Genomic DNA, 144,179 nt, shown 5'->3' with positions numbered 1-144,179 from the left:
TTCTTGGTAAAGCTGGTGAAGAAGTATTTTTACCTACTGGATTTAATGAAGCAAGTGAAGATGATGCATTGTTTGAAGGAGCCTGCGGTTTCTTTGTTATGCCTCTTGAAGACTTGAGCTTGGGATGAGACGATGCTGCGGGAGAATTTGGCAATTTAGAACGGACTGACATAGGGCCCAGATTACCTCCTTTCAGTGAAGATGGTGGCACCAATGCACCTGGTGGACGTCCCTGTTTTTCTTTGCTTTTTGGAATACTAACTGGCATGCTGGGTTTTGAATTTTGTTTCTGAAACATGTTAACTGCTGACAAAGGATTCATTTCAGGAGGCTGAGGTGTTCTGGCAGGCGAATCAGGTACACTTTCATTAGAAACTCCTTTTTGAAATGCTAAAATTTTTTGTTCTAGTGTGGCAAACTGTAATATTCGACAGGGGTCATATTTAAGCAAAAATCCTTGAAGAGTATCCCAGCCTCCACCAACACGAACCATGACATGTTTTCCATGAAGCATCTGCCCCCAAAGGAAAATAAAAAGTAAAGCTGTAATACTGTGAGATTTACAGTTACAATTCATTAGCAGTTACAATATGTGATGTCCGTGATCTATGAAATTCAGAGCATTTGCCAACAGCCTCACTACAAATTGACAGTTTCTTTCTTGTGTTATTAATTTAATAAATTTAACTCACATCGAATTATGCAACTAACGATACAAAATCTTCCTATTTGTAAGAAAGGTATTTACATATAACTTGCATCCTAAAAATAAGATATCCTGGCTCTGCCAATATATCTCAAGTTGGGTTTTAGGGCCCTGTCCATTCAGCAGGCAAATCTGCACAGCTGTATGAGATTACCCACAAATTTTAACTCTAAGTCCTACGGTCTGTGTACTGCCACATCATACTGCCTTAAAACAGAAAGCTAAAAGAAAATGCATGCAAATGTTTCTGTATGAGCTAGGTGGGGCTGAGGAGGTAATAATAATACGTGAAATAGAAGAAAATATGGATGGTGAAATTATATTTTTAAATACTTTTATATTATTTTCCTAAATTGGAAATAAGACAGCTTCTGTATGAGAAATGGAAAGAATGATGAACAGGTGAAATTTCAATCTCCTTACCAGCAAAAGGAACAATTAATCAACTGTAGATGGGACAAAGGAAGAAAATGAAAATATGTATCAGCATACTGGTATACATACTGATTCTGTGTCAATGAGAAAAATATTTTCTGTTTAATGTCCAAGGCTTGTCTTATTATAAACTGTAAAGTTCTTTTTTTTTTTTTATTTTTACTATGGATACTCAATCTTATTAGATGCTTTGTTTTTTCTTCTTATGATGGAAAATTATTCCTTTTTCTAAGAAAATTTGAGAAATAAGTTCCTTGAGGTATACAAGGATTTTTCCCCTATTATATTCACTGTCTAAATAATCTTAGCTATCCTGAAGTTAGTTGTTTGCTGTGTGATGAGTGGTTACCTAAATTCATTATATACTCATGAAAGAAATTACTCCATTTTCCTTGTACAGTGAAATCCTTCCATTAATAGCATCTTTTCCAATGTTTTTAAAAGTAAAAGGGGAGCAAAAAGTTAGTAAAGCAATAAATCCAATTTCAAAACAGTATTTATGTGTAAATAAAATGTAAATAATGGACTTACTCTTATAAAGAGTATTTTATCCCCTAGTCGGTACCGTCCTTCAGATAAATACTCAATAGAAAATCGATGAGAACAACTACAAGGAGGATCCTCAGCAATATGTTTAACCTAAGATGATGAATAAATAAAATTTAGTGCTTGTTACAAAAAGCATTTTTTTTGAAGTGCAATATTATATGATAGCCAAGGAAAACCAAACTTAAAGGTAAAAATTCTAGGTTCAATGATTTAATCGCTTCTCCTGTGCTTGTTAACAAATATTGAGATTAGACATTGCTAATTTAACATAAAAGCCACAATCTTTCCAGCACGACTTTGTGGTAAAGAAATTCTTGGGCCGGGCTCGGTGGCTCAATCCCAGCACTTTGGGAGGCCGAGATGGGCGGATCACGAGGTCAGGAGATCGAGACCATTCTGGCTAACACGGTGAAACCCCGTCTCTACTAAAAAAATTAAAAAAAACTAGCCGGGCGAGGTGGCGGGCGCCTGTAGTCCCAGCTACTTGGGAGGCTGAGGCAGGAGAATGGCGTAAACCCGGGAGGCGGAGCTTGCAGTGAGCTGAGATCCGGCCACTGCACTCCAGCCTGGGTGACAGAGCGAGACTCCGTCTCAAAAAAAACAAAAAAGAAATTCTTATTTTTCCCAGTTTTACCAAAGAGGTTAAACTTGCCAGAGATCATACAGCTAGTAAGTAGCGGAGCCAGGTTTCAGATCCAAACAGCCTAGCTGGTGTCTCTCTGTCTCTCTCTCTCAGTGTCTCTCTCTCTCTCTCTCTTTTTTTTTTCTCTCTCTCCTTCCCTCCCTCCCATCCACCCTTAATCTTCGAACACATAACAGTGAGGTCAATTAACACATTTGTTGAGTTTTGGGAAACATATGAGTTCGTTACTAAGCTTGAATTTGTTTTAAGCCCTGAGTTAATAATACATGTCAAATCAAAGACAGGCCAGTCAGATAAAGGCTAAGTAGGAATTTTCACTTGTCCCTTAACAGTGTACTAAACTAATATTGTGGGGGAAATATCTAGATTTGCTCAAATTTATTATTAAAATTGGCAGAAACATATTCACATCTATTCTCTCAAGACTAGGTAAAATTCTTAAAATTTTCAATTCAAGGTACGTTTCTCTAAAAATGCTCTGTTTCAATAGCCTGCTAAGGAAATAGGAGTTGGCATGGGGGAACTCTACTTCAGCCAGTCAAGAAGCTTACAGAATTTTTTATTATTACAAATATTTTTAAATAGTAGAACTGCAGTAAACATAAAAACAAATTTAAGAATTATATATTCAGAACATGGAAATAGAAATATATTAAGTAAAGATATTTGTTGAAATACCTGTGACTGAAAAAAGTCACACATCAGCCACTGTGGAAAATATTTTGGCTTTTCCTAAAATTATGTTTTTGAAAAAGGAAGGTCATGAATGTTTTTCTCAATTACTGCCACACACAATTTATCAAAACGAATTCATATAACTAAACTTAGGCATGATATTAAAGAGAGTCTCTTTAGATAGGCCTAATTTAGCTGAGCACCAATAGAAACTTATATGATTGTCTTAAATATCTACCTAAATCAAATGAACACTTGTGGATTCACTAGGGCCTGATAAGAAAGGTCCAGAATTTATTTTCCTGTATCATGTATTTAACAAAATAATGTGCTTATAAACAAATACAACTGATTTTCATAAGTCACCCAATCAAGTTTATCTTGTTACATGCACACGTGCACATGTGCATCTACGTTCATACAAACATACACATCATGCGCATAAAATGGTGAAAAATAAACTGAACTCTGGGAAAGGGCTTACAGTTATTAGAACCATGTTGATACATTAGTTAACCAAAGTAATCTGAAAGGAGATAATATCTTTTAGTCACCACTTTCTGTCTGTAAAAATTTCCTAAGTATACAGAATTGCAGTTGTATATTTTGTAACAGGACCCTAAATCATGAATCAGATAATAATTGTTCCTTATTTTCAACAAAGATATCTGTAGATCACATATTTAGAGATAGACATTGAATGTATTCATATAGCACATATATATTTAGAGAAATGTTTCTTTTTACTTTTCATAACAAGAATGTAGATGTAAGAAGGCACATCTTTTCCTTGTTTAAGATACCTGAAGTTCACTTATATTAAGCAGTACAAATCAGCACTAACCCACAATCAGAACAAGGCATGAGCCTAAAAGAAATAACAGCCGTAGGTAAGAAATGATTTCTTCTGATTTTATTACATAATTTACATTATAATACTGAAGGAAATAGCTAAGGAAATAATCTACAAAGGTACTATATTACTATTATTTTCATTCTCATTTCTGTACAGTTTGTCTGTATATACATATTTTACACAAAATAAATTTTTCTTGTTGCTACATATTCTTCATCATGATCACAATGATTATCCTGTTAAGATTAGGAATCCTAATTTGCCAAACCATTGCCCTATTTGAGGGTATTTACATTGCTTTCAATTTTTCACCATTCTAAGTCCTAATGCAATAAACACTTTAATTTATGCTACTTTTTCCCTCTTCAGCTACAATAAAAATGAAAAAGTAATATTTTTGTAGCTCTTAATATTTGTCCATTTCTTTTTCAAAAGTTTACGTCATTTTCCATTGCCAATAGTAAACCCTAAATACAGTTTACTAGAATTTAAAAGCACCAGGCTTCATAATTTTAAAAAATCTTGCTAATGGGGCAAATTGTATTTCATAGCTGTTATAATCTGATTTCCTTGATTATCCGCAAGTTTCGACACTGCGCTATCTTCCTGTGTGAACACAGACCTTGCCCACTTATTTACTGCAATGATTTTCTTATCAAACTGTGTAAGGTCTTTATATAATAGGGAAATGAAAACACTGTATTTTCCACTTGACATAAATATTTTTCCAATGTTTCCTTTTTATTTAATTATCATTCTTTAAGGTTATATGAGTTTTAAATTTTATTTTCTACCTACTGCATTCTTTCTGCTTCCCATATTGATTTTGACAATTATTATATATATTTTATATATATAATATATATATACACACACACACACACACACATCAATAGCATAATGTAGGTAGATACTTTGGCCGGATAAAAGAGTAGTCCATTCTGACATGTTCTTAATCTTCTTGCAAGGTTATCTGATAGTTTTACTATAGACTTTTATTACATTAAACAAAACAATCAAGGCAATACTTTAAAAATGCTTATTAGTAATGATTTATTCATTATTTCTTAATTTTGTGTATTTCACACTTTCATAAAATGCTACAGTCCAAACAACAGTCTAAGCAGAAAATGTTCATGCTCAGTTCACCTTCATTGTTCACATTGTAGTCACTGTAGAAGACCCACAAACCAAGGAAGTTAATATTCTATTAACTTCTACCTAATGAACAGATAAAGTTAAGAAGACTATCCAGTTGTAACCTATCATCTAACAAGTCTGGATATATTCTGGAGGAGAGAATGCTCAAAAAAAAAAACCCATCAATATTCCCTCACAACTTTCTCTCCTCCTATATTCTCCATCTACTTAGAGAAACCTTGGAAATCACCCTAGATTCTCTCTTTCTTACACAATCAGTCACTAATTCCTGTCAATTCTTCTAACAATTCCTCCTAAATATGTCTTTTATTTGTTCCTTTTGCTTCATCCCCATAACTGCTGCTCAAGTTCAAGCTCTCATCTTATGCCTGGATTATTACCATAAAACCAATATAACCTCTACATGACCATGAGAATATTCCTTATAATTTGCAAATCAGATTACAATACTACCAGACTGAAAAAAGAATCAATGAATTCTTGTGGCCTATAGTGCTCTTCATGATGAGTTCCAATCAATTTGCCCCACCACTCCTCAACTATACATTTATTCCTCATCATATACACGCAATAACAAATCACCTTTAAAATATAATGCCCTGAATTCATCAGAGAATGGAGAATAGTACTGGTTTACATTCTGAATAAGAAATACTTGCTTTTAAAAATAGCATCACCTGTAGCAAACTAGAAGTGCTTAAAACTATGAGACTTCCAGGTATTATGGTCAAAAGAAAGTGTGGCAACTACTTACAGCTTCATGTAGCTCTTCATGCTGACAGCACGATTTTGGAATGGTGATGGAATCTTCAGGCCCAGAAGTATTAAGCAAGGTCTCTTCTAACTCAATTTCTTTCTCAAGTTTTACTAACACTGGTGGCTCAACCCCATATCTGAAAACCAACCAGGAGATCTGATTATTCAAGCAAAGTTGACCCAGGTACTTGCCTGCATATCAAGATAGATTTTCTTTCTGAAGTAAAGTCTATATGCTCCTTTTCTACCAATTGTTTCACTGGGATATTTGAAAATGCTGTTTAATGTCTCATTGATTGCAAGATATCTGTATTACAATCCTCACATCATAGCACATATTTGGGTTGCAGGATGCTCCCAATATTCTACCTGGGATCCTGAAAGATGGCTTTCAAATCAGCTGGTGAGTAAAGATAGAACTGAAGTAGGTATGGGGGACACCGTGCCTTGGCCTTCTGCCAGATCCTCTCTGTGTTCAGAGGACTTGCTTTGACTTCAACTGCCTTAGACTACATGCTCTTACCCTATCCTTAATCTAAAAAATTGAACAGTAAATGCAGTTTAACAGTAAATGAAGACAAGCTATATTGAGAACTCAGATGTTTACATATGCTCATGCAAACAGAACAAAGTTGATAAAGAAACAAAAAATAGCAAATTAATTTAAAGCAATTTTTTAATTTATAGAAAATAGTGTTCTAAAATTCAGTAGATTTAAAATGTTTATAACACTGAAATTCTGAAATATGGTGAAATACATACCTTGATACAATTCGACCAATTTCAAGAAGACAAAGATACACCTGTCTTGGATCTTTGTGCAAAACTGTGGAAAATAAAACCACTTATTTTATACAGCAAAATTAGGTATGGAAACATATTTGTAGCATGGAAGAAGAGAGTTAAATAAAAAAAAATAATGAAGACAGTGGGTTTACTAGTTCAGAAAAAATGAAGAAAAGGTACTTTTATTTTTTCTACTATCTTCGACAAATTAGTTTAAAAAAAACCCAGCTAACAAGAACAGAATGAAAAATTACCATGGACCTTTATTTGCACAGCATTTAAAGTCTAAAAAATTGAGGGCTTAGTAACATTGCTTATGTTTCAGATCTTTCAACAACAGATACCATTAAAAGATATATAGTACCTCGATTTTATTTTAAGCTATCTTTAGCACTGAATTATGTGTTAACACCTTTCTCAAACTCTTACAAAGAGGAGAAAGTACTTCCTAACTCATTCTAGGATGACAGCATTACCCTGATACCAAAGGTAGCCAGATGAAGACATCATAAGAAAACTAAAACCCAGTATGTCTTATGAATATAGATACAAAAGTCCTTAATGAAATACTGGCAAACCAAATCCAGCAGCATATTAAAGGATTATATACTATGCAAGTGTCATTTATGCCAGAAATAGTTCAATATAAGAAAATCAACCAATGCAATATACTATTAGCAGAGTAAAGAAAAAACACACACAACTATCTTATCTCAAGAGACAAAGAACCATTTCACAAAATCCAACCATTTCATGATTTAAAAAAAAAAAAAAAAAAAAAAAAGACTGAACAAACCAGGAAAAAAAGGAAAGTTTCTCAATCTGATAAAGGGCATCTAGGAAAAACCCACAGCCATTATCATTCTTAAAGGTAAAAGATTTTAAGTCTCCCTCTCAAGACCAGGAAAAGACAAGGACGTCCACTTTTATTATTTCTATTCAGCATTGTATTGGAGGTTGTAGCAATGACATTTATGCAAGAAAAATAAATAAATCGTATCTAGACTAGAAAGGAAGAAGGAAAACTACCTCTATTAACAGATAACATAGGCCAGACATGGTGGCTCACACCTATAATACTAGCACTTTGCGAGACTGAGGCAGGAAGATTGCTTGAGGCTAGGAGTTTGAGACCAGCCTGGGCAACAAAGTGAAACTCTGTCTCTACAATTTTCTTTTTTTTTTTAATTAGCCAGGCATGGTGGCACACACTTGTAATCCCAGATACTCAAGAGGCTGCAGCAGGAGGATGAATTGAATCCATGAGTTCAAGACTACAGTGAGCTATTATCATGCCACTTATACTCTAGTCCTGGGTGACCGAGTGAGACCTTGTCTCAAAAAACAAAGCAACAAAAACAAAACAAAAAAACAAAAAACAGGTAACATAATCCTGTGTATAGAAGAAAACCCTGAAGAATCTACAAAATAACTGCTAGAGCTAATAAGCAAGTTCAACAAAGTTGTGGGAGATAACATCAACACACAAAAATTAGTTGCATACACTAGAAATGAACAGTCTGAAAATGAAATGAAGAAAGAAAATAATTCCACTTAAAATGGCTTCAAAAAGAACAAAGTACTTAGAAGTAAACCTAAGCACAGAATTGTAACACTTGTACACTGAAAACTACAAAACACTGTTGAATGAAATTTTAAAAGATTATAAATAAAGACATCTCATGTTCATGGATTGGAAGACAACATTCCCCGGATCAACCTGCAGATTCAGTGTAATCCTTATCAAAATTACAACAGCCCTTTTATTTTCTTTCCCAGAAATGAAAAGCTGATGATCAAATTAATATGGGACTCCAAAGGCACAGAAAAGCCTAACCAATCTAGAAAAAGAACAAAGTTGGAGACTCACACCTCCCAATTTCAAAACTTACTATAAGCTACAGGAATCAAGACAGTGTATCATTGGCATAGGGATAAATGTACAGATCAATGGAATGGAAATGAGTGTCCAGAAATAAACCCATACATTTATGTACAATTAATTTCAACAAGATGCTAAGGCAATTCAATAAGGAGAGAATAGGTTTTTCAACAAACTGTGTTGGCACAACTGGACATCTACACGCAAAAGAATGAATTTGAACCCCTACCTCCCACCATATACAAAAACTAACTCAAAATAGATCAATGACCTAAAACTAAGAGGCACCAACTGTAACATTTATAGAAGAAAATATAGGTTAAAAATATGTATGACTTTAATTAGGCAATGGATTTTCAGACGACCAAAAGTATGAATAAGCAAAAAAAAAAAAAAAAAGTCACCAAAATTTAGAATTTTCATACATCAAAGGACACTATCAAGAAAGTAAAAAAATAATCCAAAGACTAGGAGAAAATATTTACAAATCCTATCTAATATGGCCTAGTATCTAGAATATATAAAGAATTCTTGCAAGTTGACAAAAAGGGTAAATGACCCAATTGTTTAAATGGGCAAAGGATTTGAATAGACAATCTCCAAGGAAGTTATACAAGTGGTTAACAAGCATATAAAAATATGTTCAATGTCCTTAGGGAAATGCAAATCAAAACCACAACAAAATACTGCTTCACACCCACTAGCATGGTTATAATAAAAACAGAAACAGGCAATAACAAGTATTGACAAAGATGTGGAGAAATTGGAACACATGGGCACTGCTGGTGGAAACGTAAAACGGTCCAGCCACTTTGAAAATAGCTCCTCAAAAAGATAAACAGAGTTACCATATGACCTAGAAATTCCACTCCTAGGCATATATCTGAAAGAATTAAAAAATATGTTTACGGCCAGGCACAGTGGCTCACGCCTGTAATCCCAGCACTTTGGAAGGTCGAGATGGGCGGATCACGAGGTCAGGAGATCGAGACGACCCTGGCTAACGCGGTAAAACCCCGTCTCTACTAAAAAATACAAAAAATTAGCTGGGCATGGTGGCGGGCGCCTGTAGTCCCAGCTACTCGGGAGGCTGAGGCAGGAGAATGGCATGAACCCGGGAGGCAGAGCTTGCAGTGAGTCGAGATTGTGCCACTGCACTCCAGCCTGGGTGACAGAGGAAGACTCTGTCTCAAAAAAATAAATAAATAAATAAGAATGTTTACTTCAAAATTTGTACACAAATGTTCAGAGCAACATTATTCATAATAGCCAAAGAGTGGAAACAATCCAAATGCCCACTAGCTGAATTAATGGATTAAAAAAATATGGCATAGCTATACAATGGAATATTAGCCTACCATAAAAAGGAATGAAATACTGTTACATGCTACAACATAAATGAACCACTGTGCTAAGTAAAAGAAACAGACACAAAAGGCCACATATTGTATGATTCCATTTACATGAAACATCAAGAATATGCAAATCCCTAGAGACAGAGAACAGGGTTTGCCTTGGCATGGGGGAAGAGAATAACTGGGACTAATTGCTAATAGGTATAGATTTTCCAGAAATGTTCCAAAATTAGATAGTAGTAATGATTGTACAACACAGTGAATATACTAAAAACCACTGAAATGTACATTTTAAAATTATAAATTTTACATTATGTACACAGCATATCTCAATTTTTATGCTACTACAAAAGAAACTAATACACTTTAAAATGGTTAAATGGTTAAGATAGTAATTTTTTTTTTTTTTTTGAGTCTCACTTTCACCCAGTCTGGAGTGCAGTGGCGTGATCTTGGCTCACTGCACTCCCAGGTTCAAGCAATTCTCCTGCCTCAGCCTCCTGAGTAGCTGGGACTACAGGCATGCACCACCATGCCCAGTTGATTTTTGTAGAGACGGGGTTTCACCATGTTGCCCAGGCTTGTCTTGAACTCCTGACCTCAGGTGAACTCCTGACCTCAGGTGATCTGCCTGCCTCAGCCTTCCAAAGTGCTGGGATTACAGGCGTGAGCCACCGTGCCCAGCCTAAGATAGTAAATTTTATGTGCATTTTAATACAATATTAAAAATAAATTTAAAAGGAAATGCAATATAAAGGTAAATAGGGATCCTTAAAATATTTTTTAAAGAGGCCTGATCATAGAACATATGCTAAATGCAATGATATAGTAGTAGTTATGGATCATCTACCTTTCTGTTCCAGTCCTTAAAGTTAGAAAGGCTAAGAAATTTCTGAATCCTAATCTAATCATGTACAATATGTGCATGAATTGCATGTGCCCTGATTCCCTCAATAAAAATGGTAATTGTTCTTTGACTTATGAATAGCATCTATTATACACCCCAAGCACAAAGTATACTCTTTCAAAGCAATAAAAAGCCTACACTTGAGTTTAAAATTCATACCAACAGAGGAATTTATCCTAAAATTTTTATTAAACTTGTTTTTCTAAATACTTTCTAAGTTCCTTAAAATAGTATATTTGTTTCATAAAATAGCTATGAGTTGCTAGCAAAGTGTAAAAACTTAAGAGGCTCATCTTTGAGACCTCTGGAGAGTTAAAAACATTAGCTTATCGGTTCAATGCCTCAAAATGAATTACTGGTATTGACAGCACTTTACTTAGTCCTATACTGACCTTCAGGAGAGTGAGAAGATGCCTTCTACTGAAAATGAGAAATATACAACCATCTTATGTCCTTTCAGAAACTATAAACCAGAAACTAGAGAATTCAAAGCATTTCCACTTTCTTTTGATCTCTAGAAAGTAGACATGCCATTACATCAACTACATTGTCAATAAAGATCAGCCCACCTGCATCTAAAGCAAGGTGCAAACAGAGGGATAAAATAGCATCCCATGCTTGCTCTGCACTGGATAGGGGTGCCCAGATGCAGAGTAAACAGGAGGCAACTTACCCTGTGTGCAGGCAATAAGGGTGTGCACTGTCAGTAGAGAATTTTAGAACAATAATGCACCAACTAAAAGTCAGTTTGCTTTTTACTATCACCACAAACCAGCAATCCTAAACAATGTCAGTGATAAAACTTCTACCAGGGCAGACAACTCCCACAGCCCTGCCCTTGGTACACTGCTGTGCTTATCACATTATGAATTCAGTGTGTGGGGGTAGGGGGGTGGGTATGCGTGTGTATGTATGTACATATACATAAATGCTTTCAAATATAGTATAAAACTTAAATAGCTACCGCTTTAGTCACTACACAGATGCTTCTGTTGACTTAAAGGAAATGAGAAAATACATCAATCATTCTTCAACGGAGCATGACTTCTCAAAATGAATTGTCAAAAATATTAATCCATTAGAGTTGGCAGCTGTTGTTATAAGGTAAAGCTAAACACCATGATTATACATTATTAGGCCTTCTGTCATTTCCGTAATTATATGGTTAAAGGGAAGTTACTACTTTTTAGGCTTGGTAGAGTAATTCTTAATGTAGCCAACTCATTTAGGAATTTAGAATTTTAGGGCATTCTAGACACATAAAATCTTTATAAGTGAAAAGGTTAATATATTTGATTTAGTATCTGATTCTTTTTTTTTTTTTGAGACGGAGTCTCGCTCTGTCACCCAGGCTGGAGTGCAGTGGTGTGATCTCGGCTCACTGCAAGCTCCACCTCCCGGGTTCATGCCATTCTCCTGCCTCAGCCTTCCGAGTAGCTGGGACTACAGGCGCCCGCCAACACGCCCAGCTAATTTTTTTTTTTTTTAGTAGACGGGGTTTCACCGTGTTAGCCAGGATGGTTTCGATCTCCTGACCTCATGATCCACCCGTCTCAGCCTCCCAAAGTGCTGGGATTATAGGCATGAGCCACCGCACCCAGCCCTGATCTGATTCTCCAATAGTTTAACATATATTCAAAGTATACATTTTTCTAGGAAAATGAGATGAGGCATTTGAGTCCTTATTTGGAAAGAAAAATTAGAGGTTAAGGATATTAAAACCTCCTAATAAGCATTAAAAACAAGAATGTCAACAACATCACTTACCTAAACCTTCAGATTCAAAGAGGTAAGTTTCATCAACCCCAATGTCCCTACACCAGTGAAGGAAGTTTGCGGTATTGTCCCGAGCAAAGAATGAACCTGATGCAGCATCTTTCTTACAGGGCACTTTTCTCACTGGAAAATTCTGGAAAAGATAAAAGAATAATTTCAAAAATGTATCAAGGATATTTTCATTAAACAGTCATTTTGATATTACTAAATAAATGTTCAATCCATCACCTGTAACCAAAAAGTACACAACTTTGGAGAAAAAAGATACTTTTGAAAGCTATTTTATTTTACTTTAAAGCAGAGGTCCCCAAACCCTGGGCCACAGACTGGTACCGGTCCGTGGCCTGTTAGGAACCAGGCTGCACAGCAGGAGGTGAGCAGTGGGTAAGCAAGCATTATCACCTGAGCTCTGCCTCCTATCAGATCAGCGGCAGCATTAGATTCTCACAGAAGCTCGAAACCTATTGTGAACTGTGCATGCAAGGAATCTAGGCTGCGTGCTCCTTATGAGAATCTAATGCCTGATGATCTGAGGTTGAGCAGTTTCATCTCAAAACCCCCCCGGCCCCAAATCTGTGGAAACACTGTCTTCCATTAAACCAGTCCCTGGTGCCAAAAAGATTGGGGACTGCTGCTTTAAAGTATATTCCAGAAAAATGATTCCTAGAAAAACAATTTGGTCAAAATTAGCAGTAGGATCAAGCATCTCTCACCTCTTTCTTTTTAAAATAATGTAAGAATCTTAAAATAAAAACTGACAGCCTAATAATTGCAAAGCACTCTCAACAGTATGTCTCTCTACACATAGTTCAATATAAACCTCAAATTATTGCTATGTTAAAAGTTAGAGATGGGTATGATAACTCACTTGTAATGCTATCACTTTGGGAGGCTGAAGCAGGACTGCTTGAGGCTAGGAGCTCAAGACAAGCCTGGGCAACATAGTATGACCTCATTTCTACAAAATACTTTTTTAAATATTAGGCAGGTATGGTGGCATGTAGCTAAAGTCCCAGCTGCTCAGGAGGTTGAGGTGAGAGCATCACTTGAGCCCAGCAGTTCCAGGATGCAGTAAGCTATGATCATGCCACTGTACTCCAGCCTGGGCAACAGAGCAAGACTCTTTCTCAAAAAAAAAAAAAAAAAAAAAAAAAAAATCACAGACATCCATTTTTGCTTACTTCCTTCCATGTAGATTCATAAAGATGGTTCTGAGTTTCTTGAGGAGACTATCAAATAAGGAAGTAGTTGTTCCTTCTTAATTAAAGTTCTTTGAAAACTGATGATCTAAGTTTCACAGAATCTTAATCTTTTTTACTATCTGCTCCAAGATTATTTAGATAATTCTGCTGAGGCTAAGAGATTTTTTTGTTTTGGTTCGGTTTAAATTTTTACTTGAATAAGCAATCCAAGAATATGATTTTTGTTAATGCAATAGGTACAGTAGGATATTACGCCTTTCTCTCACCTACTGCCAGTTCTTCTCTCTCCCTAGAGTTAACCACTATTACTAGTTCCTTGTATATCCTTCCTGTTACTATTTATTTCCAAAACTAAAATAACCTTAGGAGTTTTTTTTCCCTGATTGAATACAGAATATACAATCATTGAAAAAAAAAATCAAACCAACAGCAAACTACAAAGTATCAACTGAAATCCTCTCACCCACATTTCGGCAAGACATCTCCATGCACAACTATACACATATTTGTATCTACAAAATGTCACATAAGCCATTCTTCAATTTGATTTGTGTGTGTATGTGTTCATATACACTAAATGACAGGTTGTAGACATCATGTGGGGTTCAAAATAACATATTTAAAAAATTGTTTCTAATGAATGTATAATATTCCAATGTGCCTGGTTACCACAATTAATTTTTAACAATTTCTCTACTGAACATTTAGGTTGTTCCTAATTTTTATACTATCACTTTCACAAACTTCTGATTATTTTCTCAGAATAAATTCCTACAAGTAGAACTATGTAACAAAAGATGTGCTTTAGGGGGCAGAGCGAGATAGCCCCATACAAACCTACAACATTTGTCTTGCCCACAGGAACATCAAATTTTAACAACTAACTACACACAAGAAGCACCATTACAAGAATCAAAAATCAGACCAGAAATCTGGTTTTAATTTCATATCGCTGAGAGAGACATTGAAGAGGGAAGGAAAGACAGTCTTAAATTGCCCACCCCTCCCTCCATCTTCCCGGCAGCAACCACATGGCACAGAGAATCTGTGTATCTGGGAGAGGGAGAGTACAGTGATTTTGAGGCTTTACATTGAACTCACTGCTGTCCTTACACAGCAGAAGGCAGAACCAGGCTTTAGTAGCTGACGTCTGCCCATGGAGAAAGCATCTGGACCAACCCCAGCTAGAGGGGATTCACCCATTACAGTAATAAGAGCTTGAGTTCAGACAAGCCTCGCTACCATAAACTGGAGTGCTCTGGGGACCTAAGTGAACTTGAGGGACAGTCTAGGCCACAAGAATTGCAAGTCCTAGGCAAGCCCAGTGCTGAGCTGGACACAGAGCCAGTGAACCAGAGGGGAGGAGCATATGACCTACTGAGACATCAACCAGGCCAAGCGTGTGGTTGCACCACCTCCCCCAACCCCTGGCAGCAGCCACAAGGTGCAGAGAAAGCTGTGCACTTGGAAGACAGACAGCACAGCAACTGGAGGACTTTACGCTGAACTCAGTGCTGCCTTGTCACAGTGGTGACCTAGCAGGATTCATCACCTGCTGAGTAAAGAACCCTTGGGCCCTGAATAACCAGCAGTGATACCCAGGTAATACGCCATGGGCGTTGGGCTGTCAGACATACTAGCTTCAGGTGGGACTGAATACATTCCCAGTTTTGGTGGCTACAATGAAAGACTCCTCCTGTTTGAGAAAGGCAAGGGGAAAAGTAAAGCTGACTCTGTCTTGTGCTTTAGGGACCAACTCAGCCACAGTGGGGTAGAGCACCAAGTAAGCTCTGAGGAGTCCCCAGCTTTAGGCCTCAGCTCTTGGTCAGCATTTCTGGACCTGGCCTGGGCCAGAGGGGAGGCCACTGCCTTGAAGGGTGAGTCCCAGGCCTGGCAGCATTCACCACAAGCTGACTAAAGAGCCCTTGGGTTCTATTGGCAGTGGCCTGGCAGAAACTCACATGGGCCAGTGGTGGTAGTAGCCACAGGGAGAGGCTCCTCTGCCCATAAAAAGAGGAAGAAAGAGTGGGAAGGACTTTGACTTGTGGTTTGAGTGCTGGCTTAGCTGCAGTAAAACAGTAATATCAGGTAAATTTCTAAGGTTTAAGACTTCAATCTCTGGCTCCCAGACAGCATCTCTGGACCCGACCAGGGCCTGGGGGAACATGACTCCATTGTATATTATTTGTTTCTTTTCTCTTGCTGCTTTTAGGATCCTTTAAGCATGAAGGAGAAATAAAGACTTTCCCAGACAACAAAAGCTGAGGGATTTCATCCACACCAGACCATCCTATAAGAAATGCTAAAGTGAGTTCTTTATCCTTGACCTTTGGGAGTTTATTAAATGCCTTGAGGTAGTGTTCTTTGGGTTAAATCTGCTAGTGTTTTATAACCTTCTTGTACTTGAATATTGGTATCTTTCTCTAGGTTTGGGAAGTTCTGTGACAATATCCCTTGCTATTAATAGTTCTTTTGCTTATGCAATCAGTTTAAAATAATGGGTTATAAGATATTATTTGCAAGCCTCATGGTAACCTCAAATCAAAAAACATACAACAGATACATGAAAAATAGAAAGTAAGAAATTAAAGCAAACCACCAGAGAAAATCAGCTTCACTAAAAGACAGAAAGGAAGGAAAGAAGGAGCCAACCAAAAAACAACCAGAAAACAACAAAATGGCAGGAGTAAGTCCTTATTTATCAATTATAACACTGAATATAAATAGATTAAATTCTCCAATCAAAAGACACAAAGTAGCGGAATGGATGAAAAAGCAAGACCCAATTGTCTCTTGTCTCCAGGAAACACTCTTCACCTATAAAAACACATATAGACTGAAAATAAAGGGATGGAAAGAGATACTCCATGCCAATGAGAAACCCGAAAAACAGGAGTAGCTATATTCATATCAGACAAAATGAATTCTAAGACAAAACCCATAAGAAGAGAAAAAGAAGGTCATTATATAATGATAAAGAGGTCAATTCAGCAAGAGGATATAAAAATTGTAAATATATATGGACCCAATGCTAGAGCACTCAGATAAATAAAGCAAATATTATTACAGCTAAAGAGAGAGAGAGACTCCAATACAGTAATAGATGGAGACTTCAAAACCTCACTTTCGGCATTGCTCAGATCTTACAGACAGAAAATCAAAAAAGACACATCAGACTTAATCTTCACTATAGAACAAACAGACCTAACAGATATTTACAGAACATCTCATTCAGCAGCTGCTTTATTCTCCTTAGCAGGTGGATCATTCTCAAGCATAGATCATATGTTAGGTTACAAAACAACTCCTAAAATATTTTTTTAAACCTGAAATAATATAAAGCATCTTCTCTGACCATAATGGAATAAAACTAGAAATTCATAACAAGAGTAATTTCGGAAACAATATAAACACATGGAAATTAAACAATATTCTCCTGAATGACACCAGTAGGTCAAAGAGGAAATTAAGAAGAAAACTGAAAAATTTTCTTGAAAAAAATAATGAAAACACAAATACCAAAACCTATGGGATACAGTGAAAGCAGTATTAAGAAGTAAATTTATAGCTGTAAGTGTCCACATCAAAAAAGAAAAACTTAAAATAAATAACCTAACAATGCATCTTAAAGAACTAAAAAAGCAAGTGCAAATTAACTCGAAATTAGTACAAGAAAAGAAATAATGAAGAGCAGAACAGAAATAAATGAAATTGAAATGACACAATAGCAAAAGATAAACAAAACTTAAAGTTGGTTTTTTGAAAGTATAAATAAAATTGACAGACCTTAAGTCAGACTAAGGAAAAAGAAAGAAGACCCAAATAAAATCAGAGATGAAAAAGGAGACATTACAACTGATACCACATAAATTTAAAGGATTATACTGAGCAACCGTATGACAACAAAACCTGAACAGACCAGTAACAAGTAACAAGATCAAAGCTGTAATAAAAGCCTCCCAGTAAAGAAAAGCCTGGGACCCGAGTGCTTCACTGCTGAATTCTACCAAACATTTAAAGAACTAATAGCAGTCCTACTCAAACTATTCTGAAAAACAGAAGAGGAGGGATTACTTCCAAACTCATTCTATGAGGCCAGTATTATACCAAAACCAGATAAAGACATATTAAAAAATGAAGACAACAGACCATTCTCTGATGAATACTGATGAAAAATCCTCAACAAAATACTAGCAAACTGAATTCAACAATACATTTAAAAGATTATTCATCATGACCAATTGGGATTTATCCCAGGGATGCGAAGATGTTTCAACATGTGCAAATCAATCAGTGTGATACATCTATCAACGAAATGAAGTATAAAAACCATATATATCATTTCAATTGATGTTGAAAAAGCATTTGATAAAATTTAAATCCCTTTGTGATAAAAACCCTAAAGAAACTGGGTATAGAAGGAACACACCTCAGCATAATAAAAGCCATATGATGACAGACCCACAGCTAGTATCATACCAAATGGGGAAAAACTGAAAGCCTTTCCTCTAAGGTCTGGACCACAGGAAGGATGCCCACTTTCATCACTGTTATTCAACACAATTCTGGAAGTCCTAGCTAGAGTAATCAGACAAGAGAAAGAAAGATTTGGCATCCAAACTGGAAAGGAGGATGTCAAATATTCTTGTTTGCAAATGATATGATCTTATATTTAGAAAAACCTAAAGACCTCCCTACACACAAAAAAACTATTCCAGCTGATAAACAAATTCAGTAAAGTTTCAGGACACAAAATCAACATACAAAAATCTGTAACATTTTTATGCCAACAATCTGAAAAAGAAATAAAAAGTAATCCCATTTACAACAGTCACAAATAAAATTATATACCTAGGAATTAACTTAAGCTAAGAAGTGAAATATCTCTACAATAAAACACTAATGAAAAATTGAAGAGGGCACCAAAAAATGGTAAAATATTCCACGTGCATGGATTGGAAGAATCAATATTATTAAAATGGTCATACTACTGAAAGCAATCTACAGACTCAATGCAATCCTTATCAAAATAACAACGGCGTTCTTCATAGAAACGGAAAAAAGATTCTAAAATTTCTATGGAATCACAAAAGACTGAGAATAGTCAAAGCTATCCTGAGCAAAAAGAACAAAATTGGAGGAATCACATTACCTGACTTCAACCAAAACAGTATGGTACTGGCATAAAGAGACACAGACCAATGGAACAGAAAAGAAAACTCAGAAATAAATCCAGATAACTGTAGTGAACTCACTTATAACAAAGGTGCTAAGAACATAGATTGGAGAAAGGACAGTCTCTTCAATAAAATCTGCTGGGAAAACTCGGTATTCACACGCAGAAGAATGAAATTTGACCCATCTCTCACAATATATAAAAATGAAATAAAAATGGATTAAAGACTTAAATCTAAGACCTTGTACTATGCAACTGTTACAAGAAAACATTGGGAAAACTCTCCTTGACATTGGTCTGGGCAAAAACTTCATAAGTAATACCCCACAAGCAGAAGCAACCAAATAAAAAATAAATAGGATCACATCAAGTTAAAAAGCTTCTGCACAGTAAAGGAAACAACACATTGAAAAGCAACCCATAGAATGGGAGAAAATATCTGCAAACAATCCATCTGACAAGGGATTATTAAGTAGAATATAAAAGGAGCTTAAACAACTCTGTAGGATAAAATAATAATCCAATTTAAAAATGGGCAAAAGATTTGAATAGACATTTCTCAAAAGACACACAAATGGCAAACAGATATATGAAAAGGTGCTCAACATCACTGATATCAAAGAAATGCAAATCAAAACTACAATGAGATATTACCCCAATTAAAATGGCTTTCATCCAAAAGACAAGCAATAACAAATGCTGGCAAAGATGTGGAGAAAAGGGAACCCTCATACACTGCTGGTGGTAATATTAATTACTACAGCCACTATGGAGAACAGTTTGGAGGTTCCTCAAAAAACTAAAAATAGAGCTACCATATGACCTAACAACCCACTGGGTATATCCAACAGAAAGGAAATCAGTATATTAAAGAGATTATCTGCACTCCTACGTTTGCTGAAGCACTGTTCTCAATAGCCAAGATTTGGAATCAACCTAAATGTCCATCAGCAGATGAACAGGTAAAGAAAACGTGGCACATATATACAATGGAGTACCACAGAGCTATAGAAAAGACTGAGATCCTGTCATTTGCAACAACATGAATAGAACTAGAGGTCATTATGTTAAGTAAAATACAACAGGCACAGAAAGACAAACATCACATGTTCTCAATTATTTGTGGGTGCTAAAAATCAACAACTGAACTCATGGACATAGTAGAAGGACAGTTAGCAGAGGCTGGGAAGGATTGTGGGAGATGGGGGGAAGTGGAGATGTTTAAGGGTGTAAACAATATAGTTAGAAAGAATTAATAAGACCTAGTATTTGATAGTACAACAGGGTGACTATAGTCAATAATAATTTAATTGTACATTTAAAAACAACTAAAAGAGTACAATTGGATTGCTTGTAACACAAAGAATAAATGCTTGAGGGAATGGATATCCTATTTTCCATGATGTGATTATTACCTATTGCATGCCTGTATCAAAGTAACTCATGTACCCGTAAATATACACACCTAGTATGTACCCACAAAATATTTTTACAAGATATACTTTATTTTCAGTGATATATATGTATATATACACACACATATCATCCACTGTCCCCCAGAATGATGATACTCCCTTGTATTTCCACCAACTGTGTGTAAATTTGCAGACTCCAAACTCTTGAGAATACCTACATTTGATGAAGAGAGAGGAAACCTTACCGACTTCAAATCATGACTTCAGGACTAATGAATGAAACCTGTCTAAAAACATTTATTATTTATCCAATCAATATTTATAGAATTTACCACCAATGCAATATATGGAGAATATATAAAGAAGAAAATAATAATAGCAGCTGCTACTTGTGTGCCAGGAACCATCACAAGCTCTTTTCCCATTTAACCCTCACAACAATTCTAAAAGGAAGTTATGTTAATGTTCTCAAGAAGAGCTGGATTGACTATGCATCAAGCACTATGTTAGACACCATCTGTACATTCACTCATTTAATTTGACTGAACTCTCACAAATAAATCCTAAAGTAACTGTTAATCTCATTTTACGAAATCCTAAGGTAACTGTTAATCTCATTTTATGAAAGAGAACATTTTTCCAGATCTTGAAAAGGGTTAAGTAAATTATTCAACATCTCATAGCCAGTTGGCATGGAAGTTTACAACCTTCTAGAGATAAGAAATGTACATAAATTAATAGGTACCAAGACATAAAATCCATACTGTCAAACATTTACTTACCCCTGATTCTTCAGAGTTGCATGTTTTCACCATGTTTTGAAGAACATCAATCAGTTGACATAGAAGTACTCCATTATCAAGTTCTTCCAATAATTTTTCTGCCTTAACTTTAATACCTAAAAACATATTTCAAAGTTAAGATTCTTCTAGAAACATAAATTCAAACAATATGGTTAAAATTAATTAAATAGAATCAGATTACAGCAAAACACTAGAAAAATATCAGATCAGACTCTAAATACTCTTAGAAGGTACAGTTAAAATAGCAAATAATGGCAAGTTAACTTAATGATACTGAAACAAAAATATCTGTAATGTAGAAGTACAGAAAAAATATAGAAAACCGACATCGATTTTATTTCATTTGAAATAAATTCACTGCATATTAATATTCCTTGCACAAGAAAAATAGTCTCTATAAATAAGATGGACTTGGTTCCAATTTTAAAATTAAAGACAATACCATAACAAATACCCAGGGAATACTAACGTTTTACTTCTAGATTGTCTTCTTTAAGAACATTATTATTACATAATAAACTCTAAACATTATCCATCAAACTGATTATACAGTGGATATTTGGTATTTTATTATCTTGGAAGGGCTGTATCGTTTAAGATACTCTTTTTCATGAAAACTTAAGAATTCTACGTAAAATTATTTAAAGTAAAATTTTTCTGGGGAGAAAGTTTAAAGCATTCATATTCTCTAATAGCGTAAAAAATATGATGCCAGACATTCTCCAACCTGATATTTCTTCCTAGGTTTCATATGTCTCTATCCTTCAATGCCTCAGAAATTGTAATCATTTTATCTACAGTATATGTTTCACTCAAAGTTCATGGCTTATACAAGACTAAGGCGGGTCAGGGGTGAGGGGGGTGAATCAGTAAAAAAAAAAAAAAAAAATTAGATCAATACACTTTTTAAAGATGATTTTAATATTAACAATGAAAATGTTCATTATTCAAAGTTTATTGACCTCTTCAGTTAAATCTCAAATTTCCTACTATTCAAGACCCAAGGTTCAGGGTGAATCAGAGTATTTCCCCAGCTGAAATGTAACCTTGGTGAAAGCAAGGGCACTGAATACTTCATTCACTAGAGTATCCCCAGCATCTGTAACAGTCACTCCTTGACAAAGAGTAAGGCTCTCAATAAATGCATATTGAATAAGATAATACAATTTGGGGTATTGTTTCAAGCATCACCTAATAAACCAGATAACCAGATTGATAGATCTTCTTGCATGGGCAACAGAGTGGCTTCATGCCTCACAGCTATCCACTCATCATACTGACAAACATTAGCCAATCCTGGTCCATGTCTGGGGGTCAGAGGACTCCGAGGACTTAGAGGCAGATCTTCTCCAAACCATACCTAAAGAAAAAAAAAAAAAATCAATCAACTGAATGAATAAAACCTTTGCTAAAAGTCATCATAATCCACATCAATATTTAAATGATGAAGCATAAATCATACATAATAGACACATATAAAAAGCTGCTGTAGCTCACAGCAAATATATAAATTAGAAGCAAAATATTAGTCCTGTTCTGCTGCCCAGGCTACAGTGCAGTGATGTGATCATGGTTTACCGCAGCCTCCACTCCCAGGCTCAAGCAATCCTCCCACCTCAGCCTCCCAAGTAGCTGAGAGCACAGGCACATGCCACCACACCCAGCTAAGTTTTTAATTTTATGTATTGCAGAGACGTGGTCATCCTATGTTGCCCAGGCTGGTCTTGAACTCCTGGGCTCAAGCGATCCTTCCACTTCAGACTCCCCAAAGTGCTAGGATTACAGGCACGAGCCACTGCGCCCAGCCAAGACATTTTCAATATTCAATATTGTGGTCAATGTAAGAAAACCCCAAATTAATAAATGGATTCTACTATTGAGCCAAGAGGGTACAATTCAACAAATAATATTTTCCCTTCACTTGTTAGCTGAGTAAGTTTAACAAGTTACTTGACCAGAGTCTTAATATCTTAGCTGTAAGATGAGTTACTGATTCCTGCCTTATAAAATACACCTTTGCAGCATCTGGCATTGGGCCTAGCAGATAGCAGAGACTCAATAAACATTTGTTGAATGAATGAAGCATAAATGGCATTTTGTAAGCTTCAAATCATAATAACAGTGTTATCTTTTTTAAAAATGTCTAAGTAGTTTAGTTGAAAACAAGTGGGTGGCAAACTGTAGTCCATGGGGCAAATCTTGTCTCACCTGATTTTGTAAGCCCAAAAGCTAAGAATAGTTTTTACATTTTAAAATGGCTGTTATACAAGTAACTGCATAATATCTCAATTTTGCCTACTGGCCCACAGAGCATGAAATACTACCTGGCCAATTCACAGTTTAGAATAAAAACTGACACTCTATAAATTTTATAATTTTATAGATGTTATAATAAACACTTGCAAAGTTTTGAAATACAATTAGAGATTATTTAATGTAAGATTATAGAAAAGGCTATATCAATTCTTCGGATTGTAAAAGAAGTAATCAAGTCATTATGAAGTCACTTTTTAAAACAGATATAAATATCTCTTGTCCTCCTTACTGAACAACTTACAAAGGAATATTATTAGAGCCTAAGTGAAATGCATAGGAGATTCCAAGAGTGGGGTGGCTTGGAATGGAGAGTCAGAGCTTGAGTGAGGTGAGTGGGCATCCAGGTACGGGGACAGCCCTGTGCAAGATGTCAGACCCTGAGTAGGACAAAGAGGGCATCTAACAGGTGCAAAGAGGGAATGTCCCAATACAGAGTGTCAGAGTCCAAGTGAGCTAAGCATCTACCCAGGGTGTGGGTGGCAGCAATAATGAGAGAACAGTAACACACACGAGGATTTATCAAATGGGAGCCAATCTTCTCACTGAAGACAGGTGCAAATACGGAATGAGGGAAGCAAGAATGGATCCTTTGGTGTTGAATTCAAATATCTCTTATCTGAAGGCAAAGAAACTCTCAAAGAATGCCAAAAGGACACTTAAGCCAGCATGAAGGGACTTCTACTGGCTGAACTGAGGGCAATTTGAGCATTGAGATAAATAACAGAAATGGATTATACCACACTGAATAAAATAGGAAACTATGAGTTAACACAGATATAAATGAATACACTGAAATTTTGACAAGAATGGGATTTTTACATAGTCTTAAAGTACCTGCACACAAAATACTACAAAGGGAAAAAGAGTAATTTTACAGTTCAGAAACCTGACAGACAGCATCAGAACCAAATGATGGAGGTGAACTTCATCAATAACGGGACAAATCAAAATCGTACGCCACCTGATAGGACGCAATGAGAAAAATTCCTGCCCAAGATGCATAACCTGAGTTTAGTCATGAAAAAACATCAAGCAAATCCAAATTGAGGGACATTCTACAAAATAAGTGGTCTGGAATATTCAAAATTATCAAGGTAATTAAAGACAAGCAAAGACTGAGATACTGTTCCAGCCTAATGAAGACTAAAGAGACATGAAAACTAAATGCAGCACATAATTCTGAACTGGTTATTATTGAGACAACTGGCAACACTTGAAAGTGGCCTGCGTATTAAATGGTAGTACTGCAGCAGCATTAATATCCTGATTCTGATTATTTCATTGTGGTTGTGTAGGAAGATGTCCTTGTTTTTGAGAAATACACACTAAAATATTCAGAGATAATAGAGCATTATAGTCGTCACTTCCTCTCAAATGGCTCAGGCAAACAAATTTCTCTGTACTACACTTAACTACTCTGTAGTCTGTGATGGCTTTAAATTTTTTTTATAAAACCAAACTTTTAAAAAAGAACTGTAAGTAAAAGGAATACCAAGTGAATCTAGTCCTTTCTTGATTTTTAAATGTAGACCATTTTCCCCTTAAAATGTATTAAGTGTATTGAGGTTCATTTGAGACAAGTCTTACTATACCAGATCAAAAGGCATAGCAATTCCACAGGTAATCCACACAAATTGGTGGCGGGGAGCGGGGGAAACTACTTCCAATCTCCTATGATGAGAAATAAAGATTTTTTTTAAAACCCCAAGGTAAACAAAGAAAGTGAATAAACTCAAGAGGCATGCAGGGGTAGGGAAATCTAATAAAAAATAAAATAAAATAAAAGTAAATTTAAAAACCCTATCAAAGACAAAAAAGAAATGTAAGTTATTTAAGGGACATTTACTTCAGGAATTAGGGTAGGGATTGGGAAATGAATTCCTAAATATATGAGGATCCCAAGTATAGGAAAATGATGTTATTTATTTCCCTGAATTCTCTTAAAATTATTTCCAAGGAAGTACAGTAACGCTTTACTAATTCTTCCCTTTATAAGCATATCTTATTTCTATTATAATCCTTGGACTCAGTGTAATGCTTAGCACATAGTATTCAAACATATTTGTTCAATAATTGAGGAACAGATATTAGCAAATGGCTCTTTGTACCATCAAAATCAAAATGTATCTTACTATCAATTGTATTTGACAGTCAATGGAATATGTTATTTGTCCATTAACCATCTGGTTGAGCTGAAAAAAAGCAGAGCAGATGTAAATGTTTGTCAAGGAAAGAAGAGCATAAATTAAGAGGGTGGTTTTTTAAATCATGTATGAAAATGGAGACGCTAACATTTTTTAAAAAGTCATTTTTACTTCTTGTCACATTAGAGAGAAGAGTACATGTTGGATTTTCCTATTATTGCAAGCAGACAACTTTAGTCATAACCTGGGCTAGTCAGTAGAAAATACTATTAAAAGTTAGACATTAACAAAAACTGCATGTATGAAGATTGTTCTCAAGCATGCTGAAAGCTGCCATATTGTCATTAAGAGATATTTAATTCATGGGTACTCTACAGATTAACTTAGTACTTGCACTTGCTTACATTTAGGCAAAATTTTATGCCTATCTACAAATGGGCCTTTTCACAGAGAGTGATTTCATAGCCTTTGTCAGATTTTCAAATGGGACTATGACCCCAGAAAGGTCATATACTATTGTCCATTGGCTTTTATACTATATGCTTTTATACTACATGTTTATATTTATACTATATGTTTATTTATTAATGTTTATTAATCAGAATGAAGGACACAGATGAATGGCAAGAAATATCTTAAACTATTAAATTAGTAAGACGTCAATTAATAACTATTCACTGGATGTCTCCTCTCAGCAAGACACTTAATAACCAAGTAACTGTCTAACATAATTGGCAGAAAAAGAGGTGGAAATCCTGGGAAGTCCTCACATTTAGCAGCAAAAACCTCCATGAGACATGTGAAGGGAGGATAGTCTTGGGAAAAAAAAAAATCAATAAACACAGATCTTGGAATCTGGATCAGAGAAGATTTTATGAAACCATTACACAAACTATGAAAGAATCTACCATGTTAACAAAATATAAATGTCCATTAGTGTAGAAATAAGGAAAAACATGGGCAATGTGGCAGCAATAAAAACTCTATAAGGAATCAAGAAAATAAATGATAAGAAACTAATGACATTCCTGAGACTTGGATAAAAAGGGGATGAACAGAAGTAATCAGCTCACAAATGATTTTGAGTAATAACAGAGTTCTGAGCATATGCCAGTGGATGTGAGAGGACCCAAAGGGGAAGAATAAGACCTTTTAAGAGACAGTCATGGACTCCCCAGTCCCAAAAGGAAAAGTATGATGGAACTCTATTAGTAGAGTAGGAGATTATAGCTGCAGAGTACAGGAAGGTGGACAACAGGGTCACATGCAGGGCTGTTCTTCACCATTTGATAAATTCTCTTCTCTAGGCTGTCATCCACTGTTATATTGACAAGAGAAAGGAGAGGAGAGAAGAGAAGAAAGAGGAGGAGGAGGAGGAAAGACTAACTGACTTTTATGACACAGGTACTACCTCCAAGTTTATATCTGGAAAATTGTATCATACCAAGGATACAACCAAACTTCTGACATGCTTACAGGCAATATATATTCTAACAGTCCCTTTGCACATGTTATCTCATTGATTCCTCACAACTACCCTGCAAATTAATCACTATTATCCTCACCATAGAGGTAAGGAAGCAGAGACTCAGAAGTAAGATAACTTGCCAGAATCTTGGAATCAAGGGGGCAGAACTAGGATCAGAACTGAAATCTAATTGATGCCAAGTTTTACTTCCCAAAGGAAATTTTATTATCAGTTGCTTGCTTCTTTCCAGGCAGACCTTCAATGTGACTTTTATTTTTAAGTTAATATTCAATCATGTTCTATTTATACAAAATAAAGAAAACCTAAAAAATAAGAATAATATAGCAAACACCAACTCTGGAAATCATTCAAATATAAGAAAATTCTGGTTGTCTCATTACACCACCCAGCTTGCACTCCTCCACAAAAACAAACAAACAAACAAACAAACCATTCTTTAAACCTTTAATGGCCAGTCATATACAGGCATTTATAGGGCACATGAACAACTATCTGAAATTTAAAAACATATATTTGTTTTCACTGAAAGCTCTTTTAACTGTAAATACCTACTAAATTGTAATAGGGGAAAACCACAAAATATTCCACCTCTTTTCCCACAGTGGTATATATATTTTTACACTTGTTTTTAGCCAAAAAGCCAAGAAGAGATAACCCTAAGGTATTTTTGAATTTTATAAATATTCAGTATAAACAAAAGCTTAGAATTAAGTTTTTGAGAACTAGAAAGTTAAAATATAGTATTTCTGTTATTAAAATGTGATGCTTAAAAAAACTAGCACAGTAAGAACACTTCGTGATAATTTTATGTTTGCTAATTATTACAGTTCAATTATATTAATCTCATAATTTAAATATTTTTCCAAGAAAAAAACTTACTTGAATTGCAGGCTGCATAGTCACCTATGTTGAAATGAAATTTCTTTTCTGAAAAAAGAACAAAATATTAACATACAGTTAACAGTGGCAGTTTTGCTACTCCCCCAAACCCCCAAATTACAAGATTTAGGAATGTGTTTACTCAACTGCAAATACAAAACTTTCTCTTCTAGTTAGAATAGTCTGACTATAAGAGAATTCGTATCACTCCTTGCTTTTTACTTCATAAAGGACTACTCATTTGAAAAAGGAAAACCTGAAACAGACTTTAATATAATATGTATTTTCTGGCATTAGCATCAAAGTAATTCTTGAACCATCTGGTCAGTTTTGAAAAAAAATTAACAACAAAACTTAGCTCATATAAAAGTCTCCCAGAATTTTATTTTCCCCTGTGAACATAATGTAAATACAAATGTTACAACAACTGATATTGAAATTATCTTTTATCTGATTGTCATCAAAATCCTAACAGGTCATATGGACTTCGCATAAATTCACAAACTTGACTATAAGCTTATTCTGCTAATAAAGATAAACATCAATTTTAACTGTGAACGAAAATGCTCAATGCCTCCCCATAATAATTTTCTAAAGACAAAAAAGAAACAGCAATTTTAGCTCCAAAGTAGTATTCTTGAAATCTACATGGAAAAAAATACTTTAATTCATTGAATTAGATAAATACAATTCTTTCCTATATTTTCAAAGGGACAAAAGTGAAGAGTTTAAAAACATTCAACAGTATAGACTATAAAAACCTAGGATTTTTTATTGCTCATAGCAGCATAATAAGCTAGTCTATTTTTATTATAAACCACCTTTAAAATATTTTAAGAAAAAATATACAATAATTACAAAGCTAATGCTATTACTTTCCAAGAAAAAGTTATTTTTTCCTCTAAGTTATATCAGACATACCTCATGCACAGTGTCAACTATACATACCACTTTCCTTTCAGGAACATTCTTCTAGTACCAAAGTTGAACCTGAGCTAAACCATACTGAAAAGCCTAACATTATAATACATTTTCTTTGCAGGAAGGCAAAAGACAACAGAATGTCCTTTTTGATGTCATTTTCCCTTCTCTCCACTACAGCAAAAGGCCAAAGTACAAGTGAGCATTCTTGTTATGCTTCCCACGAGTTAATTCAGTGGGGAATACATTTTCCTTTAGCATAAATAATCCTTTGTCCGCAACAAAGATCCACTTCTCGGAAGTAAGAAGCTTCCAAGACTATTTTTTAAAAACGCAGCAAAGAAGCTGCTCCTATTAAAATGGAGTTCCACATAATCAGACAAGAGCTTTAACAGTTGGAGCTGCCAGCCCAAAACAAAAGAAAGCCTAAATTATAAGGCGTGTGCAAATCATGAACAGTGACACATTCACAAAGAAGCTATCACAAGAATGTTTAGTCGTTGCACTTTTTATGGAAAATTCAACAAAATTAGTTTTATGAAAGAAATAAAGAATTTATGCACAATATTTGGTCACTTGAACTTTAGCAAGAGTCTTCACATACATTTTTAAAATCATTCTTCTTGCATAACAGAAAAAAATACTTTTAAGATGACAAAAATATAACCATCTGGATTAACTTTAAAAAAGAAATTCTTTAATAAAATAGTATGCAGACAAGTTATTATGTATCTTCATACATGAACATGTGCTTTTCATTGATGAGATTTTATCAGTCAATCATCAATTAAGTAATGAGTACTCACTATGTAACAGATACTAAAAACCAGTTTTTGGTATTTTCTAGTCATTCACTATCATCTTTCCAAGGTATTTTTGTGTCTCAGGCATTTATTCCCAAGAGTAGCTTCTTAGCCCCAGTCCCCGATCTGTATCACAATCACAATTCTTGCTTCTCCTTCATTTTATTACCTATTTTCCTCTTTTCTATCATTCCCTAAAAATCTGTTTCATATAAATCAATTACACTGAACCAGTAACACTTTATTTTGCATCTTAATTAGCAACATATTGTCCTTATTTTTTGTTTTTGTCTTTCTGTCTTTTTGAAGAAGTCTATTTCAATTCTTTGCCAACTTGAGGAAGTCTTTTCCCTTAGATTTGGCGAGTGTGAAGGAAGACCTCTCATGTAACCAAGTCTAAACTACACTCTAAACCTTTTGGGAATCTTTCACAAGACATTCTTATGCATAGATCATACAAAGTTAGGAATACTATACGTAACTTTTAAAATCCGAGGAAAATGTTGGAAACACAGAATGTGCTCATCCATCTGAAATTTGATCAGAATTTGAGCCTAACCCACTCACCTTTAAAAATTTTTTTAAAGTCATGAGGTACTCAAGATTATTTGTATTAAGGCTCTTCATTCTAATTTGACTTCAGATCATAACAGGATTAAAAACACCAACTACTGAACCGATCTTTCATCCCAAAGACATAGGCTCTGAAACTTATATATTTTCAATCCTTTCTCACAGTATACAGTATGATGGGGAGAATTCAAAGTATCATGGCTCCCATCTGTTACAAATCTGAAGTCAACCAGGAAGAGTAGCAAACAAAAAATAAGCAAGGAAATAAGGTAAGTTTCTTCAGGAAAAAGAATAACATTAATTGCCATTGTGCCACATATCCATTCAGCACTCAGCCACCAGATTATCGCCAAGATATACAAGCTGCAAGGGTAGGATCAAGTTGAGATCGCAGTTACTACCGAGGAAGAGAGAGGAAAATGACCCTGGGGAGGAATGCACAAGGGCCTTTCAACTGTACCAGTAAGATTTTATTTCAAGATAAGTGGTAAGAACAAAGATGTTATTATACTAGTCTGTATGCCTTTCTGTATGTCAAAATATTTCATCCTTTTCTAATGCTTCATTTAGAAAAACATTTGAAGAATACATCCTTTCTGATTTGCTCAGAAAAAAGTTTCTTAGCTTTAAAATTCTGAGTTAAATGTTTCCAACTGCCTAATAAAGAAAATAGAAATACTATATCTATACCAATCATATTTCATGTATTTCTTAATGTGTACTAAAATAACTCACCATAAAGACAGCAATGGGATAGTAGAAGGTATTGAACACATCTGATCTGAATTCCAGCTCCAGAAAATACTGGCTATATGACTTTGGAGTAGTTAACTTCTCTGAGCCTCAGTGTTCTGATCTGTAAAATGAGATATGACCATTTCCTTCTTATGGCTGCTGTAAAAATTAAATGAGATGATACCTATAAAGTACCAGATACACAGTTAGCACTTAACAAATGAATTATGAATATGGTGATGAGACATGATTGTAGTTCATTTGATATAATTTATCTAATTAAAAAGAGACAAGAAAACAAAGCTAGTAATACTCAGATATCATTAAGCATAATTTGGAAAGCTTCTTTTACTAACACAAAAATAAATATAGTTGTAAATGTGAGTAAAAGCTTTAAAATAAACACATCATAATTGACAGGATACTCAGATAAAAATTTGTGATTGACAACTCACTTTGCTAGAATAAGTATTTAGGAATTTATTTAACATAGACCCTTCATTCCCTTCAACCTGTCTCCTCAATGTCCTCTCTATCAGTTATACTTATTTCTGGGGCTATTTAACTGTTTGCACTGTAATCTTTTTTCATGTGGTATACACTCATTTATTTATTCACCTCCTTTACTGAACTAGACATCATAGGCAAGACACACAGTGATGAACGTAAAAGACGTGTTACTGCCCTTGTGGAGCTAATACACCAGTCGAGAAGACTAAAAATAGCAAATACCTAAATGAATACATAATTTTTTTACTTTTATTTTTTATTTTTCTACAAGTTATTGGGGTACAGGTGGTATTTGGTCACATGAGTAAGTTCTTTAGTGGTGATTTGTGAGATTTTGGTGCATCCATTACCCGAGCAGTATACACTGCACCATATATATTTGTAGTCTTCTATCCCTTGCCCCTCTCCCACTCTTTCCCCCAAGTCCCCAAAGTCCATTGCATCATTCTTATGCATTTGTGTCCTCACAGCATAGCTCCCACATATCAGTGAGAACACACAATGTCTGGTTTTCCATTTGTGAGTTACTTCACTTAGAGTAATAGTCTTCAATCTCATCCAGGTCACTGCAAACGCTGTTAATTCATTCCTTTTTACGGCTGCATAGTATTCTATGTTAGATATATTATATATATGAGGGGGAGCACACACAGTTTCTTTACTCATTGATTGATGGGTATTTGGGTTGTTTCCATGATTTTGCAATTATGAATCGTGCTGCTATAAACATGCGTGTGCAAGTATCTTTTTCGAATAATGACTTCTTTTCCTCTGGGACTGCTGGATCAAAAGGTAGTTCTACTTTTAGTTCTTTAAGGAATCTCCACACTGTTTGCCATAGCATCTGTACTAGTTTACATTCCCACGAGCAGTGTAGAAGTGTTCCTTGTTCACTGCATCCATGCCAACATCTACTGTTTTTTGATTTTTTGATTATGCCCATTCTTGCAGGAGTGGGGTGGTATTGCATTGTGGTTTTGATTTTCATTTCCCTGATCATTAGTGATGTTGAGCATTTTTTCTTATTTTTGTTGGCCATTTTTTATCTTCTTTTGAGAATTGTCTATTCATGTCCTTAGCCCACTTTTTGATGGGATTGTTTTTCTTATTGATTTGTTTGAGTTCATTGTAGATTCTGGATATTAGTCCTTTGTCAGATGTACAGATTATGAAAATTTTCTCTCACTCTGTGGGTTGTTTGTTTACTCTGCTGACTGTTCCTTTTGCCATGCAAACTAGAAGCTCCTTAGTTTAATTAGGTTCCAGCTATTTATCTTTGTTTTATTGCATTTGCTTTTGGGTTCCTGTTCATTAAATCCTTGCCGAAGTCCATGTCTAGAAGGGTTTTTCCAATGTTATCTTCTAGAATTTTTATAGTTTCAGGTCTTAGGTTTACATCCTTAATCCATCTGGAGTTGATTTTTGTATAAGGTGAGAGATGAGGATCCTACGTGTGGCTAGTCAATTGTCCCAGCACCATTTGTTGAAAAGGGTGTTCTTCCCCCCACTGTATGTTTTTCTTTGCTTTGTCAAAGATCATTTGGCTGGAAGTATTTGGGTTTATTTCTGGGTTCTCTATTCTGTTCCATTTCCTATGTGCCTATTTTTGTAGCTGTACCATGCTGTTTTGGTGAATATGGCCTCATAGTATAGTTTGAAATCAGGTAGTGTGATGCCTCCAGATTTGTTTTGTTTTTTGTTTTGTTTTGTTTTGTTTTTTTTGCTTACTCTTGCTTTGGCTATGCGGGCTCTTTTTTGGTTCCAAATGAATTTTAGAATTATGTTTTCCAGGCCGGGTGTGGTAGCTCATGCTTGTAATCCCTGCACTTTGGGAGGCCGAGGCAGACGGATCACAAGGTCAGGAGATCGAGACCATCCTGGCTAACACAGTGAAACCCCGTCTCTACTAAAAATACAAAAAACTAGCCAGGTGTGGTTGCAGGCGCCTGTAGTCCCAGCTACTCGGGAGGCCGAGGCAGGAGAATGGCATGAACCCAGGAGGCGGAGCTTGCAGTGAGCCGAGATCACGCCACTGCACTCCAGCCTGGATGACAGAGCAAGGCTGTCTCAAAAAAAAAAAAAAAAGAATTGTTTTTTCTAATTCTGTGAAGAATGATGGTGGTATTTCAATGGGGAATTTGTAGATCACTTTTGGCAGTATAGTCATTTTCACAATATTGAGTCTACCCATCCATGAGCATGGGATTTATTTCCATTTGTTCGTGTTGTCTATGATTTGTTTCAACAGTGTTTTGTAGTTTTCCTTGTAGAAGTCCTTGACTCTTTGGTTAGGTATATTCTTTTTTGTTCAGCTATTATAAAAGGGGTTGAGTTCTTGATTTTATTCTCTGCTTGGTTGCTGCTGGTGTATAGAAAAGCTACTGATTTGTGTACATTAAACTTGTATCCAGAAAGCCTGCTGAATTTTTTTATTGTTGTGGGAAGTCAGGGACCCCAAATGGAGGGACCGGCTGGAGCCACGGCAAAGGAACATAAATTGTGAATATTTCATATTAATATGGACATTTATCAGTTCCCAAATAATACTTTTATAATTCCTTATTGCCTGTCTTTACTTTAATCTCTTAATCCTGTTATCTTCATAAGCTGAGGATGTACATCACCTCAGGACCACTGTAATAATTGTGTTAACTATACAAATTGATTGTAAAACGTGTTTGAACAATATCAAATCAGTGCACCTTGAAAAAGAACAGAATAACAGCGATTTTTATGGAACAAGGGAAGACAACCATAAGGTCTGACTGCCCGCGGGGTTGGGCAAAAACAGTCATATTTTTCTTCTTGCAGAGAGCCTATAAATGGATGTGGAAGTAGGAAAGATATTGCTAGCAAGGAAAATTAATATTAATACCCTGGAAAAGGAATGTGCTCCGGGGGGAGGTCTATAAATGGCTGCTCTGGGAATGTCTGTCTTATGCGTTTGAGATAAGGACTGAGATATGTCTCCTGCAGAACCCTCAGGCTTACTAGGGTGGGGAAAAACTCCGCCCTGGTAAATTTGTGGTCAGACTGGTTCTCTGCTCTTGAACCCTGTTTTCTATTGTTTAAGATGTTTATCAAGACAATATGTGCACCACCGAACATAGACCCTTATCAGTAGTTCTGCTTTTCCCCTTTGTCCTGTTCCCTCAGACGCATGTGATCTTTGTTAGACCCTTATTAGTAGTTCTGCTTTTTGCCCTTTGAAGCATGTGATCTTTGTACCTACTCCCTGTTCTTATACTCCCTCCCCTCTTGAAACCCTTAATAAAAACTTGCTGATCTGAGACTCAGGCAGGCATCACGGTCCTACCGATAAGTGATGTCACCCCCGGCGACCCAGCTGTAAAATTCTTCTCTTTGTAATCTCTTTACTTCTCAGCCAGCCAACACTTACGGAAAATAGAAAGAACCTACCTTGAAATATTGGGGGTGGGTGGGTTCCCCCAATATTTTATCTGTTCTAGGAGCTTTCTGGAGGAGTCCTTAGGGTTTTCAAGGTAAACAATCATATCAGCAATCAGTAGGAGTTTGATTTCCTCTTTACTGTTTTGAATGCCCTTTATTTCTTTTTTTTTTTTTTTTTGAGACGGAGCCTTGCTGTGTTGCCCAGGCTGGAGTGCAGTGGTGCAATCTCAGCTCACTGCAAGCTCCGCCTCCTGGGTTCCAGTCATTCTCCTGCCTCAGCCTCCCGAGTAGCTGGGACTACAGGTGCCCGCCACCACACCCGGCTAGTTTTTTGTATTTTTAGTAGAGACGGGTTTTCACCATGTTAGCCAGGATGGTCTTGATCTCCTGACCTCATGATCCACTGGCCTTGGCCTCCCAACGTGCTGGGATTATAGGCATGAGCCACCATGCTCAGCCTGGATGCCCTTTATTTCTTTCTCTTGTCTCATTGCTCTGGATAGGACTTCCAGTGCTGTGTTGAAGAGAAGTGGTCAGAGTGGGCATCCTTGTCTTGTTCTAGTTCTCAGAGGGAATGCTTTCAACTTTTCCCCATTTAGCATTATGTTGGATGTGGGTTTGTCATAGATGGCTTTTATTATATTAAGGTATGAAATGCCCCTTGTATGCAGATTTTGCTGAGAGTTTTAATCATAAAGGGATGCTGGATTTCGCCTAATGCTTTTTCTCCTCCATCTACTGAAATGATCATGTGATTTTTGCTTTTAATTCTGTTTATGTGTTGTATCACATTTACTGACTTGCATATGTTAAACCATCCCTGTGTCCCTGGTATGAAACCCACTTGATCATGGTGGTTTATCTTTTTGATATGTTGTTGGATTCAGTTAGCTAGTATTTTGTCAAGGATTTTAGTGTCTATGTTTGTCAAGGATATCGGTCTGTAGTTTTCTTTTTTGGTTATGTCCTTTCCTGGATTTGGTATTAGGGTGATGCTGGCTTCATAGAATGAGTTGGGAAGGGTTCCTTCCTTCTCTATCTTGTGGAATTGTGTCAAAAGGATTGGTACCAATTCTTCTTTGAATGTCTGGTAGAGTTCTGCTGTGAATCCATCTGGACCTGGACTTCTTTTTTGTTGGTAATTTCTTAATTATCATTTAAATCTCACTGTTACTGGTCTGTTCAGGGTATCTAATTCTTCCTGTTTTAAGCTAGGAGGATTGTATTTTTCCAGTAATGTATCCATCTCTTCTAGGTTTTCTAGTTTATGTGCATAAAATTGTTCACAGTAGCCTTGAATGATCTTTTGTATTTCAGTGTTGCCAGTTGTAATATCTTCTGTTTTGTTTCTTAGTGAGGTGATTTGGATTTTTTCTCTTCTTTTCTTGATTAATCTTGCTAATGGTCTATCAATTTTATTTATCTTTTCAAAGAACCAGCTTTTTGTTTCATTCATCTTTCGTATTTTTTTGTTTCAATTTCATTTAGTTCTGCTACGATCTTGGTTATTTCCTTTCTTCTGCTGGGTTTGGGTTTGGTTTGTTCTTGTTTCTCTAGTTCCTTGAGGTGTGACCTTTATTAGTATTAGTTTGTGCTCTTTCAGTCTTTTTGATATACACGTTTAGGGCTATGAATTTTCCTCTTAGCACTACCTTTGCTGTATCCCAGAGGTTTTGATAGGCTGTGTCACTACTGTTGTTCAGTTCAAATAACATTTAAATTTCCATCTTGATTCTTTTTTGACCCAATGCTCATTCAAGAGCAGGCTATTGAGTTTCCATGTGTTTGCATAGTTTTGAAGGTTCCTTTTGGAGTTGATTTCTAGTTTTATTCCACTGTGGTCTGACAGAGTGCTTGATATAATTTCAATTTTCTTAAATTTATTGAGGCTCGTTTTATGCCCTACTATATGGTCTCTCTTGGAGAAAGCTCCATGCACTGTTGAACAGAATGTGTATTCTGTCTGCTGCTGTTGGATGAAATGTTCTGTATATATTTGTTAAGTCCATTTGTCCCAAGGTATACTTTAAATCCATTGTTTCTTGGTTGATTTTCTGTCTTGATGACCTGTCTAGTGCTGTCAGTGGTTTACTGAAGTCCTTCACTAGGTATTATCCTAAATGCAATGGAAGCCACAAATGAATTTTAACTAAGAGAGTAGTGACATGATCTAATTCACAGTTTGAAAAGAAATCTGAGGAAGAGAGAGAAATAGTGGAGTGAAACAGTGACGTGTTTAACAGAGAAAAGGGGAGAAAAGTGGATGAAGATGTAGGAAAAAGAACTAGGGGAAACAGTGAGAAAAGGAGAAACAAGTAGGAGTAGAAAAGGTGAGAGCCAAAGAAACACACACACACAAAATTAGTCGGCATGGTGGCACATACCTGTAGTCCCAGCTACTAGGGAGGCTGAGACAGGAGAATCGCTTGAACCCGGGAGGCAGAGGTTGCAGTGAGCCGAGGTCACGCCAGCCTGGGTGACAGAGTGAGACTCTGTTTCAAATAAATAAATAAATAAATAAATAAGGTTGCTGTGTAGGCAGAGGTTCCAAGTTAACAGGACAATAGCTCTGCCAAGGGGCAAGGATTCTGATAAATAAGCTACTCAGGAATTCATACAACCGCCCCAGTGGACATAAACATTTTTACATCTTAAATAAACTCCATGCGTGGTAGACAGAATGATGGCTCTCAAAGTTATCTACATCCTAATCCTCAGAACCTGTGAATATGTGACCTTACAAGGCAAATGGGACCTTTTAGATTAATTAAGGATCTTGAGATGGGAGATTTTCCTGGTGGACCCACTGTAGTCCAGGAGTTCCTGTAAGAGGGATGCAGAGCTGCTCTGCCTATGGAGTAGTCATTCTTTATTCCTTTACTTTCTTAATAAATTTTCTTTTGCTTTACTCCATGGACTTGTCCCAAATTCTTTCTTGCATGAGATCCAAGAACCCTCTCTTGGGGTTAAAGAAAAACAAGAGGGATGCACAAAGGTCAGACTCACTGAAGGTGATGTGAGGCCAGCTGCAGAGAGACAGGAGGAGAAGTCATGATGGAAGAGCATCAGAGAGAGATCTGAGGTGCTACGCAACAGGCTGTGGAGACGGAGGAGGGAGCCAAGGAATATGCAGGTGTCAGTGGAAACTGGGAAAGGAACTCTCCTTTGGAGGCTTCAAACCCAGCACAACCCTGTCAGCACCTTTTAGCGCTGAAAGACCCTGAGTTCTGACTGCTAAACCATAAGACAATGAATCTGTGTTGTCTTAAACCACTAAATTTGTGGTAATTTGTTATAGCCGTAACTAGAAGCTGATACACATCTGTTTTTTTGTTGTTGTTGGTTTTTTGTTTGTCATTCTGGTCTTTATTTTTGGACATGTAGCATGTTTTAACAAATTAGTTTGTCATGGGCAACCTTTGAAACATCAAAAGAAATATATTTTTCATAAATTCCTTGTCAGTGTAAATTAACTTTCAAATCAATGTAAGTAGCAGGGTAGAACAATGTGTTTCCAAATACTGACCAGTGTAACACTGAGTTACAATTAAGGTATCTCTGTCAGGCCTCGGAGCCCAAACTAAGCCATCACATATCCCCTGTGACCTGCACGTATACATCCAGATGGCCTGAAGCAACTGAAGAACCACAAAAGAAGTGAAAATAGCCAGTTCCTGCCTTAACTGATGACATTCCACCATTGTGATTTGTTCCTGCCCCACCCTAACTGATCAATTGACCTTGTGACACTCCTTCTGGACAGTGAGTCTCAGAAGTTCCCCACCAGCACCTTGTAACCCCCGCCCCTGCCCACAAGGGAAAAACCACCTTTGACTGTAATTTTCCACTACCTACCCAAATCCTACAAAACTGCCCTACCCTCATCTCCCTTTGCTGACTCCTTTTTCAGACTCAGCCTGCACCCAATGATTAAAAAGGTTTACTGCTTACACAAAGCCTGTTTGGTGGACTCTTTACATGGACATGTGTGACAGTATCTAGGAAAGTTGAAAATTAAGATTTATGTAAAACAAATTTACTTCCATTTGTTTTCTTTAAAAAAAAAAAAGAAAAAGATTTTAATTTGCAAGTTATATATTTTACATGCAAAGGCCGCTAACTTTAAATCTCATTTCCATCTCAAATAAATGACAATTTAAGAATTAAATGACAATTTTTAAAAATTAAGCAAAAAATAAGGAAAAAATGGTGGTGTGCCTTTAAAACCTGTTGAGTAGAATAAATAAATACCAAATGTTATAGTTTCTCACTTTACCATGAATTATTAGGAGTGGTTATTTCATGTTTATATGTGAGTTCCTATGCATAGAAATCTCAATAAGACGGAATGGTTTAGATCAGTCTATTTTTCTCCAACAAAAGAGCTCCTTAACTTCTAGATATTAAAAACTGCACTCTTGCTTTTGCATTTTACTGCAAACAAAACACAAATATATTTCATTTTATATCAGTACAACCAGTTAATAAACATGTTACTTTTTATAAAGTAGTAAGTTTTGTGAATTTTGTCATTTTTTAAAATCCTACACAGAACCACAATACTGACAGAATCTAGTGCACCCACAAGTGCCTCCTTGTTTTGATGTCACAGTCCTTTTCTCACAAAAACCTTAAAAGTTCAAAGAATAATACACACCATGTGGATAGTCTGGGGTTAAAAAACCCATGGCTCTGGGCAACAACAATTACAGTTAATAATATCCACCCACAAAGACTGTGTTCTTAAAACTTTCAGACTTGGTTTGCTGTAAATAAAACATTATGAAATAAAGTCTTTTGCACACTGACAACACTTATCAGACATCAGCAAGGCCACAGCCAAGGAGAGTGACTTACATTAAAAGGACAGGGTAGCAGCTGGTTTTGGGATGGCACACCTCGTACATTCTGCTCAGAAAACACGAAAGCTTTTACAGAAAACTTAATTATGGAGGGTTTCTCTGCACTATCAACAGTGATATCAGTCCCTAGTATTTAAAAAGCAAAAAATGTCTTCATAAACACAACTGAAGATGAAGGCTCTACCTAGAATGCATAGAACAGAACCAAAGAAGTACTAGTGGTGTGTCGGTGATTTTTTTCCTGGCATTAACTGGCATGAGCATTTTTGGCATGTTGGATATTTATCTTACATCAACCATAACTAGGATGAAGTAAGCCATTTGAATGATGAAGAGTGAATGCGCTTCTGGTCCTTAACGGCAGGAAGCATCTAGTTCAACATTCCATACACAGCAGGTGCTCAAAATGTGCTGGTAACTGATGGTATCTTACTCAAGGAATCTGTTAATTATATGTTAACAACTACTGAGTGAACCTAATAAATGTTTAAAGGCATGACTTAGATTTCTAATAAATGTATATAAACATGACTTAACATAGTTCATATAGTTGTTGTACTTCCCTAAAGAAAACTTGTAAACATCTAGTGAGTGTCTAACTAATGGTATAACATTAAAAACTGGCCCCAAAAAATGCCCAGGGAACGTTTGGCCCTTCAGCACCCAAAGCTCTCAAAATATAATGTTAAAACATCTCTGCTGGCTGGGCGCAGGGGCTCACGCCTGTAATCCCAACACTTTGGGAGGCCGAGGCGGGCAGATCACGAGTTCAGGAGATACAGACCATCCTAGCTAACACAGTGAAACCCCATCCCTACTAAAATTACAAAAAATTAGCCCGGCATGGTGGGGGGTGCCTTTAGTCCCAGCTACTCGGGAGGCTGAGGCAGGAGAATGGCTGGAATCCGGGAGGCAGAGCTTGCAGTGAGCCAAGATCACGCCACTGCACTCCAGCCTGGGCGACAGAGCAAGAATCTGTCTCAAAAAAAAAAAAAAAAAAAAAAAAAACCACAAAACACAAAAAAAGTCTCTGCTACAGGGATTTCAGTAGTCTGAAAAATTTCATACCTGAATGGTTTAAATGTTCTCTGCTACATTTTAAGTAAGTGCAAGGCTTCTATACTCAGGAATTGCCTAAGTTTTTATCTTTCCTCAAAAGAAAACACTGAATGACACAGAAGTAGAATAACTTACTAAATTAACTTATAAAAAACTAATAAAACACAAAAGCCCCCCCAAAGCAGGTTATTTTCCATAGTCTTAATACAACTCTTACAAATGTTTAAAATCTTACAATGTAGGCTCTCTTCTACCTGGTTTTAGATATCTCAATATTCTCATCCCCTCTTTTACTGTGAGAACATTTATGAGCCCAGGCACCCCTTGGCACAGCGGCATCTATTCCAGTATTAATGATAGAATCTGTAGTCATCCATCTCAAGAAAATAAGGAAGAGGAAGTTGAAAACAGCCTATAAAGCAAAGATGTAGCCTGTTACTAGTCCACAGTGAAAAGTAAGTCTGTCCAGTTGTTTGTCCATTGGCAACACAGATTCCACCGATACTCGGTCATACAACTTTCTCAGTTCTCTCCACAACATTCCTCCAGGTGTAGAAAGTCTTTACTATGTTATGGATATTTTCTGGAGCCAGCAATGCCCCTGACTTCAGTTGGAAAATAGCTTTTTCCAATCCCTCACACAAAGATTTTACTGAAGTTTCTCATAAAATAGTAAGATTTTCTGGAAGCACCTCAGGAATTCCACCAACCCTGGTACTTACAACCTGTAAACCACAACTGGCTGCTTCCACAATCACCATGCAGAATGCTTCAGTAAGGGAGGTATTAAGAAAAATATGTCCTTGAACCAAGACATTGCTAACATTCTTGTGTTCTAAAGCTCCCAAAAGATGCACCCTGTCGTGCAACTGGTATCTTTCCGGAACTTCTTGCAAAATGATTCTCCTTGGTCCCTCTCCTCCAATTATGAAATTTAAATCTGAACATTTCTGACAGAGTTTGGGTACTATAACACTAAGCAAATTGGTTCATTTTCTGTAAATAAGTCTGCTGACAACAATAGTTATACTATCATGCCTTCTAAATGGGTCTGGAGTGAAGTAGTAGGATCTACAGCATTAGGAGTAACAGACACTATTTCAGGAATCAGTGCTGTTCATAGTATGGTACTTTCCTTACTAGTATAAGAAACACAAATGATATGGCTTATGTCACAAAGAGACACAGTTAGAAGTTTGTTTGTAAGCACTGAGCTGACCTTAGCAAATCCAGAAAGGGAATGGTCTGTGAAGACTGTTTGAAGCCCCACTGTCTTCGCATGGAAGAGAACATCATGGGTCACGGCAGAAAATGAACTATGTGAATGGATTATTGTGACTCTCTCCTGAACAAATATGGACTTGAGCAACGGCAGACTGTGAAAGAGGGTCATGGCCATAGACTGGTTATACATGACTTTCAGAGGCAAGTAATAGACTTTGAGGTCATTAGTGAGGTAATGGATGCCTTTTCGATTTCCATAAGCATGAATCACAATTATAACCTTATGCCCTCTTCCAATCGGGCACTGACAGAGCTGGTAAATGTGGCTTTCCACACCTCCCATATTTGGGTAGAAAAAGTCAGATGTCATACATATATTATGGGTACGGGTTCTACGTGGGTAAAGACTTCCAGGGCTAACCCGAGAGAGTGTAGCTGAGGGAGGCTGGCCATGCCCACTTTCTCCTTTATATGCCATGCTGAGATGGTTTAGGCATCAGTTCTTAGAGCAACCCAGTTAAGAGATGTGTCCTCTATTACCAGCGAGTTCCATGGCCACCTGTGTCCAGACCTCCCACGGCTGCCGCTAATACACATCTTAAGTGAAGAAAGGAAGATTTGCCAAGAGTGTCTGTCAGGACATTTGACCTAGAGAAAATAATATGTATCCAAAATATGATATACAATTAGAAGATGCAGCAAACCTCATCTGTTGAAATAATAAAGAGCACCAGCTATATAAAGCATGCAAAAGAAAAAAAAAAACTGATAGGTTAAACCTCCTGCAAGTGCTTTGTATTTACTGTCATCCTCCTCCTCATCAAACGGTCCTGCCTTTGTACATCCATCATTCATCCATCCATTCATTCATTCATTTATATGTTTACAGAGGCTGCCTGTGTTTACCATCTCAGGGAACACCACTAATATTCACTAAGTTACCAAGACATGCTTAATTCCCTCCTCTCATACCTCCACCTGCTCCATCTTTTCTCAGCCAGAACAGTGACCATATCGTTGCTTCTACCTCTAAATTTTCTCTGTAGGTATCTACAACCACTCCTCTAGTTCAAGCCACCATCATCTTTCTCCAGGTTTACTGGAACAGTCACCTTTTCTCCAGCCTTGCAACCCTGTTCTTCATGAACCGCAGCCAGAGTGATTTTTCACAACTCTGATCCACGGGCATTTTACTACTACCCTGCTTAAAACCCTCAATGGTTGTCGTTTTCAGGATAAAGACCAAACTCCTCAACCAAGCTAACAAAGGTTTGTAGGATCCCCACCAGCCCCGTCTCTTGACTCTTACACTTCAGCCTTAGTGAACTTTTTAAAGATCCTTCTGAGCACCATGCTTTCACCTCTAGGTCTTCGCACTTGCTGATTCATCTATGCTCTTCTTGCACCTCTTTTCCAGACTCACCCTTACCTGTCCAGATTCTATTTCTCCAAAGTCTTCCCTGAATCATCTCCCCAATTTAGGGATATAGCAATAGTACATGCTTCTATTTTGCTGCACTCTATACTTTAAAAAATAAGATCTTTAAGGTGGTTAACAGTCTTCACTTATTCTATGTCACTATAGAAATCAGAGTTAAAAGTAGTACTAGAATTACTCCTAAATGCAATAGATGCTTCTATTGCAGATAAAGAGTTTTAAGAGAAAAATAAGTTTACAGTTTAATAAAACATTACATGTTATTTGAAAAATACAGAGACTTTGTTGAGAATCTTTTTTTATTTGAAATTTTCCTTTTGAAATGTTTGGCAGAGATCCAACCTGAATAACTTAATTTTATATTAGAAATAATTTTTAGTTTGTCAAAAATTTTGTGGTATACTTTTTTTAAATGAACTTAAGATCAGTTTGCCTTTACACATGATAGATTAAAAGAATGTATGGGAACATACATAAATACTAACATAAAAAATAAAAAACTAAGAACAATATCTAACTATCCATTAACAGGGAACTGCTCAAATAACTCATGGGACATTCATACAGTAGACTAATTTAACCACTTCAAAAAATAAGATAAAGCTATATGCACTGATATGAAAAGATGTCTATTTTCTTATGTGAACAAAAGCAACCTGTATTAACAGTATATGTAATGTTACTGAGATCACAGAGCTTTTCTAAATTATGTGTGTGTGTAACAAAGAAGACATGCTGAACATAAAACATTTTTTTTCAACAGCTAACCATCCATATAAAGTGAGCCCTTCACCATAGCTAATATTATACTTTCTTAGAGAAACATTTATGTTGTATGACAGTAGACAGAAATCTTTATGAGTCACCACTTCAGCAATATCCAGCACATGACTAATGGGCATAATACTCTAAATTCTAGGATGCTTACAGAGGCAAAGATGACATTACATTTAGTAATCTGCTACATTTTATTACATTCTAGTTCTTTGGAAATTTGTAACACACTCATGAAATACATGGTGGCTTTCTGTTAAGGAAAACACCCTACCTACTCTGTAACAATGTAATCAAATTAAAACACTTTGAGTTTTTAGGAGAAACACTAAAGAAATACAGTTATAATTATGGTCTGTATCTCATAAACATTACTTCTGAAGCATTTTTCTATGACAACTAAATTCTAATTAAAAATGAAGAAACTCAATGTGAGACAAATTGGCCAACAGACTCAAGTTTCCTATTCTCTCAGATTCTATGTCCATTGCATGGTTCATTAGATATGTAAAGATATATCTAATATCATTCTATGTCCATTGCATGACTCATTAGATATGTAGTGGTATATCTAATGTCAAAGTATGAAAAGCAACAATAAGTAAAATACACACATTGCTGTAAGAAAGTAAAACATGAGAATACATATTAAGTTTAATCTCTTACTTTCCTCATCATCAACACCTAGCTCTTCAGTAATCTACCCAAATAACTGAACCTTTCCTATTATCTCCAAACTTAAATTGATAGCAAAAAAATGGAAGAGTAGTTTAGTAAAAACATAGTGAATAAACAAAAATTAAATGAGAAATATAAATGAGGAGATACTACTTTTGAAATGACCAATTCTCCAAACATCATTTCTATTTATCAAATATAAATTAGGAACATCACTTCTGAAGTGGCCATTCTCCAAACATTGAAACTCCAAAATATCATTGATTTTTTACTAATAGCATGCATTTTGTTGACACTATTCTTTTATCACAGTTTGATTTACCATCACAAGTTATTTCTAATTATTTTAAAATCCATAATGTATTCAAAATAAACCCATACGCACAGCAGAAATTAATCTCGGTCACACTGAGGATCCAGTGCAGGAAAGTTACTTAATGTCGGGAATATAAAAGTGTGTAACACAGAAGAAAGCCTGCACTTAATTCCAGGTAAACCCTAGTAAGTGATTTCCCTTCTTTGAGCTTCAGTTTTGTCCCCTATAAAATAGAGATAACGGCCGGGCGCGGTGACTCATGCCTGTAATCCCAGCGCTTTGGGAGGCCGAGTCGGGCAGAGCACGAGGTCAAGATATCGAGACCATCCTGGCCAATACGGTGAAACCCCGTGTCTACCAAAATACAAAAATTAGCTAGGCGTAGTGGCACACGCCTGTAGTCCAACTACTAGGGAGGCTGAGGTAGAATTGCCTGAACCCGGGAGGCTGAGGTCGCAGTGAGCCGAGATCACGCCACTGCACTCCAGCCTAGGCGACAAAGCAAAAAAAAAAAAAAAAAAAAAAGATATAACTTGAACTACATTTTAGGATTACTAAGAGGTTTAACAATAATATAAGTAAAAAACACAATACCTAGTATATAATGATGTGTTTGATAAATAGTAATCCACGTGTTTGTGTGTCAGATACTGTTTTAAATGCTATACATGTATAATTTAGTCAACAAACAATAATTATCCCTATCTCTGGTACTGCCTTCACCTTCTACCTCTCCCCACCCTTTGGGGACAACTCAAAACTTTTCATCCAAGTTAAACAGCAGAGAAATAATAATAGCTATGTATCACGCACTGTGCTAAATTAGTTACGTGGAATTTCAACAACCTTACAGGTTGTTGTTAAGGGTTTCAACAATCCTTACAACAACCCTCTCATTAATAAAGTAGGAACTATTATTAACTTTATTTCACTGACTAAGAAATTTAGGCTTAGAAGGATTAAATAATGTATCTAAGGTCAGATATCCAATAAAGTTTGATTTCAGAGCCCCCATGCTTAGCAACTTTGTCACACTAAAAAAAAAAATTACTAATTATAATTCAAAAATGTCATATAGCAAACACCTACTGTTCAATGACAGTTGGTATCTAATGAGATTTTGAAACAGATGAGTCAGACAACAGGTATCAGGATCTACACCAGATCAGCAGAATTTCCACTTCTGTCATTTGAAACAATTCCAATCTGTTCCCAAAGGGAATCTGAGGTGGTGAGAATTTCAATTTCTAATCATTTAAGTGCCAAGACAGGTGATCAGATAGCGATTCACAAAGCGGTTTTTTGTTTTGTTTTGTTGTTTTTTGTTTTTTTGCTCTCCACACAAGCGAAGCAAAACCCAGGCTCTGACCTAGACTGGGTTTGCAAAAAATTATCTCTTAGTAACGACTGGGGATCAGCTATTCCACCACGCCATGCCACAAAGCACTCTAAATTTACAATATTCAATCCCTCGGTGTGAAAAGATTAGGAAAGGAACCAGGGGTGACTGCATAGAGGAGCACGCCCTCCAGAACTTTCCTCTGACTTCCAAGGCCCTCTACAAGCCTTCCCTTTCTTTTGCCAGCCTCTCCCCGGGCAGTCCTCCGAACTGAGGGTTGTGGGCGGAAGGCATCGTGCAGGGTCTCCAGCTCTATTCCCCAGTTCCGCGCATGTGGGCGTTCTAGACCCTGCATGGACTGGGAGAAAAAATAGGGAAGAGCCTATAAACCTTGCTAGAGAGCAAGAATAACTGTCTTTTTCTCTTTGCAGGGCCAGAGAGTTCATCAATTCTTTTCCAGGGTGATGAGCTGAAAAAAAGCGACCATCTAAGTGCAAGGCGCTTAGGGATGAGGGTGCCCCTGGACACTCTACAGTAGCTTCAGGCTCTGATACCGCTCTGGATTTAAAGCAGGGCGGGTAGTGGCTGGATTCCTCCTTCCCAGCCGAGCTCGCCCACACCAGCAGCCCCAACCGCCCCGCACACCTGTCGCCCCTCTCTCGGCACTTCGGTGGACAGGTGAAGGCAAGCGCAACTTCACCCTGACGGCCCCAGGGGCCAATCAGAGCACGCGACTGCCGCAGCCAGGCAGTCGCAGAGCGTCCTGGCTCCCGCAGCCCTGGGACCCAACAAACCTCCGCTTCGGGGCCTCAGAGCGCTGGGAGCTCCTGGAGCCCTCAGGCTGAGGCGCGGAGGCCCCGAGATAGCGAGTAAAAGTTCGCGAGGAAAAGAGAAGGCAAACAGGGAAGTACTCACCAGGCGCAGGAGGGTCACTTCTCCTAGCGGGGCAACAACTCGGCTCAATCTGTGCGGGGCCGACACGCCCCTAACCAACCGCCGCCGCCGCCGCCGCCGCCTGGGCCTGCGGGTCAGCAGCCGCTCGCCGCCGCCTGTTTCGAAGGAACCAATCATAAGGCGGGAGGCGTGGTCTGAGGCCCCGCCCCCGGGCCGCAGGAAAGCACGCGACCGGTGAGCGCTCGCCTGTCAGCGCCTCCAGCGCTGCGCCTCTGGGCGTCTCGTAGCTCCGCTGGCCAAGTCCCTCTGTCCACCGAAAGGCGAAGTGGTTCAGTCCGAGCAGGTTCTCCGATCTGGCCCCTCAGCGACAGCCAGATGGAAAGCCACAGCCCCTCCCGTTGTTCCCACAGGCCTGAGAGGTGAATGAACCTCGCCTCTTAAGAATTGCTTCTGAGCGTCCTGGAATGTTGCGGTGCAGCTGAGGGCGCTTCCCTGAGTTTTATCCTGATCTGTTAAGAGCCGCTCCCAAACCCACATCCACTCGGGAGCTGGCTGGCCTGGCGCCACGGTTTCCAGAGACACAGCCTGGAACCCAGCAGGAATGGGGGTCCTCAGCAGAAATCTTTCAGAGAGAGGCCCCTCTTCTCAGGTGTGGAGGGATGAGGAGGAATCCTGTAGTCCCAAGTCACAAAAGGAGGATGTTGGCTCTTCAGCAAACACGGGAGCCTGAAAAAAACAAAACAAAACAAAACAAAACTTCAACGTCAGGGATGTTTACTACCTCCCAGGGTTGAAATAAAGCCGAGACTAGACATCAACCTAACAACGTAACAATCCCAAGTCGGTTATATCTGTAAATGTGGCTTGTTTCATAGCAAAAATAAATAAATTTTTAAAAAAATCACTGGCTTTGTCCCTGAGGCCTGTTTTGCAACCCAGGCCCTTCTTTTTTTTTTTTTTTTTTTTTTTTTTTGAGACAGGGTCTTGCCCTGTCACCCAGGCTGGAGTACGGTGGCAGGATCTCAGCTCACTGCAGCCTTGATCTCACGGACTCAAGCGATCCTCCCACCTCAGCCTCCAGAGTAGCCGGGATTACTGGCATGTGCCACCACACCGGGCTAATTCTTGTGTTTTTTGTAGAAATGGGTTTTTGCCATGTTGCCCAGACTGGTCTTGAACTCCTGGGCTCCAGTGATCCTCCCACTTTGGCCTCCCAAAGTGCTGGGATTCCAGGCGTGAGCCACCGCACCTGGCCCTATTCACTCTTTTAACCTTCCTCAAATCACGTCTCCTCTCTCGGCCTCAGGTCTCCATCTGTGAAGGGTGGGCACTGAACTGGAATGACACCTCTCTCTAGCATTTATTCCTTCCTTCACTCGACAAAACAATGAGATATACTGTTGCTTGCTAAAGAAACTGAAATGAAACAGCCTTAGGCTTCAAAGTGCTCAGCAGCATGGTAAAGGCCAAATGGAAGTCTGTGGAGGTCTGTGAGAGAAGGAACCCCTCACAGTCTTGGAGGGTGATGGCAGAGGTTTGAAAGGAGCTAAATTTTGAAAAATGAATTAAGACTCTGCCAGGAGGGAGGGGTAACTGGGAATAAGAACTAATTTCCAGGCAGAGAGAGCAACAAAGACAAGGTTCCAGAGATGTGAGAGCACATGAAATGTTCTGGGAATACTCATTTTGAATGACTAAACTCTGCAGATTGGGAGACAGATCAGGTGGGAGAAGTACGCACAGATGAAAGGCCTGGTAGATGCTGAGGAATTTAGTTTCTTTCCCACAGGCAATTGGGATGATTATAAGGAAGGACTGGTAGGAACAGATTTGTGTTTAAGGGGAAAAAAAAATATTTTCAAAGATGTTTGAAGATGGTAGTAAGACAGGTAGCAATCCCTTAAATTAAAAGATGACGGTTACGTAAATTAGAAGGGATGGTGAGGAAGAGGTATCTGGTGATACCTAAGAAGCTGACTCATCTGGACTTAGTTATTATGTGATTGATTATGGTACCAATCTAAAGAATACAAGGAAAACAGGCTGTGGGGGAAAATAATGCATTTCGGTTTGGAGTGTGTTCAGTTTGAAGTGTGAGAGGAGTGTGCAAGTGAAGATGTTCAGAAGATTGTTGGAAAATTAGACCTGACGCTGTTTAAATTGATCTGTGTAGGAGATACAGATTTGAGAAGTAAATTCAACAAATATTATTTTACACATCTTCTGTGTCAGGCTCTATTCTAAGCACAAGGAATCCTACTGTCATGGAGCTTACATTCTGGGGTAGGTGGGTGAGTGAAGATGGTAACTAGGAGTTGACATTTAAGTGGTAAATGAACCTGAAACCAGATAGTGGTTGCCCCTTTTGAAATTGACTCAATAGTCCCAACCATAGAAATTGACCCTTCTGTTCTTAAAACTTAAAACTTACATTTGTTTTATCTGAGTTCCTTCCTTAGGAAAGGATCCCTAGACCTCTCAAAAAGTATCAAAGAACTGAAACTCAACAGATCATCTCAGCCAGACAATGAAAGCCTGGCCCCTCATTCATCCTGATTGCTTCCTTACCCCTCTCTAGTTCCTTTTTACTCACACATTGCTACATTTCTTCCCTGCTATATAACGCCCTAATTTTAGTAGTCAGGAAGATGGATTTGAGACTGATCTCCCATCTTTTCAGCTGCAGCACCTGATTAAAACCTTCTTCCTTGGCAGTACTTGTCGTCTCAGTCATTGGCTTTCTGTGCTGCAAGCAACAGGACCTAGACCAAACTCCTGGTGTTTCAGTAACACTTTTAATATTAAAATCAATCCCACAACACTTTGCTGCTCACATCACCAAAACAGATAGATATTCACAGGACCTGTTTTTCAAATCTATGTTTCATAGTGTTTCTGTTTAAAACAAAAGGGCAGTTTGTATACCACCTCATTCAACCAAATTTTGAGTTGAATTAAAGTATTACATTGGATTTCTTGAACCCTAACATCAAAATACGGGCATTGCTCTACAGAAACTTAAGAAAAAAATGTGTTATACAGATCTTGTTTAATGAGTCGTTAGCTGTCAACTTTTTATTTTTATTATGTGTATACTATGTATCTAAACAGTTGAATAGCATTTATTAAAACTTCAAACTATGCTATATGAGATGTACACAAAATTTCTCTGCCTCATACACACACACACATAAACACACACTACCTAATATTTCTAAACCCTTTACTAAAATCTTGTCAGCAGTGCATTTTTATGATAACTTGCTTTTTATTCTATTTTGTCTTTGTAACTTCTCTACCTTATAAAGCTATAAGGACAGAGTAGTGACAAGTGAATCCTGAGTCAGGAAATCTGTGCAAAACACTTTTCTCTAAGGCCATATCCTTCACTGGTTAAGTGTGGGGATTAGGGGAGGAGTTTCCCTCTAAATTATTATTATTATTATTATTATTATTATTATTATTATTATTATTATTTTGAACAGTCTCCCTCTTGCCCAGGCTGGAGTGCAGTGGCGCGATCTTGGCTCACTGCAAGCTCCACCTCCCAGGTTCATACCATTCTCCCGCCTCAGCCTCCCGAGTAGCTGGGACTACAGGCGTCTGCCATCATGCCTGGCTAAATTTTTTTTTTTTTTTTTTTTTTTTGTATTTTTAATAGAGGCAGGGTTTCACCGTGTTAGCCAGGATGGTCTCGATCTCCTGACCTTGTGATCTGCCTGCCTTGGCCTCCGAAAGTGCTGGGATTACAGGTGTGAGCCACCGCGCCTGGCTTTGCCTCTAAATTATTTTAATTCTTGTTGCTTTTCTCCTCTGTATAGTGTGTGTGTGTGTGTGTGTGTGTGTGTGTGTGTGTGTGTGTGTGTGTGTGTATCTATCTATCTATCTCCTTACGTTTACATTAATTCCCAGCTGGTACCCAACTATCTAAGTACACTTACCATTTACCTATCTTGATTTAAAAACTGTAATTAGTAATTAAGGGTTTCATCTAATGAGCTGCAATCTACTTTCAAGTGTAGGCTTTCTAATAGGTGGTTAGGTTAATAACCATGTTTTAGAGGTTGTATCTTTTACATGAAATTGGCATAATTGTAGAATGCAAAACAAGACTCACCAGTTTGACTTTCCAATTGTGGAGATGTGCCCCACTTTTAAATAAAGCACCATATGTGGAAATCTAAATTTTAAAAGGTATTACATTAGGAATAATCATTCATCTGCCATAAAGATGTACAGAATACAGAAGGGTCTGTGATAACCAAATACCATTGAGTATTGAACTATGATTTGGTCTTTTCACAGCCATGCAAGAATGCTTCTACTGCTTAAAATATACTATAATTTAAATACACTGAAGATTTTTTTTAAAAAATTGATTGGTTTATTAGTTGTTTTGTCCTGCATTTTGTTGTTTTAGAAATGTTTTTAATTCTGACATTATTGAATGTCAATCTATGGATTGTGCCTCTGTAAAGTACTGGATGAAATATTTGGGCAATAGAGGTATTGATTTATTCACAATTAATTAAACTATCTGTTCAGCAGATAATCTGTTGAGAGCCAACTATTCTAAAAATACTAAGCTCTATCTTAGAAGAATGCTACTGATTTGTGTTAACAAATAATATGTATAAATAATTCAATTATATGAAATTTTATAACAAGTTATGGTTAATATTAAAATGGTGTGTTAAATTTATATAGTGAATTGAGTAGTGCCACCCAAAATTCATGTTCATCCAGAACCTCAGAATGTGACCTTATTTGGAAATACAGTCTTTGCAGGTATAATTAAGGCAAGGGTTGAAATGAGATCATATTGGACTAGAGTGGGTTCCAAATCCAATGAGAGTGTTTTTACAAGAGACGGAAAAGGACACACACGGAGAGAGAAAGTCCATATGAAGACAGAGGCAGAGCTTAGGGCTTTGCTGCCACAAGTCAAGCAATGCTAGGAGCCATCAGAAGCCAGAAGAAGCAAGGAACGATTCTCTCCTAGAGCCTTTGGAGGGAGTTTGGTCTGCTGACACCTTGATTTTGTACTTCTGGCCTCCAGAAACTTGAAATAATATAAATGTCTATTGTTTTCAGCTTTCAAATTTGTGGTAGTTTGTAAGAGTACCCCTAAGAAACTAATACAATCTATATCTGGAGAGAGATGTAAAAATCTAACAGCCTAGCAAGAATGGTTACATTGAGCTACACTCCCTACCCCTGCAGTTCATCTATAAGACATATTCACAAATATTAGCATTGTAGCCACGCCAGGCTCTTAAAGAGCACATGTTATTTTTAAATGGTTTACTGTTCAAGTATCATCAAGTTTCTAACACATTTAGTTATATTTGATAGCAAAAAAAAAAAAAAAATCCTCAAACTCACTTAAGAAAAAAAGGGCAGATATTGGCTCATGTAATTAAAATCCCAGGATAGAACTCTCTAAGTTTAGGTACAGCTTGATCTAAGATTTTAGATAATATCACCAAAATCCAGTCTCTACTGGTTTTGGTTTTCATGTTGAATTTATTCTCAGGTTCCTCCTGGTTATATGATGGTTTCCAGAAGTTCTAGTTCTTCATTCTCTTAGGTTTGAGTCTAACTTAAAAAAAGTGAGTCATTTGATACAGTTCTCAAGTCAGAAGACAAAAACCATTATAGGTGCATCAAAAAGCAGGAACAGGCCAGGCGTGGTGGCTCAAGCCTGTAATCCCAGCACTTTGGGAGGCCGAGACGGGCGGATCACGAGGTCAGGAGATCCAGACCATCCTGGCTAACACGGTGAAACCCTGTCTCTACTAAAAAGTACAAAAAACTAGCCAGGCGAGGTGGCGGGTGCCTGTAGTCCTAGCTACTCGGGAGGCTGAGGCAGGAGAATGGCGTAAACCCGGGAGGCGGAGCTTGCATTGAGCCGAGATCCGGCCACTGCACTCCAGCCTGGGCGACAGAGAGAGACTCCGTCTCAAAAAAAAAAAAAAAAGCAAGAACTTAACACTGACTTGGTTTTGCTAAACAGTTGAGAAGGTAAATAGGAGCAGGTAAGACAACTCAGAGATTAGCAATAGTAGGAAGCCACTGCAATTCTAGGGTTTAGAGTTCAAAAGATGAGTTTAGAAACCAGGGCCATCAGCACTGGGGTGGGGGGAGTTTCCCAGTGGGACTGGGAACCATGTAGGAGATGCAATCTTTACCAGAGATGCAATCTGAGGCAAAGAGAGTGAGGGAGAAATATCCTGGCTTTTCCCTTCTCATCCTCCAGTCTCCCATCAATACTTTCCATTGATTGAACCTGGCCAAAGCCAGTTAACAGAGAAACCTATAAAATGCAGCCTGTCAGGGGTTGGTCCTCCCTCCCTAGATGAACAGAGAAGGGAAAGGAAGGGAGCGGATCTGAACACAAATAGGATATATTAGCTAGACTGTTGCTGTGATGATGCTGTATAACAAACAACTCCCAACTTTCAGTGGCTTACAGTAATAAACATTGATTTTTCTTGTTTGTCGATCTGCATGTTAACTCATGGTTAAGAGGAGGCATGCTGTTTCAAGCTGTAAGTTGGGTTTAGGTGTGCTCCTTCTGTCTCTCATTCTGAAACTTGCAACTATCCAGGGAATTCCCTTTTCATGGAAGATAGCGGAAGTGCAAGAGCAGCAGCAGAAACATGGGATGTCTCTTAAGGCCATAGCTCGAAACTGACACTCTCACTTCCACCCACATTCCATTGCCAAAAGCAAGCCACAAGGACAAGCTCAATATCAGTGGGTGGGAAAGTATGTTCTGCCTACTCCTGTGAGAGGCACTGCAAATTCACGAGTCAAATAACCTGACCAGATAATTCTACTACAGGGAGAGAGTGAAGAATTTGAAACAATTAATACACACACACACACACACACACACACACACACACAGAGGCATGTAACTGACACTGCTTTCCTCCTAAAAATACTTCCAGCAATATATCTCATTTTCTTTAAATAAGTCACCTGCCCAATTCTAAACCAATGACTGTGACCTAAGATATGTGATATTCTGATTAGCTATGCCTGAGTCACATTTCCAGCTTGGGAGCTGGGGGTGGAATCAACTCCACTTACAACATATAGACTAAAAGACGGAAGAGGGTGGTTCCCCTGCGGAAATCAGAGTACTCTTACAGAAGTAAAGGCAGTGGATTCTGAGTGTCCAAAAAATAAGTCAGCTAACACCCAAATGTGATATGTGATAGTGTACTAAATTTATTATTTTACATAAGGAAAAATGAATAAATTGTAATTTTGTAAATATCTGGGGAAAAGTAAAATTCTGCTGCTATAGGATCAATGAGTGAAATCAGCTTCTCATTCTGAACAACAAACAAAGAAAACAAAATTTCAAAAACAGTTACTCATATCCAGTATTTGGATTCACTAATAAAATGACTGTCCACAATGTTGTTATGAACTAGAAAACCACCACCATGAGAATTATGTTGAAGCCAGATGCTAGATCAGGTCAAGAGAGAGTACTCTGTAGGAGTCATATTTTCTTGGGAAATGCTATGGTCTGAATATTTGTGTCCCCCCAAAATTCATATGTTGAAATCCTAACCCCTAAATTGATAGTATTAGGAGGTAGGGCCTTTGAGAGGTGATTAGGCCATGAAGGTGAAGCCTCGTGACTGGGATTAGTGCCCTTATAAAAGAGACCCAAGAGAGCTAGCTAATGCCTTCCACCATGTCAAGGCACATCTAGAAGATGCCATCTAGGAACCAGGAAGTTCTCACCAGACATTGAATCTGCCAGTGCCTTCATCTTGGACTTCCTGGAGCTGTAAAGAATCAATTCCTGTTGTTTATAAGCTACCCAGTTTATGGCATATTTTTACAGCAGCCTGAATGAACTAAGACTGGATGGGAGAGAGCAGGGTTTCTAAACCTCAGCACTGTTAACATTTTGGGCCAGATAATTGCTGAGGGAGGCTATTCTGTGCATTGTAGGAAGCTTAGCATCATCACTAGCTCCTACCCACTAGAGGCCGGTAGCACCTCTACCTCCAAGTTATGAAAACCAAAAGTGTCTCCAGACACTGCCAAATGTCCCCCTGCGACACAAAATCACCCATACTTGGGACCTGGGGTGGAAGGGAAAAGGGAGAAAACAAGCAACCCCCTTTTTTCCCCCCGTCTCTATACTTTCTTTCTCATTTGGTGTAAGAGAAGATAGACCTCTGGGGAATGCATTTTATTTGGAAGCCTAGAATATAGGTAGGGCAGGAGACAAAACCGGTAGGATCATATAGTGGGGCGGGGGGGAGGTCTCCATAGCCAGCTGCTCTCCCAAGGAGCTCTGGGTCTTTGCTCAAGTCAATGGGAAATCATCAAGTGGGATGGGGAACATGTAACCAGATTTGCATTTTAGGAAAAAAAAAAAATCACTCTACTAGTGTGGAAAATGACCCATAAAAGTGCATATCAGAGCAAGGGACATACTTCTCTTTCATAGCACTTATAATTTGTATTTTATTTTCACCAAGAGATGCTCCTATTACCCCATCACTCAGGAAATCCCAAGGCTCTTAGAAGCTGTGTCAGAAACCAGGAACAAAAACAGTATGTATTTCTTATAGCATCACAATTAGTTTTCCATGTGATGAGCATTATTGTTTGCTGTTACAGGGTCTTAACCACTTGAATAAATCCAGACCTATAGGATTAAGCTTCTTTCTCTGTCTCCAGTGCCCCACCAGTTCCGGCATCATTTCTCATTGCTGTCTGCACAGATGGCATGAGATCCAGAGACACCAAACTGTACTCAGCTCCCCCAAACCAGATCTACCTTTTCGGGCATTCGGAAATTTACTTCTTTCTTCAATGTCCTTTCCTCACCAACCCTCTCCCTGGTGGGCCTGCTACTTCCCACTTACTCTTCATTAATAAGCCAAATTCCCTTATGCAATAAGTGCTGATCTCTGCATTTCACAATGGTGAAACTGAAATTTAGAAAGAGATTGTGCATCCTCCCTCCCTCCCCAGATTACGTATGGTCTTGTAACACCTGTACAACTCACCACCTTTCTCCTTTTGCTCCTGCCACCCCTTTCACCTTGAACCCCTTCCCTCCTACCTGGACCCACTGATTCAGGGCTATCCCTTGAAGTCCAGCAGAAGTACCATCTCCTCTGTGAAACTTTCCCAAGTTCCAGGGTAAGCCTACAGCAAGTTCCGCTGCAGCCTTTGTAACTCCCTCCAGGCAGTTACTGGGTTTTGTTCTTTTTCTTTTTTTGAAGACAGGGTGTCGCTCTGTTACCCAGGCTGGAGTGCAATGGTGCCATCATGACTCAATGCAGCCTCCAACTCTGGGGCTCAAGCAATCCTCTTGCTTCAGTCTCCCAAGTTGCTGGGACCAGCACAGGTGCAAGCCACAGCCCCTGGCTGATTTTATTCTATTATTTGTAGAGACAGGGTTTCCCCTATGTTGCCCAAGCTGGTCTCAAACTCCTGGGCTCAAGCAATCCTCCAGCCTCAGGCTCCCAAAGTGCTGGGATTACAGGTGTGAGCCATTGGGCTCAGCTCTTGTTACTGGGTCTTAATCATTTCTGTATCCTCCATGGAGTTTAGCAAATGAATCTTGTACTTACTGGGAACTCAAGACATTTTCGTTGTATCAGAATCCAATTGATGCTAGCCTCAACAGAGTTTTCCACTGACTGGTTATTTTTAGAATTCCAGGGTTGTCCTAGTATTTTGATACAAAACAACTGCTTGCTAATCATGTTCCACTTTGGCTAATTTTAGGAGAAAAGGAGATATAAGCCCATTACTTATAGAAGGTGTTTTATTGTATTCACCAAAGGATAATGGGGAGAAGAATGCAACAGTGTAACAATGAAGGAAGGAAATGAACTAATTCCTGCCTTGGGGGAAGTATACATAGCAGCTGTGCACCCAGCTGTAGGAATGTTTTCAAAAACAAAACAAAACAGAAAGATGATTGGATACAATGAAGCCAATGGAGCACTTTTAAGAGAGGAAAGGGAAGGTCCCATCACTGCAGTTAGCTGCCTACACTGAATTTGTGAATCCTGCCTCAAGACTAACTATGGGGGAAAGGATTGCTTGAGGGAATATTTTATGTGAAAATTGTTAACTTTTCTGTTTGCTATTCTCTTTGAACTTCAAAGAAAAGGAAATGATCAGAGGACTATTACAAATTCACCAGGACTTTTCCAGGGATGACAAAAGTTCCATTGATGTAATGAGAGACAGTATCTTTCTGTAAATTACCCCCTCAGATTCAATAGGATGTCTTTCAACATTTAAAGAAATGAGTTTGTATATTTATCAAATTTTGTTCCCAAAGAAAAACCTGTTGCCATTATGTTTGCTTTATTGCCAAAATTGAATACAACTCTTTAATAAAATATAAGCAATATGGTAAGATGAAGAGCAAAATGAGATTTTCCCTAGTTCAACAAATAGAATTGAAGTAACCATCAATTTAATTAGGCAAACAGGGCTTGCCAATTAGAATGCAGGATTCCCTGGAGCCTTTTAAAACACAATGTAGAGAAAGTCGTTCTATCTAGCCCAATATTTACAGTTGTGGAAGTTATACATGTAATTACAACATAAATATCAAGATTTCTTGAGTGAAACTGGGTACAAGTGAAATAAAGGAAAGTTATACTTCAGATTAATATCATAAGAGAGAAAAAGGAGCTAGACCCCTCCCCTGTGATCCCCATCACTGCACGTCCCAGATTTCACAGAGAAGAGGGGTAAACTTGTGATCGTTTACTCTCCATGACATCAGCATCTCAGCATGGTGATGATTGAATGTCCGTAATTCAGTCAGGCGACCCAGGAGACAGGCAAAGTGTTGAGGATTTTCAGGTTGGTGAATCTTACACAACTTTTGTAGCACATCAAGAAGTGGCTCCTGAAGCTTCTCTACTGCCTCTCTATCCTTTATGTATTGTCTATCTGTTTTGAAGTTTAAAATAAAATGACAAAATTAAAAAGTGGAAAAGCATTAATTCAGCATAATTATAGCAACGTTAACTATTTTGAAGTGTAAGTTAAATGTTGTACACAAAATGTAAAAATTAAGTGTTCAACCTGATGAATTTTTATGCACACACACACGTAATTATAATGAGATCAAGATACAACACACGTAATGCTTCCCAGAAGCTTCCCTAATTCCCCTTCCAATCAAAACCCCTAAAGATAACCTGTAGGGTGGACATCAGCATCCTTTCTGGTGAGTATATTCTCAGAAGTGAAATGACTGGGTCATAGGACATATCCATGCATAACTTTAGTAGGTTCTGCTGAATAGCTTTTTAGTCACAAGTCATAATTTTTATGGTAAAGCAAAATAACAACTAGCTTCTGCCTCAATATAATGTATAAAAATGGTCTAAGGCTAGCGTTGTTTTTATGCTTTACAAATCATGAACATGGCATCATTCGACTCCCAAATTATTAAAGTAACCCAAAAATATAGAAAAAAAACATGGAAAGAGGTATTCATTTCAACAACAACAAAAAAAACTGTTCAAAAAACATTTTCAACAACAAAAAAACTGGAAATATCCTGAATATACAAACATGTGGTAAAGATTAAGTAAATGATTGTATATGCATACAATGGAATACGTAGCACATATTACAACTTTACCAATGTAAATTTTTAATGACTTGGGAAATGACTTTTGAAGAAATATAAACTCAGAAAAAAGTTCCCTATTATGTTAAAAAGTATGTAATTTCATTTAGATCCCTGCTCCAATGCCACCCACTTAGAAAAGCCTCCGGTGACCACCAATTAAAACACCATTTTTGTGCCACTTTCTTTCTTTATATTCTCACTACATTTTTTGTAGCATTTACCACCTTCTGAAAAAATATTATTGTTTCTTCATTTATTATCTTTCTCATCCTGCCAGAATGCAAGTTGCATGGGAGCTGTGTCTTATTGCATCCCCAGGGTTTAGCACCATGGTTAGTACATAGTAGGTGTTCAATATACATTTATTAAATGAATAAGTGTGATTTTTTAAAAAAGACTGAGAAGAAATGTACTGAAAGGTTAATAATGGTTCTATTTGGATGGTAGAATTATAGGCCACTTTACTTTTTCTTTATATTTCTGTGTCTTCCAGATTTTTTTCAATAAATGTTATTACTAGTATACTGAAAAAAATGGCATAAAAATTAAAATGTAACACTGAAATTACCTGGAGAGAGGATAACGATTGCTGTAAGCAGAGCATACTCCTCTTGAGTCATTTTCAGTTCCCCAATACTTTTATAAAAACTAAACATAGGTGTTATATATTCATCAGAGATACCTATGGGGGAAAGTTGCAGTCATAATAAAATTTTTGAGTGACAAAACAGTGTAAAACTAGAAACACATTATCCATATAAACACATGCTAATTTTGCAACTATATGCACACATTCAAATAATGACTGTATATTTATTATTTTTATTATATGTCCAAAGGAAGGACATTGCAAAGACAATCAGTTGACAAAATTCTCAAAACATAGCCAAAGCAATGAGTGTATGTCTAATTTTGGCAGTGTCTTTGTTTCAGTCACTACTGAATAATCAATGATAATGCTGCTGAATTGCCAAAAGAATTTCAAAAACGTCTCCATTTTCCAAATGGGATTTAGTGAATCTTTTGAGTATGACTATCGATAATTAAGGCAGAGATCACATCTTAAACAACTAACAAAAAATGGTGGTTCTTCAGTCCATAAGTATAGACAGCTTCATTTCTACATGGGCCAGTGCTCTTATCAAAGGGTTCTGATCTCTTCCTGAAGCACCAAGCCATTACCTACCAAGTGTCAGTACTTGGCTGTTCTCTTCAAACCCAGTATGTCCAAAATCAAAGACACCATGTACTACAGAACTAAGCTCCCCCATGGTTCTCCAAATCCACTTCTTTCCTGGCGTTCCCATTCTTGGTGAGTGGTATCCACACCACCCAACTCCCCAGGCCTGACAACTGAGATTCAGGGACCCAGGCCTGTGACTTCTGCTCACTCTCACCTGATGCTCCCTCTCCTCTTTATTGCACCTGGCATTTACTTAATTTAAGCTTCCAGCTCTCTGCATCTGGATTACCACAGCTGCCTCCTCACTGGCCTTTCTGTCTTTAGTTTGATTCCCTTTGATCCATCCTCTATCCAGGTACTGGAATGACCTTTCTAAAAATCAAATCACACACTTTCTCCCTACCTCTTACAAAAACCATCTAAACCTCCCCATGGCTTTAGGCATATAGTTTTAATTTTCTTCCTTTTAACGTAGGAGCCTCTAGGACCTGTACCCTGCCTATCTCACTATTCACAATAAGAAGATTAATAGTAGGAGTAGTCATTATGTATTATGCAATATTTTAAGCATTTAATATACCATAATTCATTTAATAGTTGTAAACCTCATGAGGTAGATACAGAGAGGTTATATAACTAGCCCAAAGACACTCGGCTGAGAGAGGTGGAACTAGGATTCAAACTAAAGCTGGCAGGCTCCAAAGTCCTGACAGTGGCAAGGCTAAGCTGCACTCCATCACACTGTATTTCCTCTAGCCACCCTCGGCCACTTGTAGTTCCCTAAACAATTCACATTGCCCAGTTTTTGCACATGTTGTGCTCTCTACTTGAAATATCCCTTTTCTCTATCATCTAGCTCACTCCTCTTTGTCATTTAAGACTTCTAACCAGGTGCAGTGGCTTACGCCTATAATCCCAACACTTAGGGAGGCCAAGGCTGGAAGATTGCTTGAGCTCAGGAGTTTGATACTTGCCTGGGCAACATGGCAAAACCCTGTCTCTACAAAAACTACAAAAGTTAGCTGGGTGCAGTGGCACATGCCAGTGGTCCCAGCTACTCAGGAGGCTGAGGTGGGAGGATCACTTGAGCCTGGAGGTTGAGGCTGCAGTAAGCTGTGATTGTGCTACTGCACTCCAGTCTGTGTGACAGAGTGAAATGCTATCTCTTTTTTTTTTTTTTTTTTTTTTTTTTTTTTTTTTTTGAGACGGAGTCTTGCTCTTGTTGCCCAGACTGCAGTGCAGTGGTGTGATCTCGGCTCACTGCAACCTCCACACCCTGGGTTCAAGTGATTCTCCTGCCTCAGTCTCCTGAGTATCTGGGACTACAGGCGTGTGCCACCATGCCCGGCTAATTTTTTCTTTTTTTTTTTTGTATTTTTGGTAGAGACAGGGTTTCACTATATTGGCCAGGCTGATCTTGAACCTCTGACCTTGTGATCCACCTGCCTTGGCATCCCAAAGTGCTGGGATTACAGGCATGAGCCACCACACCCAGTCGAAGATGCTGTCTCAAAAAAAAAAAAAAGACTTATTAGTGCCACTTCCTGCATTCAATAAATATTACCTTGGTGCCTGTTCTGTGCATTGCTTTATTCCACAAGAGCCATTGGATGGAGAATCATGGTGACAGAAAAACAAAACAAAACAAACAAAGAAACCTGTGATGTGACTTATGGATTAATTGAGATGAGGATGTTTCCCAGGATTGGTCCAGATGAGAATAGACTGCTCCATTTCTTCCAAACCAGATCCAGAGTTAAAGAGCTTTGGCTGAGCAAATCAGAATAAACTTTGATTTCAGACACTAAAGAGTACAATTATCATCTAATGGTATACTTACTAGAAAGCCTAAATTCTCACTTTTAGAAGAGTATCATAAGTGAAATAACTCAGAAGCAGAAAATCAAATACTTCATGTCCTCACTAAAAAAGGGGTACACATGGACATACAAATGGAAATAACAGACACTGGCAACTCCAAAAGGCAGGAGGGTGGGAGGAAGGTGAGGGTTGAAAGATTACCTATTGGGTACAATGTTCACGATTTGGATGATGGATGCATTCACCAGAAGTCCAAATCACATCGTTACACAATATATTCATGTGAAATAGTTTGGATGCTTGTCACCTCTAAATCTCATGTTGAAATGTAATCCCCAGTGTTGGAGGTGGGGCCTGGTGGAAGGTGTTTGGATCACTGGAGCAGACCCCTCCTGAATGTCTTAGTGCCCTCCCCATGGTAATGAATGAGTTCTTACTTTATTAGTTACTGTGAAATATGAATGTTTAAAAGAGCCTAGTAGCTCTCTTTCTCCCTGTCTCACCATGTGACACGCCTGCTCCCCTTTCATCTTCCATCATGAGTAAAAGTTCCCTGAGGCCTACCCAGAAGCTGAGCAGACGCTAGTGTCATGCTTGCACAGCCTGCAGGACCATGAACGAAATAAGCCTCTTTCCTTTGTAAATTACCCAGTCTCAGGTATTCCTTTATAGCAATGCAAAACAGATTAATGCACCATGGAACAAACCTGCACATGCACCTCCCAAATCTAAAATAAAATTAACATAAATTAAAATAAAATGAATACAAAAGGGAAAAAAATTACTTCTAACATGCATGGACACAGCTCTCATTTTCTCTATCTTACAGTGATGCAAATGGTAGTAAAAGATCCCGAAGTACGCTAGGAGTTCTTCTTTTCAATAATTACACCCACCCTTTCCGTGGATACAGTATTTCATATTTTTCAAATACGTAAACAAATTTGATTCCGTACAAGAATCCTGTGCAGGAAGTACTGATAAGTCTGTATTACTATCCCCATTTCGGACTTGAGAAAGTAAGGCTCAGAGAGGTAAGCTAAGTTTACTAGCATAATAAATGGAAAACCCAAGTCTACATTTTCTGAATCTTGATCCAGCGCACATTTCCAAATTGCCTTTGATGAAACATATATACATGCCATGAGACGGGTCTCTCAGGCAGCTGTAATCATGGGTAACCTACTTTAAGAAAATCTTGGCCGGGCGCGGTGGCTCAAGCCTGTAATCCCAGCACTTTGGGAGGCCGAGACGGGCGGATCACGAGGTCAGGAGATCGAGACCATCCTGGCTAACACGGTGAAATCCCGTCTCTACTAAAAAATACAAAAAACTAGCCGGGCGAAGTGGTGGGCGCCTGTAGTCCCAGCTACACGGGAGGCTGAGGAAGGAGAATGGCGTGAACCCGGGAGGCGGAGCTTGCAGTGAGCTGAGGTCCGGCCACTGCACTCCAGCCTGGGCGACAGAGTGAGACTCCGTTTCAAAAAAAAAAAAAAAAAAAGAAAATCTTAGCTATAAACATTCAGATGAAATAATGGGAAAATAATAAAGGAAAGTGATGAATTATTTTGTACTTTAAAAGAGAGGTGTTTTTTGTTTGTTTGTTTGTTTTTGAGATGGAGTTTTGCTCTTGTTGCCCAGGCTGGAGTGCAATGGTGCGATCTCAATTCACTACAACCTCCACCTCCCAGGTTCAAGCGATTCTCCTGCCTCAGCCTCCCAAGTAGCTGGGATTACAGGCATGCGCCACCACGCCCAGCTAATTTTGTATTTTTAGTGGAGACAGGGTTTCTCCATGTTGGTCAGTCTGGTCTCAAACTCCCGACCTCATGTGATCCACCCGCATCAGCCTCTCAAAGTGCTGGGATTACAGGCATGAGCCACCGCGCCCATCCTATAAAGAGAATTACATGATTTATTTAATTTTTTTGATTTATTTAAATTTTGAGCACAATAAATGTTTAAATATTTTTTAAAAAACAGTCTTCCCAAATTAAATCCTTGCCCTTTTCCTCTCTGGTCAAAATACCACCCTTTTCTCCCCTTTGACTTTGATTCTTTAATTGACTCCAGTGGACTCTATTAACAACAATGTCTTTGTTGAGCAATTTGGGGATTACATCATGTGGGACATTGCCCTTTATCCAGCTGTTACAGAATGAACTAAATACCCATGACCCAACTAGATACAACTTAAAGTGCAGAGGATTGGAGAATGTGAGCCTGGAGAATACCAGTCCTGGCTTCCAGCAAACCTAGTGGTTAAGAGGTCATAAGCCAGCTCTGAGTTTGAAACCAAACTCCACGACTTGGTCTTGGGACATTACTTAAACTCTTTAAGCCTTCATTTTCTCATCTGTGAAATGTTGTCACATGTAATATAATATATGTAGTAGTGTCACATGAGATACATAGAGAGTGCTTAGCACAATGCCAGGTTCATAGTAAATCCTCAAAAAATGTCAGAGTAGATAATTATAATAGTAGCTATTACTATTATTATTCAAGAGAACTGAATCAACACATTAGTCCATCTTAATCTCAGTTCATCTTAGTCTTAGATTAAACGTGTGAACTTTTGTCTTTACAAAGCCATGTTGATTTTTAAAAACCAACAAATTCTGCAAATTACTGGGGATAAATACAAACTGGCTGATCGGTGATTTGCCTCAGCATTTTTCCAGGTATTAAAGCTACACTAAGTTCTCTATTTTCTTGGTAAGGTTGTTCTTTATCATCTTCAAAAAAATGTCAATCTTTATGCTTTCTTCAGCATTCAGAGGCCACACTCATCAGTTGTGGTTACCTAAAATAGTAATCTATGGCTATGCCATTAAATTAAATAGTACCTGAAGATTTTGGGATGATATTCAAGACAGCTGATTTGAAAATATTAACATTTTAAAAAATTGCTTTGATTACCAAATTTCGTATTTCATTTGCCTTTCTAAATCCCCATACACCCTCCAGAGATGTTGCCTCCATTAGCTATCTAATTACAATTGATAATATGTGGGGAAAATAAGGTTAAACTTTTAAAATGATTATTTCATCTTGTGCATGTTGTAAAAGCCAAGAGTGAATATAGAGAAAATGTAGAAAAGAAATAATGGGAGAGTTAAAAAATAATTTTCCTACAGGATAGATAAATATAAATCTACTTTTGGAATTAGAGGCAACAGTCAGAGTTAACCATGCCAACAAAAACAAAGGGCGTGTAAACCAGCAATTTCTAACATGAGAGATGTAACACTAACATCATCCTAAAGGGGACAGCCTTTTCCTGTTTTCCTGCTTCCTTCTTCTTCCTGGAGAATTGTTTAAAATTTGCTTCATTTTTGCTTGAAAGACCAATTAGCTGATTTTTGGTCACAAGGTGGGGCTATTTTCTAACTTAACCACGAAAGACTTTGCCATGGAAAAGTCTGAACATGCAAAAATAATTTCATGTTTCTGCTTCTGTTTCTTATTTGTTTTCCCTTTTTGTTAAAAGAGGTCTGTGATTAATAAATTACGTTCAATAATCAGAAATATTCTTTGAGAGAATAACCATATGATAGAATTAACACTATACTGCTTTAGATGTTTTAAATGTTAAAAGTCTTTTATTTCCTAATTAGCTTTCTAGTCGTAATTGGGAACAAAAACTAAGCAGGTGTGTGTGTGTGTATGTGTGTGTGTGTGTGTGTGTGTTATTTACAAGTATGCATATTACACAAGACATGTATCCTGGTATCTTAAATACCTCTATATGATTTATTCTGATGACGTCCTCAAGATGGACTGAGCATCTGGTTAAACACAATACTAATTCCTTAAAACCATGCAACTTGAAACTTTTCTAGAAATGACATCACCCCATAGCACAGAGGTCAAGGTATAAACCCCTGACATGGCACACAAGGCTACATCTGCCTTCTGCTTTCCTTTCAAACTAATCTCCCAGCAACCCAATAGTTTCCCTAGGAACTAATGACACAGATTCATCTAAGGCTCCTAAAGCTGACTCAGCTTGTTGCCTACACAGGCTCCCTTTCCCCTCCCTGCCCCATGGCCATACACTATGGTAGAAGCAAATCCCAGATCCAGCCACTGTTGGTCTCATTTCCATCACATCATTACATCAGAGGTTGGTGTAGTTAGGGACAGCAGTGAAATTTGGGCCCATGAGACTAAAGGGGAGTCTACTGGAAAGTTCCTAAGAAAGATTTCCATACTGAGGAAGAGAGCATTTCTTTTTCCTTTGACCAGTGTTATGCCTGGACATAGTGCCTGGAACTGCTTTGGCTATTAGATGACCAGGAGGAGAACCAGCCTGCGGGGAAGGCCAATACGCCAAGGACAGCGAAGCAGAAAGATGAGAAGGATCTGTGTTTCCAATGGTGGGTTCTGCTTCTAAATTAACCAATTCTGCTGTCGCTCTTCCTCTGAGTTTCTTGTTTGAGTTAAGACATTTTCATAATTTTTTAGGCCATGATGAGTTTATTTTCTGTAGCTATCAGCCAAGAGTATCTGACAGCTCCCCTAACAAATGAGATACACTTTTTATGTCTTCATGCTTTTTCCTGAAATACAAGGCAGGATCCTTGTTAGACTAAGGTACCCCATCCATGTTTCAAGGCCAAGTTCAAATTTTGCTTCCTCTATGGAGTTTTCCCTGTCACAGAGAAGCAGAATTAGTTACTTTCTTGTCTAGCTTCAATTCTATTGCAACTTATCACAATTCGCATCTCTCCTTTTCACTGGAGTGTGAAATACCATACACATTTTATAAGAGTGGGAATCAGTTACTATATCTCCAGTGTCTGCCATGCTGCCTGACCCATAAAGGGTGCTTCACAGATGTTTTGTTTTTTTTTATGACAGACTCTGGCTCTGCTACCAGGCTGGAGTGCAGTGGCACAATCATAGCCCACTGCAGCCTCGGACTCCTGGGGAGCTCAAACAATTCTCCTGCGTAGCTCAAGCAATTCTCCTGCCTCAGTCTTGAGTAGCTAGGACTACAGGTGTGCACCACCACATCCAGATACTTTATTTTTTGTAGAGACAGGGACTTGCTATGTTTTCCAGTCTGGTCTTGAACTCCTGGTCTCAAGCAATCCTCCCACCTCTGCCTCCTTAAGTGTTGGGATTATGGGAGTGAGTCACTGTGACTGGCCAGATATTTCTTATTCACGTCTGCATCTCTAATAATTAGCATCCTTCAGAAGACATAATAGGAGATTAATAAATGCACGTTAAATCAGGCAGTAGTATGTTTTGGTAGTCCTTTATGATGAAGGTGACATAGTTGTGAGATATGATGGGGACAAGGGATGCCATTAAGACAATGGATATATTCTTGCAGTGCTGAGATTGGACTATGTCCTCTATTTCAACTGCTAAACTTTCCCCCAGGGAGTCATTTGTGCCATACTTTTGGCCCTAAGTAAACAGCTACCATTAAACTAGCAATTCAAAAAATAATTACTTTAAACATAAAATATTTAATTTAAAATATATAATAAATGATACACTTCCCATTAGTCCTAGTGGCTAAAAACTATCCGGCCTAATTAGGTCTCACCAGGGCTTAGGGGTTACCAGAGTTTGGACTGTTGAGTTCCAGATTCAGCTCAACAAAATTCACCAATATTTATATTCCTGCTATGTGTCAGGCACCATATTAGTGCTGGGAATCTGGGAATATGAAGTCCTCAGGCAGTTAACAGGTTAATGGAAGAAGTAGATATAGTCAGCTCTTTGTGGGTTCTGTATCCCCGGATTCAACCAACCACAGATCAAAAATATTTGGGAAAAGTATCGCAACTGTAATGAACATGTACAGACTTTTTTTCTTGTCATTATTCCCTAAACAATACAGTGAAACAGTTATTTACATACCGTTTACATTGTTTTTGGTATTATAAGTAATCTGGAGGTGATTTAGAGTATACAACAGGATGTACATAGGTTATATACAAAGGCTGTACCATTTTATATCAGGGACTTAAGCAGCCATTAACTGGTATCCAAGAGAGATCTTGGAATCAGTCCGCCATGGATATCAAGGGGCAACTTGACATAAATAAATACATAATATCTAAAACAGAGTAAGTACAAAAAGCTTGGGAAATACAGCTGAGGAACAATGGATTCTGCCCAGGGGCAATGGAAGTATCCTCACTTGTATTTCTTTAATGTTTCCTCTTAATCCAAGGAAGGTTTCTTCCTATAATTTGAGTCCTAAATTTGCCCATGCAAAAGTTATCATGTGACCACTTTCAAAAGCAAAAGTAGAGGTGTTAAGATTTCTAAATTTTAACTTAAGCGTTTATCCTTCTTATAAATATTCTATCATTTGTTTCTTTACATTTCCAACTCCTCTCAAAGACAGTATCTGAACTGATAATCAGCTTAGATTTGCATCTTTGGAAAATGCAGTTCTGGTAACTGTTTTCATTTTGTGTAAGCCGAAAAGGCTAAAGCAGTGAAATCATATCACAAAAATAAGCACAGTATACTTTAGTATGGTACTACTAAGGGCTACAACTTCATCACTCTAACAAGATTATCTCCTTTCTCTGACTTCATTGTCTATTCATTTGATCACTGACTTAAAGCAATTTGAAATTGCTAACTGCTACTTATACTTTATCCCTCAACCGAAGGGCAGAAGCCATGTTTTACTTTATGTTCCCTGCTAGCAGATAACTGGGCAAATATTAGGCCTTGGTGAGTGACAGATGCCACATATAGAAAGAGAGCTGGGCTGTGAGTTAGAACACCCGCCTTCATTTCCTCACATGCTTTTGATTAGTTGTATGACCTTGGGCAAGTCATCTTGCCTCTCTAAGCTCATTTCTGCATCTATAAAATAGGAGTGTAACACTCACCTAGTGAGGGTCATTGGGAGCAGCACTAACAGGATGATGCACGTGAAAACAAAACATTGCAAAACATGAGATATATTGTCATACTGGTAAATTCTTACTGAATTGAATATTTTATTTATGTCTCTGGTGAGGATGGAAAAAGGCCCAAAACTACTATAAATGTCAGGGGTTATTTATATTTGAAGTGAACAGAACAAATTGCTTTGATTTCTGAGAGGTTATCGCTAATTTCCTTAATGTTAAAAATGCAAACTTGCCCCAGGTGCGGTGGCTCACACCTGTAATCCCAGCACTTTAGTAGGCCGAGGCAGAAAGATCACTTGAGCTTAGGAGTTTAAGACCAGCCTGGCCAACATGGTGAAACCCCATCGCTACTAAAAATACAAAAAATCAACCGGACATGTTGGCCGTCGCCTGTAATCCCAGCTTCTCAGGAGGCTGAGGCTGGAGAATTGCCTGAAGCCAGGAGGCGGAGGTTGCAGTGAGCTCAGATCGTGCCATTGCACTCCAGCCTGGGCGATAAGAACAAAACTTTGTCTCAAAAAAAACCACAAAACAAAATATAAATTCATTCAGTGTTAGAAAACTTATTTCAGTTCTATAATATTTTATACACTATGATTATTCCTATTTTCATTAACAATTTCAACTTAAACCCCTAGTTTGTAAGTAATGGTACATTAGGAATAAAATCAATGATGCACTAGAATTGTATAGAAACGACTCAAGCACAAATTATATCAGATATGTTCTAAAGCCTCAATTAACATAAATAAACACTCTAACTCTCATTAAAAGCATCTCAGAGACAGTTATCTTTGTGTATGTGATTGGAATTTAATAATAGCAAACAAAAGAGTATGAATTTGAAGAACAAGAAAAGAAATTTCACATCATATTCTTTAAAGAGTTCCGTAGGCATAAAGAGAGCAACTTTGAGACATTATGTTACTCTGGAATTAAATGTACAATAGAAATAAGGATGAATTGTATTAGCATAAGAATAAAAAGTTAGTCTGAAAGGTCATCTTGCAAGATCAGGTTTTTATGTGTCGTGTGGAAGAGGCAATGTTCTGAAAATCCACTGGGAGAAGGAAATTCATAAATATTAATAAATTAAAACATTATACATAATAAAATATTCAGCAGCATGTGAGTTTGAATTTTTTTATTGTCACAATATATGGTTGATATTTGGAGAAAGTATCTTATTATAAACTAGAAACATGCATATTTATTTACACAGATCATATTCTGGAAAACTTCATTGTTGAGCTTTTCTGAAACTTGAGGTATCACAAGTTCTGAAACTTATGAAATTACAAGCAAGGTTTTTTTCTTTTTGATTATATGTATTCTAACCAGCAAGACCCTCATCATGTCTTACCTAGTTATTGCATTAGTAGTTCTCTTTACAGGTCTCTTGTCTCAAGGTGTGATGAAGAAGTTGAGTTCTTGCCAATGGAATGCCAGTAGAAGTTACGTGTAACACTTCAGGATTATTCACTTACAGGGAGGGTGTGCCATTCTTTTTCCCCTTTGCCCTCCCTACTTGCTGGAATGTGTTTTTGTTTGTTTATTTGTTTGCTTGTTCTTGAGATGGAGTCTCACTCTGTTGCCCAGGCTGGAGTGCAGTGGCGCTATCGCTGCTCATTACAACCTCTGCCTCCCAGGTTCAACCGATTCTCCTGCCTGAGCCTTCGAAGTAGCTGGGACTACCGGCACATGCCACCACGCCTGGCTAATTTTTGTATTTTTAGTAGGGATGAGGTTTCGCTGTGTTAGCCAGGATGGTCTCAATTTTGTGACCTCGTGATCCACCCACCTTGGCCTCCCAAAGTGCTGGGATTACAGGCGTGAGCCACCGTGCCTGGCTTGGAATGTGTTTTTACCAAAATGGTGGGGAGCCATACTGGACCATGCAGATGAAGTCAGCTCTCTGTGGATGGATGAGCATGAGATCCATCTGTATGGATAGAACTATGACAGAGGGACACTATGAAGATTCCCTATCACTCCCATTCTCCTCATGCCCAGACTATTACAAGATAAAAATACATTTCCATGTTGTTTAAGCCCTCTTTATTTTTTGTCTCTGTTACAGCAGCCAATCCTCTAACTTAAATTATGCATGAAATCTACTGTGATTAATTCTTTTCATATATATTTCCCCTAGAAGATGAAGTCCTTGAGGATTATGACTTCATCTTATTCATCTTTCTACCACCAGTGTACTTATCCCATAGAAGTACTCAGTAAAGGCTTGTTAAAAAAAAATAAGTAAACAGATACAGGTTCTAGTAGAAATGATCTTCCATTGCTACTGGACAGTTGCCCTAGTGGTAGAGTCAAATGAAAATGATAAGATTCAAAGCTGACTAAGGATCTCATCAAGTGAGAAGGGGTGGCTAATGAGCCACCACACTGAGAAATATGAGAAGATATTCTGATGAGAGATGACACGAGTCAGAAAAGTTTGCCTGTTCTGAAGGTTTAGGGGATGTAAATCATCTTTACTCTACAACTGATCATCAGAGGGTTTTTTGTTCTTTTTCTTTTCTTTTCTTTCTTTCTTTTTTTTTTTTTCAGATGGAGTCTCGCTCTGTCGCCCAGGCTGTAGTGCAGTGGCGCGATCTCGGCTCACTGCAAGCTCTGCCTCCCGGGTTTACGCCATTCTCCTGCCTCAGCCTCCCAAAGTGCTGGAATTACAGGTGTGAGCCACCGCACCTGGCCCATCAGAAATATTCTTCAGGCAAAAAACAAGTGTTTATAAAGTGCTTAATTTAATAAAAAGGAATAAGGCCGGGCACGGTGGCTCACGCTTGTAATCCCAAAACTTTGAGAGGCCGAGGCGGGACGATGCCAGGAGATGGAGACCATCCTGGCTAACACGGTGAAACCCCATCTCTACTAAAAATACAAAAAATTAGCCGGGTGTGGGTGGGGGCGGGGGGCGCCTGTAGTCCCAGCTACTAGGGAAGCTGAGGCAGAAAAATCACTTGAAACTGGGAGGCGGAGGTTGCAGTGAGCCAACATCACAGTCACTGCACTCCAGCCTGGGTGACAGAGTGAGACTCTGTCTCAAAATAAATAAATAAATAAAATAAAATAAAATAAAAAGAGGAATAAGACAATTGTTTCTGCCGGAGGTAGCTGATTTGTAGCAGAGAGGCTCCAGAAATATGTGGTAGCCAGAAATCATGGGAGCCCCAAGGTGTAACCTGCCTGACTTTGGTTTTTGAAGCTTTTGTGTCTTCATGGCTAGAACCACACCACTTGCCTCAACAGGTTCAATTCTGGCCCAGACTCAGAAAACTCTGAGGAACTCTGTGAAGTTGTGCATACCACTTCAGGATTATTCCTTTAAAGGGAGGGTGTACCACTCTTTTGCCCCTTTGCCCTCCGCACTTGCTGGAATGTTACCAAAATGGTAGGGAGTCACATTGGCTCATGTGGATGAAGTCAACTCTCAGAAAACCCTGGGGAGCTCTGTGTGCACCTAATTCTAGGAACTTGGCTCTGGCTTTGTTTCTTGTGACAATCCCTGTCTTGACATATTGACTAAGCTTGGGGAGTTCATCTTTCTCTAAGCTGGATCACATTTCCTTGAAGCTGGGGTTTGACCACATATCCTTAAGCCCCAACTCCTATGGCATGTTCTTGAAAGATACCTTTTCTTAACAAAGTTATCATTGAGAATGAGTGGGAAGAAATGTTGGAAAATTTGAAGAGAGAGAAGGTACAAGACAATTTTCCATAAGAATAAGAGTGAATTGACTAGGGAAAAGGGATACATGAAAAGCACTGAAGTCCACTTGAAGTGTTTGATCACTAACTTTGGGTAAGCCAGTCATACTGTTTCAGTTCTCAGGCTCAAGCACAGAGTAGGTAAAGAGTTGTACTCATCAGCCAGAGGGTTTTCTTAGGTGAAAGAAAGACAAAGAGTTGAGGATATCTGGTGAATGATCCAAGGAAATGATCATATTGATGAACCACGAACCCTAAGACAAATACTGAGGAAAGTGTGGTCAGGCAAAAGGGAGTAGAGTCAATGGCTGGAGGATTTTGTTTTTTGTTTGTTTGTTTGTTTTTTGAGACAGAGTCTCACTCTGTCACCCAGGCTAGAGTGCAGTGGCACGATCTTGGCTCACTGCTGCTTCCACCTCCTGGGTTCAAGCAATTCTCCTGCCTCAGCCTCCCAAGTAGCTAGGATTACAGGCGCCTGCCACCACGCTGGGCTAATTTTTTGTATTTTTAATAGAGACATGGTTTCACTATGTTGGCCAAGCTGGTCTTGAACTCCTGACCTCGTGATCCACCCACCTCAGCCTCCCAAAGTGCTGGGATTACAAGTGTGAGCCACCGCACCCGGCGATGGACATTGTATTGGAACAAAGAATCCCTAGAGTCAGAGTACTGGAAGGTGGCAAGCTGGAAAGTTAGAGGGTAATATCAGAGGGAACGGATACTTGGGACTGATATTTTGTTACTGGATTAACAGGGTCTAGGTCTGGCATAGAATTGGTAATATCTACCTCAAAGTGCTACAATGAGCAAACAATATTTTTTGTGTAGCAGAATGTCAGCCATGGAGATGGCCCACTTAGATCACCCTTAAAGACAGCCCACAGTAGGCAGTATGGCTGGCTGATAGCCTCCAGATGCCACCCTGTGAGTGCTGAGGACACACTTTGACCAGTCTTGTCTCAACTGGTGACTGAGCATAGTGGGTGTGTTAGTGCTGGCCCATTCAGTGGGCAACTCAGACTAGGTCCCTCTTCAATGGCCTAGCTGAGACTTTCTCAGGACTGTGCTGTGATCTGATCTGATGCTCTTCATGCCCAATCATGCCTTCCTGCTCCCCTTTCACAGGTGTCAGATCAGCATGGTGGTGTAGAGTCTCCTAGACTCCACCTGCTTCCTCCCCCTTTATTCTTCAGAGGCATTTCCCCCAATTAACTTCTGACACATTTTGTCCCATGTTGATATCTGCTTCCTATAGGACCCAAAGCTCACACAAACACTGAGAATACAGCTGGACACACAGTAGGTGCTGAATAATTGTTACCTTTCTGGTGCTATAATTAATAGATCCAAACATTATGCATATATGCCCTTCGCCTTTTTTTTTTTTTTTTTTTTTTTTGACAAGGTCTTACTCTGTCACCCAGGCTGGAGTATAGTGGCACAATCTCAGCTCACTGCAACCTCCACCTCCTGGGCTCCAGCGACCCTCCCACCTCAGCCTCTCAACTTGTTGGGATTACAGACCCGTGCCACCATGCCCAGCTAATTTTTTAAATTTTTTGTAAAGATGGGGTGTCGCTCTGTGGCCCAGGCTGGTCTCAAATTCCTGGGCTCAAGCAATCTTCCTGCCTTGGCCTCCTGAAGTGCTGAGATTATAGCTGTGAGCCAGCATGCTCAGCCTTATACATGCCTTTCTACAAGTGTAATTATCCTATTAGTAGTCTTGTAAACTTTTTTGGAAAACTATTTTTCCCCTTTCAGCTGACCCACAGTGGAAGGGATTTTCCCCACCTCAGCTAGGTTGGGGAAGGAATCTGGTACTAACCCAGTGGCCATCATGGAAATGGCAGCATCTGACTTGGCTCAGGACCCAGGAGATCTGATGGAGCTAGGCAAAGATTTTTTTTTTTTTTTTTTTTTTTTTTTTTTTTTTTTAAGGAAGTTGAGCATCCAGGAGAGAAAAAGAGACAGGGAAAGAAAGATAGTAACAACCACTGGATAATTCTCCTGCAGATGCCCTCTCATTAAAACATTTCCATTCATATGGCAGACATTGCACCCCTCTTTTTCATTGTCTGGCAACTGAATCAACTTTAAATGACTCATCTTTGAGGAGGAGGAGGAGAGAGAACACAACAGAATTTCCATATCCAAACTGTCTTTTTCCTTTTCTTACACTCAAATGCAAAAGAGATATCTGTTCCCTAAATTAGAGGCAAGGTTTAGAAGAATGTTTAACCAACTTTTTGTTGGTTACTTGTCAGCTTTGGACATTAACAACTCTGGTATTCAGGGAAACAACCATCTGGAAAGTAAATAAACAGACCAGTTTTATAGCTCTGAACACACCTTCATTCATTTTTTTCATTTGTTCCACAGAATTTTGTTGAGCACCCACTCTGAGCCAGGCATGTGCTAGGTGCCTGGGATAAAATACTGACTCAAAAAGAAGAAAACCCTGTCTTATTAAGTTTTTGTTATCAAACTTCAGGCAAGACTGCAGAATAAATATTAAAGTTAAACATGATTTCAAAGAGATTAAATTGGTTATGAGGTCTATTTCAACAGCTTAAAAAAATGGGACATGCAGCTAATAAGTAGCGGAGCCCATATTCAATCCCGATTCCACAGTCAGTATCCTTAATCACCACTCTCTCGATGAATAAACCAAACACACATTTGCTAGAGTAGAGAGAGTAGAGACTTGTCAGTAAAATGCATAAATTTTGTCATGAGTCATCATTCCTTTTTATTTTATTAGTTTTGTAAGAATTAGATTTGACTGATGGATTTTCTTTTCTTTTCTTTTTATTTTTTTATTTTTTATTTTTTGTTTTTGAGACGGAGTCTTGCTCTGTCCCCCAGGCTGGAGTACCGTTACACAATCTCGGCTCACTGTAAGCTCCACCTCCTAGGTTCACGCCATTCTCTTGTCTCAGCCTCCTGAGTAGCTGGGACTACAGGCACCTGCCACCACGCCCAGCTAATTTTTTGTATTTTTAGTAGAGACGGGATTTCACTGTCTTAGCCAGGATGGTCTCAATCTCCTGACCTCGTGATCCACCTGCCTTGGCCTCCCAAAGTGCTGGGATTACAGGCATGAGCCACCATGCTCGGCTGACTGGGATTTTCTTAAAGGGAGCACTGCCACAGTCCATGGAAGCCAGAATCAAATAAATGACAAAGCTAAGCTGCTGAGGCCTTGCCCATCACAGGTTGAAGCCACTATAATTTTCTGCATAAAGAGAGAACCACCAGTGTATGTTCAATAGTCTAAAACAACAATTATATCCATACATGTGAAAATTCATCCTGTCCTTTAATTCTTTCCTAAGTTGAACTGTCAGTTATTGATTGTGGCTTTAAAATCAGGATATTTCAGCAGCTGGCCTAGTGACTAGCTGAACCACCCATCAGGAAAATTGAATTAGTTAAGAGAAGAAAAGCAGTAAGACTTGTAGAACTGAATGGTGCCTTGGAGGTTACCTGAGTTAGCCTTTTCCCCTTAGCCTGGACACACATACACACACACACACACACACACACAGAGAGAGAGAGGGAGAGAGAGAGAGAGAGAGAGAGAGAGAGAGAGAGAGAGAGAGAGAGAGAGAGAGAGAGAGAGAGAGAGAGACAATCAGTCCAGGACCAAAATCCTTATTTCTTGACAACATAATGTCTTTCGAAAGTTGATAAGCCGCAAAGATATATCTCCCAGATCCTTTCTCTTCTCTCCGTTTCTCCTGACAGCAAGCGTCACATCTTTGAGACTTCTTGCCTCCTAAGAAGTGACTTCTGTACTGGCTTACCCTAACACTGCTAGAAAATTTGTAAAGCTTGATTTTGACATTTTCCCTCCTCTGCTCAAAAATCTTCCATGTCTCCTATCACTTGGGAAATAACAAAATAATTATCCCAGCATCCAAGGCCCTCAATCATCTGATTCTGTCTTTTTTTCCTTTCTATTTCCCTTTAATGTAACCCTTAATCCAGTCAGCTCAGCTACTCACCCTTCTTTGTGTGCATTCCCTGAGCTTTCTTGCCTCTTTCTCTTTGCTTCTGCTGGTCCTTCTCTCCTGCACCTTGGGTATCCAAATCAAATCTCATTCAAGTCCCAATTCAAATGCTAATAAAACTTTTTTGGAGCTCTGTCAACTAGGAGTCACCATCTCTCTGTTTTTCTCTTCCATATTTTATCATAATCATGGACAGTTAATCTCTTCCCATTAGACTGTAAGCTTCTTAGGGGAAAGAACATGCTTGATTTCTCTCTTCACTGCCACCATAGTACCTTGCCCTTAAATATTTGATAGACTAGTAAATTAATGAATATATTAAGAATGATGCATCTTTTTAAAGTGTGTGATTTTAAAATCTACCAATGATGCTAGTTACACTTTCTGTTTTTAACTAGGAAAAAACATAATGACTATGGAAATATGTCATTAAAATTAAAAATAATTTTCCATTTAAAAAATTACTTCACTTATATTACAGATGCAGAACTGCCTGAAAACTTTCCCTCTAATCTCTATCCTAAAATATTGGTTTTAAAAGTCTTTAAATTTGCTTTGGTTAATAATAAGACGATAATACTTTAGAAAGAAATGATTTTGAGAAGTCATCTCATTCATTCTCCACTCCCAACCCATATATGAAATCTCTTGGGAAAATAAGAACTCATCCTATCTTAAGGATCTCCTAAGATAAATTGCACAGAATTCCTGGTAATTCATCTCAATGTCTCTTGAGCTTCTCTGTCACAGTGTTACTCCACAATAAGTTAAACACTGAATAACTTGTGCTATTATCTCAACTCTTGAGAGTTAGTATAGCATAGTGGTTAAGACACAAAACTTCTTTTTTTTGAGACCGAGTCTCACTCTGTTGCCCAGGCTGGAGTGCGGTGGTGCGATCTTGACTCACTGCAAACTCCATCTCCCGGGTTCAAGCAATTCTCCTGCCTCAGCCTCTTGAGTAACTGGGATTACAGTGCTACCACGCCCAGCTAATTTTTTGTATTTTTAGTAGAGATGGGGTTTCACTATGTTGGCCAGGCTGGTCTTGAACTCCTGATCTCAAGTGATCCACCCACCTCTGACTCCCAAAGTTGAGATTATAGGCATGAGCCACTGCGCCCATCTGACACAAAGCTTCTGAAGTCAGACTTCCTCTCTGTCATTGGGAAAGTTATTTAACCTTTCTCTGTCTCAGCTTTTTTATCTGCAAAATGGGAATGATAATAGTATTTATTCATAGAATATTTGAGAAGATTAGATGAAATCATATATGTATTTAGAAAAGTGTCTGAAACCGACCAGGTGTGGTGGCTCATGCCTTTAATCCTAACACTTTGGGAGGCCGAGGTAGGTGGATCACTTGAGGCCAGGAATCCAAGACCGGCCTAGCCAACATGGTGAAACCCTGTCTCTACCAAAAATACAAAAATTAGCTGGGTGTGATGGCATGTACCTGTAGTCCCAGCTACTTGGGAAGCTGAAGCACAAAAAAATCACTTGAACCCAGGAAGAGGAAATTGTGGTGAGCCAAGATCACGCCACTGCACTCCAGCCTAAGCAGCAGAGCAAGATTCTGTCTCAAAAAAAAAAAAAAAAAAAAAAAAAGTTAAATTTGGTCGGGCATGGTAGCTCACACCTGTAATCTCAGCATTTTGGAAGGCCAAGTAAGTCTGATCGTTTGAGACCAGGAGTTTGAGACCAACTTGGGAAACATGGAGAAACCCTGTCTCTACTAAAAATACCAAAATTAGCTGGGTGTGGTGGTACATACCTATAATCCCAGCTACTCGGGAGGCTGAGGCACAAGAATTGCTTGAACCTGGGAAACAGTGGCTGTAGTGAGCTCAGGTCACACCACTATACTCCGGCCTGGGCAAAGAGCAAGACTCTGTCTAAAAAAAAAAAAAAAGAAAAAAAAAAAGAAAAGAAAGAAAAAGAAAAGTGTCTGAAACCTAGTAAATGACATATAAATGTTACTATTAAAATGTCTTCTTATTTTATTTAGATGTAGATATATAATAGCTGGATACTTAGTCTTACATACCTGAAGATTTTAAGTAAATAATCTTTTTTTTTTTTTTGGCTGAAGAATCCCAGCTCCTTTGTGCTAGTTAAAAATCAGATGAATTTTCCAATCTTTACAAAAGTCTTCCTTTGGCTCTTCATCTTAGTGCGGTAAAGGGGTAGTTTTGCTACTTTGCTATTACAACAGAGATATTTGAACCAAGCCTCTAGAAGTCTTATCTATTTAACATGTATCTTTTTAGAGTCATTCTTCATGCTAGGCACAACAAGCATATAACATTGCATAAGATGGGCAAGAGCCCCACCTTCATGGAGCACACCAATTTTACTCATAGAAACAAACTCTTTTACCATTAGCCAAATCACTTACCACTATTTCGAATTCTTTCTTCCAATAGGTCAGAATGACCAGACGGAAGTTTCTTATTGAAAATCTCAGCTGAACGAAGGAACATAGCTTCAACTGCAGACCCTTTCAGCAAAGCAATCTGGTCTTCATGGTCCAAAGTTTGAAATCCTAGGTAATGATGATAATCAAATTAGTATCAAGGAGTAACAATATTTTATGATAACCATCATTGCCATTGATAAAACATTTTCATCAAGTGATTTTGTAGTTGTTTTACAACTGGGTAGTCTAGTTGAGTCCATTTGTACTCGCCAACAAAATAGAGGCTGTTATCTTCATTGAGCAGAATTTATTAAACAAGCTGGGCAAAGGGAGATGTCAAGTCCAAGCAGATACATATATTATGGCATAGATACACTGATTCAGATGAAGAAACCCTCAGAAACTAGATGCAGGCAGATTTTCTTTGAGCCGTTATGTTAGTCACACCTGACGTGACAGGGTCAACTCTGCAGATTGGAAGCATCTACAAGCCAGAAAAAAACTTTATATGCACCCAGAATATTTAGCTAACTCACGAGACTTTAGTCAAGCTAAAGAATGGGTAGTATTTCCCAAAAAAAAGCCAATCAAAGTCAAATTGGTGTATCTGCTCTGAACTCAGTACTGCAACGCACACGGTAGGGGAAAATCAGAAAAATATGGTAAGAATTGCCAACCTGATGAAATATAACACTGCCTGGAAAATTCAAAGTCGTTATCCAGGCTTATATGGTACAGTCCCAACAGCTTCTCTGAACTCATTTTCTACTCCTTATTCCCCCTACTTTTTGTATTCCAGCCACACTGACCCCCTGGCCCTGCTGTGAGCACACAAGCCTCTTTTTGCCTCAGAGATGAATGTTCTTCCCAGATATCCCCAAGCCCCATGTCCCGCTCCCTCCTGCAATCAAGTCTCTGCTCCAGCATTCCCCAATCTAAAATACACTCCCCACCACTACTAGTATCTACTTTCTTTATTTTAGTTTATAGAACTTATCACCACCTGACATGATATTATAGATTTATTTGCTTATTCATTAATTATCTGCCACCTCTACTGGAGTGTACATTTCTTGGAGGTAGACGCTTTGTTTTTATTTTCTTTTGTATCCCTGTTTCCTGGCACATAACAGGTACCTAGGAATTATTTGTTGGATAATTGACGGATTGAATGAATGAATGAATGGGAAACAAAACACAAGCTCATGTGCATGTTGGCACATATACTGACATGAATAGAGATAACACCATCAGGGTCTAAATGGCTTAGGAAGAACTAAATAGCAAAGGGAGTATAGAGAAGAGAACAACGCTAAAGACTGAGCCACCATTCTAGAGGATCTAAGAGCTTCTTTGAGGAAAGGGGCCGTGCCTTACTGCTTTCAGGGACTCCAGCACCCTGGACAGTGCCTGGCACAGGGTGTGCTCAGTGAATACTGAATGGAATGATTCAATTCAGTTTTTCACAAAATATCCCTTCAGTATTGGTACTATATCCCTACTATTACTACTTGTAATAATGCTATCTCTGTCATTATTGTCCATTTTTTTTCCTTCTCAAGGGTCTTTTGCCTTTTATTTCCTTCCACATTTTAAAATTTTCCTTCTGCTTTACTCATTGAACACACACTAATTGTACTCACTCCCTCAGGAATTAGGCTAGGCACTGGGAATTAAGAGATGCTAAGATGTTACTATTGCTTTCAGAGAAGCTACCTTCTTATGAATAAGGTTTTTATTTGTCTTCAATTATTTCTTGATTCAAGACCAGCTGACCATGTGAACTTACAAAATCTCTTCCCATAAATAACCAAAAACATCTCCCTTTTCCAGTTCTTTCCCCCACAGTTTTTACTCTTATGTCATCCAGTTTTTTATTGATACTGCCTTCCATTTAATTAGCATATAGTAAATTAAGTTCCTCTTTCATTGTTAATAAAGAAATGACAGCATATTAGTGTTTCAATGATAGTGAGAACTTTCTCCTCACACTTTATGAGTTTTATGTAGGCTTATGTCTATCTGTGATACATTTAATAAAATAATAGCATAATGATGGCAAAAAGAAGGCAAATTAACATGTTTAATTAACATCCTATATCAGAAGTTATCTTCTGTAATTTAATATTATAGTATTATGCTGCTATACAAGGTATTTATTATACACTTCCAGACCATGGGATTTCAATACACAAATATTTTAATAAACATTGAAACAACTAAAATCCATTAGCTTAGATAGCATTAATGATGTGGCAAAAAGAATTTGAGGCTAGGATATAAGAAGACTCCCACATTCTAGTTTCTATACTGGCACCATCAGAATGAGTATGGATAAGTTAAGTCCCTCTCCCTCACCTTACACATACAACTGTTCCTCAAGCCCTATCAGTTTTTGAATCTCTCTTCTTTTTGTTTCTTCTTCTCTTCCCCATTGCTATTGCTTTATTTCAAGCCCTGTTGCCTGGACTTGTGCAGTAGCATACTACCTGATCTTCCCTGCCTCCAGGCCGTTTCCATTCAAATTCATCTTACATGAACCTGATTAAGTCATTTCTGTATAACAAAAACTTCATCATTTCCCTCTGTTACAAAAACCACCAAAATCTCTTTACTAACCAGGGGACACAGATTAAATTCCTTAGTTAGGCCTTCATCAGTCTGGTACCAACTTACCTTATTGTCTAACCTAGGAGCCCACCACAGACACTATGTTATTACCACACTGAATTTTCTCTCCCATCTCGAATAATCCTATTCTTGTTCATGCCTCAGTGCCTTTTAACAAGCAGATCTCTCGGCCAGGCATGGTGGCTCACTCCTGTAATCCCAGCACTTTGGTCAAGGTAGGCAGGTCACTTGAAGTCAGGAGTTCGAATCTAGCCTGTCCAGTATGGTGAAATCCCATCTCTACTAAAAATACAAAAATTAGCTGGGCGTGGTGGCATGTGCCTGTAGTCCCAGCTACTCAGGAGACTGAGGCAGAAGAATTGATTCAACTAGGGAAGCAGAGGTTGCAGTGAGCCGAGATCATGCCATTGCACTTCAGCCTGGGCAACAGAGCGAGACTCCATCTCAAACAGAACAAAACAAAAACAAAAAAACAAGCAGATCTCTCAACCTGGAATGCCGCTTCTTCTCCATGCCAACTGGAAAACTTCTTTTTCTTTTAGACTCAACTCAAATATGATCATCGCTGAAGTCTCTCCATCTTTCCTAGACACAATTAGCAACAGTTCCTCTCTGTTCAAACGGCACTTTGTGTGTATGTGTATTTATTATTATTATCACCTTTGACCACTCTCCCTGAAGGTAATAGTCAGGCACTTAGTATAGAGTAGGTATCAACAACTGCTTCCTGAAGGAATAAATGGGTGAATGACAACTTTGTAAAGTTTCAATTTTTAATCTACTGATTTCGAAGAGTTATTATACATTATTTTAAATATCCTTTCTAGTTCTAATATCTTATGTCTATAGTAGTTAGACTTGTTAGTTTAAATCAGATATTAGATGATTTTCATTTTACAAAGAACAGACCTGCCTTTCTCAATGTCACAAGACTATTGCAAAGAATAGCAGTGAAATAAGTACATGTGAAAATACTTGGCAAAGTAATACTGAAAATAGAGCTGATCTCACAGGAATGTTTTGAAAAATAAAACACCGTATGTAAAATAGGTAATCTAATCTGTTGGCACATATTTAAACTCTCAATAAATATTAACTTTGATTATTTAAAAAATACCTGGTAGCTTTTTTGTGAATTCTACAAGAACCTGTACATGATTGGTTGCCATTTCCGTTAAAATGAGAAAATTTTCTTCTGCACTGAATTCTTCTTTTAACTAAATTTTAAGAAAAAAAAAAAGAGATTAATAAGTAGATAAGAAAACGATAATATAAAACCATTAGACTAAAGAAAAACTAGATTTAGATGATAAAATTTGAAAACCCATCTTACTGTTTCTCAGATCTTTGAAGGGCAATTATCAAGATAGATGGGAGACTTCTTACTCTTGAATTGTTTAATGTTGCTAAGAGTTTAAAAGTCTAACTTGAATTCTCAGCTCTAATCATTTCAAAGTAACAAATTCACATATAAATTATACCTTCAAGGCAGCAAAATCTCCAGGAAATATTAACATTAAACCCACATATTTTCAGATATTATACATACAATTTTATTTGTTATTTCCTGAGGCATCTTCTGTTTGTTATATGAATCCATAATATAATGTAGAAGATTCTGTTGATCTGGGGTGAGTTCAGTTTTCTCCTACACTGGCAAGAAAATAAAAGGTGTTAGGGAAGGTGTGTATAAAGCCTTCTTTCTATATTGTGCATTCATCTGGAGGGACCTAATAGCAGAAATTATTTTTTTTAAAAAGCCATAAATACAGCCGGAATTATGAGCTCTAATAGAGTGTATAATTTCTTTCTCTGGGTCCTCGGGCAGGCCATATCACATTTCACTGTATTTTCCTATCTATAAAATATGAATTACAAAATATTCCACTTGTGTATTTCTTAGGAATAAATGGTAGTCTGGATATGAAGACTATTGAGCCCATTCATATTGAAGGTCACTGAAAGTTCAAGGTTTAATTATAACTAATGAAAGGTTCTCACATAGTATGACTACTACGAATACTACATTCATATAGTATTCTACATGAATTCCACTTGGAGAAATCATCTAAGAGTATTCATGTGGAGGAGGGATCAACAAACTGTGGTCCATCGACCAAATCCATTGGATTGTAACACAGTCACACTCATTTGTTTATGTGTTGTCTATGCTACTTTTGCACTAAAATGGTAGAGTTGAGTAGTTGTTGTAGATACCATGTGGGCAAAGCTCTTTAAAGAAAAAAGTTTGTCAACCTCTAAAATAGAGAGTCAATAATCTGGACAATTCAGACCCCAAACACCTCTTTCTCCCTCTACAGCATCTTTTGAAGAGTATGAATACTTATGTCAACTCTTTGCTTTCTTATACCAAAGTGTTACTGATGAAGCACTATGGCAAAATAATGCTTTCATATAAAATACTTTTTCTTAAATAGATATAAAATTATGTATTTATAAAACTAAATGTGGATAAAGTTTTCTTTGTCAATAATGAATAAATATTGAGAAGGGTATGGTTTGGACAATTATAGCTTATTGGTTTTTCAGCTAATGGCAAAATAAAATTCCATCAAATATCCTGTGCATTATCACAATGTGTTTGTCTAAACATCTTGGATGATGTTCCCCTATTTTGTCCTGAGTTGCTCAACGGATTTCTTGAGAAATTTGTGACCTCAGTGTGTAGAACTTTTCTCTATGGGTCCACACATGTGTATTCACCCTGTTTTACTCATTTATAAGGATTAATCCACAGCCTCTATTGAGACCACATTCTTCCCAGTTTGAGCCTTTCTTCTCAAAAAGAGGGAAAAAATGGTCAATACTCTGTGGGAAAAAAAACCATTTTATACACCAAATCATTCCTGCTGGCAAACACTAGGTAGTAGGACTGGAATGGAGTCAGAGAGAAGGAAAACTTTCACTTTTTAGTTTATGCACTGCTATTATTTGAATGTTTACATCAAAGTATGTATTAGGAATCCATTTTAATGAACAATTGGACTAGAAATTCAGCTGTGCCTGTGGCTTTAATTTGAAAGCCTCCTGACCAGCTCACTATGTACCTAGAAACTCAGTTCCTGCCAGTCTTGGCAGACACCATTGCATATTATTACCCTGCATGACTTGGTTGTCGAGGTCACTTGTCGCAAGTCACGACCTTGACTGTCTTCATTCATGGTCTGATCTGCATGCTGCTTCACATTTTTTCTCAGTCGCTTAGATTTACACTGAATTTCAGTTAACAAGCCTAAAACAAATAAGCATAGAGACTTCACCAATCACAGAAAGTACTGTTGGGTGTGTGGTCATAAAACCACTGATATGTACCTGGCCCAGAAGATCCCCTATGCAATGACACAGAACTAATGCTAGCCCTTTATGCGTTTTAAGAAGGGAAGGCCAAGGTTTGAGATTTAACCTTGAACAAATAGTTTAACCTCTGTGAATCTCAGTTTCCTCATTTGTAAAATGGGAATCATATCTACCTTATAGAGTTTTGTGTAGATTAAAAGCAATCAGATCATTTTAAAATGGGCTTTATATAAAGAACTTGTGATGCGAAAGCATTATACAAATGCAAGGGATTCAGTCAACGAAAAGGTGAATGACACTCTCCCTGTTCCTGCTCTAGGGGACCATGAAAATTAGTGTTTTAAAACATGCCATTAATATTATTTTCAGCCATGTTTACATATTGTACCAGAAGAAGGATATTGAATTTCACATTAAACATATATAAACTTATTGAGAAAAACAAATGTTAGCATCCTTTAGGGAAATTTTTAAAATCCTGTTAATTTTGAGGAACAGTGCCAATTCCCGAGAATATAGTTAAAAATAAAAATAATACAAGGTGACTTTAAAAACGTCTTTGAATGATCAATCAACCTCATTGATTTACACTTAAAGGGCACTATTAAAAATAATGTAAAACAATCTTCCCTTCATCCCATCTAACGTCCTTGCTCTTCTCTCAATGCCAATAAAACAAAGTTCCAGGAATTTCTTTGTACAGGGAATTTATTTTATAGAACCATGAAATATCTGCATCTGTTACTGGATGAGTTTGTGTTCGTAAATATTATAGATTGCTATATGTGGCTTCATGCAAAATGTCCTCAGAGCTCCAGCTGGAACAAGTTCATATTTAAGTGATGAGCAATATGAGCTGCGCAGTGTCAGAGTAAGTGTTTCCATTGCGAGATTGGATTCCAGCAGCAGCCCCTATTGCAGGCTCTCGTTTCATGTATGCTAAGATGAGATTGTGATCAGCTACTATAAAACTTTCATCCACCCAGACCTGGATTATTTACACAGACCTATTTTCCCCCAACCTGCACGCATTATTTCCCTGGGTCCATCCCAGTTGCCTGTACAGTTTGGTAACAATAGAACTGGAGTCACCTTCTGAAGGCTTTTATTTCATGTGGCATTCCCTGTCTGAATGCTATCATCCCCTTGGTGACATTTGTTTGTCTATTTGTGTTTTGAGGAGAAACAGGACATATCTCAGAATCTGAGTGGTCTGTAGAATTTGCAGAATGAAAAATTAATGATGTTATATACTAGCATGCATTCCAATTTTTGATGAAGATTATAGTTCCTCACAAAGCCAGCAGTTTAATACAGTGTCTCCTTATCAGATAGAAGGACAAAATTATATTAAAACTGGGAGTAGTTAATTTCCGGTGTAAACCTATACAAATTGGTTCAAAGCTGCACTAAGAGAAGACAGGTTCTTAATAAAATGACTTGGTTTAAAACTCTATTTAGACAATTCAAAGGCAGTTATACCTTATAAAGCACTCTTATTTTTTTCCACAATAGTGAATTTGTATACTAATTAAGCAATAAATAATAAGTGTATTAAAATCAAATTTAGAGGAAACTTTTAGACTGTCATTCGTAGCTCGTTAAAGCACGTTACTTGAATGGTATGCTAATGCCACTGGGCTCCATGTATAGTTCACTGTGACAAAGAACAACAACAACAACAACAAAAACCAGGCATTTCTTTTGGGTGACTAAAATGCTCTTTAGTTGACAGTTTGGACAATTTCAGTGGTTCATTACCCTTTTCAAGAACTCAGATGGCTTAGTAGGTTCCTTCTTTAATATGTGAAGTAGCACTCTCGTGATGAGTTACCTGACATCTCCCTCCTTAAGAGATTTTTAGTGAAATGTAATTGCTTGAAGTGAATACCTGTATACATACATTCAGCCAACATTCCCATCTCTTTGCATTTCCTTAGTCGACACTCTTGACACTTTCTTCTCATGTACATATCCATCACACAGTTGCCCCCATTTTTACACTTGTACACGGCGTTTTTGGTAATACTTCTCCTGAAGAAACCTGTGGGAGAAACACTGAAAAGTGTAAAAGGTCCTCTTACAGCTTCTCAGGAAAAACACAGGTTTGGATTGAGAGATGCCAGGACATTTTCTCACAAACTGCTAAAGAGCACCCAGGCCATCCTTGAACACACCAGTGACAAATACTTTATATGACATTGTATTGTTGAGAAGGCTGTTGTTTTAAATTTATCTTTCAGAAATAAAGACAAGTTTGAATTATAGCCTCTCTTAGGAAAAATGTGAATTTGTTTTCTAAGATAAATTACTTTCATAGATCTTTATTGGGGAACAATTCCATGCCAGTGAGCACTAAGTGCCGAGCATACAAAGGCAAACAATTCACCCCTGGGCTCCGAGAGTTTAAAAGCTGACTGCGGAGAAAGACACACAAACAACTAAACAAGTGGAATTACATGTTGTCTGGGCTCTGAAAGCTGCATGGCGGCAGAGCAAACACACAGACTCCTGTTTGGGATAAAGAGGTCAGGATAGGAAGTCAGCATTGAGCTAAGTTTTGGAAAGTGAGTTGCTGTTAACCAGGCATTCAGGGAGAAAATGGCATTCAAGGTTTCAATTCAGTACTTTATATGCCAGCCTGGCATAATAATGAAATGCCAACCTTGAGCTAAAAGCAAACATCTCCCCCGAGAAGGCATAGCACAGCTACAGCCTGTTAACAGGTAAGATGCCTAGAGTGAAAAAGGGAGGTAACCGGCTTCAACTCTGCTGCTCCATTTCCCCACTTTCTGCTTTCTCCTCCATCTGACTAACCATAGTTCCTGACACTTTCAGAGTCAAGGAGGCAGTGTTGAATAGGGAGAGGACTGTGAGAGAGGTAAGAGAAGAAATGACAAGAAGGCAGTTACTCGACTAGTGTTGCTGTAAGCTGGTTTGTACGTAGCAAGTTTTCAAAGCTGACTCTCCATTGGGTTGGGTTCTTTAGAGACTTCTCATCTTCGGGATACTTTCATCTGAACTTTGTTTTTTGTTTTTTTGAGACAGTCACACGCTGTCACCCAGGCTAGAGTGCAGTGGCACAATCTCGGCTCATGTAGCCTCTGCCTTCCGGGTTCAAGTGATTCTCCTGTCTCACCCTCTGGAGCAGCTGGGATGAAAAGTGCCACCCACCACGCCCGACTAATTTTTGTATTTTTAGTAGAGATGGGGTTTCACCATGTTTGCCAGGCTGGTCTCAAACTCCTGACCTCAAGTGATCTGTCCGCCTAGCCTCCCAAAGTGCTGGGATTACAGGCATGAGCCACCGTGCCCAGCCTCATCTGAACTTTTTTGATGAGGGCAAATACATCTCTATTCTAGCCCATGGTATGTGTCTCCTTCAACATCTAGGAATTTGGCGATTCACTCCACGATGTTTATACTGAGGACACTCCTTGTGGTTCTCTTGACATGGACCTAAGATAACCCCATAATGGCTTTCTCTGATCTAGCAATCTCTGTGGAGCAAAGAAATCTCTCCCACTTATCCAGGAGCAGTCAGCCACCCGGCTTCCTGCCTTTCAACTTCTCAGGTGAAAGTGAGACACAAAGTCCCCATGTCCATCAGCTTCAGGGGATACATGTCAACCTACTCAAGTAATCATCTTGAAGACTCTTTCATTGGGCTTGGAGCAATAGGACCTCTTCAGTATACATTTTAGGGACACAAGGGGACACCATTTTCCAGTTCTCAAAAAGTTACTACACGTTCCAGTGGTGGCCCGAGGGACAGACACTCCCGCTTCCAACATTCTCCTTTACAGTAAGGATGTAAGATTCACACAGCACACCAGTCACATGCTCCAAAATCTTTACAAGACCTCTCTGTAATTTCCAACTCCTGATCTCTTCATTCTCTCAAAATAAGTGACATGTTTAACTGGTTCTTAAATACCCACTGTGAAATTTCTGCCAGATGGGCTCACCTTGGAATGTAGCATCTAGTGTCTTCATGTCTCTATCAAAACTGAGAGGGGTCCTTCTTATTTTAACAGACTGTTGGAATAATATCTAACATTTATTAAGCACTTAGTAGCTATTGTTTGGACAACTTTACCTCCATTTACTGATTTAATTCTCATATCAATTTTATGATGAAGATAGTATTATTTGTCCCCATATTATAGATGAAGAAAAAAGGTACAGAGAGTTTAAGTACCTTGGCCATGATCACATGGTTAGTACTTGGCTAGGAAGGTTCAAACCCAGGCAGTCATGCACTAAAGCCTGTACTCTTAACCAATCTCTTGCAATTACCACCCTTGGGTCACAAGAGAGTAAAATAATTTACTGTTAAGTAAAAACTGTCTGAAAGCTGCATTCTCTGACCTGGGAAATACCAAGATGAATAAGACATTCCTTGTCTTCAGAGTTGCATGCTGAGTTGGAATAAACAGAAGTAAATTTACGGCATAATACAAAATACAAATAATAAGATAGCTAAACAAGGAATAAATTATTGAAATGTAGAAGCAGGTCCACACCATATGCTTGTAAAGATTGTGCCACATTTAAGGAGGAGAGGCAGCAATTACATTGCACCCATGTAGAGCTGCATATTTCTTATGACAATTTTCCAGCAGAAGGCACTTAAAAATTGTTCTAACAAGGTAAGTATAATATGATGATTTCCTAACTGCTAGAAGTCAAGTGCCTCAAAGAAAAGGCATTGTATAGACTGGGAGTGATCCTGATTAATTAAGAGTAGCCAGAATCAGGGAGAGATCCGTGAAGGAAATAGAATTTGATTTGGGCCTTGAAGAATAAGTAAGGTTTTAGAAACATGGACCATGAGGGGGGAAACACATTCAGAAAAATGAACAAACAGGGTGTTATGAAAATTCCAAGAAATGCTAGATACTCCGTCTTGGTGGCAGTAGGGTAGAGTATGGAGAGAATTAGTGGGAGACGGGTAAGCAGTTGTAGTAGGAACAGAATCTGATGAAGTGTCCTTGAATGCCAAGCAAAGGAGTTGAGTCTTTACCATGTTGAAAGAGGAAAGCCATTAAAGGCTTTGACAGGGGAGAGTATGACCTAACCTGTATGTTGGGAAGCTCCTTGGAGCAAGGTAAAGAAAAGTGGAACGGGTATTGGAGACTAGAGACAGGAGACTATTGCCATAATACAACTGAGAGGCTACCAATGCCTGAATTAAAGTGGGACAGAATAGAAAGGAGGAAACAGAGAGAATATCAAGCTTTGGTAACTTGTGAAATATGAAAACAGAGGCTGAAGGAAAAGTTAGAGATGTCAAGGTTAAGAAAGTCACGGACTTGCTTGTGAATTTTTCAGATGGTGTAAATTTCAGTAGGAGAGATCTTAACATTTTCCTAAATGTCAAATCCAACCAAATAAAGTCTAAAAAAAGACTTTGTGCTGCAGATCAGTGTTGATATTGAGAGTGCAAATACCAAAGCATGCATTTTAAGAGACTAAAAGCAAAAAGAGGACTTTTTCTTTCCTGGTACCAAATCATGACCTCAATGTCCTCTTGAGCCTACATGAGTCAGCTTTCCTACTAATAATCTTCTGCCCCTCCCAGGAATGATTTCCTTTAAAACTGTCATAGATACTGATAGACAGCTTAATAGTTAACAGAATAAAACTCTTTCTTCCAAGATGAGTCAAAGGAACAGTGCGTAGAATCATTCTGCAGGGTTTTTTGACTCTGGCATTAACTGAAAAAGAAATCATTATCATCTCAATAGTTGAATTAATTAGCTTTCACTCTGAGATAGCAACACAATATTATCATTATATCATTTAAATATGGGTACATATACTGTATTTATACTTATGCAAATCTATCCATACACATAACTCTGCCTCTGTCTTGCTCTTTCTTGTGCATATTCAACAATGCTCATATCAGAAAAGTCATTTGAAAATGAATGGAAAGGAAATTCACCGAGGAACACAGCGTTGCTAGTAATACAGGATGAGTAGACAGAGTTGGCATTGCCATCTGGGGAATGTGTAGCACCAATGGGATCCCTGGGGTAGCAAGCAAATAGCTAGAGGATGGTACTTTTACATGGATTCCTCGATTCTGCAGAATATTGCACACTGTTTTTCTACCTCTATTTTTTTTTTTTTTTTCCCCCGAGATGCAGCCTTGCTCTGTGGCCCAGGCTGAAGTGCAGTGGTATGATCTCAGCTCACTGCAACCTCTGCTTCCCGGGTTTAAGCAATTCTCGTGCTTCTTTATACTGGTGGAAGCCACATACCACACCCTGTTCTCAAGTCATACACACATATGTGTACATACACATGCATGTACCAGACTCCAGTGACTGATACTGGTAGCCACTGGTAGTAGGCCACCCACTACTTTGCAATCAATAAAATATTGGTTGATGTTGTAAAACTTTAAGGGTCTACAAGCTTTTAAAATAGCAGCAAACACACAGAGGTGAGTAATTAGATATCTTTCCATTCAAGATGACCTAAATGGAGACAGCTTCTAGGTCTGTCTCCACTTATACAGCACTTGTTTTGTGCCAGGCACTGTTCTAAAATGGTAAATGGCAATTCATTTCCTATTCATAACAATCCAATGAAGCAGATACTATTATTATCACTTTCTTACCAAAGAGGAGACTGAGTGACAAAGAGGTTAATTTGCTCAAGGTCCTGCAGAGAACAAACGGTAGAGTTCAGATGTGAACCTTGATAGGCTCACCCTCTGCACTCTTTTTATTTTTTATTTTTTTAGACAAGATCTTGCTCTGTCGCCCAGGGTGGAGCACGGTGCAATCATAGCTCACTGAAGTCTCAAACTCCTGGGCTCACGCGATCCTCTCACCTCAGCCTCCTGAGTAGCTGGGACTACAGGTGCACCCCACTATGCCCAGCTATTAATAATTTTTAAATTTTGTGTAGAGACTGAGTCTAGCTATGTTTTCTAGGCTGCTCTCAAACTCCTGGACTCAAGCAATCCTCCTGCCTCGACCTCCCAAAGTGTTGGGATTACAGGCATGAGCCACTGTGCCCAGCTGACTCTGTGCTCTTAACCACTGCCTTATGCTGTCCTTTTAGTAGGAAGTTTACATTTTTAAAAATTATCTTGAGACATGAATCTACCCAGGTTTTACACAGCATGGCAAGTGCACAGCCCATAACAGACTTGTTACCTTCCCCAATTTGAGTTCATAAATGATGGTTTTGCAATAATTGTAGGAACACTAAGATGAATGGATAACTGATCAAGGTATTTATGTGTGCTTTGTTCTTGCTTCTATTGCTTTTTCATTTTCTTTTCCATCCCAAGAGGGCGGAAACTCTTGTTCACTTGCTGGCACAAAAGCTGCAATGTTTCTGTCTCTAAATAAAGATAACTCTCACATACGATTTTTGTTTTCAACCTCTCATTGAAATGGTTATATTGGATCATCTCAAAGATGTTGGAGGTGGAAGTCAACGCTTGCAGAATTGGGAATGGGATGAGTCTGGGAGGTTCTGTGAGTATTGAACCAGCACTAATAAAGAGCTTCTAGAGGAGTGACAGATCTCCAATGATGTAGTTCTGAGATGAGGACAGGAAGATACTAAGAACCATGGCCTCGAAAACCCTGGGGTAAGATGTCCATGCTGGACTGTGGCTGAGTTGTTCACATTCAAGGGACCAGTTAAAATTTGAACATGATCCTGGGGTTTGCGCACGATCCTGGAGGAAGGAGTATTCTCAAACACAGACCAAATGAATTTCACATCAGCCAGGAGAGTTGTGAGCTTAGAAGAGATTAAATTTGATATAGAGAAATATAGGAATATAACACATCTTACATCACAAAGCGTTTCTAAAAGGTTACACATAATGCATATAGAAGACATAGAGGTGACTACTTAAAGAACTAAGTGAAAATGAACTAAATGGAAATGAAAACGCAATTCATCAAAATTTATGGGATGTGGCAAAAGCAGTGTTTACGAGAAATTTATAGCACTAAAATGCATATATTGATTAAGATCTAAAATCAATAATCTAAGCTTTCACTTTAGGAAGCTAGAAAAGAACAAATTAAAACCAAAATAAGCAAAAAAAAAAAAAAAAGTAAACTTTAGAGCAGAGATCAATGACATTGAAAGTAAGAAAATGATAGAGAAAAATCACTGAAACCAAAAGCTGGTCCTTTAAATAGATCAATAAAAATTAATAGATTCAATAAAATAGATCTATAAAATTAATAAGGCTAGGCTAACCAAGCCCAGCAAGGCTAACCAAGAAAAGAGAGAGAGAGAAGACACAAATTACCAATATCAGAAATGAAGGAGAGGCCCATCATTACTAATCCCATGGACACTAAAAGGAAAATAAAGAAATATGAATAACTCTAAGCCTGCAAATTTGACAACTTAGATGAAATTCCTGGAAAGATATACCCTACCGAAACTCAACAAGGAGAAATTGGTCACCAAAATAGGCCTATACTATTAAAGAAATTGAATCAATAATTAATAACCTAAAACAGAAAGCAACAGGCCCAGATGGTTTCACTGGTTTATTCTGTCAAGCATTTAAATGTCAAGCATTTAAAGAAGAAATGATACCATTCTGTACAATCTCTTCCAGAAAACAGAAGCAGAGGGAACACTTTCTAACTTATTTTATGAGGCCAGCATTACCCTAATACCAAAACTATACAAAGACATTATAAGAAAGGAAAGCTACAAATTCATATCTCTTTTTCTCATTTTTCTTTTTAAATTTAGTGTGTTAGCATTTGTTTTTGTTTATTTTTATTTTTCTCTGGCATTGTGTTTTGATTCTATTATAAAGATTAGGTCATCAGGTGGGCTTTGGAAGTTATATTCTTTTGAGATGATCTGGACCAAGCTTTTAATCGGCGTTTCCCAAATTTGAGCCTACCTCGGGACACCCTGACTCCAAGCCCTATCATTCAACATACTGCAGGACCTCTCAGGCATCTCTGCTGAGGATACCCTTCCTGGAAACTACTGGCTCATCAAGACCATCGACCAGGGTAACTTGGCCACCATGAAGTTGGCCTGACACACCCTAACTAGGAAAGAGGTAGCTGTGCAGATTATCGATAAGACCAAATGGAACTCCTTCAGACTCCAGAGACTGTACAAGAACTGCATGCTGCTGTGCATGCAGTCCCGGTGGGACCAAGAGAACTCAGTGCAGTGGAAGATGGAGGTGTGCAAATTGCTTTGGAGATATCTCAACCAGTTTCCATTTAAGCATATATCCCAGACTTCCAACCCTTTTAAAAGCATTGTCTCCAAAATAACTGATGAGTTTAAGATTTATAAGGCTGCCAAGAGCCACCTGGGAGACAAGAGGAGGGACTGGCCATCCTTCCCATATCCCCAAGCCTTCCACCTCAACACTCCCTCTTCAAAACTGCAAAGATTGGAGAGGTGTGTCCTCCAGGGCATTTCTTCCCACCAGTCCCTTCTTTTTTTCTTCCGTGTTTGTTGGGAGGGAAAATGGTATTACAGAAATAAATAAAGACCATCCACACAATGGCTGGGCGCAGTGGCTCACGCCTGTAATCCCAGCACTTTGGGAGGCCGAGGTCGGGGGATCACGAGGTCAGGAGATCGAGACCATCCTGGCTAACACGGTGAAACCCCGTCTCTACTAAAAGTACAAAAAATTAGCCGGGCTTGGTGGCAGGCACCTGTGGCCCCAGCTACTCAGGAGGCTGAGGCAGGAGAATGGCATGAACCTGGGAGGCGGAGCTCGCAGTGAGCTGAGATCCTGCCATTGCACTCCAACCTGGGCGACAGAGCGAGATTCTGTCAAAAAAGAAAGCAAGAAAGCAAGAAGGCAAGAAGGCAGGAAGGCAGGAAAAAGAAGGAAAGAAGGAAGGAAAGAAAGAGAGAGAGAAAGAAAGAAAAAGAAAGAAAGAAAGAAGAGGAAGGAAGGAAGGAAGGAAAGGAAGGAGGGAGGGAGGGAAAGAGAAAGAAAAAAGAAAGAAAGAGAAAGAAAGAAAGGAAGAAAGAAAGAAAGAAAGAAAGAAAGAAAGAAAGAAAGAAAGAAAGAAAGAAAGAAAGAAAGAAAGAAAGAAAGGAAGGAAGGAAGGAAGGAAGGAAGGAAAGAAAGAGGAAGGAAGGAAGGAAGGAAAAGAGAAAGAGGAAAGAAAGAAAAAACAATAAGAAAAGCAAAGAAAACTGAAGTGGTTCTTAGGGGTTGCCTCTAGGAGCAGGTGAAGAGGGTAGGGCTGGCGCTTTTTCCTAATGATATGCCTTTCTTACCATTTGACTTTGGAATCACGTGCACTCATTGCTTTGACAAAATGCTTATTAAGTGATGAAGGAGTCTAAAGGAGTAGAAAGCAAAAACCCACTGACACCGTCAGACCTACTGGATGTCTACTGAGAGGACAGGGGTTATGATGCTCTCCTGGAGCTTGGCTTTGGATATCTTCAACAACTATTTAAAGTGCCAGGGAGGCAAACTCCCAGAAGCTGGTGGCCCACAGTGACCAGTACCTGCTCCCAGCATCTTTCCTGGGGTTCCTAGGGGTGTTCTGCGTTCCTAATAGGTGAATTCCAGCACTGGGAGGTGCCTGATGCTGCTTGTAGCTGCCTGAGCCCAAGTGAATTCGTTTGTTCTGTGGAGTTAAACCTTTCACCTCCAAACTCCTGCTTAAATGCCTATTTCCACTTTTTCTTGGGTGTAGATTTGTAACTTTTCTCATTTAGTAATTTATGCTTTAGGACGTTTCTTTTAATCACTACTCATACATATTGTTTATATGTTTGCTTTAAACATGTTCTCTTGTTTAAATTTAGTTTTTATCATCTTAGTTTGTCTTGCCTCATCACCTATGTGTTTATGTGGAATATCAGTTCATATCCCCTGGAAATCATCTTATTACCATTGCATTTTTCTCTATCTTCTTTTCGATACTCTTTTACTGATTTTATATTTCTTAATCTTTTTGTTTGCTTGACTGTTTTCTCTTTTTGTCTACTTTAGCTCAGTTATGTAGACTGTTTTTCTGCTTTTGCTTTAGAATGGTGACTATGAAGGCAACAATTTGGTCTGGTTTGCTCACCAAGGCATCTCCTATGCTTAGAATACAGCCTGGCATACAAATTGGTACTTAATAATACTTGCTGAATAAAGAATTGGGTTAATTAATCGGAATAGGGAGAGTTTTGAAAACAGTGTATGACCCCAACTGGGGAGGCTGGATGAACAGAGGAATACCAAATAAGAGTTCATCAACAAAATAACATCTAATGATTATTGAGCACGTAAGAGTGCCAGGTACATCATGACTAAAACCCCAAAAGCAAATGCAACAAAAACAAACAAGTAAATAAATGGGACCTGATTAAACTAAAAAGATTCTACACAGCAAAAGAAATAATTATCAGAGTGAACAGACAACCCACAGAATGGAAGAAAATATTTGCAAACTGTGCATCTGACAAAGTACTAGTATCCAGAATCTATAAGAAACTCAAACGAATCAGCAAAGGAAAAAACAAGTAATCTCATCTACAAGGGAACAAATGACATGAATAGACATTTCTCAAAAGAAGACATACAAATGGCCAAAAAACACATGAAAACATGCTCAGTATCACTAATCATCGGGGAAATGCAAATTAAAATGACAATGAGATACTACCTTACTTCTGCAAGAATGCCCATTTTTAAAAAGTCAAAAAATAATAGATGTTGGTGTGGATGTAGTGAAAGGGGAATGCTTTTCACTGTTGGTGGGAATGTAAATTAATACAACCTCTATGGAAAACGATATGGAGATTTCTTAAAGAACTAAAAGTAGACCTAACATTTGATCCAGCAATCCCATTAGTGAGTATCTACCCAAAAGAAAAAAAGTAATTAGATAAAAAGACACACGCATACATATGTTTATTGCAACACAACTCACAATTGCAAAGATATGGAACCAACCTAAGTGCCCATCGACCAATGAGTGGATAAAGAAACTGTGGTATATATATACCATGGAATACTATTCAGCCCTAAAAAGGAATAAAATAATGTCTTTTGCAGCAACTTGGGTGAAACAGAAGGCCATTATTCTAAGTGAAGTAACTCAGGAATGGAAAACCAAATGCCATGTAAGCTATGAGTACGCAAAGGTATACAGAGTGTATAATAGACTTCAGAGACTCAGAAGGGAGGAGGGGAGAGAAATGTGGGATAAAAAAATACATATTGGATAAAATGTATACTACTCCAGTGACGAGTACACTGAAATCTCAGAATTCATCACTATGCAATTCATTTATGTAACAAAACACCACTTGTACAACTGTGCCCCCAAAAGCTATTGAAATTTTTTTAAAAAAATACTTTTTAAAAAGAGTGCCAGGTACTGAGCAAGATATTTTAAAAACAATATCCCATTTTTTAAAATTCACAACAACTCAATGATAATAGTAATAATAGCAGGCAATGATTGAGGATTTTCCATTGGGAAGAACTGTGTTAAGTACTTTACACACATCAATTTATTTAATCCTCATGACAATCTATAGATACCTGCTACAAAAGACTGTCCTGAAGATTAAATGAATTAGTACATATAAAGCCCCCCAGAACAGTTCCTGCACATAGTAATCACTTGATATAGGTTATCTATCAACATGATTATTACTATCATCATCATCACCACATCACCAACATTACCATCATCACCATCATCACCATCACCATCATCATCACCATTATCATCACCATCATCATCACCATTATCATCACCATCATCACCATCATCATCATCATCATCACCATCATCATCACCATTATCACCATCATCATCATCATCACCATCATCATCACCATCATCACCACCATCATCATCATCTCCTCATCCTTATCATCATCTTCATTGTTGTCCTTATCTTACAGGTAAGGAGTCTAAAGCTCGGAAAGGTTAAGTAATTTAGGACACCCGGGAAGACAATCAGCTGGGATTGGAAACCATGTTGTTTGCCCTCAGGGTCCTACTCTTCCCATGATTTTCATAACACTTACTACAAAAGGCTTCCAATGCAGTGAAATAGTTTGGAACCCTGTCTTGCACCATACTCCGAGATAATTTGACCTCTAGAATTCATTAGGATCATTATTAAATTGTTTAAAATCAGACCTCACCTGATCTTAAATAGGATGTCAAGTTTATATATAGGTCAGCACTCCTCAGATTTCACAAATGTGCATAAACAAAAGATCCTTTGGAAACACTACATCTATTCTATACTGGAATAGTTTCAATAATTTTGGAAGCTTTTTTAAAACTTCAAAGCTAAGTCCAATGCTGGTTCACAATCTTATACAAAAATATATTCAGAAAGGCAGTAGGGTCACTCACTTACTCAGACAGTATCTTTTAGGAATTCTACCATTTTCTGATGTGTGTAGACTCTCTTGGCATTGAAATGAATGTGACAGACACTGACCTATTTGGAAATGCAGCCATTTGAAATTTTCAGTTAGATGCTGATCGGTTTTGTTGGTTGAGGTTTGAGGTTTGAATCAAAACTCATTCAGACATTAGCACATTTCCATATGCCTCACTGATAACTGAGGGCAAAAGAAAGCTCTTGATTTAATCTAATGCTGAGAAAGTGGCAGTCATTGTCACTGTGCACGATGCTTGTGTTCCAAAGTTATTACTTTAAAAGATTGAAAACCATCATTTCTCTCATTGATGCCATAAATACTTATGACAAATAAAAACACCAAAGCAAATTAAAATATTTTTAGTGGAACCAGATAAAGAGACCAATGTAATGAGGAAATTTAACCCTGATCTTTGTTTCGTTTCTAAGGTTTCTTTTTTTTTTTTTTTTTTTTTAATTCTCTTGTGTTTTCTTTGTTTTAAGTATCACAGGTCTGACAAATCTCCAGTGAAATCCTAAAGCAAGAGAGCTGGTAAATTCTAATATATAATATATTATAAATCTTGTACAATCCACAAAAACGGCCTGCAAAATACATAATATCCCCATTTTGCAGATCTGAGGCTCAGAGAAAGTAAGTGTTGCATAGTCTTTAAGGATTAGCTAGCTCTATATCTACTGTACCTCCCATCTAGTCTAGTTCACATCCTATTACTAGAGGCAGGAACTTGCCCGGACTCCCTTTGCAGCTAATATAGTGGATATGATTTAAGCTCTCCCATAGAGATGCCCTTGTAAGACATTTGGAAAGTAGAAACAAGCTGTTCTGTTGTTTCTACTGGTAAGCAGGATCGTGGAGTTTTGCTGTGGCAGCATCCTGACTTCTAGTCGCTAGCTTTGAGGGTATTGAAAGGCAGGGGGCAGGGTATTCATCGTTTATAGCTGCACATTTGGCAGGCAAGCCCCGGCTCTGGAGCTAGTGATTGCCAGTGAAGGCAACTTCCTGATCCCTAGATGGCAGCTGAGGCGTTGTCTTCCCGAAGCCAACAGTCCTGAGGTGGCTTCCTGAGTTCCCATCTTCTTGCTTTTGGCAGAAGAGCAACCGGCAGGCCAGTTCTGCAGTGTGGCTCTGAGCGTCTCCTGGAAACTTAGCATAGATCCTGTTACTCTGACTCTTCCAATGTCTGTATTAATTCCTTTCTGCCTGAATTGTTGGTTTCTGTTTTACTTCGCTGAGTTCTAACCAGTAAATATTAAGTAACTTGTTTATTCAGCCAAGAAGTGCAGAGCCTAGATTCAATGTGAGCTTGCCAGCCCCCAAAGCCCATGATCCCTTTGATGGAAAATTCGCTTTGCATCTGCTGAGTGCAGATATCCAAGAGATGTGCATGGGGGAAGTGGGCGGCAGGGTCAGTGGGGAAACCAGGTTGGCTGAGCAGCTCTCACAAGACCTGCAGGCATGAGGCATCAGTCCTCTGATGTGCACTCCACCCTATTCTGTCCTTCTCCTCTGGTTTTCCTCACAGCCCTTCCTCATTCCTCTATTCACTAATCTAGGACAATTTTCATTTGTTTTCACAGGAGAACACATAAGGAAGATAAGGGAGCCTGTTTTTGGCTTTTCAGTCACCAGAGCTTAAGCCCCCAAATCCTAAAGACCAGATAAAACTTATTCAAGTTGGGAGGAAGCAGAAAACTAAAGAGGAAGTCAAAGAGCTAAGACATGTTAGGTACCTGAGAAGGTCCTGAGCTCTGTCCCTCCCAACTCCCTATCCCCAGACAGAATTCTAGGATAGGTGGATTGAGAGATGATAGAAACTCTATGTCATTTGGGATCCCAGAAGACGAGGATTCTTGTGCCCTTTCCTGGGTAGAACTGGAAAAAACCCCAGGGTTCTCTGCACCCAGCATGGCATAGAGCAGATGAAACGGCGGCATGGTTTCTCTGGGCAGCCAGGCATCCTAACACAGCACTGAGGCAACATCAGAACCCACCCACCTGAGCTGAATGAAGGAGACAGACAGGGCCAGACATGATGGAGGAGTGTGCTCAGGACCCCAGGATGATGCCACAGAGACCTTTCCCACTGGTGACTGAAGACCAAACAGAACAGCACTCTAACAGATCTCGGACTGTGTCAACAGCTGTGGTACCAAGCCCCACCCAGTCCCATAGCTGTGAGACCAGAACCCCACTCCCCAGTGTCCAATCCCTCCACAACCCTACTTTAATCCTGGTACTTAGATAAACCCCCAGAAGAATTTTGGCTGGGGTGAATGGAATGATCCTGAATAAAATGAAATAAAGTTTCCACCAGAGCTTGAGACTGAATTAAATCCAATTAAAAAAAATAAAGTTACATTTCTCTCACATATGGGCTGTGAGTTGAGTCTTGTGCTCACTCACTGCACAGCTTCTAGTTAATTCGTACTCCAACCCTTAAGAGTCATGGGTCAAGGCCAGGCGTGGTGGCTCCTGCCTGCAATTGTAGCACTTTGGAAGGCCGAGAGAGGTGGATCACTTGAGGTCAGGAGTTTGAGACCACCCTGGCCAACATGGTGAAACGCTATCTGTACTAAAAATACAAAAATTAGCTGGGCGTGGTTGCTGGTGCCTGTAATCCCAGCTACTTGGGAGGCTGAGGCAGAAGAATCACTTGAACCCAGGGGGTGGAGGTCACTGTGGGTCGAGATTGCCACTGCGCTCCAGCCTCGGTGACAGAATAAGAGTCCGTCTCAAAAGAAAAAAAAGAGTCATTGGTCAAGAACAGTGTTCAGCAAACTGCAGCCAGCCGTTTTTGTTTTATGTTTTTTTATTTTCCTGCCTATTTTTGTAAGTAAAGCTTACTGAAACATAGCTATGCTAATTTTCTATGTGGCTGCCTTTGCACTCCGGTAGTAGAGTTGATTAGTTGCAACAGAGGCTGCCATGGTGTGAAGCCTGAACTTGTTACTGTCTGGATGTTTACAGAAAAAAATGTGCCAATCCCTGGTGTAGAACATGGGCCCTGCCTGGCTCCAACCCATCCTCTCCCTTACATGCCTGTCCTTTTCCTGACACCATGGGGGCAAAGTCTCAAATCAAAATCAATGGAAAAATTTTGTCTTTCTCTGCTGTTAAAAATATACTTATGTCCAAATCCAGCTTCTCCTTCCTAAACCTCCCCAAAGGTTGGCTCTCTTCTGACTACTTTCTCCATCTCCTTGCCTTCTGTGATCCTGCACTTTCTTGTAGACTTCTATCTTGATTACTTCTATTCTATATCCTGTGTGGGTTTCTCTTTCCCTGACCACCTTTAAGGTAAGTGTTTTCTAGGGTTGTCCTTGGCCCACTGGTCTCATTCCATTTACCCTGCCATGCCCCAGAACTCTTTGCAGGTGGACCAAGTTGCACTTGGTCATAAGCACAGTTCACAAGACAGAAAGACAAATTCACTCCTAAAGAGATAAGCCATCCAAGGTTAGTGACTTCAGGGGTTCATTTCCTTGGCTTAGACAACACTGATACCTTAACACCTAAACGGACTGTTTGGTTTTCTTCCTCTCGCCACTGAATTAGTCAATATTACCCTTGAGCAAACAACTGAAGAGCAGAATGATCACTTAGTAGACAACCAATAAAAGGCATCATAGCTGGTGGTCAATCATACAGGCTCTGGAGTTAGATTCTAAGCTACAGTTTTGAAGCTCTTATTAGCTATTGAAAACTTGGGTAAGTAGATTAACGTCTATGCTTCAGCTACCACTTCCATAAAATGGGCATAAGACAATCAACACCACTAATCATCAGGAAAATGTAAGCCAAAACTACAATAGGTAGCACCTCACTCCATTTAGAATCACTATCAAGAAATCAAAAGATAAGTTTTGGCAAGGATGTAGAGAAAAGTCAACCCTTACTGCTGGTAGGATTGTAAATCTGTGTAGTCATAATGGAAAACAGTATGACGTTTCCTCACAAAATTAAAACTGTAACTACCATGTGATCCAGGAATCCCACCACAGGGTATATTGCCAAAGGAAATGAAATCAGTAAGTCAAAGAGATATCTGCACTCCTATGTTTATTGCAGCATTATTCACAATAGCCAAGATAGGGGATCATCCTAAGTGTTCATCAATGGATGACTGGATCAAGAAAATGTGGTATGTATACATAATGGAATACTATTCAGCCATAAAAAAGAATGAAATCCTGCCATTTGTGATAACATGGATGAGCCTGGAGGATATTACATTAAGTGAAATAAGCCAAGCACAGAAAGACAAATACCATAAAACAACAAAAACAAACAAAACCTACAACAAATTCAATTTAATCATAAGTTCCCTTTAGCTATGTGTGAGGTTGTGAAAAGGAAAAAAGCTAAAGACTCCAACTAAGCTAGATACTCTAACAGTCTTAAACATTAAGCCAAAAAGTCTAATAGTCTTTTCCTACAGATCTGTGACTGCACAACAAAGGTGAGGAGGTAGGAGCAGAGGAGGAGAAAATGGGAAGTTGCCTGGGAAAAGGGAAGCAATTAGTTCAGGGATTTCAACAACCAATACAGTAAAATCTGAAAGAGAAAACTGCCAATCAAAGATGCTTACCTTTGCACCCCTCACAGGTCAGTGCATTATAGTGGTATCCAGAGGCTCTGTCTCCACAAACAACACACAGCTCATCCCCTTTGATCCTCCCTGCTGACGCGCCCATGCGGGGCTTCTTTGTTACAGGCATCTCTGCTACCTCAGTCTCTCCCTGGTAGAGAGACTCAGCTGGCATTCGCCTGAGTTCATATATTCCAGGAGAGTACCACTCTTCAGGCTGCTGGGGGTAGAAACCCAGGTTGGAATAATAGGATGATGAGGAAATCTGTGGTTGAACTTGGGGAAACTGAACATTGCTGTATTGAGAGTATGGTTCCACTTCCAGGTTCTGTCCCAGAGGACCAGCCACTTGTTCTGTTAAAACACCTGAACAAAAGTGACAACAAAACTGGAATGAATGTCATCATTCTGGAAATTAGAGAGACAGTTTGGCGTAATGGTTAGGAGTTTGGGCTCTAAGAAAAGATTGAAACATTTAACTACATAAAAGTTTACAACTTTTGGCCGGGCGCGGTGGCTCACGCCTGTAATCCCAGCACTTTGGGAGGCCGAGACGGGTGGATCACAAGGTCAGGAGATCGAGACCGTGGTGAAACCCCGTCTCTACTAAAAATACAAAAAATTAGCCGGGCGCGGTGGCGGGCGCTTGTAGTCCCAGCTACTCAGGAGGCTGAGGCAGGAGAATGGCGTGAACCCGGGAGGCGGAGCTTGCAGTGAGCCGAGATCGCGCCACTGCACTCCAGCCTGGGCGACAGAGCGAGACTCCGTCTCAAAAAAAAAAAAAAAAAAAGTAAGTTTACAACTTTTTAAGAGTATATATACATAATATAATTAAATGACAAATTAAAAATTCAGAAAAAATATCTGCAACATAGAGGACAGAGTCATCTCATTAATGTAAAAACAGCTCTTGAAAACCAATAAGAAAACATTTGAGAAGCTATGGAAAAAGGGATAAAGGAAAGCAATAGTTTTAGAAATATAAATGTAAGTGTTTTGTAAACAGAAAAAATGTGCTCACCTTTGCCAATAATTAAATTTAAATTGAAACTAAAACATTACCGTTTTCATCTTCAAATGTGTGAGAGTTTAAAAAGTTTGATTATACACACTATTGGGGAAATAAATACTTTTGGGGGAAAATTTGTGAATATTTTCCAGTTTTTAAAATTTCAATGTCCTTTTAACCCAGCATAAATTTTCCACTGCTTGAAAATTTATTTTAGAAATATCCCTGAACATCTATGAAAAAGTGTTTTGTAAAAATATTCACTTGCAGCAAATTTGCAAGAGCCATAAATTGGAAAATAATCTAAATATTCATCCATATGAGTCTGGTTAAATAAATTTGTTATATCCATACACTGAAATACTAAGTAGATGTAAAACAATTATTTAGATTTCTATGTGCTGTCATGGAAAATTTCTACAATAAGGTGCTATATGAAAAAGGCAAGCTATAGACCAATGTGTATATTCACATGGGTATTAAACACCAATGGGGTATGTGTGTGTGTGTGTGCAGGTGCCTGCGCACAAAGGCAAATTTCTGCATGATACAGAAGAAAGTAGGTGGTGGTGACTGTGAGAGGTGATATTTTTACTTTATATTCTGGGAGAGAAGATGGCATAATTTTTTTTACTGTTTGTAGTTTTTGCCATGTGTATATCTATGTGTTATTTTAATCATTATAAAACAAAGGAGGAACTTTAAAAAAAGAATACAGTGCCTGCAATCTATCTACTGTATTCAAATTCCTGCTCTGTTACTTACAATCTGTGTGCAGCTGGCAATTCCTTAATGTCTTTAAGTTGCAGTCTTCTCCTAATAAAACAGAGAATAATAATACCTACCTCACTGGGTTGATATAAAGATTATATGAGATAATGTGTGCCAAGTGCTTTGCTAAATGTTTGGCACACAGGAAGTGCTCGATAAATTATAGCTGACTTAAAATAGGAATAATAATTATTATTCTTACTACCATCATTATTAAAGGAGCCCCTTATTTAGAAAACCTCTAGGTAATAGAAAACCATCAGGTTATGAAAATGCTTCTATTTCCTGGAGACATCAACCATGGCTCTTTAGAAAATAAAAATATTTAAATTATGCAAATGCTGAAAAAAGACATAAATAAGAGATGGGAAAGTTTACAAATGTGTCTGACACTTCCAAATGTTGTCAGACAATTCCATCTCTTATGAACAATTCCATCTCTTATGAACAGTGGGACTTTGAGCAAATTATTCAAACTATTGATAAACATCGGTTTTCATGGCAGCAAGTCTGGGATGATAACATCAACATCAAGGGTTAGGCTGAGGATTGAATGAGATGATACAGATTCACAGTTCCTTATCTGAAACCCTTGCAGTCATATGTGTTTTAGAAGTCAGAATTTTCAGGATTTTAGAACAGAATACTGTGCTATTTATATATCCCTCCCAGCACAGTCTGGAACAGAACACAGAATCAAATACAGCAATATTTTCCACAGTGAAATATATGAATATTTACAGTCAGTACAATAAGTAAAGACCATAAATAGTTTCACATTCATTCAGGTCAGGTTCTGTCACCAAAAAAGTGTGTGCCAAACTTTTATAAAAACGTGGTTTTTGGGGGCTTTGGGGATTTCGAATTGGCAATGCTCTTTGCTGTGCTCAAAAGATAGTTGAAACGATTACTATAATTATTATGATTACTATCACTATATTTTGCAGAAAACTTTTATAGAGTTCTTTGTAGTGGCAGGCACTTGTATGTTCTCATTTATTTCTCACAAAACCCTATGAGTTAGGTAACATTATTTTCCCCCACTTACAAATGAGTACCATGAGGCACATAGAAGTCAAGCAACTTTACTCCTACCTACCTAAGTAGATGAGATTTGAGCTCTAGGAGTCCAATCTCAAAGTCCATTCACTGAATTGCTGCTCTCTGGGGGTAATTTCAGGTGTGTGATGCTTAAAAACATGATATTCAAAGCCCCTCTCTGCATCCTCCTACTTGCGTTTGTTACCCTCTTCTCGGTCTCCACTTGCATATAACGGGCCTGCAAGTTTCTGCATGACCCTACCCTTGCTTTCTTTTCCAGCCATTTTGCATGTTTGGACGTCTCTGTTTCTTGAATGTGCCTTGCTCCTTCCAGACTCAGGATTTCTCCCACCTGCTGATTCCTGAACCTGGAATGGTTCTCAACACAGCCAACCCCTCCCAGGGCTTCATCTCACTAATGTCCACTTATCTCTACATTCCCTGTAGGTATTGCTTCTCTTGGGAAGTTTTCCCAACAGAAGAGGTTTCCAGGTCCCTGGGAGTCATGTTCCTGAATCTAGTTTTATGGCATTTAAAAACCGTTACTTACCCTACCTGGGCTCCCTCTGTTTATCTGTAAAGAAAAGACTACACCCTAGATGATCTTCTAAATCTTCTTTATATCTAAAAGTCTCCATGAGTATATGACTAATAGTTTACGAACATTAGAATTCAGGGCTTTTCTACACTGGCAAAGTTCAGAATATACATATTACATGTTGAAAATAATGCTTTCTGCATTAACCCAGGAAATGATTGACAGAGCACATGGTATACGGTATCTGTACAAAAATCGATTTCCCTTCCTTCTGTCTGACTTATCCATACAAAAAAAGCATAGGCCAGGTATGGTGGCTCACGCCTGTAATCCCAGCACTTTGGGAGGCCGAGGTGGGTGGATCACGAGGTCAAGAGATTGATATCATCCTGGCCAACATGGTGAAACCCCATCTCTAATAAAAATATTAAAAAATTAGCTGGGCTTGGTGGTATGCACCTGCAGTCCCAGCTACTTGGGAGGCTGAGGCAGGAGAACCACTTGAACCTGGGATGTGGAGGTTGCAGTGAACCAAGATCAAGACACTGCACTCCAGCCTGGCAACAGAGCAAGACTCAGTCTCAAAAACAATAACAAAACAAAATAAACAACAACAATAAAAAAGAGTATGTCTAACGGACAAAATATTTTAGAAATGGTGCCTTGTCTTACCACCACAAAATGGAAGGGGAAAAATATGGAATTATTACACAAAAAGAAAAGATAAAAATAAGCAAAATCCTGATCTATTTCATCACCAAATACGATGAAAATTTCTGGAGTGAATGGAATTGAAAGAAACTAAAAAGTATTAAAAGCATTTAGTTTCACTTACACTTAGATTTTATCCTCTAACCTATCTTATTCCCTTAACTCCCCTTCCTCCCTCGGCCCAATTTCTCTCTGCCACAGCTCTAGTAAGGATAAGTAATTTGGGCCGGGCGCGGTGGCTCAAGCCTGTAATCCCAGCACTTTGGGAGGCCGAGACGGGCAGATCACGAGGTCAGGAGATCGAGACTATCCTGGCTAATGTGGCGAAACCCCGTCTCTACTAAAAAAAAATACAAAAAACTAGCGGGGCGAGGTGGCGGGCGCCTGTAATCCCAGCTACTCTGGAGGCTGAGGCAGGAGAATGGCGTATACCTGGGAGGCGGAGCTTGCAGTGAGCTGAGATCCGGCTACTGCACTCCAGCCTGGGCGACAGAGCAAGACTCTGTCTCAAAAAAAAAAAAAAGGATAAGTAGTTTGCCCAAGATCAAAAACCGATAGAATCTGGATTCTGTAGCATCCAAGGAAATGTATACAGTTTTTTTCTCCTCATATGACAATTCTAAAATATTTCAGCATTATTTCAATAAAACAATTATTTTCTTTTCTTTTCTTTTCTTTTCTTTTTTTTTTTTTGAGACGGAGTCTTGCTCTGTCGCCCGGGCTGGAGTGCAGTAGCCGGATCTCAGCTCACTGCAAGCTCCGCCTTCCAGGTTTACGCCATTCTCCTGCCTCAGCCTCCCGTGTAGCTGGGACTACAGGCGCCCGCCACCTCGCCCAGCTAGTTTTTTGTATTTTTTTAGTAGAGATAGGGTTTCACCGTGTTAGCCAAGATGGTCTCGATCTACTGACCTCGTGATCCACCCGTCTCGGCCTCCCAAAGTGCTGGGATTACAGGCTTGAGCCACCGCGCCCGGCCAAAACAATTATTTTCATAATCAAGAAACTCAAAGGAGTCCCAAGTCAAGTCAGATAATGATATCACTGTCATATCACTCTCTGGAATAATCTAGATCAAAATGGAAAGTTTTCACAAAGATATAGATAATATCATGCTAAAACAGTAGGAGGACATCAGTAAAAATATGAGAAAAGTACACAATAATATTAAATAATACTTCTATTCTTGGCCAGATGCATTGGCTCATGCCTATAATCCCAACACTTTGGGAGGCCAAGGCGAGTGGATCACCTGAGGTTGGGAGTTCGAGACCAGCCTGTCCAACATGGTGAAACCCCATCTCTACTAAAGAAACAAAAATTAGTTGGACATGGTGGCAGGCATGTGTAACCCGGCCACTCGGGAGGCTGAGGCAGGAGAATCACTTGAACCTGGGAGGCAGAGGGTACAGTGAGCCAAGATTGCGCCATTGCACTCCAGCCTGGGCGACAAAGTGAGACTCCATCTCAAAAACAAAACAAAACAAAACAAAACAACAACAACAACAACAACAAACCCTTCTATATTCAAAGCCCATTCACTTCTAGCATTTCATAGTGTGTCCCCTAAATCTCCACAAATAGAGAAGTAATTACACAGGAACCTTACAATCAAAGAACCAGCATGGCCAACATATTCCAAAATGGTTGGACTAGAACAACTTCCACCATTAACTGACCGTGAGATCTTAACTGGCTAAGCTTTTCCTATTTCAATCTCTTCTGTAAAAATGGGATTGTTGCTATCTCAGAAGATAGTTCTGAGTGTAAAATACGGTTGTTGAGAAGCAGTTTTGGTAAGTCGAGTGTCATTAAAAGACATGTTTCCTAAAGAATCTAGCAAAATCCTGATTTTAGTGATAGTTAATTGATAGTTAATAAGTAATTATTAACACATAGTCTGTCTTGATGATATAAGTGTTGGGATAGTTCTTTCATTACAAATATATATTTATAAACATATGCTCATGCTGTGTGTGTGTGTGTGTGTGTGTATGTATGTGTGTGTGTGATAAACAGTTGCTATTTAGCAGTCACTGTGTTAGGGTCTGAGGATATGAAAGTAAAAAGACACATATGAAGGCCCAGCCTTTCTCTTGTTTGTGTGTTTTGGGAAGTGGGAATGTCAATGGTTGGGACAAAAATAAGTAAATAAGTAAACAAGTAAACAAATACAACATTGTCTGGCAGAAAATAAGATGTGGAGGGAGTAGAGGTAGTTTGACTTTAATTTAGAGTATGCTTTCTGAAAAGGTAAATTTATTTCTGTTTTGATACAATTTAAAAGGGAAAATACACATTAAAATTTACATTTAGGAATTTTTATTTTGGAATTAGTCTATCAAAGAGTATGAGAATTAGGATTCCTTTGTGATGGTTCTCCAGGAAAGTTTAGGAAAGAGTTCTTAAATGAGAACACATGGATGGACTCCAGGGGAGTCTGAGAAGCCCTGAAAATAAAGTAAAATTTTTCTAGTTAGACAGTCTCCAGGTTTCAACACCTTCTCTAAAGGAGTGTCATCTGAGGGAACTTTCTGAGGTGATAGAAGGGTTCTATGCCTACCAATATGGTAGCCACTAACCACATAGGGATATTGAACCCTTGGAATGTGGCAAGTGATACTTAGAGTCTGAATGTTAAATTTTATTTAATTCTAAGTTAAAATTTAAAGTTGAATAGCCACATGTGGCATATTAGCCAGTGCAGCTCTAAGGAGTCTGGGACCAGAACCACTGTACCCCCAAATGGGGAATCAGGTTTGCATAAAAACAATGGCACTCTCCCATAATCTCACAGTGAGTTTCTGACGCTCCTGAGAAAGGGTCCAGGTTATATCCAGCTTTTCATCCCTGGCAGAATGCTGACCATAGTAAATGTTTAATGAATGTCTCTGTTGAATTGCAGTGCCTAGAAAAGTTGCTTTTTCTGCCTTACTTTATTTCTTAATCCATGGTTTCTTCACTAAACGGCAGGGCTTTACCGCAAAGTTGTTTACTATTCCTGGCATTGGGCCTTTGTGATGTTAGTGCCTCTCCCTGCCTTGTCAGCTGATCACCTACTTCTGGTCACCTACACCAGGAGGCCTGCCCCAGTTCCCCCAGGTGGAATTCACCTCTCCTACCTCTGTACACACTTCCATTATGGCACGTATTGGAAGTATATTTCTTTTGTTTACAGGCCTATCTTCCACGCTGAACTTGAGATGGTATGAGATACTGCCTAAGAGTGCCCTCTGAGCAGACAAATCTGGATTCAATTCACCCACAACTTGTTAGGTATATGAACCTGGGAAAGCCATGGAATTTCTTTAAGCTTCTGTTCCTTCCTTTACAAAGCTGAAATAATGTAGTGCCTGCATGAGAGGCTATAACAAAGATAAACTAAGACAAAGAATATAAACTGCATAGTGCCTGACACCACATAAACATGCATACTTTTGTGATTGTTGTCATTAATCTGTGAACTCTTTGATGGAAAATATTAGATTATATTCTCTTCTTTATATTCCTGGCATCTAACTCAATGCCTGACACAGAGTAGATGTTTATTAAATGTTGGTTAAATTGAAGTAAATGGGAAATTTGCTTCCCTGGCCTTCCAGCTCATTTCCATTTCTAAATATGGTGTCGATCATTTTTAAACATCACATTTAAACAAAATGGTATGCTACCAAGTCTATGAGCAAAAACATGTTCACAATGATCATTTTTATAAAAATGATTCGAGTTTTTTCTTGCTGGAAATTTAAAAGATGAATTTCTGTTTTAAAAAATATTAAAATATGATTTACATTATACTGTTTTAATTATAATCTATGTTTTAATTCAGAGAAAACCAAGAGCCTGGGCCTAAAGCTCAACTCTGTGCTTATCTGATTTTTCATGGACTGTTGGAAGAAACCTGTTGTGAAACTACTTCATTAATTCATGTTTCCCAAACTCTTTTCATTTCTTTTTACCACAACCTACAGTTTTAAATACATTTTATCTCATATCCCCTGTACATACTTATACATATGTAACTGAAACAAAATTTCATGAAATACCACTTGTCTTTACTCCTTGAGCGACACTCTGATATTTCTATTCTATTATGTTCTAATCCAGTTTTTAATGCTGGTCAGAAGACACTAAATAGATTTTGTGATCCCCTGGGAACTGAGACTTGCCATTTTAGGAACACCGCATTAAACAATGTGTGCTAAAATGTTTTTTCAAGTGTCCATTGATATCAATGTTAGAACTGTCTAATGTTTGGTTTGGAAGAATAGTGATAATTTGACATAATAGTCTATGAATAATTTTAAAGGAAGCATCCTTAGATTTCATCCCAATAAGATATTTGTCTGTTTAGAATCCAATAAAAATCACTCCAACCCAAACTCCCACCCCAGTCTTCTGGGTCTGACTGAGCCACCATCTTTGACAGACATCTGTTACTGTCATCTCCAACCAAAGTCCCCAGATTTCCTCAGTCCAGTTGCAAGAGCTCGACCTGAGAGCACCTGTGAACAGTGTCCTACCTTTTGCGGGCTTCATACTCATCATTTCCGTGAAAAATCCTGACGGTGTGCAGCTGCAGTGAGGACTAATTTGAATTGGATTTTCTAACTCCTGAAACTGCATTACCATTCTTAGCTTATTCACAGCAACTGAAAATGAGACTAGGTAAGGAGTGAAAGAGGACAGAGGTTGTGTGGTTTACTGATTAACTTCATTACAGAGCAGAATATTTGTAAATGTTTATGAGAAAAGTCCTCAATGCCAAATTGCCTAGTAAGCTGGAAACGAGTCTCTTAGATAAATATTTTGGGGGAGCACTTTTCCAGTTTAAGAACTTTTAGAGGGTAGGTTTCTGTTCAGTGGCTCTAAAACTGGATTTGGAGGTCAAGTTCCATGCTCCAGGTCCTGACATTCGTTCCCATCAAAAGGTGGCAGAATGGTATGATTTAAAATGGAATGGTATGATTTAAAATGGAAACATTTTAAAGCATAATGCTTGATACGATTTGGCTGTGTCCCCACCCAAATCTCATCTTGAATTGTAGCTCCCATAATTCTCATGTGTTGTCTGAGGGATCCGGTAGGAAATAATCGAATCATGGAGTTGGTTTCCCGACACTGTTCTCGAAGTAGTAAGTCTCACAAGATCTGATGGTTTTATAAGAGGTTTCCCCTTTCGCTTGGCTCTCATTCTCTCTTGCCTACCGCCAGGTAGGACATGACACCTGTAGTCCCAACTACTCGGGAAGCTGAGGCAGAAGAATGGCGTGAACCCAGGAGGCGGAGCTTGCAGTGAGCCGAGATTGGGCCACTGAACTCCAGCCTGGGCGACAGCGTGAGACTCCGTCTCAAAAAAAAAAAAAAAAAAGACATGCCTTTCAGCTTCCACCATGATTGTGAGGTCTCCCAAGGCATGTGGAACTGTGAATCCATGAAACCTTTTTCTTTATAAATTACCCAGTCTCAGGTACGTTTTCTTTTTTTAAGACGGAGTCTCTCTCTGTCGCCCAGGCTGGATGGAGTGCAGTGGCGGGATCTCGGCTCATGGCAAGCTCCGCCCCTTGGGTTCACACCATTCTCCTGCGTCAGCCTTCCGAGTAGCTGGGACTACGGGCGCCCATCACCACACCTGGCTAATTTTTTCTGCATTTTTCGTAGAGACGGGGTGTCACTATGTTAGCCAAGATGGTCTCCAACTGCTGACCTCATGATCCGCCCGCCTAGGCCTCCCAAAGTGCTGGGATTACAGGCATGAGCTACCGCGCCCGGCCCTCAAGTATGTTTTCATCAGCAGTGTGAAAATGGACTAATACAATGCTTAACAGCGTGATGCATGCAGGCCAGATGACCTGGCCCACTGTTGTATAGTGTTACAGGGGCTGAATTATTCCCACCCCCCGAATTTAATACAGATACTTCTTGACTTATGATGGGGTTACATCCCAGTAACCCCATCATAAGTTGAAAATATCGTAAGTAAAATGCATTTAATGCACCGAACCTACCAAACAGCATAGCTTACCCTAGCCTACCTTACATATGCTCAGAACACTTACATTAGCCTACAGTTGGATAAAATTATCTAGCACAAAGCCTTTTTATAATAAAGAACTGGATATCTCATGTAATGTATCGAAAACTATGCTGAAAGTGTCTCTTTCACACCATTGTAAAGTCTAAAAATAGTAGGTTGAACCATTGTAAGATGAAGATGTATATATGTTGAAGCCTTAAACCCCAGTACCTCAGAATGCGACCTTATTTGTTGATAGGGTCATTACAGAGAAAATCAAATTAAAATTAAGATCCAATATGACTTGTATCCTTATAAAAATTGGAAATTTGGTTACAGAGACAGAAACACAGAAAGGGAAGTTGATGTGAACACATAGAGGGGAGACAACCATCTGTGGGCCAAGGAGAGAGCCGTGGAGCAGATCCTCCACCCACAGCCTTCAGGAGGAGCCAACCCTGCTGATAATTTGATTTTGGACTTCCAGCATCCAGAACTATGAGATAATTTCTGTGGTTTAAGCTACCCAGTGCATGTTACTTTGTTACAGCAACCCCAGCAAACTAATACATCCAGGCTGTCTTGGCACTTATTGGCTCTGTGGACAACGGACAAATTCCTGAACCATTTTCTGCCTTGATTTCCTTGGTTGTAAAACGAGGTTGATAACTATATAACCTCAAAGAATTATATGTGATTATTAACTAAAATAGTATTTATAAAATGCTTAGCACAACAGGTGGCTACCCGTCATCACTATGTTGATGTTATGATTGCTCAGCTTTGGACTCATGTTGTACCTTGGGTTGCTTATTGAACAGGAATAATTCTATTTTTTACTCTGCAGCATAACTTTTGGACATCAAGTTTAAGTCTACTGGTTGTTTTTTTATAAATGAGGGCTTTAGAAGGGGACTCAGTTGATCCAGGGTAGAGCCCAGACATAATGTAGCCAGACGCACTGTGTAAACTTATGTGAGTCTCTCAGCTTCTGTGGGCCCCATTTGTCCACATCAATAGATGGTAAAACACAGATAATAATTCTTGCCCTACTTAGGCCTGTTCTGAAGATAAAATGAGATAGTAAATATGAAAGCAGTTTTAAAAGGCAAAGGTGAGCTATACAAGTGGAATAATCATTGCTAAGACATTTCTATAGCCTTCACAAGTTTCCAAAGTGGTTCCATACGCATTATCTCATCAGATCTTCACTTGCACCCTTTGAGGGAGGTATTATTTCTAATTTCCACTATCTTTAAGCCTATTTTTAAATATATATATATATAGAAATATATATATATTTTTTAAACTCGGTGTCTTTCAATGATTTGTCTATAGTCTATAGTCATCCCATTAGTAAGGTATGAAGCTGGGACTTTAACCCAGGTCTTCTGACTCAAAATCCCGTGGTGGAAAAACTAAGGTACACTTGCTGTAATTACCAAGAAAGAGGAAAAGAGCGGTGGTCTATAGGTATATTTCAGTTTGAATTGCTTGATCAATGGTCGCCATCTGCAAAGCCATTTTCAGTCCTCAGTTTACTTCTGACCTCATTCTCCCCTCCTCACAATCCCAGAAGTATCCTTGCCCTGAGAGGATCATAGGTGAAAGAGCTACCCAAAGGATATGAAGCTAGACGAATGATTCAGAATTTTCCATTTCAAGAATTCTCCACTGAGTTTTTCACTGGCCAAAATAAACGGACCTGTCGGTTGCCCTCAGAAACATCTATACTAGATAAGAAATGAGCAGGATTTTTTAGTTGACCCAGGAAACCCTTGTTGCTGAGTGAAATTCACACAGAATGTTCTCATAACAAGACAGATTGGGTCCCTTTGCATTTTTCTTATGGATGATCAACTGCCTCATTTTTTTTCCCTAAAAATTGATTTTTTTTCCCTAAATATATCTGCTGTCTGAAACAGTAACCACTAGCTATGTATGTCTATTAGTCTCTTTTCACACTGCTATGAAGAACTATCGAAGACTGGGTAATTTATGAAGAAAAAAGGTTTAATTGACTCATAGTTCTGCATGGCTGGGGAGGCCTCAGGAAACCTACAATCACGGCAGAAGGTGAAGGGGCAGCAAAACATGTCCTCAAAAGGCGGCAGTAGAGAGAGTAGGAAGGGAGAAGCACCACACACTTATAAAACAACCAGATCTCATGAGAACTCACTCACTATTATGAGAACAGCATGGGGAAACCACCCCCATGATCCAGTCACCTGCCACCAGGTCTCTCCCTCAACATGTGGGGATTATAATTTGAGATGAGATTTGGGTGGGGACACAGAGCCAAACCATATCAGGCTATTCAAATATTAAATTAAATTAAATTAAATTAAATTAAATTAAATTAGAGTCAGTTACTCAGTCACACCAGTCACATTTTAAGTGTTCAATAACCACACGTGAATAGTGGCTACCGTATTGGACAAAGTAGATCTAGAACATTTCCTTCATCACAGAAATTTCTATCTGATGGCACTGTTTGGCACAATATTTGGGAGCACTTTGAATGTTGTATCCCTCATGCTGAGTGGGGCATCAGTTATGAAGGCATGAAAAAAGGGAGGTCCCAGAGTAAATGTTGGCAATGCTTTTTTTCTGAGAACTATCCCTCAGAACAGACATGGTCAGCAGACTTTAAAGGAAGATAATCTTATTGAAAGACCTTCCCAGTTGAGAAGGTGAATAGAAGTATTCTCTAAGCCTGGAGACTTAAACATTTGATTTTGTTTCCTTGCCTGATTATATTTCAGTTGCCTACTTACTAATTATGGAATGTTTAGCACATTATTTAACATCACTAAATATGCATTTTCACACCATAAAAGGGGAATACTAATGGTGCCTACCTTATAGGTGTGTTGTGAGAGTGAATTTTAGTGGCAAATAGAGTACTTGTGATGTGTCAGGCATTCTTCTTATCACCCTATTAAATAAGGCAAGTAATTTGCACAAAGTTAAGGAATTTGTTCAAGACCACAGGTTAGTAGATGGCAGAGATTGAAATCAACCCAGGAAATCTGTTAACAAATCTAAAATGTACTTAGCTTGATATCTGACACATGAGTTTCTATAAAGCACTCAAGAAATACTAGCTGTTATCATTACAGTTATTTTTATTGTTGTAAGTTAATATATTTGCAATATGATTTTATAGTCAATCCTTTTCAACTTGCATCCCTAAGAATCTGTTTCTTAGCCTGCAAGGTTGAGAGCTAAGGCCTAGACTGCAGTGGAATCACCCACCAACTGGCCAACTCTCTGACTCATTGCACACCTTTTCCAAACTCTGCAAGCCCTAGCTGAAAGAAGCAGTAATCTATTTTGTCATAAGAAAAGGCTCATTCAGTATTTCTTTCCTTCTCCCATTTCTTTTCTCCACTAACAAGAGAACCAGATCTGAGATTCCTTGGGAAAGAAAAAAACCAAAGTCACAGTAAATTAAATACCTTAGAGATTGCTTGCAGCTATGGAAGAGCTGTGGAGAAGAAACAGCAGTGACAAAATATTTCAAGTATGCTAAAGCAAAGCTTCATTTTATCTGAGATAATGTATCTCGCCATCTTTTGGAAACTTTCAACTTTAATTCACCCAAGAAGTCAGAACTACATTCACTTGAGTTGAACTCAGTGAGATGGAAAAATACCTGAAATCAAATGTCAGATATATTCTACAAAACTGTATCTCAAAACTTTTAATTGCATTTTAAAACATCTGACTGATTCTGTAACATCTGGAAGATTCTTTTAATTTAAGCATAAATCATAGAGAAGAAGCAGATTTCAAAGTGAGTGTATTCTGATACAAAGAAAGCATGAGGAGGCTGAGGAGGGAGGACTGCTAGGGCCCAATAGTTCAAGGCTGCAGTGAGCTCTGATTATGCCACTGCACTCCAGCCTGGGTGACACAGCAAGGCCCTTTCTCTATAAAAATAAAAATAAAGAAATAAAGCGCACCCTGAGAAAATGGACATACACAGCTGAGTGAAGCATAAGGCAATGAAAAATAGCCAAAAGAAGTAAAAGGGATTGTATAGGATCTACTTCCTGACACTTGCTAGGCCTCAATCAGAATGGGGTTCTGGAAAGACTATTAGATACGATATTAAATGCAATACAAGACATGGATTCCAAAGCTGTTGTTAACAATGTAATAATGCAAACGTGAGATAGAATATGTGTTCCCTCCTTAGGGTACCCAGAAATTTATTTACATATTGTTTGCTTTTTCTTTTTTTTGAGACTGAGTCTTACTCTGTCGCCTAGGCTGGAGTGCAGTGGCACAATCCCATCTCATTGCAACCTCCGCCTCCTGGGTTCAAGCGATTCTCCTGCCTCAGCCTCTCAAGTAGCTGGGATTACAGGCATGTGCCAACACACCCAGCTCATTTTGTATATTTAGTAGAGATGAGGTTTCACCATGTTAGCCAGGCTGGTCTCAAACTCCTGACCTCTGGTGATCCGCCTGCCTTGGCCTTCCAAAGTGCCCAGCCTTATTTACATATTGTTGATTCTCTCTGGCTCCTTGAAAGTTCTTTGCACTCCACAATGTTGAGGTTAGCAGTACTTCCTTCTTTTAATGAGTGGAATGGTGTTTATCAACAATTTAAAATGTAACAACTACATTTCAAACTCTGGATTAATTGTAACAGTTTAGGATGCCTTGCAGCTTACAGAGCACTTTCCCATACAGCCCATTCCTTCCTCCCAACAACCTGTGAAGTGTGACATTATTATCCTCATTTTACAGGAGCGAAAACTGAAGTTCAGAGAATCTCACTTGCCTCTGAGATTTCATTTCCCTCTATTTTATTCCTTATTTCCATTCCCAGTGTCACTGTGCTACATGAATCAGGAACCACTGTGCCAGGAGCATTGGTTGTGGGAGGATAAGACTGTACTTTCTCTTGCTTCTTCTCTTATTGTTGGAATGCTTTGTCTCTTAATTTAGTCTTTAAGTTTTTGTAAGTTTTGAGTTTTTAAACCATAATTTGCTAAAAGTAAATATAGACTTTAGTTAATATACCATCTCCTATCGTATTCACTCTGTCAAATGGTGGGTAGCTGTGGACTTTGTCATTATTACTTTTTATTATGCACTAGTTGCATAAAACCTTGCCTTATTCATTCAACAGAGACGCCTTTTTTAATCCATTAAATTAATCTTTGACCAAGCTTCCTGGCTTGCAGGATCTCCCAGAGGAAAAGAGACGAATCTCTGTGTGGTAACTGTGTCCTTCCACCCCCAGGCCTCTATGCGGATTCAGTTACCGACAGGCTAGATTCCCATCTGGATTTATCAGGGTTGTCTGGCAACAGAATAAATTAAAGGACTTCACGGAGGTGATTCCAACCCCCGTCTCTCTAATTCCATTCTGTCCAAGTTTCTTTTCTTCCTTTTCTAGTGATGCTGTCACATCCCTTCAGCCCATCTCTGATCTGGGCCATATCTGTGGCAACTGCGAGCTCAGATGATGACCGCAGGCTGACCGCCTATCATTTCAAGAGCATGCCGCCCATCCCTATGCTTTCTGCCCAGGACTTCTCTAATCTCACAGGCAGGAGACAGCTTGGCCTGAGCTCAAAAACAGTCCAGAAGTGCGGGGAGTTAATGCCGCCTGGGGTGACGCTCAACCAACAGGAGCCAGGGGTCAGTTAATATTAATATATGCTCCAGTCCCTGACCCCTCTGCTGACAGTTCTCTGTGCTACTCCCAGTGGCATCAAGCTGGCCTCACCCACAGCAGGGATCTTGACAACTGACCTCTTTTGTTTTCCCTCCTTCCCTGTTGCATCACCCACTCCCTCGCCTCCACTACCCCATCACCTCTCACATAAACTGCCTTCACACAAGTCCTCATTTGGGCTTTGTTTTTTGGAATAAACATTACAGGGGTGAAGACATTTCCCCTTCACTCTAAGCAAAGCCTTTGAAGAGTGACAGGCCCATGGTCACCTCTAGAAGAAGCTGCAAGTTATCACTGAAAAGGTCATTAGTGTCTCCAGCACCCAATAGTGAGTGCTTGTCAGTATTTGTCTTCAGGTCAGCTTCTAAATGCCTTAAAGATGTCATTGAATTACGGCCTTTATAATAACCTGCAGTGAAGGGGACCATGCCCAGGACCACCTTAAAAGGACTTGTTGAGCCATGTACCAGGTGAGTACCATTGAGTCACCACTTCCTGACATGGACAACGGTAGCATTTTTGTGGACTCAAATGTTTAACCTAAATGGGGTCCTAGAATTCCCAGCCTGATAATCTACCTTTACCAATTGAACTTGAGTGAGTTGTTCAGGGCTGCACAGCTGGTTAATGGGAAAGCAGTTGTCTACCCCTAAATAAAAACAAGTAGAAGACAAGGCCGTTCTGAGTCCATTCCAGACTTTGGGCCTTTGCACTTGGTATTGCCTTCTCTTCAGGCTGAGCTCAACTGTGGACTCCTCAGGGGCCTTTCCTGACTATACCACTTAGAGCAGCCCATCCCTCCAGACACTAGGGCATCACTCTATTTTGTTGCTTTCATAGCATGTATCACTACCTTGGGCATCTTTAGGTCCAAATAAGATATAAAAACGATATTATTTTGTTTATTGATTTATTTACAAGTTTATTGTGAGTTTGTTCTGTACTAGGATCTTGCCTGTCCTATTCCCTGCTTTATTCTAAGGCCCAGCATATTGTCAGTGCCCGATATTTGAAGAGAAGAAATGACAGCTATCCGTAGACTATTCCATTAACCTTGTTTGCCCTTATTGTAACAACATGACTGCTGTTTTGAATACACAGTTAACCACTGGAAAAGAGTCCAGCTTTCTGGGCAGTTGAACCCATGGATTAACCCTTCTGAACCCCTGGCATAGCTTAGACCCAGGAGTACTGAGTTAGGCCTGTGGGCTACTCATTCATGGGCCAGTCTTTTCCCTGGTGCCTTCCACTCTAAACACATGAAGGGGCCATAGAAGCCATCAGTGTCATCATGACATACAAGAAGACGAGGAAGAGAAATAAAGGAATCAAAATTTTCTTCATCCTCCCCTTTGGCATACCTTTAGCTCAGGTATGTTTTTGTTTTTGTTTTTCTTGAGATGGAGTCTCGCTCTGTCACCAGGCTGGAGTGCAGTGGCACGATCTTGGCTCACTGCAACCTCCGACTCCCTGGTTCAAGTGATTCTCCTGCCTCAGCCTCCCAAGTAGCTGGGATTATAGGCATGTGCCACCATGACCAGCTAATTTTTGTATTTTTAGTAGAGATGGGGTTTCACCATGTTGGCCAGGATGGTCTCGATTTCCTGACCTTGTGATCTGTCCGCCTGGGCCTCCCAAAGTGCTGGAATTACAGGTGTGAGCCACCACACCCAGCCTAGCTCAGGTATGCTAAGTGGTGTGAGACTGAGGGCCTAGGGAAAAGAGATGTGAAAATAATGCTTAGACTTGGCTCTACAGCCTAGTGGAGAAAAGGAAAAGGAGTCCTAATGGTCACACATGGTCAGATTAGCTTACTAGAAGAGGGGACCAGATAAAGAGTTGAGGAAACTGCTCCAGCGAAGAATTATAGCTCTGCATTGCAGCTCATGCAGCTCATGCAGCTCATGCTATATATTCTCAGAAACCTTAAATGCAGTGTTAGGAAATGGAATAAGAATGTGGTCCAGCAAAAGAGAGAGAGGAGAGAACCACACCATAAAAGCAGAAGGCACAGTGCTTCCTTAGCAATCATTTTTAGATGCTTCTAACCTGACGGCATCTTCATGGTTTTTTCCGTATTTACTGACATCTTTTTCACCTTATGGCTGCGGAAATCACCCTGAAATCTTGTGTGCTGGCTAAAAATTGGGCTAGCTTGTAAGGAAAACCCTATAATTTTCTTTTTGTGTACAAATTGGAGCTGAATAGATTGGTTTATGAATCATGAAGCCTAAGCTCAGAAATCTCAACCTACAGTCATAAAATTTTCCAGCAGGAAATGGCAGTTTTTATTTGAAAAAAAAAAAAAATCTTAAGTGGAATTTTTCTTTAACTGTGGCATGTGCCAACAGTCCTAATTATTCTGTGAGTTCTGATTGCTAGAAGAAAAAATCATTAAGATGTCTATACATTGATTTTTTTCTGAGGAACCATAGAAGGGGAAGCAGGACAGAAGCAAATGGTGAAGTGGCTAGACATGGAGGCAGGGCCTGTCACTGCCCTTGACTGCATCTACAGGATGAAGATAAGCCAACTGGAAGAAATAAGATGCAGCAAGTACTTGGGAGAACTGCATTTAATAAATAATTACTGCTGCCTTTGGTCTCTCTGAGAGTTACTGATCAACATCTGTTTTTTCCCTAAACCTCTTTTTCCTTTCCTTTCTATTATTTATTACTGGACTCTTATTTATCAAGTGCCTTCTAAATATGCACTGAATAATAAAATATTAATGAAATATGGTCACTGCCCTTAAATGCATTTGTACTGTATGGAGGCAGGTAGACATGTAAATAATTATTACAAATAATGACCCCTTTTTGTAAATGGCCTAATCAACTATCACACACTAAAGTGTTAATGACTAATAGGTAACAGCACAAATTATTAATTAACAGGTCCTAGGAATATCAGCAAGCAAATAAGTGGTCATGCCTTCATACATTGAACTTCGAGGAACTTCTATGTTTGCATTTTCACTATTATGGTATATCATGGCCCATATATTAACGCAGGGTGAAAACTGGGAGCATCCTAGTCTCCCAGCAGGGCCATTATGCAGAAGGGAATTATTTTAACACTGGCAGAAAGGCTCCCTGCCCCACCCAAAATATTGCCTTGGCTGACTCTTTGTTAATGTTCTCAGTTGAAACTCTTTATAATGAGATGTTTTTCATAAATGCATAAAGTGGAGCAATATATCATTTTATGGTATCATCTAGTTACAGATCTACTGAAAACTACTTAGTACAATTCTTCCTCAATCCTGCTTAAATGACTAATCCTGACACTGTGCCATAGATCCCCCAGCACCGGAGGAACTGCAAAAGGAAATCTGCCCAGCTATAACCTAAGTAAACTCAGCCTTTAATAGGTATCATATTAAGCCATAAGAATCATGATTTCATAGTTTAGTACCTGCTATAATAATATTGGAATTAGCCTTAGAGCAAGAATCGCTTTCTACTCGCTGCTCTGTTAATTATCTAGCCTCATGGCCTTGAGCAATTCACAAAGCTTTTGCAGTCCTCATCTATAAAAATGAAGACCATTAGGTTCTATGAATCCAAGGTCCAATCTACCTCTAACCTTGCAGAGTAGCTAACATTGATTAAGTACTTAGAAGGAACAAAAACATGTTCTTGACCCTGGGTTGGACTCATCATCTAGGCATTTCCTCATGTATTCCCAAATCATAGTTTATTCTTAGTGACATTCAAATGAACTTGACAACTTACCAAATAAATTTTCAGAAAAAGAAAATTCATCTGTGGTAGGCAAATGGGAATGTTCAATGAGATTCATTTTTGATCCCATCCAAATTTTTCAATTGAAATACACTTTCTTTATGGTGGCCTTCAAAAAAAACTCCTGAAAGGAAAATAAATAAATAGAGTTTGTGACTGTGGGGATGGGGGACAGGTTGGTTAGGAAAGCTAGGGAAGGAGAGAGTGAGATCGTTTACAAGAGTACAAATGGCTCCCTTTGAATGCATTTTACTATAGCCTTTCTGTATATCTCTTTTCTGAATATTTATCATTTTTATACCTCATTTGGACCTAAAAATGCCCAAGATATGTGCTTTTATAAGAGATACTCTCTAATTTATCTGAAAAAAAAATCATATGTTTTCATTCAAATTTCAGCCCTTGGGAGATTTGGGCAAGATATGATGACATTTTGACTATGTCTTTATTAGAAAAAAGAAACAAATATAAAAGGCCTTGATTTAAAATGACATGAATCCGTCCCAGCTACTCGGGAGGCTGAGGCAGGAGAATGGCATGAACCTAGGAGGTGGAGCTTGCAGTGAACCGAGATCGCGCCACTGCACTCTAGCCTGGGCGACAGAGTGAGACTCCGTCTCAAAAAATAAATAAATAAATATAAATAAATGAAATAAGATCAGATGAATCCATGATTCATTATCTTAAACTTTATTCTAAAGAAGAATAGGTTTTTATAAATATTAATAGTGATTTAAAGCCACTTCCTACTGGAATTTTTTTTTACTATCTAGGCATTATGTCAGCAGATCAGAAAATCAGAGATCTTCCTTATATCTGCCTTTTAGAGGACATTTCAGGGGCTTTCATTTTCACTGTCATGATCTACCTTGGTCATGTATTGATCTGGGGCTTTTTAAAAAGATACAGTAAAAAGAAAAATAATGGTAAATCTCACCAAAGTGTCTGAGGTTTCATCTTGAGGAAATGTCCAGAAGAAATCCAGGAACCCAAGAGAAGCAGTGTTCACTTTGAGCTACGTCTCTAGGTCTTCTTTTCTTCTTTCACTCCTTCCACAACGTTTTCTACCTCCCTAAAGAAGTCATTTGAAAGGATAAATAATTAAAAGTGATAATGTGTGCTATCAGAATCTCTTTTCCCAAGCTGTTTCCTGACGATGATTTTCCAACCTTTTTTTTCTGTCTCCACCAAGACATGACTTTATTTACAAATAAATAGCTATTTATATTTGCTGCCCAGGAAGAGAATATAGTGGGTTTTTTGGATAAGTATGTATTTCATTAGTATTTCCCCACTATTCATGTCTCTCTTTCTCTCTCACTCACCAAATGTCCTAGCTCAAACAGAGGTGAGTTTCAGATGCACTTGGCTTCTGGGAAGGTAGTGCACCAGAAAACTGTTTGCTTCATTCATTCATTTATTCATGCTTGCAACAAATATTCAGTGAGTATATATTCTGCACTAAATTCTGTGCTAGATATTTGAAGATAAAATGGCAACAGGAAAATAAACATTCATGATCCATGACATCAAGCTTAATTAGGAATAAATATTAAACAAATAATCACACAAATACACAGATGATTATATATTGTCATGAAAGCTGTTTATGAGGGCAAAGAACAGGATGCTGTAACAGAGAGGTTTGGATGTGAAGAGACAGGGAGTCAAGAGATAGAGAAGTAGCTGAAGGAGGATGCAGTTTCAAGGGCAATTTTTAAAGATAGGTGATACTAGAGCAATCTGCATTGATGGGAAAACACCAGAAGGGAACCAGCTGAAGAAGCAAGAATGAGGGAGAGTCTCCTGAGAAGAGACACAAACTGTGTCCACTGTCGGGTCCAAGCATATCTGGGTCCCTTTGGTAAACCAGTGGTATAGCCTATCAAATTCCACCACGCCCTACTGCCAAACTCTACTATCCATTAATATAAGGGGCTTGGTGGGAGAAAATCCATTCTAAACTCACGGGGAGCTAAGGACCATGAACTTCACCCCAAAGGAAAGCCTTAGCCTTAGAGATATGTGTAATATTCAGTGTAGCTGTGTTTGACCAACCCAGACTAGATTCAGGAGACCTTCCTACCACCCAGAGGTGAGAAGAAAAGGGTTGTAAATAAAAATGAAGTCTGGAGACATTGAGGTATAAGGCAGATCCTTCCAATGCAACAAGCAGAAGAGAGAGAGCTCATTTCAACCTCACCCTCATCCTCAAACAACTCTGCCATATATCACAGTAGAACTTTGAACCCAAGAGGGCTAGGCAACAGAGGTGCCCAGCAGGGGAATCATGACTACTGGTTGGACACTGCTCTGCCCCATGGACACAAAATGGAGTGGAAGGAACAGCCAGAGCAGACCTAGTTATAAACATGAAGAGACCCCAAGGCACTCCTGAAATAACTGGGGAGTTGTCAGGGAGGGAGGCTCTGATAGGGAGCTGGAGGTCCTGAAGAGTAACTCAGTAAAAGTTGAGTTTCTGGTTAGACACAGTGGCTACTGCCTGTAATCCCATCACTTTGAAAGGCCAAGGCAGGAGAATCACTCAAGCCCAAGAGTTCGAGGCCAGCCTGAGCAACATGACAAAACCTCACCTCTACTAAAAATTAAAAAATTAGCTGGGCATGGTGATGCACACCTGTAGTCCCAGCTAGACTACTTGGGAGGCTGAAGCAGGAGGATCACTTGAGCCTAGGAGGTCGAGGCTGCAGTGAACTCTGATCATGCTACCGCATTCCAGCCTGGACGACAGAGCTAAAGTCTCAAAAAAAAAAAAAAATGTTGAGTTGTTGTTATTAACAGGACTTCATTCATACTCATAAGCTAGTTGAGGACTAGGGAAATTCAAATTTCAGTATGTACATATCAATTGGATATAAGGATATATATATATATAAGGATATATATAATGTGTATATATAAATACATATATGAATCATGATACTACATGTGTATACGTGCCTGTATATTGTATGATAAATGGACTTAAACACTCCCACTCTGCATCAATATTTAGGCAATTATTGTTCTAGAGCTTCTCCTATCTTAGGAATAGGAAATTCCACAATTTCCCTTAATAATATTTTCCAGGAACTCACAATGTGAATGGTCAGAAAGTTTTCCTAATATTCAACCCAAGCTTATACTCTGTAACTTAAGACCCATTTCCTCTGGTCTTTAAAAATAGAATATCACAGCTCTGTGACTCTGACTTTAGGTTTCCCTCTGTGCTCTCCTTGTCTCTGTCTTTTTTAACCTTGAACCATGTTCAGCAAGCCCCCCATACTTCCACCGCATGTTACAGCTTTTTAATATTTTCCAGGCACACTCATCTTCATTTTGGATTCCTGTGATATATTTTCTTCAGTACATTCATATATAAACTTGGCACCTTCAAATCAAGTGCCTGGCATACAGTCAGCCCTCAAGAAATGTTGGCTCTATTAAATTACCTGCATTTATTGTTTTTCTTGCTTAGTTCTGCCAAATTCTATGACATTTGACTTGCTCTTCCTGGAGAAATGGTATAAGCCCTATTGGCAAAAAAGCTTAGGACATAATTTATCACTTGCTCTCCAAATGAAAAGTCCAATTCCCCTAATTCTGCATCATTTAAGTTATTATCCCTGATTGGAGACCCACCATGTGAATGCCCCTGATTAGCTAACAGCAGAACTCTCTAGAATCCAGATAGCAGGGTCCACTCAGGTCAGATTCATTGGGTTTACAATTCCTGAATGGGTGTTAAAAAAAACCTCTAATTTTTGAAATGGTAACACAAGCCCTTGGTAAACAATTCAAATAGTATACTGAAAAAAGTCTTCCCAGCTCAGTAACCCATTTCCCTTACCCAAATACTATTACAATGGCTAGTTCCTTGTGTATCCTTCCAGAATATTCTCACTCTTCAGTATAAAAGGGACTTTAAATACTGTATTGAAAACCAGAGTTCGTAAACTATTGCCTGCAGGCCAAAGCCGGTCGGCTGACTGTTTTTGTGTGGCCTGAGAGCTTAGAAGGGTTTACATTTTCAGATGGTTAAAAAAAACTGAAAGAAGAATATTTCATGACACATGGAAATTATATGAAATTCGTATTCAGTGCCTATAAATAGTTTAATGGTACATAGCCACACTCACTTGTTTATGGAATATCTATGGCTCTTTTCTCCCTGCAGGTGCAGAGTTGAGTACAGTACAGTAGTTGCAACATAAGACTGCACAGTTCAGAAACCCACAAATATTTACTATCTAGCCTTTTACAGAAAAAGTATGTTAATCCCTGTCTTAAACAAATAACAGAAGGGATTCAAACAATCAAAGTAGTATTAGAGGTAAACTATTAATAAATGTAAAGAGTACCTTGGGGATATAAACCCAGTTAATTAAATACATCTCATAATAGTCAGATTTTCTTTACCTCTTAACAGCTTCTTACTGAGATTAGCAGCTTTAGCCTATTTGCCAAGAGCTTCCATATACGTTATTTGTCTAATTACGGTTACTTCGGTGCCCTTCTTTCTCTAATACTCTTTGCTTTCGTGTCGGGGAAGGAAATGCAATAGAAGAACTCCCAGGAGACCCTTGACTTTAACTCTGAAGTCTTTCTTTTTTCCTTCAAATCCTCCCTTCCATAAAAGGAGTCATGTTATAGGTTGAGAATAAGCTCATTTACCCTTTAAAAGACCCTTGAAAAACAATATGCTCCTTCAACACACTTTTTGGGTTGACATCTAATGTCTTTCACTAAAAAATAAAATAGTTGCAAGAAATATAATTTCTGACATATTATAAAAATTGACATTTTTACATGTTGCATTACTTTTAAATAATTTGATTAAATCTCAATATCACAGCAACTTTATACCCTCCCTTATCCTTTTAAGAAATAGATGAAGTTATTCTCTAACAGCTGGAAACTTTTTAATCATTCCTGTTCTTCCTCAAGTTTATATTTCATTCCATTCACTTCATGGCAGAATTTTATCCTAAGGTAACATACGTCTACAGTGAGAGTCTGTTATTGGACATTTTATCGTATTTTCTGCCACTAAAATATGTATATAAACTTGAATTTTTTTCATTTCTAGTGACTTTAAGATTTTAAACATTTTTTAAGTTTTCAGGATTTACTTTATGACTAGCTATTATGAGTACCCATTTAATCAAAACTATGCCTTGTCCATTAGACTGTCACTACAAATGAGGCAGCTCATTCTCCATGCCAAAAGGCACAAGTAGAGAAAGCAGTCTATTGCAGAGGAGAGAACACCAGGTCAGAAAGGAAAACAACATCATGGCCGGGCGCAGTGGGAGCTGCAATCCCAGCACTTTGGGAGGCTGAGGTGGGTGGATTACTTGAGGTTGGGAGTTCAAGACCAACCTGGCCAACATGAGGATAATACAAATACAAAAATCAACCGGCCACGGTGGCGCGGGCCTGTAATCCCAGCTACTCGAGAGGCTGAGGCAGGAGAATCACTTGAACTTGGGAGGCAGAGGTTGCAGTGACCCGAGATTGCACTACTGCACTCCAACCTGGGCAACAGAGTGAGACTCTGTCTCAAAAAGAAAAGAAAGAAAGGAAAACAACACTGTCAGGTGATAGCCATGGTCAACAGTTGGCAAAACACATGAAGTAGAGGAAGCAAATCTCCTTAGAAATGCAGCTAAAGGCCAGACATGGTGGTTCACACCTGTAATCCCAACACTTTGGGGGGCCGAGACAGGTGGATCACTTGAGGTCAGGAGTTTGAGACCAGCCTGGTCAACACGGTGAAACACCGTCTTTTCTAAAAATACAACAATTAGCTGGGTGTGGTGGCAGATTGCTGTAATCCCAGCTACTCAGGAGGCTGAGGCAGGAGAATCACTTGAACCTGGGAGGCAGAGGTTGCAGTGACCCAAGATCACACCACTGCACTCCAGCCTGGGCAACAGAGCAAGACTCCATCTCAAAAAAAAAAAAAAAAAAAAAAATCAGTGGGTAAAGAAAAGAAAAAGATCTGATTTGAACATGCTCACTTCCCTACCTTCCCCCTGACTCCCCCACTCCCCACCCCTGTCTTGGAAGAAGGATAGGGTGGATGCAGGATGGATTAGCCAGTTGCCCCCTCTATTAGCTTAATCAGTCTCAATTAATAGTTTGTTAACTTAATAAAACCCCAACTTCAAGAATTCCTTCATGCACTGTTTTCCTGAAAAGTTATTAAAATTTATTTTTTAAGCTAAAGTATTTTTAAAATAAAAGGGTCATTGCAGAAAATTGAGGCAATACAGCAAAGCATTAAAAATGTCAAATTGTGTTCTATCATTTTTTTTCCATTTACACTCCCACCAGCAGTAAATAAGAGTGCCTTTCTTGTCATACCTTTATGAGCATCACCCACTCTCACTTTGAACAATTTTTTCTAATTTATTAGGTGATAAATCCTATCTTGTATTAAATTACATTTCTCTGATTAGCAGTAAGTTTGAAAAACATGTCTTTACAACTATATTGGCTATCTGTGACAGTTTCCATTTTGGGTTTACTTCCTTTGCCATTTTTCTATTGAAGTGTTCTTTTTTTTATTGACTTAGCAGAGTTCGTTGTATGTTGAGTGTATTAGCATTCTATTTTATTTACTACATGTCTTTAAATTACCTTTACCTAAAAAGTTTTGCATTGTATGTAGTTAAATATATCAGATTTTTTTAAAGGTTACTTTTATTGCTTATTTTTAGTTTATGGTACAAGGTGGAATTTTTTTTTTTCAGAATTGCTTCTTGAGTACATTTTCCCTTACCCATTGGTTAATAATGCTTCTTTGATTAAGACTTTAGTTTTCCATTGATCATGCAGTTACTTCTTGTATCAATATCATCCCTTCCTATTATTGATCATTCTCTTTCAACATTTCCTAAGATACTCTCGCTTGTTTTCTGTGATAAAATTATCACATCTTGTATCACACTCTTAAAAAGGAAAGTTTCTTTGGGAGTTTGAGATGGTGCCAAATGTAGATATTTAGGGAGAAAATCTGCTCATTTCTGATATTTAATTTTGCCTTTCAAGGGCACAGCATGTCTCCATTTGCTCAAATGTGTTCTTATACCTCTCAGTCTTATCAATTTTTCCCCTGTATGTCCCAGTTTGTTGATGGATGCTTCCTTGTCGTTTTTCTCTCCCTCCTCCTCGTACGGTAATTAATGCTTTGACTTCACTCTTTTGTCTTTACTATATCACCAGATTGTAAACTTCTAGAAGACAGGAAGCATTGCTTGTATTTATTTTGTATTCTCTTTGCATAGCTAGCAATGTTTTACATATGCAGAAATAATAGCTTTGGTCTAGTATAAATATTACTGGGGATGAGACATGAGAAGATTAAGGGTGGAGTGCCAGTTCTGACCTTCCGTAGCTTCACGCATGACCTGTAACTGCTCACTCAGCACCTCCTCCCGACACTACCACCAAAAGGCTCCCCTGATTGGGGGGTTAAATCAAAATAATAGGGTTGCTGTAAAGATTAAAAAGTGAACCTTTCATAGGTTTTCAAATATATGTATACAGTGACATGTATAAAAAAATTTCACCGCATTGTTTCCAATGGTAAGAAATTGGAAACAGCATAATGTCCATCAAAGAGAGAATGGATACAATAAATAAATTACACATTCACAGTTGAATATTATACAGCAATTAAAATAATTATAATCTGAACTAAAATAAATGACTATAATTTGAACTAGCAGCTGGGCATAGTGGCTCATGCCTGTAATCCCAGCACTTTGGGAGGCTGAGGTGGGTGGATCACCTGAGGTCAGGAGTTTGAGATCAGCCTGGTCAACATGGTGAAATCCCATCTCTACTACAAATACAAAATATTAGTCAGGGGTGGTGGCACATGCCTGTAATCCCAGCTATTTGGGAGGCTGAGGCAGGAGAATCGCTTGAACCCAGAAAGCGGAGATTTCAGTGAGCCGAGATCGCGCCACTGTACTCCAGCCTGGGCAACAGAGCAAAACTCCACCTCAAAAACATCAAAAACTAAAATAAAATAAAATGAACTAGAACTAGATGTATTCATATGAATAAATGGGAAAACATCATATTGAGCAAAAGAATCAAGTTGCAGAATAATACATATAGTTTGATGTAAAGATATGCAAAATAGTGCTACATATTATTACTGTTACCTACTGCAGGGGTCAGCAAACTATGACTCTCAGACCCAACCCAGCCTGCCAAAGACCAGATTTGCCCTTTTGTTTACTTGTTTTCTATGGCTCCTTTCTAAGCTACAGTGACAGAGTTAGCTACTGTGGCTACAATACAGTCCATATGGTCTGCAAAATCTAAGATATTCAGTCTATCCTTTGTAGAAAATGCCTGTGATCCTTGCCTTAACTGTAAAGACGTGGATGAAAGTAATGAGCCTCATATTCAGAATAGAACTGCAGAATGTGAGTGGGCAGGTACATAGGGAGTATCTATAATATCTGTAATACTCTCCTTCTAAGTTGAGCAATAAATACAAGGAATTTGATTATATTACTCTATTTTGTTGCGTGTTGAAAATATTTCACAATGAAAAAGATCGAATGAAATTATATATGGAAAGTTTCCTATGTAAAAATATGTAAGTTCATACAGGGCTTCTCTCTTTCTCACACATCCTCGCCCTTGCTACACACCATTCTTAAAGCTTTGAGGAAAAAGTAATTCCTTCCCATAAAATGTTTGGGGAGCCTAACTGTGGTCAGTGGGGAGCTACTGGAAATTTTGAGTGGCACAATGAAATCAGTAGTTACGATTACTCTAGTGAGAAGGTGGGCTGGGGAGGGGAAGCAGTAAAAGAAGGAGAAACATTCAGGAAGTTGTTGTGTTATGACCAGAGTGCATAGCAGCGTGGCGTCAATAGAGGTGGGAAGGAAGGAATTTGTGTGGCGTCAGTACAGGTGGGAAGGAAGGAACTTGTGTGGTGTCAGTAGAGGTGGGAAGGAAGGAACTTGTGTGGCATCAGTACAGGTGGGAAGGAAGGAACTTGTGTGGCGTCAGTAGAGGTGGGAAGGAAGGAACTTGTGTGGCGTCAGTAGAGGTGGGAAAGAAGGAACTTGTGTGGCGTCAGTACAGGCGGGAAGGAAGGAACTTGTGTATGCGATACAAAAAGGAGGAGGAAGGAGAAGCAGCAACCCGATGATACAAAGTTTAAGCCTTGGGTATTGGTGAAAGCAGGAACAAAATGTTTATTTCTAAAATGCTGTAACCTAAGTCTTCCTTTAAGGACTCAGGAATTATTTCAGAAATGGTATGCACTGTTTGTTTTTATTGTGATAAGACACATAGTTACTGGTAGCTTGGACTCCCACTTTCTGGTTATCAATATTTACTTATTTAGATACTGTGTGTCACGGGAAGTTCATGGTGTACGGAGCTCCTCTGATTTAGCATAAACCACTTGCAATCAGAGACCTTGGAAAGACACTGCTGCAATTAAATAACTTTGACTCTGATGATAGAGGAATCTTAGTTTTTGGAGGATGAAGATAAAAACCGATTACATGCATTAGTTCACTATGAACTCTACACATCAAGCCATCATTCATGGTGACATTGTCTCAAATGAACTCAGTTGTTGATAGCAAAGTATACACTTTGTTGGATATCTATGTAATCCATTTTTAAAGGGCAGGAAAAAACATGAAGGTTTTCTAACCGTCATCTTTTTATGCTCAGAGGAAGTCTTAGATTCTGCCCAAAGGGTGGAAATACTTTTTTTTTTTTTTTTTTTTTTCAGACAGAGTCTTGCTCTGTTGCCCAGGCTGGAGTGCAGTGGTGCGACTTCAGCTCACTGCAATCTTCATCTCCTGAGTTCAATCGATTCTCCTGCCTCAGCCTCCTGAGTAGCTGGGATTACAGGCATGCACCACCACATCCAGCTAATTTTTGTATTTTTAGTAGAGACAGGGTTTCACCATGTTGGCCAGACTGGTCTCGAACTCCTGACCTCAAGTGATCTGTCCTCCTTGACCTCTCAAAGTGCTGGGATTACAAGCATAAGCCACTGCACCTGGCCTGGAAATATGTTCTTAAGGAATCCTTAGTGAAGGTCACTGGGCAGTTCTGTAAGGTCACTTCTGCTAAGGTACTCAGCATTAGCTGTTCACATGCACAAATCAATCAGGTAAACTGGAACAGGGCTTACCCACAGTATTATTTTGTTTCTTCTGAAACTTCTTTTGCTGTTTCTAAAATCTCCATTGAAAGGAGATTTCAGGTCTACACATGAAAAATATCTGCATCGACCAGGCGCGGTGGCTCATGCCTGTAATCCCAGCACTTTGGGAGGTCCAGGTGGGCAGATCACGAGGTCGAGAGATCAAGATCATTGTGGCCAACATGGTGAAACCCCATCTCTACTAAAAATACAAAAATTAGCCGGGCGTGGTGGCACACGCCTGTAGTCCCATCTACTTGGGAGGCTGAGGCAGGAGAATCGCTTGAACCAGGGAGGCGGAGGTTGCAGTGGGCCAAGATTGTGCCACTACACTCCAGCCTGGTGACAGAGTGAGACTCTGTCTCAAACAAACAAACAAACAAATAAATAAATAAATAAAAGTACCTGCATCAACCAGATATCCACAGCTTTCGAAGCTTCTCTGCTCTCTGGAGCTTACACAATGGTGCCCAAACAACAGCTGACCTTTATTTCCAACTAGATGTAGAAGAAGCACCTGGAGTTGAGGCCTCTAGGACCAGGAACCCAGAAGTGAATGTATTCTTAAATTTTGCACCCTCAGTGCCTCATTTGCCTAGCTCTAGGTCTAACCCTGCTTCTCAACTCCTTGACTAGCACAAACTCCAGGAGACTTTCATAACCCTGGGTATCTCTTCTTTGTAGTGGTGTTACGACGGTAATTCAACCTTTGTTTTTGTGGATTTGGTTTTCTGTTTCTCCCATTAGACCAGCAGCTCTGGGAGAGATTACATTGGATCTCCAATGCCTAGCACAATGCCAACCAGGTACATCTTAGATGCACAATAAATTCTTGTTAATTGAGTAAATGAATAAATGGTTGCATAAATAAATAAAGTAATACATAAATAAGTGAATGAATAATACACCCTACTAGATAACCACCTTTAGAATCAGTCTTGTTTGGGCCATAGGACAAAAATTAGTGAATAGAGGCATACAACACAACACACACAAGAGCCGAAGAAGGAGTTTTTTTTTGTCACATAAAAAAACCTAACAACTAAGTCTGCTTCCCCACAGTGTAGACTAATTAGTGAACGGTAACCATTTTTACTGGAAATCTCTTAAGTAATAGCCTTTTCATTCTCCCCATGGGAACCATATTATACATGAGTCGACCACCCCAGAAACTGTTGGTTTTGTTTCAGGGTTTTTGTTGTTGTTTCTTTGTTTGTCTGTTTTGAGACAGGGTCTCTCTCTTTCACCTGGGCTGGAGTGCAGTGGTGCCATCTTGGCTCACTGCAGCCTCGACCTCCCGAGTAGCTGGGACTACAGGCATGCACCACCCGCCCAACTAATATTTTTTTTTTTCTGAGACGGAGTCTCACTCTGTCGCCCAGGCTGGAGTGCAATGGCGCGATCTTGGCTCACTGCAACCTGGGTTCCACCTCCCGGTTCACACCATTCTCCTGCCTCAGCCTCCTGAGTAGCTGGGACTACAGGCACCCTCAACCATGCCCAGCTAATTTTTTGTATTTTTAGTGGAGACGGGTGCTGGGATTACAGGCGTGAGCCACCGTGCCTGGCCTCAGCTAATTTTTTTTATTTTTTGTAGAGACAGGATTTCACCATATTGCCCAGGCTGGTCTAGAACTCCTGAGCTCAAGCAATCTGCCCACCTCAGCCTCCCAAAAGTGCTGGGATTATAGGAGTGAGCCACCATGCTGGACCCAAATAGTTTTAATTAATCTCCCAAATTTCCCGTTGTTAATTTCTCTTCCATTAGAACTACCAGGAATAGTTTTGTTGTTGTGGTTGTCTTCTAAATGTTGGCTCTTCATAATCAGGAAAGTTTGTTTTTTCTTTTTTCATGTATGTACATTAGTCAAAATGGTCAAGAAGCTATTTGTTTAATGCTTTCTCCGTGACTAACTTGTCATCTTTTTCAAATACTTCATTGGATCTTCTGAAATATTGTGCCTCTTACTCATGTAAATTGTTTGCAAAGATGGCCATGACAACTGCTTCCTTTCCACACGCTCTTACAATGTGAGTTTGCCACTCCTCTCATCAATGCACGAAGTCTGTTTCCCTAGCCCTTGGACCTGAACTGGTCTAATAACTTCCTTGATCAACAGAATGTGGTGGAAGTGAGGTTGTGGGACTTCCAAGCCAGGCCTTAAGAAACCTTGCAGCTTCTGTTTTCCACATCTAAGAAGGCTGCCCTGAGATTGCCATACTGTTTGCAGATATCCCAGATTTTAAAATCTCATGGAGAAAGAAGTCCAGCTCTTCCAACTGTCGCAGCTGACAGCCACATCAAGACCCCAGATATGAGTGAGGCCATCTCGGTTCTTTAATTCCAGTTGATCTCACATCTGAATGAGCAACATGAGTGAACCCAGGCACAACCAGCAGAGAAGCTGCTCAACTGCCCCACAGAACTATAAGAATTAATGGAGCATTTCTGTTTTATGCCACTAAGCTTTGGGATGGTTGTTACAAAGAAATAAATAACTGGCAGAGAAATCAGTACCTAGAAGTGAGATGCTATCTAAGAAAACCCCTAACATATATAGCCTGGGCTTTGGGATTGGGGGATGATCTGAGGCTAGAAGGGCAGCGAGGAGACGCATTAGTGGAAACTGGAAGAGCAGTAAGAAAATTCCCACAGGAGATGGGAAGGTGGCGGTCCTTTTATAATCATGAAACCATCTGTAAAACTCTCTCCTGTAGTAACTTGGAAGATAGAAATGTTTCTAATACACTCATAGATCTAAGATTTCCCTCTAGTATGGTAGATGTGCCTGTTGGTCTCTTTAGCTATGTGTGGTAAGGTACTTACTCTTTAAAAATGTCATTTCAACATCAGTTTCCCATTCATTCACTCATTTATTTAGTCAGCGTACATTTATTGACAGGCACTGGACATAGTAAAAGATAATGACTTTTCAGAAAGCTTAGTCGAAAAGTCAGGCAAGAAAAACCCAATTATAGTAGTGTGAGGATTGCTACAACAGAGCTAAGCACAGGTGCCATCAGGAGCCCAAGCAGGGACATTCATTCATCCAATATTCATTAATTCTCTACAGTATACCAAGTTTCGGTCTAGGTTTTAGAAATACAGTGGTAGGTAAGACAGAGGGCTTACATTCTAGAGGGATAAGTGAATAATACACAAGTCGACAAATAATAGGATTTCTAATGAGGATAATAAGGAAGTAAAAGAGAAGGATACAGTGTTGTAGTTGAACACTATTTTGGAGAGGGCAGTCAGAGAAGAGCTCTCTGAAAAGTGGACATTCGAACTGAGATGTGAAGGACAAGAATGAATAAGTCACGCAAAGGGAAAATAAGTTCAGGCAGAGTGATCAGCAAAAGCTAAGGGCCTGGGCTTGGAGTGTTGGAAGAACAACACAAGCCCAGTGAGGCTGGAAATGAGTGAGCCAAGGAGGTGCTATAGGAGATGAGGTCTGAGAGTAGGCAGCTCTTGTATGGCCTGTGGGCTATGGTAAGAAGTTTGGATGTTCTTCTAAATGGAAGTAATTGATGAGTTTTAAACAAGGGTATAGCGAGGAGAATGAGGGAAATATTTCTGAGCATGGAGGGTTGATTCCTGAACCTAATCTTGAAGGAACAGGCATTAGGCTAGGAAAATGGCATGCAACAGGGATGGCTATAGGAAGGGAAAATAGCATGCTGTGTTCTGAGCAACCCTAAGTAGTTGTCTATGCTGTAGCTAGTGGACTCAGCTCAAATCAGTGGAAGATGGATGACCCATTCAAGAAATCATGGCAAGAAAATTGCCTATGCTTTGAGGGTAAAAATGAAGATATCCTTATGCATCATTCTTGGAAAATACATCTTAGATGGATTAAAGACTTTGAAAATTATAAAATTATTGGGAGAAAATATATTTATGATCTTTATGGATTTGGGGATTGAGAAGGACTTTATTAAATAAGAAGTAAATAGGAAAAGAATACATTTGAGAACATTGAAATATAAGACAGAGATTAAGGCATTATAAACAAAGCTAAATATATTAAAATGGATGAAAATATTTACAACATAAATAACATCAAAAATATTAGTACAAACAATATATAAATGATTCCTATAAATAAAAACAGAAAGGATAAACAATCCAAGAGAGAAACTGGCAAAGGATACGAAAAGGAAGTTCACCAAAGTGGAAACACAAGTGGCCAGTGAACACAGAAAATATCTGAAACTAATAATAATTAGAAAAATGGAAATTACTATAACTAAATACCATTCTCACCTATCAGATTATCAAAAATTTTTAACTTTGATAATATTCGAAGTGTATAAAAATATGTATTCTCACATATTGCTAGTGGGGGCATAGATTTTAGTCTTTTTGGAGGGCTCTTTAGCAGTGTATGTTAAAATAAAGTGCAATTTTAATTCCTAGGTATCTTTCCTAGAGAAATCTTTGCCGGTGTGTACCAGGATGTTCACTGTAACATTGCCTCTAATGCAGAAAGGGAACAAACCACCTAAAAAACCATCAACAGTGGAATGACTAAATGAACTATGCTCTATAGTATCAAATATTAGGAAGTGGTTAAACAAGATTAAAGTGTTTTGGTTTGTATTAACATTGAAACAGTGAAGTAGAGGAGAATGGGGCTAGGGGAAGGTCAAAAAATATTTTGGACTTAGTTATAATGTTGTAGCTTTTAACACAGTGACTACATTAAGATATGTCAGTCTCCTAGGGTATCATTTCCTGTCCTCGATTTTGCCAATTATATAATCAGATGCTATAAGCAGATATATTTAGATTCTCTAGAAGAGAAGGGTTTGCTTCATTTTCTTAAAACAATTTTAGGACTGTACAGCATTTTTGAGCTTCTATGAAAATTATAAACCTCTCTCTAGGAAAGACATATACAAAATACAGAGATTTTTCTAAATTAATACATGTTTAAGAGAAGTTTTATGTTCACTATAAAATTGAACAAAATGTACAGACAGCCTCCATATACCTCTTCCCCCCAACCCCCCACACATGCACAGCCTCCTCTACTTTCAACAACTAGCACCAGAGTGGCACATTTTTTTTTACAAGCGATGAACCTATGCTGACACATCTTTATCAGCGAAAGACTATAGTTTACATTAGGGCTCAGTCTTGGTGTTGTGTATTCTATGGGTTTTGACAAGTGTATAATAACATGTGCCCACCATTGGTAATATCATATAGAATGATTTCACTGCCCTGAAAATTCTCTGTAAAATGCATAGGTTTTTAAATGTAGTCTCAAGTGACCCTGGCCCTCTGAAGCCCAATTATAGCCTCACATTCAGTCGGGACTCCAGGAGAACAAGAATCTTTTTCATGACCACTTTGGAATGACATTTTTTTTGTCCCGTCTCTGCCCTGCAAATTCTGGATGGCAACCAGCTTTTGTTCCTTAAGCCCCAGGCTGGTATCAACTCGTCATCTACACTGGCAGCTTCCATAGCTCTCGAGGACATGGCAGCAAATAGCTCTCTGCTTAGGAACAGTCTCAGCCCAGAGCAGTGTTTTTATTTTCTGTAATCAGCAACATCCCACAGCAGGACTGTCTTCTCCATGCCCAGCTTTATTATTTACCATGTTTTCCAGATAACTGTGTTAAATATATCTACAGGACTTGAAAATGCAAAGCCATACCATTTCTCCTTTTCTTTACATTCATAACATTAATTAAAGTGTAAGAGACCCAGATTATCTTAAGTTCATTGAGACCTGGAAAAGGCCATCTAAATCTCTTTAAAATGGGAAGCAAAATCTCAAAGTTTTGTTAGGATTTTATCTTAAAAAATGAAAATTAATAAAAATTTATTTTATATTTATACATATTTATTTTAATCACCACAACCCTGTTATATTTCTTAATCCTAACAAATAACCAATCTTATTTTTGTCCTGTGTAATATTTGCAATTTTACTTTGCAATCAATTTGCATTATGTTAGTGTCATTTTATCACAAATTTACAAAGCAGATAGAGTAGGAATAGTAGGTGTTCCTTTATGGCCAAAATTGGAAATGGGCAAACTGAGGGAGAAAATAATTCACTGTGAAGAGCAAAGGGGTTAGGGGATTCCAGAGCAGGGTGAGAGAAGGGAGAGAAAAGAGAGAAGGGAGAGAAAAGAGAGAAGGATGGATATTTGTACATAATAATGATTTTTGCCTCCTCATACAGCTTGGTGACTAAGGACACTCATATAGTGATGCCTGTTAGCTACATCGTCACTGGTAGAAACGACTGTGACAATAAAAAATACATGGGAGGAAAATTTTTCCTACTTCTTATTTTTAAAAAAATTTGAGGTGGTGTCTCACTATGTTACCCAGGCTAGAGTACAGTGGCATAATCATAGCTCACTGCAGCCTTGAACTCCTGAGCTCAAGCAATCCTTCCACCTCAGCCGCCCGAGCTGCGAGGATCGCAGGCACTCATCACTGTGTCTGGCTTGTTCCTATATTTTTTAATTTCCTTTTATAATCTATGTTGCTGCAGATTAAGATAAAAATGAGACTGAGAGCAAAGAGAAGGGAAACCTCTTTCTATGAAGAAAAGAACCTTTTCTGTCCTTTATGCACCCACCTAATGACAATGTGAGCCTTTGAAAATCTATCACATCATGATATGCAGTCTCATGGCACTCATAATCCAGAAACTGTGAGCCAGGGCAGTTCTGAGCTCCTCTAAGATGTCCCTAATCACAGCAGCATGGAGAGTTCATTGTGGTCTTTAATTAAAATGCTGATAAATGAAATGTCCAACAAGCTATCCTAGACTGGTCTCTGGGTGAAAACAAATAGTGCTCGAAACTTTTCAGTTTCCCTACTGATGGTGCAATCACTCAAAAATGCCCTACGCAGGAGGTTTCAGGAAACGTCAGACTTGTTCCTGGGTTTAACAAATCACCCCTGTCAGGTTGGAATGCTTAACGGCTAGGATCCCCCTGCTCCCCCATCATTCCCCATTTCAAGTTTTCCCAGCCTCCGCTAATATCGGAGTAGCCAGGAAGAGGCTTTGGAGTCAGAAAGACTCACCCTCAAATTTAGGTCCTGCGACTTCCTAACCATCTGCCTGTGCACAAGTTACTTGTCCTTTTTGAGTCTGTTTTCTCATCTGTAAAATGAGTATAAGAAAAACTCCTGGCTGGGCGCAGTGGCTCAAGCCTGTAATTCTAGCACTCTGGGAAGCCGAGGTGGGCGGATCACCTGAGGTCAGGAGTTCGAGAGCAACCTGGCTAACATAGTGAAACCCCATCTCTACTAAAAAGACAAAAATTAGCAGCATGGTGGCACGCACCTGTAGTGCCAGCTACTCAGGAGGCTGAGGCAGGAGAATCTCTTGAACCCAGCAGGCAGAGGTTGCAGTGAGCGGAGATCGCACCACTGCACTCCAGCCTAGGAGACAGAGCGAGACTTTGTCTCAAAAAAATAATAATAATAATAATTAAAAAAGAAAATAAAGAAAAACTCCCATACAGGTTGTTGTAAGAAGGAAACAGGCAGGTGAAGTAAAGGCTAGGACATGTTAGTAGGCACTGAAGAAAAGTTAGCTCCATCACACACTCATGCATACACACATTTCTTTTCTTTTCCTTACAGAGTACAAGGGCCACACAACCATTGGATATTCCATTGCAACTGGCCCGATCTTGGAGAGGTGGAAACGAGAGGAAGGACAAGGATTCCATGACTTTCCCTCTCCAGTTGTGGGGAGAGGGCAGAGGTACATGGTGGGAAATTGCTGCAGATCTTGAGGAAGGGTCAAGACAGCTTTGTCCCTGGCCAGTACTTCATCAGTTAACCAGGAATTGCATCAGTATTTGTTGCAACATCCTCAGAAAACAGAAAAGTCCATGGTACAAATGGCACAGATCCATAATTTGGAGGACTGGGGATAGGAAGGTAACACAAAGATAAAAGCATCTATCATTTTATAAAATCACAGCTAGAAACAAAATGGTAGCTCCATGTACATCTTTCCCTCTCTTCTCCCTTCCTTTTTTTAGGAACAGAAATAAATATATATACCACTTTATTGAAGTGTGACTGACAGATAAAAGTTTTACATATTCCATGTATACACTTTGATGAGTCTGGGGATAGGTATACACTCATTAAATCATCATCACAATCTATACCATAAACCTATCCATCACCTCCAAAAATTTCTTCCTGCCTTCTTATTTATCACTAATACTATTTCTAAGGGTCCCTACCCCTCTTGTCAGTACTCCTGAAGTGGTTCTAAAACAGCACCAGAAACAGCATCAGATTTCTTTAAAGCTCAAAGCTCAGGTGTTTCTTAGAGGAAGAATTCAAGGTGAGTCACCTGTCATTCCCTCCTGCCCCTCCCTTCTAAATAAAAACCCAATTAAAAGAAGTAAGTGAGGCTCCACAGTTGCCCCATTCACTTTGTCAGTAAGGAGACAAAGAGATATCTTATCTATAGATTTAGTCCTTGGACAATTTCGTTACTAAAGTTCTTCCTCATACTCACATTTCTTTTTTTTTTTTTTTTTTTTTGAGACGGAGTCTCGCTCCGTCGCCCAGGCTGGAGTGCAGTGGCCAGTTCTCAGCTCACTGCAAGCTCCGCCTCCCGGGTTCACGCCATTTTCCTGCCTCAGCCTCCTGAGTAGCTGGGACTACAGGCGCCCGCCACCTCGCCCGGCTAGTTTTTTGTATTTTTTAGTAGAGACGGGGTTTCACCGTGTTAGCCAGGATGGTCTCGATCTCCTGACCTCGTGATCCGCCCGTCTCGGCCTCCCAAAGTGCTGGGATTACAGGCTTGAGCCACCGTGCCAGGCCCATACTCACATTTCTATCTTTTAAAAATATTTCCATTTGATATTAATATTCGAAGTGCAAAGCAATAGAAGAATTTACAACTGAAGTCAAGAAAGAAGAATTTTTCCACCTACTCTTCTTTTAGGGAAAAATTTCATTTCAATTAAGCATAGGTTAAATGTCCTATTCTTACTTCCCAAGTCATCTGACATTAGCAATATTCCCAAACTCACTTCAAGATTTGATAAATCACCAAAATATAGCACGCTATACAGGTCAAATTGTTTATGGAATCAGAACGGAAACATTTCTGAAATTTACTCTCTCCAGTGATTTACTCAGGTGACCACAATGTTAAAAGAATATTTCTAAATAAGTTTTCAATAGGTAAGCAACTGCTAAGACTCATTAACTTCTACTTCTATTTCTTTTCATTTTTGAGTTTCTTTCTTTTTTTAATTTTTAGGACTTTATATCAAACTCTACTAACTCAGAATTCATTTACTGACATAAATTACTGATGTCAAAGAGAAACTTTTAAGTGACTATTTTTTCTCTGTTGCCATGAGATAGACACCCCACTCCCAAAGGAATTAGGTACTTACTTGGATTGTTTTGGGTCAGAGATGGACTTTCAAGGCCCTGGGAGGATTCTGAATCGAGTCTTCCTCTCCAGATTCCAGCAATTTTGCTACAAATGCTCAGAATCCAATTTCGCATTAGGATAAGTCAGGGAGACAATGAGGTGAGGAGGAGGAGAGAGTTCTAGTGTGCTGTGCATGATCACAGGCGGCCTTCCGGGCTAGCAGCAGCATCTCTTCCTTGGCTCTGTGCCTCATGGACACAGATTAGTCATTAACAATCCTTCCCTGCTAAATGATGTAAACATAGAAAGGAACCTTGGGAGAGCCTCGAGATTCCCAAGACAAACCCGCAGAGTCCCAGAATGAGGAATGTGACCAAACCAAGGAGCCCTGCAGCTTGCCTTTGAAAGCACTTCTCCTCTGGCCATTTTGGGGGCTCCTGGGCACCCATATTTCTGTGCACATTAACTAAAACCAAACTGTCATCTTCCCTCTCTCTCACTCCAACTTCTTTGAATAGCTCTATCACTTCCCAGGGACTGAAAGCTGGGAGGTTTTTTGACTCTTCCCTCTGCCCAGCCACTCATATCAAACAATAATAGATTTGGGTTGATTGTATCTTTGGAATGTCTCTTATTTCCAACCCACGTTGTTCTTCTCCTAATTTGGGCCTATCATAGCTTCCTTTCTGGATGACATTGGTCCCATAACCCCTTTTTCTTCTCTTCCCTTCTTCTGTTTTCCAAATTGTACAGCAATGTGGAAGCATGGACTCTGGTTAGATGCCAACTCTTTAGTCACAGCCTTGAGCAAGACCCTTAGCCTCTCTGAGTCTCAGTTTCCTCATCTGTAGAATGGATATGGAGAAACCATCTCATGGGCTGTGATGAGAATTACATGAGCAGTTAAAATGTTTATAAAAGAGTGTGGCAGATAGCAATCACCCAACAATTTGTGGCCATTATTATTTCTTTCTTTCATTAGTTGAACCATCATTGATTGATTGTCAGCCTATTATGTACCCAGCAACTTGCTAGGCACTCCCCTCATAAAAATCCCCAATGCACTCTCTATGCCTAAAAAACAAACACAAAAATGCATGACATTTAGAACCCCTTCCACCTCTGAAGATCTAGCCCTAATGTCTCTAGGATTTTCTCACATTCTGTCTCCAGACATCCCAACCTCTGCCAACCTGTACCAAGCTCTCCCGCCTCCACTCCTTTGCACAGACTCTTCCTTCTACCTCAGTTACCTTCTTTGCACACCCACACATCTTCCAGGCATGAAACAGAAGCAGAGTGCTCCCTGAAGCCAGCCCCATTCCTCATCTGCCTCTACTCTCCCTACCAAACTCCCCTGATCTTTCATTTATAGTTTCCTTGCTGTCCCTTAACTCCTCTGACCTTATATATTAAGTTTTCTACTTGTTTTATCTCTTTTACAAAAACCAGGCATGGTAGTAGACTTGTCTTTGTATCTACTGCCTGGCTTAGCACAGTGCCTGTCACAGAAAAAGCATTGTGTTTTTTGTTTTTTTTGTTTGTTTGTTTTTGAGACAGAGTCTCGCTCTGTCGCCCAGGCTGGAGTGCAGTGGCCGGATCTTGGCTCACTGCAAGCTCCGCCTCCCGGGTTCCCGCCATTCTCCTGCCTCAGCCTCCCAAGTAGCTGGGACTACAGGCGCCCTCCACCTCGCCTGGCTAGTTTTTTGTATTTTTTTTTAGTAGAGACGGGGTTTCACTGTGTTAGCCAGGATGGTCTCGATCTCCTGACCTCGTGATCCGCCCGTCTCAGCCTCCCAAAGTGCTGGGATTACAGGCTTGAGCCACCGCGCCCGGCCAGAAAAAGCATTGTGTAACTCTCTGTTAATCAATGAGTGAGCTGAGAACCAACTTTACAAAGTAGCATGGCTGCACACGCACGTGTGTGTGTGTGTGTGTGTGATGTGTGCA

At 38.8% G+C, this 144,179-nt stretch overlaps 2 protein-coding genes and 1 pseudogene across 6 annotated transcripts in view; all 3 read right to left on the bottom strand.

The window, feature by feature from the left end:
* Positions 1–47,572, bottom strand: part of GAS2L3 (growth arrest specific 2 like 3) — a 51,757-nt gene extending 4,185 nt beyond the window's left edge. The window contains exons 1-10 of one of the 2 annotated variants that reach the window (XM_030938314.1): positions 47,470–47,571; positions 30,944–31,064; positions 27,912–27,959; positions 22,275–22,443; positions 21,063–21,178; positions 12,479–12,620; positions 6,544–6,607; positions 5,780–5,918; positions 1,673–1,780; positions 1–514 (exon numbers count right to left, since the gene is read on the bottom strand). The exon at positions 1–514 is cut by the window's left edge and continues 4,185 nt beyond it. In XM_030938314.1, coding sequence (XP_030794174.1) covers positions 1–514; positions 1,673–1,780; positions 5,780–5,918; positions 6,544–6,607; positions 12,479–12,620; positions 21,063–21,178; positions 22,275–22,443; positions 27,912–27,929 — 1,270 coding nt within the window. In that variant the 5' untranslated portion in view covers positions 27,930–27,959; positions 30,944–31,064; positions 47,470–47,571. Of the gene's footprint in view, positions 515–1,672; positions 1,781–5,779; positions 5,919–6,543; positions 6,608–12,478; positions 12,621–21,062; positions 21,179–22,274; positions 22,444–27,911; positions 27,960–30,943; positions 31,065–47,469 lie in introns of both variants that reach the window. The other variant, XM_030938315.1, reaches the window with a different exon arrangement.
* Positions 41,036–42,487, bottom strand: LOC104678325 (annotated as a pseudogene).
* Positions 47,573–57,247: 9,675 nt separating the features above from the next.
* Positions 57,248–142,535, bottom strand: NR1H4 (nuclear receptor subfamily 1 group H member 4). 4 transcript variants are annotated; one of them, XM_010383576.2, is made up of 11 exons: positions 142,249–142,535; positions 123,572–123,706; positions 122,626–122,758; positions 103,108–103,473; positions 87,015–87,155; positions 84,913–85,046; positions 83,343–83,441; positions 82,911–83,010; positions 79,142–79,288; positions 59,673–59,786; positions 57,248–58,413 (listed from the first exon to the last, which is right to left on the bottom strand). In XM_010383576.2, exons 3-11 carry the CDS (start codon positions 122,702–122,704, stop codon positions 58,175–58,177), a joined length of 1,419 nt encoding a protein of 472 aa, XP_010381878.1. In that variant the 5' UTR covers positions 122,705–122,758; positions 123,572–123,706; positions 142,249–142,535; the 3' UTR covers positions 57,248–58,174. The 4 variants fall into 4 exon arrangements, with proteins under 4 accessions (XP_010381878.1, XP_010381877.1, XP_010381875.1 ...); XM_010383575.2 differs by having other exon boundaries at positions 87,003–87,155; positions 142,249–142,517; XM_010383573.2 differs by lacking the exons at positions 122,626–122,758; positions 123,572–123,706; positions 142,249–142,535 and adding an exon at positions 111,698–111,829 and having other exon boundaries at positions 87,003–87,155.
* Positions 142,536–144,179: the final 1,644 nt, after the last annotated feature.

The sequence above is a fragment of the Rhinopithecus roxellana genome, chromosome 10 (genome assembly GCF_007565055.1).
Source record: "Rhinopithecus roxellana isolate Shanxi Qingling chromosome 10, ASM756505v1, whole genome shotgun sequence".
In the NCBI taxonomy this organism is placed as follows: Eukaryota; Metazoa; Chordata; class Mammalia; order Primates; family Cercopithecidae; genus Rhinopithecus; species Rhinopithecus roxellana.
Note: the sequence above shows the minus strand (reverse complement) of the source record. Positions and strands in the feature narration are given on the sequence as shown.

Bases quoted from the DNA above. Each gene is read 5' to 3' on its own strand.
- NR1H4 (XM_010383573.2), bottom strand. From the start codon at position 111,806: ATGGTAATGCAGTTTCAGGAGTTAGAAAATCCAATTCAAATTAGTCCT. The intron at 103,474-111,697 runs GTAGGACACTGT...ACTTTTGTTCAG, and splicing joins GAGTATGAAGCCCGCAAAAG to GTGTTTTAACAGAACAAGTG. The intron at 87,156-103,107 runs GTAAGCATCTTT...TTTCTCCCACAG, and splicing joins GACCTGTGAGGGGTGCAAAG to GTTTCTTCAGGAGAAGTATT.